Below are 144,179 nucleotides of genomic sequence, written 5' to 3' on the forward strand. Positions count from 1 at the left end.
CTAACCTATTCCCAGAGCCATTACATAATATCCCTGAAGGAGGCTAAAAGGTATTTTAACAAGACCCACTGCTCTGCGACCTTTGACCTCTTCTCAGTTGACCCCAAGCTTCTGACCCCACTTACACTAGCCAGTGACAGTGCTGGACAATCAGATCCCGTACACTTCCTGGAGCGAGAAGACAAAGGGGGAGATTAATTTACAAATTGATGCATGTGAGGATTCAGCGTTTTCTGTCGGGGGCTGACAGATTTGCTCAATTTGTCGATCTGTCATTCTATCTGGAATTTTTTTCCTCTGTTATCCGTCCAGAAATGTCAAGCAAAAGAAAGAATCGCTAAATCCGATCACATCTTGTTGTTCTGTATGTCGGCGCATTATATAATCCTTTCTTCTCTGCAGGCTCCGAGGCTCCCCTCTCACGGACAATCACTGTAGTGGATTCTCCTCGGGTCTTTGGAGAGCTGCGGGGTAGCGAGTGTCAATAGAAGTGGAGTGTGTGAGTGTGAGAGATGATAGACTGAGGTTAAGAGGTGTCAACACAGAAAGAGAGAGGGCTCGAGGACTCTTCACCGGAGCCAGCCTGACACTCTGACACTCTCCTCAACCTCTCCTCTGATTAACCTCTCTAAAGATGCCATTGAGACATGGGCGGTTCACACAGAAACGCGCCGACACACACACAACGCTGATTTGTCTACACAGTCTTCACGATTCTCTCCACTCAAAGTCACACACTTTCTGTGTGAGGCTATATTTCATCTGTGTGTGTCGGTGTGTCAGACACACATCAGCTCTAAGGTGTGGAAACCTGAAGATGTGTTGTTCACAGGCACAGAAACTCTCTGAAAGGTTCTGGCAGTCAGGAATGGATTTATTACACCTCTGATGTGCTGTATATGTTCAGCCAAGTGCAAGATACAACAGTGCCATCCCACAGGGCTTTGCACCTGTCAGGTGGTGTAGTGCAACATACAAACGGCAGAACACACACCGGCATACATTGTCACTCTTGTGCACACACGCTGAAACACTGCTTCACTGCTTCTGTGTTTACGTTACCTTGAGCCTGGACACGACGCTCATGTAGCCTATATATTGTGTAAATTGCTAGTTGTGTCCGTCTTTAGAGCTGCACACAACTGTCTGATTGACTCTGGGCTTGAGAAGATGGTACGCACACAATAGATGTAATGTCATTTTCGTAAATGAAGGCTTCAAAGCAGTTCTTTGTCATTTCACAGTGTTGCTAGCCTGGTAAGATCATCCTGATGATGTGAGCTCAAACACTTTCCAGGCTCCGTTGGTGATAAAGATGTTCCCTGATGTTTTGTTACACTGATTGGCTTAAGCAGTGTGTCTGTCAAGATGAGTACTCCTGCCCGCTGAAGGTGTTTGGAGCAGCGGCAGGGCCAGACTTAAGAAAGCGAAACAGAATGTTGAGATCACGTCATTAGGATGGGCTTACCTACCTGTGTTCACATCACAGGCCCAAATTTGCTCTTATATGACGCAGATTTGATTTTTTTTTCAGTAGCGCAGACATGCAAGTCCCTTTTCACCAATCAGATCTGAGCTGCTTTCACATCCTAAATCCGACACATATATGTGACTGCTGTGAGAATGGTTATATTGGAATTCATGTGTGTTTTTTCCCATCCACGGTTTTCCATACTTCACTGGGCAGGTGCAGATCACGGAATTGATGGTGATATTGCCTTGTTGAGAGCATGGGTGGATGATGAGACAATGGGCCCCTAGGCATATATGCAAAAGGCCCTGCCCCCTCTCCTACATTGAAGCAAGACACATAGACACATAAGCCTAAACTGCCTCTTCAAGGTGGGAATATTGTGCCGTTATGAACGTTTCACTGTGCTGTATATGAGGTACGATTTAGGAATTGGGGACAGACTTGTCTTGCCTTTAATCTGCCATGGGAGGTAGTAACAGCGCCAAAGGAGTGTCTGTAAAAACATGGGCAGGATGGGCAGGAGGTTTTGATGACGTGTTATGTGCGTGACCCACTGCAGGAGACTTTAAAAAGTAGCTATTAGCAGTTAGTAGCTAACTCAAAGAGAAAGAACAGCTGCTGTAAATGTCCACAAATTGGGAAATCAAAGAGGTCCAGAAGCTCCTTATCGTTTTTTTTAGATTTTTGTGTGTCTTTGCAGGTCCTTTGCATCTTTTCATGGTCATTTCGAGACTCATCCTGGTTTATACCTGCTAATTTGAGTCACATTTTGCAGGTGAAGGCCAGGGGGGACCTGACACTTTGGGCCCTACATATTGCCTGTGCCCAGTAGGCCCGTATGGTTGTCAGGTGCTGACAACGATTTTGGAATGTAGCACTGGACATCCTAACGTTTTCGAGGAGCTGATCCTCTGTGGAACCCTGAACATTACGGCCCCTAAACTCCTGTCTTCTCCTTTTGCCTTCCTCTGTCTTCTTGCCCTCATCCTCAACATATAACCACTTATTGTCCAATCACCGCAGTACATCATTCAGGAGAGGATTGCTTGAACCAGTGGAGTCCATGCTGTGTCATTCAATTTTTTTCCCTAAATGCCCGTTTCACAAATGTGATGGGTCTTTTGTTGTTGTTGTTGTTGTAGTTGTTGTTGTCGTCGTTTTTGTTGTTGTTCTTCCAGCATGCCTATTTGTGATATTATTGGTTGCATGTGTGAGACGTTTCAGGGCAGAGCTTTGTTCACACTAATGTCAAATTTGTGTCACATCAAACATGAATGTAAACAGTCTTGACAGAAAGATCCGATCTGGGGCAAAAAGCCCTGTAATGTGAACATAGCCATAGTTAATACCTTATAAAACAAACTAAGATCAATACATGGACTCCACTTGTTCACGTTTTGGTTTACTTCTCTCCACAGGGAATTTGATCAGATTCTGGTTTAGTAAGGTGAACTGTTGTTGATTTTTTTGGGCTTTGATTTGCCTTGGTTTGGTTTTGTAAGGTGTGTTTGGTTGGTTTTAGTGGGAGCTTTAAGGGGTCTACCTCAGCACTACAGGTATCTAGCCATGCAAGATGGCTTTGGCTTTATTTACTTAGGTTTAAGAGATTTCTACTGTCACCCCGATACAATGAAGGTGAATGTAATTCAGTTTGTGGTGCTCACAGCACTGGAAAATTACAATTTAGAAAAATCGAGAGCAATGTGTCTTTCAGCTTTTATCTAAAGTGACTTACATTTGGGAAGACAGATAGTGTTCAGTGTCTTGTTCAAGGGTTGCTTGACATGAGCCTAGGAGGAGCTGAACCACCAAACCTATAATAATACCTGGTAATTCATACCTCTGTATGGAAGACCTTTAAACTACAGTGTTTTAAACCAAAGTCAAGCTTCTCCTATTGGGAGCTGTACCTGCGCTGTCTGGGTGAAAACCAGGAACTGTAACTGCTAAACCACATGGAAACATTCAGAGACCACGACTTCTGTTATTCCAACTAATCTACAGATCATACTATACTTCCTTCGATAGATAGAAGTTCCCAGTTGGCACATTTCTACCAACAGACTTTATATATGGGGATAACATAGCCCTAGTCCTGCTCTTACCAGTCTTTTCATGTTCTATTGTGGATGTGCTCCAGGTGCTGTTTGATGTAGGTGAACGGAGTTCTGTTTTTGGCTTGATTTGGTTTGGTTTTGCAAAGTGAGTTTGGTTGTGTGTACTTAAGAAAGGCTTAGGGTGCTTCCACACCTGCCCTGTTTGGTTCGGTTCAATCAAACTCAAGTTTGTTTGCCCCCTAAGTGTGGTTCGTTTGGGAGGTGTGAACACAGCAATCACACTCAGGTGTGCACCAAAACAACCGGACCGAGACCTTCTTGAAGAGGTGGTCTCGGTCCGGTTACAAACAAACTCTGGTGCAGTTCTTTTGTGGTGAGAACGTGTTCCGACCTCCATCCGAACCAACTGCAGTCACATGACACATTGTTTGGGTTAAACATGAGCATGTTACAGTCCTGGAGGATTATTAATGTGCACCTCCTCCTGTACTGCCTTAATATGCACATTCAGCACATCCAATGCATCAAAACATTGTTTTCTAGTTGGAGCCGCGCCTCGTTTTCAAACTGTATGGTTTGACTAAAATGAACAATGACAGCAATATAGTCCACGATGAGCAGCGCTAAAATCAACCTGCGTAGCTGTCCCTCCATTGTGACATTAGACAGTGTCACATTTATCTTGCAAGTGTACTCTACGCTTTCTCGTGCAAGACATTTGATCTGGTCCACTTGTAAATGCTGCTGTGAGAACATGAACCATCTCTAGGCAATCTAGATACCGAGAGGATCCTACCATGCTGTTCTACAGTAGCCCAGAGTGGACAAATCAAACACTGGCTCTAGATAGGGCCATTCGCGTCTTTTTGTCGGCCACCACAGTTCTCCTGCATACTTGGGACATGGGAGAAGTTTCAGTTTTGCATCCTCATCGCTAGATGCCACTAAATCCTACACACTAGACCTTTTACCTACTAAATCCATTTTACATACTAATTCTATACACATTGTACATAGTAAGCTATGTTTTAGCATTTAGAAAACAGACAAATCAAAAGAGGAAAGCGGGAAAAGTATTTTGCTTTCTAAGGTTTTTCTGAACCCACCCACAATATATTTATTTGAATATTTCGCAGCTTCTCTAGTCCTTTTGTGCAGTGCATTGTGGGAAAATTATGTCCACTGACAGCACACTCGAAAATCTCGGGCTGTACCCAACTCAGAATTATGTCAGTTGAATCAGATTTGTATGTTCAGTAAAATATTCATCAATTCAGGTTTTTTTTTCCATATAAAGTTTGAACTGGGTTCAGCAGGATGTTCAGTGTGACAGTGGCATTCATGTATTATTGTAAACAAGCTAACGGTGCTAATGGCAGATCGGAAATGTGGAACAGTTTTTGCAGATACTGGATATCAAACAAAAGCCAGAGACTGTGTTGTATTGAGTATCTGTGAGCTGTAGATTCACCACTTCCAAGCAGAAAAGAGAAGATATTGTTATTTTGGAGCCTTACGGTGGAAAGTCTCTCCTCCTCTGTGCCGCTGCATTGTGTCTGCAGCTGTCTATACCAAAGAGTAGCGTGGAAGTCTCTCTCACCGACAAGCTCCGCCGCCGATTCAACATGCTCAATCGGCCGAAAAGCCGCCGACGCCAAGTGCCGACGTTGTGGGACACACTGCAAAAACTAGGCCGACAGACGCTCACCGACGGTCAGACTTTGGTCGACGGCCGACCGTCGGCTTGGTGTGTCAGGGCCTTAAGACTGACGATTCGAATCTCCCACTTTCAAGGGGCAACCCTACAAAAATCAACCCTTTTTAGTATCAATACTGTCTAGCTTGAGTTTACAGTTTTTAGTCACTTTACCCAGTATTAACACACCACATAGTATGGATTTGGGCTTTAAAAGTCTCTTCTATTTAGTATTTGATTTCCTTGCATCACTCCTGTGGTTCTACACACTCTTAATGTTTCAAAGACTAGGGTCATTTTACTTAATCCCTCTCAGTGTTTAACATTAAGCCAAGCAGCTGAAGAGATCCTTGAGACATGGCCTCCCTCTCCATCATGCTTTATAGCATAAAGCAATGGCAGTTCTCAAGTGACCAGACAAAACTGTACAGAAATAGAGATATAATGCACACACTGTGTGGGCTATGGATTGCAGAATGTGAGAACAGTGCATGAGTCAATACCTAAATGAAGAAAGATGCTGATGTGAACATAGATATATGAGTCATATCTGTGCGAGTTGACATGCAGGCAGGCAGGTTCATGCATCTTAATAATCAGAGATGAGAAGCAAGTAGGTTGAATGGCATTACCAAGATATGTCAGCGTAATGACATGTGAGTATTTAAAACAAATAGTCACATTGACAGCGATGGATATGAGACCCTGACCAACTGGTGCCAAAACACCGCTCCTCTCCTCCATCCCCTCCCTTTCCTCCTCAAAACCTGTGAAGTAGAAAATAGGGAGATATGAAGAGGTGGGGATGGAGGGAGATAAGCTGAGGTGGAGATAGAGACAGGCGAAAGAGGTTAGGGTCATAGCACATGCTCCTCTCGGCCTTCTCTCGCCAATGTTGTTTTATTAGCCCTGTCAGATTGTAATTTGCCCAACGGTAAACATACAGAACGGGCTTAATTAAGAATTTTTGAACGGGGATACGGTCAAGTCCGGAAACATTAGAGAGATGCAACCGGGTGTCGTAAAGATTGATTGAGACGGAGGATGGAAGGTTAGAAACAGAGGGTGGAGGGAGGAGGAGGGGGGCGAGAGTGGTGTGTATGTTACAACAGAGGGGTATTCTTGTGTTGCTCAGGGCAGTAGGGTGAGATAAGTTTGGAAAGATAGGGACAAACGATTTTTAATGCATTAACAACCTGGCTGTGCGAGGCAATAACAAGGACAAGATCCGCGTTAAAATGTTTGACATCCTGCTTCGAGATCAATGCATCCCGGACAGGGCACACAGACACAGGCCGCATATTCTTCTCAACTACCGGCACAGATAACACACACATATACACACATTTACACACACAAACCTTAACAGGGCACAGAGCATGTGGGTGGGTGCATGAGTTAACAGCCTTCAAACCTCAGGGCGATGTGTAGAGAATAAAAAACAATACCTATATCCATAACAATATCCGCAGGTAAAAGCATCTTTAAATCAAAACAGAGAGGGAGCATCTGGAGCAGACTGTTGAGAGCTGTGCCGACTACGTAAAAGCCCAGCAAACTAAAAGAGTAATGAGCCTATCCATATCTCCCTGTGGACCTTAAGTTTGCATTCAATACATTATTTACAGCTGATTTTTTTTTTTACTGAGGTATAGGTTCCTCTCAGGGGTGTTTACAGGCTGGTGCTCTAACTGCTTTCCATTGCCTGCCCTGCTCATGAGTTGAGCAACCTTCAGAAGCAATGCTTCCGGCTTGTTTCCCCACATTTACGAGCATGTATGTTTAATATGAAGCTCGGAGTTATTTGAGTTTGATTCACGAGAGAAGGAGGCATTTGGAAAACGGGGATATAAACCGCACTTTTAGTTTAAAAGAAGGTCAGAATAAGCTTTAGTGGAAAAGTATGAGTACACATACAAGGAATTTGACTCTGTTGCTCTCAATGTACATAGCTAAAAACAAGGACAACAAAGCTGAACGGGGGTTAACATAAATATATCACCACTATGTACAGATATAAATATATATACTGTAAAACTTCAATTAATAGCTCAGGCTATTATTTGCTCAAATCACTGAAATCAACAGGCTTATATTTGGGACAGACCTTAAACTCCTTTCACACAAAACTGTTGCTCAACAAAGATCGGAAAATAGGGTCAAATTGTTTATTTAAACCAGTATGAATATTACTTGTACAAAAATTAGGCTTCAGATAATAATATCAGTTATAAAACATTCATTTCATCTGGCTCCGACAGACAGCGCATCAGAGCGAGTGTTACGGCACCCAGCATACCGACACAACACCACTTTATCCTGTTAAAACAATACTCACAACTTGGATTGATTTTCATGAAAAACCCATTTCATTCTTTTGATCTGAGGACCCTTAAAGGAAAAATAAATAACTCACAGGGTAATCGAGGAATGGACACATAATTTGAAGTAGCAAACAACCTGGTTTTATACATCCAAAGAACTGGCAACCATACCAGGCCTCTAATTGAGACGGGTGTTATTTGTCAAAATGTGTAGCCACACCGGGCTAGTAAAAGGGACTGGGCGTTAAATTTGGACTGGGCTTTTAATCGAAGATATACGGTATAAAAAAGTATCTCTGTTTATATAAAAACTACAACAAAACATCACATAAAGGTTCTTTCTCCAGTCCATTATGAAAAACTTGGTAAGAAATGTAGGGGAGTTCGGGGTGGGTTGGCACACTGCTATTTTCTGGTCTTTTGAAGGTCACAGAAACATAAATGCAACATCAAAATGTTTGCTTTCTTCACTTGCGCTTATCTACTTTGTTAAAACATCTAAAAGTTAGTAACTTTCTGGGTGAGTGCATTTAAGCTTTATAGTATCAAAAGTTAAAAAAAAAATGGTCTGTGGACTAAATGTATTACAAAAATTATGTTAGATAGAGATATTGGAAATGTATTACTTCTCGTTAATAGCAAAAGGAATCAGCTACATTTGGATGTAAGATTTGAAAGTCTGAGATGAGTGATGGTATCGTAAGTTAATCACTAAGTTGGTCACATGAGCAGCGCTGGTTGGCACACTGGTTTTGGGGTTAGTTGACTCACTTTCCAACCAATTGTAAAAGTCAAAGTCATAACTCTGACTGTATTTTGAGAGATTAAAACTGTCTTTAAGAGTAAAAACAATGTTTACATACTCACACACAAGCAGTGCCAACATATGTCCTGAAAATAAAACAAGTTAAAATTATTGCACATAAAATAAAGACAGGAATAAAGTTATTGTGCATGATGTAAGTATAAATATTAAGTATTACTGGCTGTGTGATTTCAGTGCAGTGTTCAGTGTAGTTATGGCTTTGGGGTGAAAACTGTTGAGCTGCAGCATGTACATGTGTTGCCATGTTATTTGAATGCTCAACGGCAAAAGTAATTAGACATTTCTACTGATGAAAAATGTTGTTTGGTTTTAAAAATGGGCAGATCTTGATTGAATTAAATGTTAAAATAGTTTCTATTGGTTGCTTCATTTTTTGTAACTGTAGCTAACAGTGGGCCAACTAACCCCCCTGATGTGGCTTGTTGGCACAAATGCACGACATGACTTTAATCACAAATCACCTAATTTGGGTGAACACATTTGTGTACATTAAAACATGTATTTATAGCTGAGACCTTAACCTTTCATTTATTGTTGGCTCGAGTCTTCCTGCATGAAGTGTGCCAGAAAAATATGTAAGAGAGTGTGTGTGCCAACTAACCCCTGTCTCCCCTACATGTTTTTTCCTTGTACTTTTTATTTATTGCTCTGTTTTGTTGCACTCCTGCTCCTTCAAAATAAGCAGCTGTTCTCATAGTGTTACTGGAAGATTTAAAAAAGTTTGAACAAGGTTTATGAACAGAAACAGTATGTTAAAATCTATAATTTGTGGGAGAAAAATCAGATATGATTCAGATACCTGCCAGTGCAACACTTATCTAAATGTAACAGCTGGTATTTTTACTGACCTTGAAGTCTTACATGCTGCACTGTAGATTTCATACTGTTTTTACCCTCTTTAGTGTCTAAGAAGAGGGAAAGGATGTGAGGTGGGGTGAGGATAGGGTGCAGGGCCTCCTCACTGCTGAGCTTACCCTCCAACGTGAGGGTTTATTCATGTTTAGGTTTATTGTTATTATTATTTGTGCCCATTGTAGATCTGTGATTTGGCTGAGCTTGCAGGTTAGGTTTACGTCTGAGGTTTATGTGGGTGACTTCGAGTGTAAACTCCAGCTTTGGATATGGCTTGCTTTTTAAAATTGGTGTGAAGACGTGGCCAAAGAAATCAAACATTGGCAAGAATTCAGAACTGAAGACCTGCGCTGTAAAATTCAGAATATACGATCCGCATAAACGGAGCTTGAGCGCAGATTTGACGAGGTTAAATGTAATGTCAGTTGCAGGATTCTGGTGTAAATTATTTGTCTGCGTGCTGCATTTAAAAGCAAGTACTTCTAGATCTGAAGGATTTTTTTTATAATAAGCCCCCCCCCCCCATCCTCCTCCTCCTCCTCTCCGAGCCAGAATACACACCAGCTACTGAGAAGCCTGAGAAGTCCCTGCTCCCTTTGTCTTTGTAGTTCAGCAGCTCTCGTCCAAAATACTGTAACTTCTGGGAAACAGGGAGGTCTCAGCTCTCTGCTCAGAAAGCACAACAAGCAGAGACTCTTTCTCCATCTCTTTATGACGCTCCCTCTCCCTCTGTCTTTGTCTCTCCCTTTTCAAATAGACTATTTGTCATCTCTGAAATAGAGCATTTTAAAAATTCAACCTGGAGCCAACCCCCACCCTAACTCCCCTCTATTCTCACTCTCAATTCCCCAGACTCTGGCCAGCTACGATCAATAGCCTATTGATCAACTCTCTCCATTCCCATTACACACCAGTGCCAAAAGAGCCAACCATTTTCCCTGAAAAGCTGATCTGGAGCATGTTTGCAATGGTGAGGTTTCTCTAATTTCAGCGGGTTATTATTAAAAGGGTACAGTGCGTGAGTGCTCTGGAGCTCTGCGAGGTTGAGTGGTGAAAGTGGCTCAGAAAGGACCTCAGTAAATGCAGTTAGCTTTCAATTGAAAGGTATCGCACCGGAGTAAAGTCGAGTGTGGTTCTCCACTTAAGTAAAATAGGAAAGGTGAGAGCATTACCACATACGTAGAAAGTAATTCTTTTTCCAGTTGTTTCTACTTCATTTCTCTCCCCCGCCCTCCGTCTTCCTCCTCTCCCTCACTCTCTCTCTCTCCATAGACAATGCTACGGGCAAAATCAATACTGGAAAGAAAAAAAAAGAAGGCATATTTTTAGCCTGTTATTATATGAGCTGTATGAGGAAAACAGTGTTTGTGGGAAAGACAGAAATGCCAAGGTGCTGATAAGAGAAAGATTGGGTGGGAGAGATACAAAAGAAGTGAAAGAGTGAGAATGATGGTGGTGGGCTGGTGTAAGGGAGAGTCTAATGGAGATGGATCAAACGAAGGTGGAGATAAGATGGGGTAACTGTGAGAAAATGGCTGATGTGTTGACCAAGGGATGTGGCTTTGTGTAGCCGGCAGGAGAATGGCTGTTGATGAGGTTTTTTGAGGGCGTTAAACGTTAAATTAAAGATCAAATTTATGTTATCTGAACTCTTATTTTGATTTTTTTGCTGCCACACGTTTCATTTACACTTTTGGTCTTCCTGCTTTCCACATCTACAAATGAGCACCATCCTCTTTAAGTGCTTGCATGTGCTTAAATCACACTTATTGCACAACAACACAGCACTATTAATACCTTCTTATGCAGCTTTGCTCCACCTCTGTGCGTGTTCGTGCTCTCTGTGGATTGCTGTATACTCGCACCACACCACAGCCTTCACTTTCACTCCCCCTGCCAATGGCTTTCTGATGGACTCCCTCTCCCTAACCTCTTTTTGGGCTCACCTCTGTGCTTGTCAGTCAACCCGCAACCCTCCTCTCATTGGCTAGAGATGCTCTGTTGATCAAACGGCGGGGCCGTCCAATTGGCCAGAGAGCTCAGGGGGGAAGGAAGGAATTGATTTATCTGTGGTATTAGGGGATCAATTAATCCCCATTGTGTGTGCCAGCACAGATAGTCCGATGTGTCTTATTTGGTATGGCTTGTTTCTGCTCGGCCAAGATAAGAGTCTCTCCCATCACTTCCCTCAATGAGCAACAAATCAAATCAAATCGAAAGGGATGACGGCACGCAGAGGGTTCCTCCCCAGGCTGTGGCTGGCTGATCACAATAAGGAAAAGCCATCAATATGAAAAGTAGTCTGTGCAGAATAAATGCCGCTCATTTGAGGGCTGAGATGTCTGCCCTGTTGCCATGACAATCCAGAGTGAGGATATAAACATCTTAAATAACTTGAGCTGTCTCATGACTCCGTTTACAATTGATCAATGACGTTTAATTCAAATAACAGACATACAGTGTGCATACAGCTGGAGCTGCAGCCATTAAAGGATAGGTTCATATTTTTCTATCTGTCTTAAAGGGACACACCAGCTTCGTATAATAAAAACGTGGGTACTATGTGTAAATAAACTGTGGCGAACTGCTCTTGATCTGATCTCCCTGCTCATCACCCAGCTCAAATCAAAAGATTTTTGCTGGCTCTAGGGCTGTTGCTCAAGCTACAGATTGTACTTCCGCATTAGGACACAAAGAGTATAGAAGCAGATTGATCTCTCAAACTCAGACCAAGCTCAGATCAAACGATGAAACCAGGCAGTGCTGATCAAATATGAACCAAATTTCTGTTACTGCGTTGCCTGTTTCTTGCCTCAGAAGTTTTCAGAAACATATTTTAGTGCACTGTTTAACTGTAATATGAGATCAATTGTTACCAGCCTGCTTCAATATTATTTTGGAAGGGAATCTCGCATTACCTCACCCACCAGCGGGAACATTTGTTGGTCCGGTGTGGTGCAATGCATTGTGGTGGTTGTATGATTTCAACCTCTTGGGCAAAAGCAAACACCACAGCCCTTTTCCTCGGTTTTCTCTGGTCATGTAGCACAATTTCTTCATTTTTTTCATCTTTCTACTGCACAGACCATCCCAGTTTTATAACAAGACCATCTTTCCAACAGTAGACTACGTCTTTAACAACACACATTGAGAAAAGTCTCTTCAAGGGAGATGCATATGACATTAAAACCCTAATACTGCAGCAAACAACTATCTGATTTGTGAAGATTTAGTGGAGTGATGGTGTCCAGAGCAGAGAATGAAGTCATGCTACCTCTACGTGCTTCTTTGTTTGTTGTCATGGTAGATGGTCTGGCCATACCTGCGTTTTAGCTGCTAGCCACCGGCTCAGTCACCTCATATCAAGAACCATGTGCAAACTATCCTGCCTCAGACTCTAAATCATAAGCCCCTTTCACACATGCACAAACCTGAAATTATCTAGACCAGTGGTTCCCAACTGGTGGGTCGCGGTCAAAAAGTGGGTCGCAGGTCCTTTCTAAATGAACCGCAACTGACTGGCGAACATGTCAAGTTAGCTAAAACACACTTTATTTTGAAGTACAGTGAATTGTTGGCACAGAACTTTTATTTTCAAGTTGTCTCCTGATGTAGAGTGAGCAACTAACAGACAGCTACTTGACAGAGACAGCAAAGTAGCTCGACGACATGTTCAAATGCAAGTATGACACTGAATAAATTAAAATGTATGGACCTTGAACTAATGACTAGGGAGAAATCTGGGCCCTGTGGCTGAACCAGTTGGGAACCACTGATCTAGACATTACCCAGATGAGCTGTATGTGTGAACGCAAATGTCTGAATCAGTTGGATCGGACATCAAACAGACTTTACACTGCCAGTTCACTAGTACAAAGTCCTTGTAATGTCTAATTAAGCTTATGTGTGAAAAGAGTCCGCAGAATTCACAGCAAGTGGGTGGGCATGTTGATGATGTTTTGCTCAAGCAAAACCAGAAGAAAACAATCATCTGCAGGTGTAGAAGAAAAGCATTTACACAAAGACGGCAATGAAAATGTCCGAATGGAGAGATGACAAGATTCAGGAACATCTGTCGGTAAGGGCAGAGGCCGAGATTGTCAGACAAGTAACAGCAGGAGACTCTTACAACACTGCGATATAGACCTGTCAAAATAGTCAAAATATGTCTGTAGCCAGATAAGATCCGAAACCCAAAACCTGTCGAAAGACACAAGAAGCACAGACCGTGCAACTAATGACAACACTGTACAGAAAGACTTTCCAAATAGCAAATATATGGTTTTGATATGACTAGGGTTTTTTTTTTGTTACGATGGTCTTGCTAAAACTGCTGCATGTGAAGATTATAAAATAGCAGTGTAACTTCGACTGGCTGTTAGAGTTTAAGCAGTTTAGGTCAAATTTTGTGGAGGCTTTTCCCCGTGTTGGGCAGTAGCGTCACTACAAGTAGCGTTGTTACTAACTTAACCACATTTCTCAGTAGCGTGGTGGTAGCATCACTATATTCTGAGACAGATAGCTTTTCAGTAGTGAAGCTGATTAAGTAACCAAGGGGCGCGGTAACGTTCACAAAAGTTACAAGCTCTTTTTCCCCAAGAAAAGCTCTGAAGTGCAGAGGTCTCGGACTAGGGATAATAAAACTGAGGATAAGTAATGTGACTGATGCCAGCACCACACCGAGGCATGTAGACCAGGGAAACACTTCTGCATGACATTACATAGTAATTCTTCAGTTTGTTTGTTTGCTGCTTTTGCTATTGGTTTTTCTCAGCAAGACCTGCCCTACTCTGCCTCTGATTGGCTACATTGCACTTCTTGATGCATCTCTTATGTGTATCGCCTGTAGACTGTGATATAACTTGCGTCATTTCCTGCCTCCTGCACACGAGATCCTGGTGCCACCCCTCGCCTAGTGAGGACGCTTCTGACACGGACAATCTCCTGTTGTGTGCTTCATGTGTGAAAGGGAAACTTTGGACATTGTCCTGAGTTCATATGAGAAAACGTCTATAGATGTGTTCCAAATGTCGCATACAGCACCTTTAAATTTTGTTCAAAAAACATCTCAGTATGCTAAAAGCTCTGATTAGCTTTGGCTAAACTTTGGGATGCAAATCTTCACAGAATGAAGACTGTAGATTTGGTCCCTCATCACTTACTTTAAAATCTTAGGAAGGGGTTTCCACAGTCACCAATAAGTCTTTCAACATACACATGGGATCATTGTTTTACAATAGACTTGAAAATAGATGAACCTAGCCCTCAATCTATTAGTGATAACAGAAAAATACCAGGCCCCAAAATAGCTGCTCCTGCTTTTCTTTGTCTTATATGATTGTTAAGTGAACATCATTGGGTTTTGAACTGATCGGCAAACAAAACAAGACATCTGAAGACCTCTCTTTGAGCTTGTGACGACCATTTTTCACTATTTTCTGACATTTTACACAACAAACTCTTAATCGATGAATCAACAAAGTATTCAAAGGATTAATCGATAACAGAAATCATCGCCAGTTGCGGGCCCACATGCAGCATCTTAATTGCATATGATGCGCATAAAGAAATAGCACCACTGAGAAAAACCAGGAGGAATGCGAGCAACATACTGTACTGCACATTTCTGAGTGGGAAAGCAATCATAGCCGAGGGGTTGGAAGGGAGAGGGGTCAATGGACCGATAGTTGCCGATACTCTCTCTGAGATGACAGTGAAAAGAAAAGGTAAGAGAGACTAGGATAGAAGTGGGTGCTAATTCCTACTTTTCAGTTTAAATAAAGATTGGAGCTGGATAAAAGCCATTAAGGGAGAAATCAGACAGGGCATGCTATGTAGGACAAGAGCTGACTGCAGGGAGGTGAGTGGTGGGATCGATACTCAGTCGATGCGCTCAACACCCAGCTCTGCACACACATACACACACACACACACACATACGGAGGGGCATGTGGTATTGCCGGGCATCTGCATGTTTGTGTGTGCATGTGTATGTGTGCAGCAGTGACTAATGGAGAAGGAGAGGGAGCCCGGAGAGAAAGAGTGCATGCAATATACAATTAACTCTCTTTTGAGTGAGGGAATATTAAATACAGACTGCTTGTGCGGACTGTAATTTGTAGTGATAAAAGTATTAAAGTAAAGCACTTGGACAAAGATGGAAGGGTGGACAGCTGCAGAGATGGATTTATTTTCGGAGGCACGATACAGTTAACAAAGATAGATGTTTCAAAAGAGCGTCTTCAGCCCGAACTGGAGCCTCAGTACGACTGCAATCACTCTGCATTCTGTCCTCCCCTCCTCTCCTCTCTCTTCTTCTTCTCCCTCTCTTTCTTTTACCTTCTCCCTCCCTCCTTCCCTCCTCTCCTCCCCCCCCTCGCCTCCCTTCCTCTCTCCCTCGCGCTCTCTCTCTGTAGAATTGATCGACTATGTCTCCTCAATCCATCTCTCCCTCTGTCGCTTAGCAACGGGTGCTCTATCGGGTGTGGAGGGTGGGAGTTTCACTAGGGGAGGGGTGGGAGGAAGAGGGGTAGGAAGGGAAGGGAAGGGGGGCATGTATGGTTGGTGGTGGTGGTGGTGGTGATGGGGGGGTTAAGCAAAAGCCAATTGTACTTGATTCCACATTTATTCTGACTGATACATGTTTCCCTTTCATACTCTGACTGTGAGGTTTCACTACTCGCCTGATGAATACAAAAAAAGATTTACAAGATAACAAAACGATACCGGCACTGAGATTTTTCACTATTTATTCCATCTCAGGAAAAAAAAAACTACATGTGCTGCAGTTGTAGCACACCGAGAAAACGTTTGATATCAGAGCCAGGATGACTAGTAGTAGGTCACTGCTTCTGTTTTGTGCGTGTGAATGTTACAAATCCGCCTGAGCAGCCGGTCCATCACTTTCCCTGAAGCTGTGTCACCGTTTCATACAGTGAGCCGTCTCTGTGAAAATACAAAAGCACACTGGTGCGAGCCTGCACTTTAAATTTATCTACGCCTCCTGTTTTCTGTCTCCACAACACGGAGAGAATAAAACGAGGAGAAAGGGAAAAAACTTGTGAGGTGTGTTGGCTCAAACACACACAGTCCACTTCTGCTGATTACAACAGTCACTTTGAAAAGACGCAGAATTACAAACACTTTTTGTGTGTTAAACCAAATTAACAAGCATGTTATCATTGTGCAAAATGAATACAATAAAACGTGGGGAATATAACAAACCCCTGTGGCCATGAGACTCACTGCTGAATGCATGAATATAATTTGAAACAAAAAGCTGCTCAAAGTGGTCTGTGTACAATCCCTGAATTAACATTCATATGGGAGTAAGAAGAAGTGTTGAGCAAGAAGCATTGTTCTGTTTTTAAGACCTTATCCTTTTGATCTACACTTAATGTCTGATCCCCTTTGAGGAAGATGTGTAGGCTATTCTTTAAGCCTAATAAATCCAGCGTTAGCAGTACTTAAGAGGGGGAAAAGCTGTGTGGTTTAAAACCAGGAGGGCAGGGGGGAGCAGAACAATGAATAATGCTCTTAACTAGCTTGTGAGATAATACGTACACGTTACAATCTATAATCATTCTAATCTGCAATCCATGGAGCAGAATAATCGTATAGATATTTGGGCCTCGGCTCAGCGCTGTATCATATACATCCACATTATGATCACGTTAATCTGGAATCTAAAGGCGTCGAAGTACAAACACGTGTGTGTGTGTGTGTAACACCCGAAATCTATGATATATAATTAGACATTTGCACCATGTGTACTGCGAATTATTTTGACATGTGATAGCTTTCACTCAAATACATTCACACACACAATCCTGCACACACACCTGTGTCTGAATGCCTATAGATCACTACAGTTATACTGCTCTTATATCATCAGTCGAACACACACACACACACACACACACACACACACACACACACACAGACTGATGGATTGCAAACACAAAATACGACATTAAAAATGTGTCCAGTTTCAGTTTGCTTGCATCTGAACAGCTTATCGGCTCAGTCAATTTTCTAATCAATATAAAAGCAGTCAGATATGTGCATTATCTATCTATCTATCTATCTATCTATCTATCGTAAAAACAATTTGTAGGAATCCTGAAACACCTTCCTACACACAGTATATGTAAATCTATAATGCTGTTAACATAGGTGTAGATTTTAGGGGAGATACAGGGGACACGTCCCCCTCAATATTTACAACATATGCGTTTGTCTCCCCCAGTAAAAACATTAAAGTAGCCAAGGACTTATTTTTGACAAAATGAAAGACATTAACACCATAGTCAGTAGCGTCTATGACAAAATTAGATGCTTATGGGTGAATACAAATTCACCAGAATGCTGGAAATTTAGTGTTTGATGGTTAAAAATGTTCTGGTAGATAACCTCCAGACCCTCTGCTTCATATTTAATTTCATTTGATTTCATGTATCTGACTCTACCCAATATCACACGGTATGGAGTGCCAACATTACAAAACAATGGTACTCAAACAGAGGAAGGAGACTATTGAAAAAAGCACCAGTTTACAAATGACTTTTGGCTTATCTGATTGAAATAAACAAATTGAATTTATTTACATACCTTTAAACTACCCTTCAAAAACACCTTACATTTGGACATTCAAACAAAATATGATACTCATCTCCCACATGATATATGTCCCCCACAGTGTTGAAACAAAACCTGTGGGTGTTTACATCTAAAACCAAAGTAAACTAAAGTAATGGCAGCAATAAAATGTCACAAGTACAATGGGCAGGGGCGTAAATATAGACAGTGCAGGCAGTGTGGTTGCACTGGGGCCTGTGAGGTGGGTGGGGGGCTAAGAGAGAGAATGGGTGGAGAATGGGCCCTTATGAGTAACTGATATCTTGGAAACATGCCTGTGATCAAAGAAGAACTCTCATTAAATTCAAAAAGGTGCCATTTGCTATATATGCCCTGGAAAAAGGCAAACCCATCTGTAGCATGTTTTTTGTAAAACACTCAGCAGCATCTACAATAAAATTATACAATAATTCTACAAAAACTATATATAAACTATAAAAGGATTGAATTAAATGAATTATTTCTTTTTTTGGTATTTTCTGTCATATACAGATGCAGTGATGATTGCTGGATAATATATATGTTGATGTTTTCCAGTGTTGATCATGTGAGAGAAGATACTGGCACTAACACACTCACACACACGGTAAAGTATACTCATATAACACCGTTAATGACATATAAGGACACACACACACACACACACACACACACACACTTGTATCACTTAAAGTCCTTGAAAACTTCCTTGAAAGTCTAAAAGTGTTAATGTTTATTCCTTTTCTCACTTTAATTTATTTTTTTTATTTTTCCCCAAATAATTTTATTTTATTTATTTATTTATTCTATATTAAGTAACATCCTCTTAGCAGTGCATCATATTTAGGCTGTGTACGTGCTTCATAATAAAATAAAATAAAATAAAATAAAAATAATTAGTGGATATTTTATCATTTTAAGTTCTCAGGTCTTATTTATGTTGTTTATATTTTTTGCTGTGAGCACAATAAACACCCAGCCGTCTCATTAACACTTTGAGGCCTTTCCTGCTCAAGTTTGAGGTGTCCGAAAGAAACTAAAAAAACAAAACCGAGTTAATCCGTATAACATTTAGTAATCCTGCCCGATCGGATCGATGGCTTATTGAATGTGTTTGTGATTAGTAGCTGTATTGATTGCGGTGACATCATGTGAACACACCGGAGTGATGCTTATTTCGCCAACATCTTGTCACAATCTTAATATATCTGTGGGGCTTTAAATGGCCTTTGTGACAAATATAAATAAAATATATATTTTAAATTGTTGCTGTTTTAAATTTGGTTTCTTTTGGATGAATTACAGGGCGGGAAGTTTTATTTAAACACATCTGTGGTTTGATTAATTGGAGAAATGTGAGGATAGTGACACAAAACTGCTTCAGATCCACAGGGAAATATATATTTAAAATAAATTAAATTTAAAAAAGCTGCAACACCTACATCCTGTTTTTTTAAGTCCTGTATTTTTTTTTTTAAAATAATAAACACATTATTATTTGGATGATTTTCCTCCTCAACTCTCCTCTATAATATATATTAAATTTTATTATAATTATATAACATTTATTTATGATAAATATAAAGAAATATCTTACCGTGTCGGTTATTGATCACAGTCTTCTTGGCGTATTTGGCACCTGTTGTCCTAAATATTTTTGGAGCCGTTACGCACACACACACGCACACACTCACAGGCCTGCTGTATTTAAGCGCCTATTTCTACACAAGTTGACTTTCATTTTGAGTGAAACCAAGAGCAGAGAGGAGATGTGCGCCCAATTCTTTCTGCCAATCGATCAGACTGCGGATAGATCGATATGGCACCAGGGCTATTGATCACCCACAGTCCTCTATTGCCGGGCGCTTTCAAATGCAAATGCACCTAAATAATAATCTGTAGCAACACACTAATTCCTTAACAAACTGCAGGGGAAACGCTTTGCAAACAAACACAGCCATGTTTAATGTGTTTTTCTTTAACATTAAGGCCTTTTAAAATTTCAGCTCTGACTGTGAGACAAGCAGATTTAACAGTAGGCTGCCGTTTAAAGATTTAACAGGACAAACAGGTAACGCTGAAAATGCAGGCTGACATTGATTTGGCCTGTAGCCTGTTGGAAGTTTGGAGAAAATGTTTCGAGGCGTATAAGTTTAAGGAGTAAAAAAAACAATAAAGTTGACACGATTTAGCCTAAAAGAAACACAAACACTCCCTGGAGAGCGAAATAACTAAAGTTTCAGTGTTAAATGTGCTCAAGTGCAAATTATATGAGAATTAGGAGCATCTGAGATTTTAAGGATATTCAAATCTCTCTCATCCCAACACACACACACGGTTACTTAAAGTAGAGCCAGAGGCAAACAAAGCAGATGTTGTGAGTTTTCCCCAACAAGGCCACATCAGTGTGTGTGTGTGTGTGTGTGTGTGTGTGTGTGTGTGTTTGGGATGAGAGCAGCAGCAGCAGCAGCAGCAGAGCCCCGTCCCGCTGACTTGCTCAGAGGCCTGATCAATGCGACATTACTAAACACTGCTGCTTAACTTTTGCCAATAGCCAGATTCAAGTAAATATACTTTAGAATACATTAAGCGTGATGCATCAGCCACGGAGTCATTCAAGAAGTCATGAAAAGATTAGTCTGTCTCTATCGAGTGATTCGTGGGAAAATAGACAAGCTCATACGGGAGAAGTTTACCCACTGGAAACACCTCACACTCACACACTGGGTTTTATAGAAACACAATTGAATAAAGGGGTGTGAGATTTAAATTTGGGGCGAAAAAATACCTTCAATCATGAGGGATATGAATTGTTTTATTATTACGTTTTAAAACCTGCACACTTCCTTTAAAAATTATGATGCTAATAATTATAATTTACATTATTTACACTGAAGAAACACAGACTGAATAATCAGCACTCAGCCAAATGAAAAGCTCAGCTCAAAGTTTTGCAGCTGAGTGCACGAATGTGGTCATTTCCTGTAATGAAACTGCCTGTTGAGACAGGTCAAACACATAACAGGATACACCACCATTTTAGCAGAATGCATTTTGGGCTCTAATATCGATCCTTCAGAAATGCATTGAGCGAGGAGGCTCCGGGTTCAGCATTGATTAGTTGATCAGCACACGACAGCAGTGCTTACAGATAAAAACAAAATGCTCTGGGCCTCGTAAAAATGGTGAGGCTCAGTGACTGTAAAACTAATTGTACTGAATTACCAGAGTGCTACAGGAAAAATAAATGTGACTTTTTGGGACAGGATTTGACATTATTAACAAATTAAAAGGCGCAAAAGAGTGCTGAACAATCACTGCAGTGTGTGTGTGTGTGTGTGTGTGTGTGTGTGTGTGTGTGTGTGTGTGTATGTGTGTGCGCGTGCGTAAAGTCGATGCCAACGTGGTGCTGAGGCCACCGCCTCGCCCGCTGTTATTAATATGAAATAAATCACCGGGTCTCTGCGGCATCGCCCCAGTCACACCGCAGCTATCGACACAGTTAATATTTCATATTGTATTCGCCATAGGATATGCTTATTTAAGTATTCGAAAACAGTACATTAAAATACAAATTAAAACTGAGCTCTAGGCGGACACATGGATTTTTAGAGTGTGTGTGTGTGTGTAGAGGGGGGGAAATAGCTGGGTTTACTTTGCATTCAAATTTTTATTTTGGCTTGGCTGAATGAACGATTTGACCAAGCTGCATAAAATAGAAGTAAACAACATTGATTGGAAATAGGAAAAGTACACTGATCAGTTCCCCACGCCCTGTTGACCCTGCTGTTTGAGCTGGTTTTATCCGCGTGGAGTTAACATGACCTCGCTTGGCGCAGTGGAGCCTATAGAGAAAAAGGAATTAGACACAGAGGATGGGGAGGTGGAGGTGGAGGTGGAGGAGTGGGGAGGACTGGTATGAAGTTTACAAGTTCTTGGTGAAAGTATAAAACTTTCCAGTGCGTTGTTTTGGGTTGTAAACCCTGGTGAATTAGGAGCAAGGAGCCAGCAATGAAAGTTAACATCCATCACCACCGCGACCAATAAGCTGCTCTGGCCGGCTGGCTGAGCACAGATGACGGATTCGCTGCTGTGCGGGCTTCGGTAATTCATTTTCGATAGCAGTGGTTGCTGGGATCAATACAGGGACATTAACCCAAGCGGACACTGCTGTTCTCCTGATGGCACAAGCCAAAAGCCACCATCCCCCGTTGGCAATCAGCAAAGACACAGTTTTTAGGGTCATTATTTGGAGGGGAAGAGGAGCTGTGTGCCAAGGCCGCTGATATCACAATTCATCAGTGGCGTTATAGATGGCCTTGACCTAACTGTTGGTAAACACTGGTCAGGGAAATTATTTTATGCAATTTGCAAATGATTAGTGATGCCACTTCCTGGATTGTTGGACTATTTTTTCCCCCCACAGCTCCGGGTCGAAATCCTAATGGCCTCATTTTACATAACATCGGTGTAAATGCCAGGGCTTCTCACTTGGTAACATAGTTTACAGAGCAACTGAAGGCCTAAGGACTGCCAACACACTCACACACACATCACACCTGCAGAGACACACTCCACAGTGTGTTCAAACATGTCTGAATGTGTCACAGAGGTGTTGATGCTGTGATTTTCCAGCACTAACACGTGTCACTTGTATCAGCATCTCACCAGTGACAATAAAACAACCCTGCAATAAATATGTGTGTGAAGCTTATAATTTTGGCAGATGTGCGTAATTTCTGAGGCAATATACGGACAAAATAACACGCCATATTTTTACTTATAACTCAAATTAAATACAGGACAAGTCCACTAAAATTTAAGCTTCACATTGCACCCTTATCACCGTTAACATTTTGATTATTGATTGATTATCCACCCCATAATATGAAGCAACACCTGCATTAAATAAAAGCAATATTTAGCTTATAGCACTTCATACTTTACTCATTCCACCCCCCAAAACGCGTGACTTATTCGTTAGCCCTTTCTCCAGAATCCAATCCCTCGATCTCAACCTGCTGCTGTATCGCATCCATATTGCGGGCTCCTGCAATAGGCACCAACCTATCGATGCATCTCCTGATCCATACATACTTTGACATTGATGGATTGCTGACCTGGATTGACGTCAGCGAGCGAGCGGCAAGTTCTCATATAGAAGTTTTGTAAGAGGCACGAGAACATTATGTGAGGGAGTTGGATGCTTGTGGCCTGGATGCGAGGAGCACGGATGCGTGAGGGGGTCAAAGCCTAGAAGCGGTGATGAAATGAAACTGGACAGATTTATTCAGTGAGATTTGCTGGAGGGAAAAATAAATCACATGTAAGGAAAAGTTATGTGAAAGTTAAGATTTGATCGCTTACTTTTCAGATTGCGAGGAGAGACGCAGGTATGGTTCAATTGGGAAGCTGGTTAGCCTGTGATTTAACCGTGTCAGAGGTCATGCAGCTGTGTTTTAATCCCAGAATTTATTTACATCTGTAGATGCAGTATTTTTTCCAGCAGACATCAGGAAACGATGCATCTCCATTTTATGAATTTAAAAGTGGAGCTGTGACCTCCTCTCCAAGATCACTCGTGATTTTCTCATTCCCATCGTGGCCTGATGTGACACACGTCAATTAATATTTAACCTTCAGCAGAGCCATCACATGTTTCTGGCGCCGCGTCCGACGCTTTTATCAGACAAAACAAGGCGCGAGCTGCTCTTATCCATCTGTAAATGTTGCACACACTGCGGAGGATTGCGCTTCTGTGTGTTATCTTCACAAGTGTCTAATGCAATCGTTTTCAGGAATTCGAGGTCCACTGTGCAACACGAAACAACCCATGACACAGGGGCCAGTGACGTCAGGTTGGCCCCAGACAGAGTGCGCGAGTGCGAGGATACACCGCGGGGGCGCGCACATGCGCACAGGCTCGGTCTCATCTTAACATGAGCGCGGGCGCGTCAATATACACACAGAGAGGAGAGCAGCGCTTTGGGTATAGTAGAAGGTGCTCTACAGCGAGAGAAATCCGGGCAGGCGCAGACACCTTCACACTGAGCAGAGGTTTTTGCGGCGCAGTTTGTGTGGCGGCCGGGACCCGATCTTTTAAAACCATGCTGGATTGACTGCAGAGAGGCAACTACAATCAATGGCTTGGCTTTGAAATCGTTGAAAATTTATTGGAAAGGAGTGTGAGACAGAGCGACAGTGAGAGAGGGAGAGAAGCGAGGGAGAGAGCGAGAGAGTGGCGAGAGGGGTGGAAATAAAGATCCTTTTCAACGATGGAGCTTACAATGGAAAACATTGGAAATCTGCACGGTGTATCTCACTCCCATCAAACGAGCGACTTAATGAACTCCCCGCACGCGCGCCAGTCGTCGGCGTCGCATCGGAACTTGGTGTCGCACGGTCGGTCAGCCATGGTGTCCAGCATGGCCTCGATACTGGAGGGAGCAGGGGACTACCGCACAGACCACGCTTTGTCTGGCCCCCTGCATCCGGCAATGACCATGTCGTGCGACTCCGGGATGAGCCTGAGCAGCACCTACACCACGCTGACGCCGCTGCAGCACCTGCCCCCCATATCCACCGTGTCGGAGAAATTTCACCATCCACACCCACATGCTCACCATCATCCGGCGCACCAGCGACTCGCGGCCGGGAACGTCAGCGGCAGCTTCACCCTGATGAGGGACGACCGAAGCCTCGCCTCCATGAGCAACCTCTACGGCCACTACCCCAAAGACATGTCCGGCATGGGGCAGCCTCTATCCCCTCTGTCTAATGGTCTCGGGTCTTTGCACAGCTCCCAGCAGACTCTCAGCGCCTATGGTCCTGGAGCTCACCTCTCCAACGACAAGATGATCTCCTCGGGGGGGTTCGAGTCCCACGCAGCCATGCTGTCCCGGGGCGAGGAGCACCTGGCCCGGGGTCTCGGGGGCCACGGGGCCGGGCTCATGACATCCTTGAACGGCATACACCATCACAGCCATCCGCACTCTCAGGCAAACGGGTCCATGCTGTCAGACCGGGACAGGCAGACGGTGGTGGGAGGCGGGCAGGGAGGTGGGTCAGGGCAGGTGGAGGAGATAAACACCAAGGAGGTGGCACAGCGAATAACGGCAGAGCTCAAGCGCTACAGCATCCCCCAGGCCATCTTTGCTCAGAGGATCTTGTGCCGGTCCCAGGGAACTCTGTCTGACCTGCTGCGGAATCCTAAACCGTGGAGTAAACTCAAGTCTGGTCGGGAGACGTTCAGGAGGATGTGGAAGTGGCTCCAGGAGCCCGAGTTCCAGCGGATGTCGGCGCTCAGGCTTGCAGGTGAGTGAGGAGACAGCTCCCAACCTGAGTGATGTGGAGGGATCAATTAGAAGTCAATGTGGCGAGACTGTCAATAGCTGCTCAAACAGACATTACTAGAAGTTATTAGTCGATTGTATCGAGTAAAACTTCATCATGACAGTTGGGGTGTTAAATGTTGGGGGGAAATCTATATTTTGATTGATGCTACAATCCATGATAGTATAAACAGATGCTGTGTAACACTGGAGGTGATATAAACAAAAGCGAGGACGCATCTCTCCGAGGTGCAGATGCACTTATGGCGGTTTTACGCACGGATACAGCATGGATACACACACCCCTCTCACTCTCACACACGAACCAAAACACACCAAACAAAGGGAATCAAAGCAGGATGTGATTACATCTTTCAGCTTTTACTTTAAAAGGCAAAACAAATCCACACACTGAGATCACTGCAACTCAGATACTCAGTTTTACTCCGGACTCATTTGTGTCAAACAAACTTGTAGTAATCTGGCACTCCCCCTGTCAAATAAGCGCGTCGTCGCAAACAAGGATCGTCTGAGGCCTGGCCAAAGAGTCGGGGGAGCATGACCTCCTATGGATCAATATTTCAGGTCCAGGCGTCCCCTTTCAGAGTAGCACACTGATAAATGATCGATTTGGATCTGAAAGACAGAGACACAAACAGATGCGTCTTTCTCTGGCCTGTGTTGTCTCCTCTGCACTCTGGGATATCTTGTCTCTAAAGTTGGTTCAGGGCATGTTTGGCCAATCTGATACTGAGATTTGTGATTATTTTGCTTTGTGAGATTGTGAGATCATTTTGTGATCTGATAACAGAAAGGACTGTATTTCTTTTTTCAGTTATGTGACACAAACCCTCACTGACTGTCTTATCGCTTCCATCCATCGTTTAGATTTTTATTGCGCAAAGATTATCACACTAAACGCTGTGATCTGAACCCACATTCCCGCCCCCCTTTAAACCCTTTAACACTTTCCACCTGATTAACAGGACGTAAATGAAAACGAGAGACGTCGCAGTGGGGTTAAAACAGAGCTGTGAGTGAGAGGTCCCCTCTCATTGATGTTTGTGTAAAGGCCCTGTTTAGACGTGCTGCGCTTCCAAACGTCAATCAGCTCTTCTGTGTCGTATTTCAGCGAACAGTTCAATTAAGCAGATATAGTGGCATATTTTAGTTCCAGTCAATGCCCTATTGAAAAGCACTTAATGGCATGTAAATTGTTCCTTTGCGCATTTAGTGGGGTTCTGGTAAATAAAGATTTAAACACTCCACAATTGTCTCTTTAAGTGCCACTGCTGTTAAAGCTAATTGGGCTGTGGGGTTTTATATCTTCCACACCCGGCATCAGGATAAAACCCCCCCAATTCAATTGACATGTTGGAGTGGCACAGTCCTGAGCAGTGCACACCTACTGCATATTTTACTGTGGTCAGGCCCAGGGCAGCCTATAGGTGTAGCGCGTGTACGTGCGTGCGTATTTGGTTGTAAAATGGAAATTAGGGCTGCTCTCTTATCTTAATTTGATCCAGTGGCGATGGATGTTTTAAATTATTCTATTTTTAATATATATTTTATTGGAGGTTTCTACCACATGTGTTTATTTTTTGGAGCAGCAGATTTTTGTGTACATTGTGCATTAACCTGCAGTCACAATAGGTCTCAAAGAAAAACGCCAGTTGGGCAAAATGACAAATGACTCTTATGTAAATGCGCCGAGCAACATTTTACTTATTGCATTTAAAATCACCATTATCCTTGGTGCGCATGTGGGCTGGGAGTGGGAGTTGAAGGGGGGGTTGTGATGCTGAAAGTGAGGCTGGGCCATACTCGCTCGGCCACATCAATCAATAAATTCAAATTACTATTCCAAATTCATCACAGTCACACAAATCAATGCAGCTGCCCTGCTTAGCTAATGTGAAAATGCCAGTGTCTGCACACACACATGACAATCCACCCCTGAAACGAAAAGCAGAGCAGAGATAGGCCTGTTTGAGGGGGGGAATGTTGTGTGCCCTTCACGCTCAACATCTCCTAATGCAACGAGGGCAAAGACCCACAGGCGTCCCACCTATTGTGCTCTCTCCATACGCAGAGCTTCAACACCCTGGCCCTGTAAAAAGCTTTAACCTTTGGATGTCTTTTATTTTCCGAGCATCTTAAAGCATTCGCCCACTGCTGTATAAAATAAATAAGCAACTTCATTGTAAAGCTGCACAAATAAGAAAGACGCGGGCAAAGTGAGGGTTTGGGAGGCATTTAAAGATCGCATTAACGATGAAAACAATTCGTCTTTGCATCTGTGTTGAATTCCACACTCCATCTCAATGTATTTGGTCGGGTCAATACAGCCCTGATCGATAAGGATAGCCAGTGCATCTATCAATTATCCCGCCTCAGCACTCTCTCCCATTGGTCTCTCCCCCGGAGCAGAGGGGGGAGGCGGGAGCCGGAAAAAAGGGGGAAAGAGGACAGCTGTTAGGAAAAAAAACGCTATTGCACACCTTTTTTTCTTTGCTGTAATCATGCTCCGATTGTGTGTGTGTGTGTGTGTGTGTGTGTGTGTGTGTGTGTGTGTGTGTGTGTGTGTGTGTGTGTGTGTGTGTGATGCACTCTCACTCATTTCTCCTGTGGGGTGTGAGTTATACAGTCATTTAGGTTGTATTCACGCCTCTTTCCAGAGCTGGACAACACACAAAATATTTAAATACATCACCAAACGTGCGGTTTATTCCCACAAATGGCGCATTCCTGTTCCTCCTCCTTGTGGTAGCCAGTGGTGAGGGTGCATACCAGGGTCCCTCTCCCTCTCCCTCTCCCTGGACATGAAGAGGAAGAAGAAGCGCAGTTGGTTTATTACCATTTGAATGGCCGGAGCACGTGCCAGGGTGTGCAGGTCAAGACCCACGGGCCACGGAGGAAAAACATTGTTGAGAATGAGGGTGGGAGGCCTCTATTCATGTTTCAATGGACTACACGCAGTTTACACGGGCCTAATCCTGGAGAAATCCACCACCACCACCCCCATCACCATCACACTGCACTTTCACCACTGCTATATTCATACTGCTTAGTAAATATATTTGTTGCCTTCCTTATACTTCTAGTTTAAGGTCTTAGAAAAAAAGACCAAATCCTGCAAATTAAATTTTATTTTACAAGGTTGTAAACTGTTTTTAATTTCCCTCTACAAATAATCCAGTAAGAGAAAACAGTTTATTCCTGCAGCCCAGTTTCCCAGGCGCTGTCCAAGGTGCTGATCTCAGCCTCCATCCACCCTGAGCTGCAGGATCCTCTCTCCAATTTGAGGACAGTTCAAGGTGGTGAACTGGAGTTTCACCAATACACAGTTAACAGCGCTCGTGTAGGCCCTAAACACCATTATTTCATCCAACAGCTTCCACCCATCGATCAATATTACAATCCACAACCGCGTCAATCACACCACCCTGCACCCTACTTTCCACTCCAGCACGAAGCCAACATTTAAATCACATCTTTTGCTTCTTTTTTTGTTGCAGAATACACAGTGACTTTTTTATTTTTTTGGGGGAGTCACACCAAAATATCCAGGAGCAACAAAAATAGTCAGGAGTGGTGATGCTTCCTTTTTTTGGGTCACTTAAGCCGGGATAATGGGTCTAATTGGATGGGGCATTAAGATGTGATTGATGCGGGTTAATCTAAAACAGGATTCTTTTTTTCATGAAGAGATGGCTTGATGTTAGCCCGCGAAATGATCGATTGGTACTTTAATAATTGATGTGTGAGGGGAAGATAGGGGGGGATAAACAGTGCAGCTGCGGTTTTCAGAGCCTCGTTCGTTAAGCACAGCAACGTGTGCTGTAAGTACTGAGACACGCATGTACAAGCATCGCCTTTGAAATCCTGCGGTGGGAGAGCAACAGTCATTTTCTTGAGGCTATACCTCGAGGCTATTTTGTTTAAATCCCGGGTTCAGTGTAGCTCATACCAGATGAAATGACATCTCACGCCTTGCATCATTATCTGGAGCCCGGCGATGAGGAGGCTGGGCTGCATGGGGTGGAAGGGGGTGGGGGGGGGGGGGGGGGGGGGGGGGTCAGTTCAACTTTAAATCTGCATAAATCTTCATGTCGTGGGCTGATGTGAATATTCATAACTGGATGCATCGTGGGAAGTGATGAAGGAAAGAGGGGGAAACACCTACACATACACCCTGATTGATTGCGTTTAGAAGGTTACAGCTTCCTTCTTATTCACTCCATGGCTGCATATAACGCAGGACAATATCATAGCAGCAGCTAAAGCCTGCGTACGTGTCGCCTCCCCGTTTCTTCTCTCCTGTGTGTATGTGATCGGGATGTAGAGTGCGTCTGCGCCACATTGTTAAGGCCGATCTGGCGAGCCCTGAATCTGTATCGATTTCCATTCCCCGGCCTCTGCTTTCCATCTCTGGAGCTGCGCCATGCAGCCATGCAACCCCCCCTCTCCATCTCCACCATGCAACACCATTTCTCCCATTAACAGCTCACCCTTCATAACACACAGCAGAATGACTAATAAACGCATGCTCTCACGCTGGCTTGTTGCACACCTCGCAGCATGCCTTGGTCAAAACACTCAAATGCTGACTTTTACAAAAAAAAATTTGAAGAGGCTTAAGCAGCTCCTGCTCCGTTTCTGTGATGGAGACGGATTAGCAGCACGAGACGACTTAAAGTTCAGAGTCGTGTAACCTCTGTGCGCTTATTATACATCCCACCCACACGGCTCTGACCAAGTCGACCTTATTATTCAAAATAATGTAATTTTAATAGAAATCAGATTAGCGACAGAAGCAGGAGCTTGCACTGTCTCCCACATCTTCACCCATTTCTCCTTTTTAGACACACACTCTCTCTCAGAGTTCCAATTCACACGGGGGGCGTGCTTAGCAATTATAAATGCAGCAGAGGTCTGGACTCTGTACAGTCTCGAATACCGTCTCTTCTATTTTAGATGATCAATTCCTACGCTACTCCGTCGCCCCCTCGCCAAACCGGATCGATAGGAGAGAATGACCTTTAAATCAAATTGCTGGCAGAGTCGACTGAATGCACGCGGCTAGCATCAAAGGGTTAATGGCACCGCGTGCACCCTCCCTTTTTCATCCAGGCAAAACATACAAAGGGACCAAACCTGAAAGATAATCATAATTAAATCTCATTATTCGTCCTTGGTGCTCTGGAGTCAAATGTAGGGTGAGCACGGTGCTGCTCTATGTGTGTGTGTGTGTGTGTGTGTGTGTGTGTGAGGATGCCTGGTGTGTGTGTGTGTGTGTGTGTGTGTGTGAGGATGCCTGATATGAAGAAACAAATCTGTGGCTTTTGACCCGCCACAATCTGCAAGGGTTTACATAAGAGCCGAGGTGGCTCCAAAGAGCAGGCTGTTGAGCAATTAAAATGTTGACCAGAGCACATCAGCGGTGTGCTGGTGGAGCTCAGCGCGCTGTTATGTAACGCCGGGATGCCCCAAAAATCTGGGGCTGCTCCGTGCGTCCTGCGCGCAGGCACCCATGTCTCTGATGCACTTCCTGCTACGACCCACAGTGAACATTTAGACAGCTACAAAACAGTCAGATGAGTGAGTTTAAAGGTTTATTTTTCTACTTCTGCTAGCTCTGATTTTATCCTCACTGAGCAAACATGTGCCTGAGATATCAGGTACTATGACTGTGTGATTTCTGCTGATGTGACGTGTCAGGTACTCTGATAGAGAAGTAACAGATTACTTTTTTGGGTTGGAAAGTGGTTATAAATCTGCATCCAGCCCGCGCTGAAGCAGCAGTGAAGCAGCGGTGTGTCCACACACACTAGCTGCTTATCTGACGCCCTGACAGGCCATCGGTTATTAAAGGCCCGATAATGGCTTGTTTAATGCGCAGCTTAAGAACACAAGGCAAGGACATTGTCCACGCAATTAAAGGCAAGTGAAGGCACGTATCCAATTGAGCACGGCGAGCTTTCTAAAACCGCTAGAAAGCATTTAATCCCCTGATAGGTGTTAAAATATGTATGTATATATGATATATGATTCCAGTATGTGGAGGCTGGTTATTCAACGGATTTCTAACAGGGGTGTGCATGCATTTATTTAGGAAAAAAAATGTGGGAACTGTATTTTGAGGCCACAAAAAAAGAGAATAAATCTGTTTTGAAATAAACCATCCAGTTTAAATAATTCACTCGCTCAAGGAAAAATAAGATTTTGCGAGCCAATGAGGCGTGTTTGTGTAAAGCAGTCTCTTTTGGGTTTAATGATTCAGAGTGGTGTAAAAATAAAACAGCAGGTAAAGACCAAAAATGCTCCAACTCTCCTGGTGACATGTCATCGTGTCTCGGCATCGTCGGGCCTTTTTGAAACGAGAGCCTGCAGATGGTTTGTACGGAACCTCTGTAAGTCTTTCTGCAGGGTCGATCACAACAAAACCGCAAACACACACACACTTACACACATGCGCACGCTCTTACACACACACACACACACACACACACACAGCTTATCGTACCCACAGATGCAACCCGAAACTCCGGTTGGGCAACCCCACACAGAACAACAAAGGAACAAAACGACTGTGAAATCAATTGATGAATGAATCGATGTCAGCGCGTACAGCCTTTATATTACATGTTATTAAATATAACGAACAGGCTGCGGGTTATTCTGATATTAATAATTTGTTTAATTTGTTGCTTTGCTGAGCCGATATGAAAACGCTGACGTCTGTTTCTGCAGGTTGTTATTCAGGGTTTTTTTTTGCAATGTGTGTGTGTGTGTGTGTGTGTGTTGCAATGCTTTTCTTTTGACAGACAAAAAGAGCAGTCTTAATAATGTATAAATATAAATATAAAAGATATAACCTACATTTTAATTCTTATTTATTCCCATTTTCTTATTTATTTTATTTTATTTTATTTGTTTTCACTGGTGTTTGAAATTGTTGCACACAGAATAATTATTAAAAATATATTTGGGACCTTCCTGAAATAAACAAAATAAATAAACAAACAGGCTAAATAAATAAATAAATAGGCATTCAAAGGATTCAACACTTGTTTTCACCGATTTGATTTGCAAAAGGCGACAAAAGAAAATGAACCCTATAATAAACCCTAAACGCACCAACGTGCTGCAGAATAACACAAACTTAATAAACATTTTATTTATTTCAATTTAATATGCTTTGTTTAGCAATGGGGGAAAATAGAGCATATAAATGCAATTAGGTCACCGCAATAAGAGCTGCTGCTGCTGTGGAGATATTTGTTGACTCTCCTCTCACATGATTGAGTGAGTACTGTATTGAATTGAATCTGGAAAATTCCTGCATATTGAAAACCTGTCCGTCTCCCCCCGTGGAGAGCAAACAGTAGCTATCATCTGACTGCAGATCACTTCGCTGATTCTCCTGCGACAAAATAAGAAATGAGCAGAGGAGGAGTGGCAGCTGACATTTGGAGAATGATGTCACTTTGCTAAATCTGCACACCCTCCACGTCAGTGGTGTAAATAAAGGCAAAGACGAAATTTAACCTAATTGGAGACTTAGAAATTGGTGAAGAAAAAATCAATTTGCTCAGGTTTATTTTAATTTTCTTCCTTCCTTCCTTTGTGTTTCACTATAAACGCGCCTGTGACAGATTTACGCAGCTTTAAAAAGTGTGTAAACTCTTCCCAGCAAATGAAAAGGAGCTTAAATGTTGGAGTCCTGGTGCACGGTTTCACATCCAGCATACACACACAGAAGTGCGGGTGTATTGACCGGCCAGAGCCTCTCCACCCTCCAAAAGAGACCCCACTGAGGGCCGGCTATTTGTTTAAATGTTAATGATGTGTAATTAATTGTTTATGGGGCGGATGGAATTTTAAATCAGCTAAACACTTAATTTATTTACCGCTTTTTAAAAGTAACATAAAAGCCTATTTTATTATTTTAAACACTGGTACTAAATTTCAGTCATCAGGATTCAATCCGAGCACAACTCCTCAAAGCAAAGCAGCTCCAGATAAATTCATAAATCGCGTAAAAACACACACAGCGGGGCCCACACCTGTTGTTTGAGGGAAATGGCACCGTAGGCCCGCCTGTCTCCACAAAAATAAAGCATCATGATCATTACCGTCATCACGCATAACTGGCCAAAGCAATTATGAATGGAATCAATGATAATCGCAGATAAGAGTATCACTCCAACAATGGAGCCGCTCGCACAAATAAATGGACCACTGCGGACCGAGGCTGCTATTAAAATAGCAAAAAAATAATAATAATAATAATGCAGGTTAAAAATTCAGTCATACGGTTTCTCTCAATCACGCGCTCAAATGGCTGAGTGCGTTTAATTATCTAAAACCTCATAAGGAGCGTGATCATCACAGGCTGCAGCCTTTACTGATTATTGAATTTTTTTAAGCACTATGCAATTTCTTTGGTTTACCACTGGGTTGCTAATAACACGTTGGTGTGAATAAAATTATATTTCTCAGGTGCATTTTGTGCATCTGAAACTGACAGTTTTGGGGTATTTTTATTTGAATCAAAATGTGAAGTCCAGCCACAGTGCACGCATGGCTGTGATGGAGTAAAATGTTCCAGGCAGGCAGCTGACACTTAGACTGAGCTGGGGATGTGGGCGAAGGTGTAACTGAGTTCAGGTTGAGTGTTATTGAAGTGCTGGAGAAGAAATGCCTCGCAGCTGAGTCGCTGGAGAATGCAAACAAACAAATTGTGTCGCTTTATCAGTATATTAACACCAATTCTCACTCATTACATTAAGGGGTATCGAGCTGGAAGTGTTTGGGCCTGGCTGGAGAAGCAGAGAGAGACAGAGAGGGGAGAGGCTTGGCATTGCCCCGCAGCACAGAAAATAAAATAAATGCCACAGTGTGGAGGGAGAGAAGGCCGTGCGGATATACATCAATCTTTAAGGCAACAGCCCGTGCGAAACAACAGAGACGTTACTTAATAAACAGACTGAAGCTTAAACATCAAATCGCCCAATCATGCTTCTTATCTGGAGAGGAGTGCAACAAGCAAAGTGGCCCTGCATGGATTAATAGTGGGGACAGGATTGCTCTCCAACAATGCAAGTGTGTGTGTGTTTGTGTGTATAAACGCACCGAACCGTAACCGGTAAACATGTTTATTGGTAAATTAATTAAATCAGCGGACGTTGACCTCGTGCGCTTTACACCGCAAACAGGGCTGCAGCAAATGTTTGGAAAGCAAAGGGGGAATAATTCCAGATGCAGATGTGTAAATAATCAGGGTTTCATAAAACACTATAGGCATAATATTAGGCCGTTTGACTTTCTCATTATGAGCAGGAAGGGCAGCGGTGATCAATAAATGATTAATGCTCAAGATGGACTCACATCTGCAGGGACAGAGGAGGCCTGAGACAGCTGTGAGCGCGCGCGGTGCACACACGCAGAACAGGTGATGATGATCAGTTACTCATCTTCTTCCCTCTGCAATTTTTTTTAAAGAAAGCTGGATCATCCCGCTTCCTTCCCTCCATCATCCCTTCCTTCCTGGTGTGTTTTCGCGTCTCCACCCCTTCATGAATCTCCTCTCCGGGCCCACTCCCCCCCTCCGAGGCATAATTAATTGGACGAACTGAATTTCACACACGAATTATTCACGAATCTATCGATCGATATTGAACACCCAGGGCCTTTCTCTTAACCTCGCTTGGTTTGTCGTGAAGCAAAGAATATTAATGTCATCAGTGGAGAAGAAATGGGCCTAACTTATACCCCGATTTCATCCGAGAGGAAAAAAAATCACTCATTAAGGAATTTGATATTAGACTGCGATCCAAGAGGCCCTTGATTTGACATTCATGTGGATAAACTTCTGCTTTGCATACATAGGATTTAATTTAATATTATAGTAAATAAAAACACGCATTAAAACAGGATGTTCATGTCTTTGTTAATCAGTCTCTGTATGTTTGTGAGGAGCCTGAGGGATCCATTCAAAGTAGGTCAGCTCCTGTTCACAGCTCCATATAGCGCCTAATAGAAATCACATTTCTGTCTGCCCGTGTAGCAGCAGGGTGCACACCTCAGAAAAACACTCAACACCAAACCAGGATTTCTGCTCTTGTCCGGTTGCTCTTTGTGCATGAGTTTATGTCCGTCTCTCTGCTCGGTGCCTACTGTAGCTCTAAAAGCTGCAATGATCGATTTTTTTTTCTTTTCTACGCCGAGCTTGGTTCAGTAATCAGGGCCCCCTTCCTCACCGATCGATCGATATTGATTACTAAATCCAGCGCCTGTAGCAAAGGCAGCGCACTATGGCGCCCCGTGCAGCCGGGGCCACGGCGAGAGCGACACCTGCCGACCGGAGCGGCACAAAGCAAGCGGTCGATGAGGTGGGCAGGACGTGACTCGCCGGTGGGAGAGATGTGGAGGGAGAGGCTGGGACTGTCTGAGCTCGTTGTGGAGGCACATTAACACCCCTCCCGTGGAGCACTTATTATGTGCTTCATGCACAAAAAAGAAAAAGAAAGAGCACATTTGTTTGTCTCTTTAATCTTTGGGGATTTAAAGAGAATAAAGTCCTACAAATTGTAATTAAAAATACTGACCAGCAGTTTGTTTCCAAAGCTTTTACCCCACAGATTTGTTGTCCGCTTAAAAACAATCCATTCATAGATTTTGGAAGAATCCCATTTCTGTAACTACATATGTTGATTTTACGGCTTTAAAATACACATGGTGACATTTAGGCTATTCATGACAAGTAAAATGTCTCCTACTTAAACAAAAGTAGATAAATCAAGTAAAATTAGCCTTTTTTTTCCTCTTCTAAAAGGAAAAATTAATTAATTTTTATTGCAAGAAATAAATGTATTTTTGCAAAAAGTGTGTGGCCAAAGTGTGTGTGTGTTTATGTGCATACCTGTGCAAGGTCACACATCTGGACAAACCACACAAGAAAACATCACACACCAGAGGGAAGTGAAGGTGTTCAGGCTGGAAGCTGCATAAAATAAATCTAAAGTCAGCATGGACTTAAATATTGAAATGCTAATAAATTCATATTGATAATAATATTAACCGTGCTGCTCCAGAGGAAGTTACTCTAAAAGATCTGGTATCAAAAAATGAAATGCTGTTGCATCAGATAATGCATACTAACACACATTTTTATTTAATATCATATATTAACCAACAAATTTAAAGTGTTGGAGAAGTAATGTGCAAAACTTAAACAAAAAAATTCTATTTTCCCCTCTCACAATAATCACCTGTGTTCAGTGAGGTTGAGGTCCAGTGGCTGTGGAGGTGAAGCAGTGCACGTCAGCACAACTCGCTGCTCCTCCCTCGTCTTCAAACAGACTCCACTGCATGTTTGGGCTCATTGTCCTGCTGGGAGACGAATCCTCTTCCACACAAGTTTAAAGCCAGAGGGGATGGCATGTCTTTGCTGAGCAGAACTAGTAGCTTCTCCTCAGTCAGCGGGGAGCTGATGCAGTGCAAGTCCCTGCGTGTGGATTAAGCAGAGCATCCTCACATGTGGGTGTTTCTAAAAATCAGATTTGCAAACGTAAACAGGAATTTTGTATGGTCTGGAATTTTAGGTATTATTTGGTAAATGATGAAGGTATATTCCACCGTCAAAGCTGCACGTTTCCAACTGACTGGTTTTACTGACGAAAGCATGTGTTTAATGCTCAGTTGCTTTTGTTTCCTGGATGCAGATGCCATCTTCATACACTGGCTGCCAGTTTTAGTCACTACAGGTGACCACATCAACTATTAGTGTGTGTTAGTTTCGCTCTGGAATATTATAAATGGTCAATTAAATTGCAGTTTAGTGCTGCGACAGATTTTCACTGACAGGGAAAACAATTTGACGTCAAGATGCTTTAATTTCTTGTTTAATTTAATCTCCTCTGACACTGACAGGGTAAACTGGCAAACATGATTAAACTTTTATCAACCATAAAACGCAATAACGTATCAACCGCTGCATTTTATTATATATTAATGACTGCAGTCTATCATCTAGTCAGTGTGTGGTGTGCAGATGATCAGAACAATTCACACTGTATATTTGAGGAGTATATGTTTGTTGAATATTTGATGTCAATGAGTTTTAGGAAACCTTACCAAAGTTTGACATATGGAAAAAGGCAGATATCTAATTTTTATACAAGCTTTTTTTTTAAGAGTTGTATATCTGTGTGTCACAGCTGATGTGTGCTTAAATAAGAGGTGTGAACTGATGAATCTGAGGGTGTAACTTTGGTTTGTGGACACAATAAATGGGGCAATCTGGGGGTTGTCACCTAGAAAAAAAATTGCGATTTGAATATAATTTCCTGGATTACTTCATACATTTAAGGAGCATGGTAATGAAACAAAATTCAGGTTATAATTAAGTTGGTCATCTTGCTAAATTCTGCCAGAATAGCAGTAAATATGCTGAATGTGGTACTCCTCTGTGGCATCATTCTGGAGTATATCAGAGCAAAGTCAGCAGCTCAGTTCGGAATCTGACGGCTGGCCAAACAGTAATGTATGAAGCATGATATTTGTGGTATTTTGAAAAGACGTCCCCCCGACCCCGGAAAATTACATCTCAGAATGAATCTATTTTTTAATAAATCCATATGGATTGAACGAATGTTTCTCCCTGGAAGCGCTGGATAATATCTTTATTTGTGTGTAGGTTAGCGTCACCTGAAGACGTGCATGTTCAGGGTTATAAGCTTGTGATGGTATTATATTTAGAGCAACTTTGTTGAAGTAAGAAACAATGATAGATGCAAAAATTATAACTGTATTGAAAGTAGGCCTCATTAATAACAACAGTTCCCTTACTTAGTCCTAACCTACTGAGACTAACTCTGTGAGACAATGTGAATATTTCAGCTAAAGTCCCAAAGATAAAATGACATCATCCCCCTCATCCTCATCCTCATCGTCATGACTACCCTTAATCCTATAATAAATCACAGATATATGATGATATACACTCTGTACATACAAGCATGCATTTAGACAAATTTGTATGTGGCGTATTAGCGTGTGTGTGATGTATATACAGCTGCAGTGTTGATGTGAAATATGAATATGATGGATGGGCTCGTGTGCAGGTTAGACATCTGTAGTAAACAGATTGGACTGCAATGGCTGATCAATGGGCTCTGTTCCACTGTAATTAGACACACAGCGCCACTGCTTGGCTCCAGCCACTTCAGCATAATCACAGCCTCCCCCCCACACACACACAAACACACACTCATGCACACACACACAAGTAGAACATAAGAGAGAGGAGAAAAAAAAATCTGTCCTTAAATGCATCAAGACATGCGCGCACACACACACACACACACACACACACACACACACACACACACACACACAGCGTGAGAGTGAGACATTATTGAAGTATGAAAGTATCAGACAATACGGACGGCAGCAGGTGGAGACCCCACAGGGATGGCATCTTTCTCTCTCTCCAATTTGCTCTCGTTTTATTGAGACAGTAGGGAAGCTGAGAGGGACACACAGTCCGTTCTGGCAGGATTCGATCCTCAGCCAGCAGGGGAACATGTGGCTGCAGAGGTGGTGCCATAACCTTCCACACACACAGATGCACACAACTCCTCCTACATCATCTCTGGGCACCGTTTCTGCCTTTTTACCCTGCACCTGTCTGCTGCCTTCCACCCGTCTCCTACGAATACTTTGAGTTACAACACACTTACCCACAATACAACATTCTATTAACTATTAATTTCTGTGTTCGCTGCCTACAAGCCCACCACCCCCTCCCAAACGTAAAAGAGTACACTCGGTGTGTTTTCTTTTGAAAATTGCTCGGTGTATGGGAAGGGGCTCATAGCAGCCAGTGCATGCACCTCTCGAGTGTTTGTGTTTGGGGAGGGAGAGGGGGGGCGGGTGGGTTATAAATACCCTCTCAGAGCTCAATAGAGTGGGCTCCAGTGGGCTCTGTTTGAAGTAGCAGACTGTAGACCTGCTGGGGGGGATTCTGACCTCAGTCCCTACAGAGAACCCCCCAATTCCTACAGCAAAGTCGGTCAATATCTCTCTTTCTCCTTCACTCGCCGCCCCTCCCTCCTCTTCTCGGCTCCTCTCTTTGGCTCTTATACACACACACACACACACACACACACACACACACACACACACACACACACAGGCACACAAATGCACATGTCTTACTCCTCCACCTTTTCTGTTCTTTTCTCTCCAACCTTTTCTTTCCCTGCCCCTCCTCTATCTCTCATTTCCACACACACATACACACACGCTCACACACAAAATGCTTACTTTTGTGCAACAGTCACTCAGTCCCCCATTGCGACTCAAACTGCATTAATATTGAATCAAACAGCAGTGTCTCCAGCTAGCAGGCAACAGCCAGTCCCACCCCCTCCTCACCCCATCTTTCTCTCACCGCAGGCTGGCTCCCTGTCTGCACTCTGCAGGATGGAAGGAATATTCCCACTGGGCAGGAGGCATGGATTAGCTTTAAATCAACTTTAATATGGCAATAGAGATGGAGCTGTAGAATCTCTGCTGGTGTATAAACTAGTTTTTATGTGTTAAGTATTGGCTAATGATACATTTAGTTACTCTACTTCCCTCCACCTCCTGTCTTTGCTATCTAATCATCAGAGTAATCACTTTTGTATATTTACCTTGCTTTGTGTTTCTTTTTCCCCTCTTTGCCTCCCACTCTCATCCCCATCCCTCCCACCGCTGCCATCCACACCAAGCCTGCAAGCGCAAAGAACAGGAGCAACACAAGGACCGCAACACGGCGCCCAAGAAACAGCGTCTGGTCTTCACTGACCTGCAGCGCCGCACACTCATCGCCATCTTCAAGGAGAACAAGCGTCCATCCAAGGAAATGCAGATCACCATCTCCCAGCAGCTCGGCCTGGAGCTCAGCACCGTCAGCAACTTCTTTATGAATGCGCGCCGCCGCTGCGTGGACCGCTGGCACGATGACCATGGTGCCAGCCCCGGGCAGCCGGGCACATCCGCCACCACCTTCTCCAAGGCCTGAGAGGAGGAGAGGACCTTCAGAGGGCCAGGGAGTCAGGTTGGAACAACAGGCGACATGGAGAATTGGCTGTGAAACCTGTGTATAACAACCCTACCTGGCCTGGGCCGTCTGAATGTGTCCTCTGCCCCCAGAAATCCTTTGTGCCATGCAATCATCTTTTTTGTCAGTCAGAATTTCAAGCTCTCACCTGAAACAAGCATAATCTAAAAAGGTGAATTGTGAAGTCAGGTCCACTCTGCATTACTCACATAAGGACAATCATTGATTCTGTCTTTTTTTAAAGAAAATCATTTTTATGGCATCTGACAAAGTTAAGAGACACCAAAGATTTGATGTTTTTGTTGGACGGTACCAGACATATTGCCGGCCTCCTTCACCACCCAAGTAGCCACTGATTCTGCTTTTTTTTTCTTCCAACTCACCTCCTTTGTGTCTGCCTCTTTAGTCTCTCTCTCATCCCCTCTACGCCGGCACACGGAAGCAACAAGGGCGAAAGAACGGCAATAAATCTGACAACAGAACAGCACATAGCCTTATTATCCAAGCCCCATCCTGCACACACAAGGCCGTCATAAAGAAAACAACGCAGCCTATGAAAAAAACAACAAGGCTTTCCAATTCTCCGCCTCTACCTCCCCCCCTCTCCTCCTGTAGTCTCCTTCATTCCTCGGCCAAAGGTATTCCCTGATGGCCAGCCATTTCAGAGAGCAGCTCAGCCTGATCATACGGCAAACTAATGAATTGAAAAATGAATCGATGCAGACAGAGAGAGCGGGGCCTTGACCCCTCCTGAAGGTGAAACTCAAGATGCTCGGCAGTAGATACTCAGGTCTTCCAGGCCCAGGTCTATATTTTTTGCACAGATGTTGGAGGCCTGTAGGGAGACATGTCATTGTTACTCTTAGCCTGAGCCTAGAGTCTGTGTTTCTCTGACCAACAGGAGAGGCGGGCGAGATGTCTGGACATGCTCTTTGTTCTGCTGGGAGCTTTTCCTCTGATCAATAACTGAGAAGCAAGCGACAACAACACGCTCGGGCATCCAGCCAACTACATTACAGCTGCATATGAAAAGCAGAATGTAAGAGGAGCACATGGAACCCACTGGAGATGGGGACACAAAGGCCTCATAACAGCAGCAGCAGCAGCAGCAGCAGCAGCAGCACACCTCTCCCTCCCTGCTCCTGCCTGTGCTGGCAGAGCAACAGTGCCCCCTGCTGTCGATAGCAGAGACCTGTATCCAGCAGAGCAATGGGGCTCAGAGCGGAGGAGAGGGAGGGAAGAGCCACTAGATGCTGAGGAGAAGTCATGGCACAACACATTCAGGCCCTCACAGCTCTTTGAAGGCAGATCAATAGCTAACCATTATCCTATTGTTGTTCCTCATCCAACCAGCACTGGTGAAGCCGGAGGAGGGGGATGGTTAAACTGAATGCTGAAAACGCAGGGATTTAGCAAAGGCAGGGATTTATTTAGCCAATCCAGATCTTCACACAAAATACAAAGACCGGATAGAAAAGTACAACAGAGTAAAAAGTAACAGCTCACCGAGACAGACACATTTGAGGCATAGCGGAGGTTTAATTTACATTATTTTGGGAGGCTTCATATTTTGTCAAATCATCCTTTCATTCCTCCATCCCATCTGTTTGCAAAAAAAAAAGAAGCTCTCAACAGATGTGATTCAAACCAAATCTCCTGGTTATTCCCACACAAGGGTTATCAGTAGCTAACCCAAAGCTAACCACCACACTCAGCTGTCAAAATGCTACAATAATTAGTGCCAATGCTTACTGCCTTAATGCGAATCAGAGAATATGGTACTAGGGTTCACACACAGCTACAGTGCGCCCCACTGACGACGGGCGGTGTGTGCCATAGCAACCAACAATCAGCTTTTATCTGAATTAAAAATATACTTTTGTAGTAAAAAAATGGAAAAAAAAGAATCAGATTTTAAGGCATACAATAACCAAACCTCAAACGACAAAGATACCACACACACAGTATGTGTTACAAAAACAAAATGTCTCCAACACATAACTGGACACATTTTGAAGCAGAAGAAAAAAAAATCTCTCATTCTATCTTTGGTTCTCTACCTCCTCTGTCCCTCTAACCCCATTGCCCCCCTCTCTTTCTCTCTTCCTCTCTATATTGATGCGGGTATTTAATTAGTACCATAGACACAAAGTTTCTATTTCTTGTTACTATTGTGCTCTGTTGTGCATAAGTAAGGCACCTTGTTGATAAATCAAAAACAAAAAAGGAAGGACTTTTTAAAAGGTTAAAAAAAAGAGGGATGCAAGGACCGAGGCCAATGAAGGACGTTTTCTTTTCTTTTTTTTTTGCATTCTATGTGAATACAGACTCGGAGGAGACATTAACGTGAGAAAGAGGAGAAAAAGGAGCTGCTGAAGAGAAGAATAAATGACGGGACGCTCTCTCTCTTTTGGCATTTCATGTCAGAACTGTAGTACCCTCGGCCCCCTTTAAGCTGAGCCCCAAGGATGGGGTAAAAACAGAGGGGGGACAAAACATGACCTCCAAATGTCCTGGCTGATTCAGTGCGTTTTACCAGAGGACGGGTGTGGGGTAATGCTCGGGACTCAATTGTTATCTGTATGGTCTTAAGATGCAACTGTAGCATTTCCAACAATGTAGTCAGATTAGCGGTGCAGATTAGATAAGAGATGGTCATTGTAGAGGAGCTGATTGAGAGGTACTGACAAACTTCACGTTGCTGTAAGCAGTGAGTTAACGTCGCCAAAGGATGATGAGCTAAAATCGATTTGTGGTATACAGTTCAGTGAGCATAGGTAAATAGCTAGATTCAGCTCTAGGTATTAGGCTGACAAAATGACATTTGTTTGTAGTGAGAACCAATGTGGCTACCTCACTAAGCTGAGTGGTTTGTGAAACCGCCACTAATACCAAAGATACTGCAGCCTACCGGTCCCAAACTGCCTAGGGGGACACAAACCAAAAAAAAAGCCCCCCCCCCTCTTTGCCCAGAAATGTCACAGGCAGACACACTGACATCTCACACACACATTTGTACAAACAGCGCAGTCGGACTGCATCGTGCCACATAGGAGGAGGTGGCTGCATGCAGACAGAGTTGAGTGCCTTTTCCCTTCAACCACGGGTGGGACTGCACTGGACACACACTCACATGCAATAACACACACGCACATACACACACACAGCCACGCGGGTGCATGCATATAGCTGCACACCCATTTACAAACATGCACTCACATTCAGACAACGCACCCATAATTGGATGGACAGAAAGGGGGGCCAAAGAGAGGGACACAGAGTGGGGGCTGTGTCAGCATTTTCTCCCATATTGACTTTCCATCTTGATACACTAGAATACAAGCACTTTATCATGTAGAAAGTCTATAAAACATTTTCTATACACTATTTATTTGAAACAAAATTATATGTTACTCCTTAATCTGTCAGAGTCTTTGTTACTGTATCGTTGATCTTCTAGTAGCTCACAGCCTTTATGTTTTTTTTATTTTTTTTGCCTCCGCCCGGTGTGCTTAGACTCTCAGCCACTTTACCTCTCTCGCATCAGAGATATTTTTGTGTAACAGAGAAAGAGGGGGGTAAAAAGGCTGAGGCTCTGAGCGCTCACAGGGCTGTAAGTTGTAAAAAAAAAAAAAAACATCTTACCACTTAATGTCTCTCTCTCTCCACTGCGTGCAAGCACAGAGGCTGCACTAGAAAAGTGTGGAAGACTCACTGACAGTTTATAGACACAAATTTCTCTCCTCCCTCCACCTTGTCTGTCCAGTCGACCTCTCCCCCTGGCTAGTGCTAAGACCCGGTAGGCGTGTGTTGACAATTAATTCTGAAATACCTCAAAAACCTTTCATGTAAACTTTATGTAATTTAGACTGAAAATAATACTGCTAATGATAACAATGATTATGAAACTATGATACTATGATAGTTAGTTTTGGAACTTGTGACTTGAAGCTTTATACTGTTAAATTCCTTTTATTTGTTTGCTCATTTTTCTCGTACGTTCTCTCGTTTGTTTTTGCTACGGCATGTACTTACTGTTTTTCATAAAGGAAAAAGACATTGTGAATGTTTCTGTGAAGGGTTACACGAGAAAAGAAGAGACAGAAGAGAAGGCTAGAACAGAGAGAGAGGGGCACGAGCTACTCACTTTAGATGCTTAGTTCAAAGCTCTGTCCGAGGTGGGTGTGTTTAAAAGGAAAATAACAAAAAAAGAAAAGAAAGAAATGACAAAAAAAATAATGATTTGGGCTGAATTCTTAACCAAAAATTTGATGTTAAACCAAAGGAGGAATAATCTTTTATTCATTGTTAGCTTTCTTCTGCCTTTAAGTTGTCTTTTCTCTGATAAAAAAAAATATTCACAGTTACTTTTGAAGGTTCCTGGGTGTGTTCAAGTGCTCCTGATGTTCTTAGAATATTAAAGACCAGCACCTCCTATTGAAAAGAAGGTGCGCTTTTTTCTTTTGTGCATGGATATTGTATAACTGTATAGAAACCAACAGGAATGACCTGTGATTTTGTGGGGAGAGGAGGAGGATGGAAAGACTTGGGAGTGGGTGGAGAAGGGGTGGGGGATATTTTGGTTATCAAAACAACAACAAACAAAAAAAGGGTGGGAGGATTTGGGTTTTAGGCGTTGGAGGGGTCCTTGTTTTTAGAAATTTCCGTCACTGTTGGATTCACTGGTTGTGTGCATGTGTTGTTGCAACCCTTCCCCTTTTCCCCATGTTTCTTTGATGTATATAAATCCAGACAGTAGGGGGCAGTGTGTGCTGGGGGAGGTCAAACTCCTCTCCTCCCAATCAATAGCATTCAATCTTCATTCCTCAGCTTTGTGGTCCGCACTCGGGTCCTGAAATGTGTGTCTTGCTTTTCCAAAGACGGGCTGTTTACTTGGAGTTAATCAGAGGGACACACACAGGCCCGAGCGGCCTTGAATATACCTGTATGTCTGTCTACATGCTTTTCTTCAATCTGTGTATGTGTGTTCATTTGTACCTATGTGGAAGACAAAGTGTTTCTTTTTTATGTTCCTTTACTATGGGTTGCAATATTTGTCATGCGAAAATTTGAAACCATTTCTTACTGACTGACCGACCAACCAACCGCAGTACCATTTGGCAACTGATAATCCGACCCGGAAATGTCGTCAGCATTTACTGTCAAACAGCATATGTGTGTGTCGTTTCACCGTGGGATCGAATGTTGCCAATGGGACTGATGTAGACACCCCCAGTCACACTGTGCTCTCCCTCTTCTGTTACCTGTTAATCAATCAGAACCAAGTGTCTTTGTGATGGTAGAAGACAATCAGTTTCAAAACAAGAAAAAAGGTAGAGAGAGGGCAGGCCAGTGGGGAGGAGGAAGGGGAGGACGGAAGAACAAAATCAAGGGAAAAGAGGCTGTCTGAGCTTTGACGAGCTGTAGTGCCCGACTGCCAAACGACTGCCCCATCATCTCCCCTCCGCTCTCCGACACATCTTCCATCCCATCATGCTCGACGTGACCGCGACACTCCATTCGACATTTATAAATTCACTCCCTCCTCATCCCCTGTCACTTTCCACCCTCCTGCACCCCTACTGCCACAACGTAGTGCACTGCAGGAGTAGAGTACAAGAGCTGTGGTGCAAAGATCATATTTCCCATCACCCACCACAACTTCCTGCTAATCTAATGATGATGTAACCAGCCGCGAGGAATAAAAATGGCTCCGGTTGGTGGCTTTTGCACAGAGAACTATGCAAACACCTGACCCCCCCAATCTTAATCGTTGCTGCTGGGTCAGAGTGTACAACCCTCAACCCCCCTCCCTCCCCTCGACATTACCACACACTCCTGCTCACACTCCATGACCTTTCCCCCTTTCACCCCCCTCCTCCCTTTAGCCCAGAGCGGGCGGACAAACCCCAGTCACTCAGGGTACAGTAGAGAGTGGCTGGGTAGAGGAGAGCACTACAGCGCCCCCATGTTTTCACCACACTGATGTCGTACAGCTTTACATGAATGCCCCAAACTGCCATTGACATCAAAATGGAGTCCATGTTGATGTTTGCAAGCTGATCCTCCCCGCTCATGGCTCCATTGTTCTACAATGTTTGACTGTCTTTGTCCCCAGCGCCAAGGAAGGGCCACAATCAATGCAAAGACACTTACATTGTACTTACTTAAGTTTACAAAGTCGTCTGGAGACGGTGGCTTATATTGCACTCGGACAGACAGACACACAAACAGACACAGGCACATGCTGGAGAGGGTGAGTCTGCCTTTTGAGAGTGTTTGCTGAAACCAAAGATGAAATCAGAGGTATGACAATCTGGCTACCAAACCTAGAAGACAATGTTCAGCTCTCTGGGCTGCTCTACGGGTCCTGTGATTTACCGGCCATGTGGACATTCCACCTATTGCACTTAAACACACACACACATACAGACCCCGGTATAACAAACACACACACACACACACACACACCTCCACCCACACACAAACAAGGGATAAACCCACTCACGACGTCTGGTCAGAAAGCCTCTTTTCCCTCCTCCCACTGCAGAAGCCGGAGAGCCTGTGGAGGACTTTTAGTTTCACTCTAGCTGAGACTTTTGAGAAGGAAAAAAATCTGAGTAATAACTGTTACAGAAAAATAAAAACTTAAAAGGATAATATGGGTAAAATTGCGTGTTTTGAAATAAATTAACAAATAAAACAATTGTAAAACAAAGCGGTGCTGTTGGTTTATTGTGTTTGGTTTGATCTTCAAAGGAAATCCCCTGTGACCGCCGGCAGATGGAAATTTGATTTTTACCACAACAGTCTCAAACAACAAAGATCAGAGATATTCATGCAGAGGTAAACCGTCTATGTAAAGACAATAAACAAGATTTATAGCACATAATGTACTTTGTATATTACAACATTTACTTTATTGGAAAATAGCTGTACAAAAGATGAGCGCAGGCAAGAACTGCACACACAGACGATTAGACGATGAGGTGCAGACACATAGCGATTCATCTTCTCAATTCTATGTTGCAGTAACAATCTACGTGAAATATTGTCCCATATCAAAAGCTAAACTTTATCATTATCATTATTCATGTGCAATTCGGTGCAATGCTAGTGTCCTTCATGTCAATTTGTACTCCTGATTCAGTACTTGCAGTCACCTTCTCATCCACCGTCGGCACTGTGCTGCGGATGCAGGTCCCTGAAGTGATGAGACGTCCAGGCCCCGCCCCCTGAGAGAGGGCATAAGAGGAACGGCGAACAGACCTTCCCCTTCTAAACTTTGACTTCAGCTCCACTTGCTGACCGGGCACATTGTGGACCTAGAGCACAGGCAGGTGAGAGGGGCATCAGTGACTGTTATAGCTGCTCATTCTTTTGATTTTATAGGAATTAAAACTCAATAATCAGTGAATGAGACACAGCTCAACACATCTCAGATAACACACACAAGCTCAGCCTTCTGACGGCTCCAAAATAACATAGAATGGCAACCAAACAGCTGCAGAGACATGTAAACAGTTGAGAAAAAAGATTATATCAAGTGAGAAAGAGACGTACAACAAAAATATTGGAGGGTGGGGAGTTGCATAGGTAGCAGGCTGGCACCGGGGCCAACCATCGAAGAGAGCAACCTCAAAACACAGGTGATGTTTTATGTTTTTTAACTCGTCAACAGTGAGCACATTTTCCTGTCAGAACCCAGTAGGATGTGAACAGCTGGAGAATTATCACAGAGAAAAGCACTGAAAATATTGTGTAACTGTCATCTTTCGGAGCTGTAAAAGTCTTAAATAGTTTGGGAAAACGACTGAGATGGACTGAAATCCAGGTGACTGCTAAAGGTTTTACTTCTGTTTCATTTTGAATGATTCCTCTGTAAATCGATACTCCACCTTTTCTTTACTGTCTTAATGTTCTTTTACTTTTTCACACAGATGTCTCACCTTGTGCTTGTCATGCATGGTGAGGATGACATTGAGAGCACGAGCGGTTATTGAGGGCAAAACAGCCGTCCAGGTAGTGAGCAGAGCTGCGAGCCACACAAGTGGATCGATGAAGGCCTTATCAGACGCACCTGATGAAAAGCACACACAGAGCAATCAAACCTGTTCACAGCACGATGACACATCATCAGATCAATGTTAAATAATCATTAAAGGAATACTTCACCCGGAAAATGATCATTCGTTAACTTGAAGTTGTGAAGAAAACTGGTTTTCTCACATGCCTCAAAGTAAAACAAAGAATCCAAAAAGGTAGAAAATTCTTGATAAATTGGAGTAAAAGGAGTAGCACACCTCTGTTTTAAATCATATGATTTTAGTATACGTCTGGATAAATGACTCGGACTGCATGAGTTGTGTGAGGGTTTGCAAATGGCTGTTTCGATATAGGTTTGCTGCTGTTAAACACGAACCCTATGACTTCAGTTCATCAAGAATGTTCGCCCTTTTTTAGCTTTTTTAGTTTCTCTGGAATTCAAAGTAACATGGGGTGAGTAATTGACATGCCAATGATTATTTAGGGGGTAAAGTATTCCTTTAATATGGACATTTCTTCTTGTGTGTTTGGTTGCATGTTTATTTGTGTCGACAATTGTTTTGATATCATCTGTCTCCAAGTGAATCAAGTCCAGCAGTTCCTGCAGTAATGAATGTTAAAATGGCCACAGCCGGGAGCAACATCACTCAAGTGACAGAAATGAGTAAAGAGTAGGCGTGCAGGGCTCTGAGATGAGCAGAAGTGTACCGATAAAGTAATAGTCGCTGGGTGATCTCTCAAATATGCGGGCGCTGTGGGTGATCCTGGTGCAGATGAAGAAAAACACCACAGAAACACACACGGTTGCTATGTTGAACTTCGTCCAGTATCTGGTCAGCAGCGTCACCTGAAAGACGAACAGAAGCACTGTAATCAGAAGAGAATGGTACATGCCTTCCTCTTCACCCTCTGTTCCCAAAACTGGTGTGCTGACTCGTTTACTGGCCACCACATTAGTCTTTACCAGCTTGTTCCTGTATTTACTGATCAGGTTATCGAACCATGCTGTGATCCAACACCTCTGAAACACACAGTCTGCAGCTAGGGGTCTCTCAGTGTGGGATCACATGAGTTATTGTCTTCACTGTTAAACATCTAGCAATGCTGATAAAATAAATTCATATAACATGACTCAGACAGAAAATCATGTTCACAGACGAGGAAATGTACTGTATTATAGCTAATTCACGTTGCGTTTAGTAACATGAAAATGCTGCAAGTAACATTAACTTGCTAACTCGCCATTAGATAAGTCATCTACCCATACAGCTACTGTGGCTAATTCAGCTGTGACGTAGCCCAGCACTGTTATTCGTGGTCACAACAGTCATATAGAAAAATTACTGTACAAGCGTGTTGAACGTTGTAATAACATTATGACGCTACTATACGCATTAGCTTGTTGGCAGGCATGAGCCACTTGTCATAGTAGCACGTTGTAGTAGGCTGGATTAGCACTGATACATCATATCAACAAATTAGGTCTCAGCTGGCTTACTGTGTTGCAAAATGGCATGCAAGTAATAAAAAGAAATACTAGATGGCAGGAAAAATGCTGTATTACTGTTACTGAGTACAATTTTGGGACATTGCGTGATTTATACCGATCCTTGGGCATGTGCAGCTACTTAGTTGTGACTTCAAATTACACATCAGCTGGTGTTTTAAGTGTTTCCCTGGAAATTAGAGCAACTAAACAAAGTAAAGGTGATATGGCGCCATTGATAGGCGACCAATTGAAACGCACAATTTCTTGAATAAAATTAATGATTTGCCTGGATATATTTGGGATAATATTAGTAGTATACAACTCTACAAAATATGTAACTATCCTGTCGTTTAAAGATATTACACCTTTAGCTATAGATGAAGATTCTTATTCAACCAAAGCACTACACCACTGATTGTTCATAACAATTTAATAATTTTACATCTCATCATATTTCTACGCTACTTCAGCTGCAGTTTGTAAAAAAAAAAAAAAAAATTCTATAATTTCTAAATGAACAACTTTTTGGAAGAAGCTCTGAATTTCAATATGATACAGTTTGGAGTGACCAGTGTTAAAGCTGTCCACAGATATTTCTGTGTATATAAAATATACATAATACACCATGATCATCTTGGGTGTTGCTACATTTTGATGTTAATCTGGATTAAAAACTCAAATCCATAGATGCTTTCACTGCATAATTATTCTGGTATTAATAGATAATTTCCTTTATGGTGCATAGAGGGCTGATTATACAGTATTTATTTATTTCCATAATTGCTTATTCTGTTCAGGGTTGAAGGAGGGCTGGAGCCTATCCCAGCTATAATTGGGAGACACCTGGGTACACCCTGGAAAGGTTGCCAGACTATCACAGGGCTGACACAGAGACAGACAACCATTCACGCGCTCATTCACACCTACGGACAATTTAGAGTCACCAATTAACCTGCATGTCTTTGGACTGTGGGAGGAAGCTGGAGTATCTGCAGAAAACCCACACTGACATGGGGAGAACATGCAAACTCCACACAGGAGGGCCCCGGCTGGCTATGAGGCCACAGTGCAATAATATATCATGCAATAATATTTTCTAACACTCCTCTTTTCACATTTCATTTTGTGACTTGTTTTCGTGGTTTACTTGTATCTATGAAAAGAGGGATCCTGACCTCGATGGTTGCAGTGAACGTGGCTGCCATAGAGACAGTGACAGCCATGGTCTGGTAGTCATAGGCTGTGTTGTAAAAGACCCCAAACGGGATGAAGAAGAGAACGAATGATGTGTAGACAGCATACAGGAGGGATAAGAACAGCATGAGAGGGCTGGACAGCTCCTGTCTCTGTCCAGACTTGTACAGCTCCGGCCATTTCAGGCTGCTGCCTGCGCTCACGTCCTGCAACACAAAGATAAAGCATTATTACTAAAAACTGAAATATTTCAAATGATATCAAAATATAATCACAGAGTTCATAAAAACACATCTTTTAAACTGTCTCACCTGTTCAAAGAAGGCCACACACATAATTGGGGCTGCTGTGTAGAAGACAGTGTAACAAGCGATAAACCATGTCTCATACAGAGACTGCAGGAGAGAAACAGATGTTGGAATAAATGCAGGATGTTTCACTTCAGTTTATTATATGACTTAAAGGCTTAATGTGATTAAATCTCATCTGTGTATGTCTCACCTGAGCACTGAAGCCATTGAATAAACCAAACCATATGTGCACAAGAGCAAACCCACAGGTCTTAAACAGGAAGTAGCGCAAGAAGAGGGAAATGCGTCTGTAGGACCAGCGGCCGTGGACCAGCAGCAGCCTCTGCAGAAATCTGAACTGGGACAACGCAAAGTCTGCGTTCTGCACCGCCTGACCTCCTTCCACCCCCTCCAGTCCCACACCAACATGAGCCGCTGATGTTGGGGAGCAGAAAGAGGAAGGAAATGTAAAAACATGAAAGCAACGCACACTGATACAATCACACCATTTCACTTAACATGACTTACTCTTGATCATGTTCACATCATTGGCACCGTCCCCAATGGACATGGTGACTGAGCGGGTGTGTTTCCTGACCAGCGTGACGATGTCAGCCTTCTGTCCGGGTGTTACACGACAGCATAGCACCGATTGACACTGTTCTGCCAGGCTCATGAATGTGGCCCCCCACTCTGGTCTCTGGTCAAACTCTGCCTGGAGTATGGAGAGGAAACGGTATTGAAATTTCATACCTCACGTCATATCAGTAGTATTGTGGCATTCTTGAAAGTACTGATCATACAAACACTGAAATACGTTTTACATTCTAAACCACGAATAAAATTAGCAGCACTATGCAGGTTTTGTTTGCATAAGAATTAAAATAATAGCATAGACAACACTTCATGTAAACATATAAAACCTTATCAAAGAAACATTAAAGATGGCGCAATGTGGCCATGCATGTGGGAGACTGTTGCTAACCTGTGTTGATGCTGGACAGTATTTATCGCACGTCAAGCAAAAACTGTTTTGATGATGATTAAAACATGACATGGTAAAACCGTGAAGAATTTTACAACACCATCAAAAAGCTGAGTTTAGGTTATATTTATATAAAACAGCCCTTCCTTCAAAAGGACCTTTAGAGGAGTCTTCATCTTTGCGTCTGGGTTTCAGATCTCACAGAAGCGATCTTGTTTCAAGGCATTTAGTTCAGCAAGTATATATTTTTAAAGCTCCTATAATCAATATTGTTATGGTGACTGTTGATCAGATGACACACACCTACAGACTACTGTCACCGACCCTACAGTTCCCCTCAGATATACAAAGTATTTCAGTGTGTTTGAGCTTGCTGCAACTCTCAGCATTGTTTTCAGTCTCAGCAGGCAGCTGTATTTAGGGTTAAGTTGTAGAAAAAAAAACACTCTACACTACTGCTCAGCACCAACCAGCAGATATACACAGTTAGCAATTACCTGGTGAAAATAGTGGAGCAGAGACGTTGGAATTAGGGCAGCGGGAGGGTGCAACAGCTGGCATATACTCACACTTACTTTCAACTTATCGTGGATTAGCGAGCTTTTTTGCCCTTCATCACCTGCTCTGCTTGCGTTTGGGACTTTTTACAGTGCGTAACTATCGTCCCTGCTCTCAACAGCTGCAGGTGTGTCATGGAGTGTAAGGTAATGCTTTTCCTTTTACTGTCTGTTGAATTCTTCTGGACTATGTGCCCAAATGCTTTGCCTAATGATTTTTAATTTTGAACATTTTATTAGAGGACTTTTTCAAGGTTTCATGATTGATATGAGCATGTGTTACAGGGTATGCCTACTTGATATGAACCATTTTTTAGTGTCATAATAATAAAGACCTTTGTGAAAAGCTAAATCTTCTTTCCTAGGTTACTTACTAGCTGTATACTTCTCAAATAATTTTAAATTGTAGCCTTGGGTAGGGCTCATTAATAGCTTTCTAATCAGCACTGCTGTGTTGGACAGCGGTGTCCAGGGTGCGGCACCACGAAAAAAGGTGCAAAGGGTTTAATAGTCTATGTCCAAGAGGGAATATTGGACTTGCAATCATCAGGTAGGCACAAACATAACTCCAAATGAATGCTAATGTGGCTCACTCTCTACTAGATGTCTAAATATAGAAAAGTTTGCTAACCAGTTTGCCATATCAACTCATGTCAGTGTTGTGTTTACAGCTTGTTTCCACAACTGGCCAAAAACTAAGTGTTGCAGGTTTAAAGAAAAACTGATTCATGTCTAAAAAAACTTTATGACCAACACACAGTTGCAATGAAAACAGCCATAGAGCCTTGAAATCACACTTTCATCTGTACTATCCCATTCCCTGACATTAACAATGCAGTGTTTCATGATACAGAGTCACTGGCAAACTATATGAGTAACCTATTCCGGTATGTCCAGTGTTTACCAGCTCAGGTCCAGTGAGGACCACAGCAGTCTTTGCTCCAGCCGTCTGCTTGTCTACAGCCCACAGCTCTGTCTGTCTGGCCTTGAAGAAACTGACCCCTGGGTCTGGGGACTGGAGTATCTGTCTGCAGGGGCAAACATACAAAGATCAATGAGCTGGTGTGAGTGTGTGCCTGTGTGTGTGTTTGTGTGTGTGTTTGTGTATTTTTATCATTGCTAACCTCAGCTCCTGCCATTCCAGTAATCTGGTATTAGGATCCAGTAGCTTGCAAGAATATCCAATGTTCACTGCAGTCTCTGCAAGGACGAAGAGAGAGGTAAAGACAGAAACAGAAGTGAGGTGTGTAGCTACAGCAACTCCAACCTTCTGCCACGGTGTGTCACAATACCTTTTTTGTCCCCTGTCAGAACCCATACTTTAAGCCCAGCCTGTTGAAGCAGAGCAATAGTCTCAGGAACACCCTCCTGAAGCCGGTCCTCTATCGCCGTCACCCCCAGAAGCTACAAAACGGTGAATATTCTATTTTAGAGTGTCTGAAGGATAATGGCTTTATTGCACAGTAGCATGACAAGAAGACAAAGATGATGTGAGTAACATTCATAACCTCATAACATAAAAATGCATGATTTACAAAAGCTAAACAAGGATTCTGTTCACACAAAACTTAATATAGAGAAAAGTAACAGGCAGAAACTCTCGATTTAAAGAGTTATCTGTGTCAGCGATCAGCTTGACCACTTCACCTGGAGGACTGACAATAAACTTGTGCAACACTGAGGAAGAGCCCACCTGCAGCTCTCTCTCCATCTGATCATACAGCCTTTCCAGCACTGCGTCACGGTCACAGGTCGCCATGGCAGCAGACTGGGCCAGAGTCTTACTCCACTGCTCCCATGATGCCTCAGGAACAGATCGAACCGCAACACACAAAGTCCTCAGACAGGCCTGGGCAAACAACTGACAGGAGATAAGTTAACACATTATTATAGGCTGCACATTATTTACTGAGTGATCTTTCAGGCAGAATTGAGGAATTGACAAAGAAAACACGAGACAAACACTTTGGTTTCGGCAGGGATGCCTCAGCTATCTCAGTAGAGATCGCTAGCCTGATCCTTTCTTTAAAACTCTATTGATTATTGATTGATGAGAATTTTTAACTAATTCCCAATACAGTGTGTAGAAGCTTTGATGATCACTGATAATAATGATGGAAGATGTACGTTGAGTATAATGTGACCCCTACAGATGATCACAACAAAGATACTACTATAAATTCTTTCATCTGACTGATTACTATTAATTCGGGCTGTCAGCATTAATGCTTAAATCGCGATACTTTTAACATCCACAAATAACGCATTCAATTTTTTAAATCACGTTAATTGCGTGCTGCCTGTCTATCAGAGGCTATAGATGGCTGAGTTTTAAAGCTAGTGATGATACTGGTATCATATGAAATCAGAAGCAACCATATTATGCTATCTTATCAGGAAGGGGACTCAATAACGCTTGAATAAAGGGTTAATTTTAGCAAGGGAAAAACGGCATGGCCATTTTTACAGAGCTCCTCTGACCTCTCACTTCAAGACATCTGAATGAAAACAGATTCAGTGGGTCCCCATGAGTCTCCCCTTTACAGACATGTCCACTTTACATTTGTCCCATTCAGTTTGGGGCAAAAACTATGCACATTATTACATGCAGTGTTTATCACAGATTAATGACTATAAAAGTTGACACAGTGCTGAGCTTCGTCTCAAATTAATCTTAAGGTTTTCAGCTTTCAGGTGATATAACCCACTTCTATGCAGCACATACTGTTGACCTGCTATCTCTCTCAAAAGATCCTGTCCCCCCNTCTACAGTATGTGGGGTAAAAGCATGCTGCTATTTTGTCTCTTTGACCATCCTGTTGTAGCAATCAGCACTGATTTTAAAGAAATAAATCCAAAAGTCAAGATAATAAAGTAAATTTTCTTGCATTCATTTGATTCCCAATCAAAACCCTCTGGTAAGAATTGTTTTACTTTGATAATATGGACTTCAAAACAGTTTTAAAATGCAAAATTATGGAATCGCGATTAACTATGAAAATTCGACCATTAATCAGGATTAAAAAATGAATCGTTTAACAGCCCTACTATTAATGGAGCAAAACCTTTACTGCACAAAGTGGTCTTAAAAGTACATACTGTATGTTTAAGGTATACTTTACAGTATTGTCAGTTACTGTTTGTTAAAACTTTTGCCAGCAAAAGTGACAGTAAGAGTAAAAGCCATCTTCAGACCCACTCTTGTTTGGCGCTGGGTCTCTTGAATGCCTGCTGTTTACAGTCTGGCACCTTGTAGCTACTTTTTTTTTTTTTTTTAAATTATACCCCACCATCACTTGAGTGCTGTATAAACGTCCCACAGCTCAGCGCTAGATTTTAAATTAGTAACACAGGGACTGTATTTCACGTGAAGTAAGACATATTTTAAGCAATAGCCAAAACAATATATATTCAAACCTTTCCAAAACATTCTGTTAGGCCTAAACCAGTGGTTCCAAACTGGTCCAGCCACAGTGTTCAGATTTCTCCTTAGTCATTAGTTCAAGGTCCTCACAGTTTGATAAAGTCAGGGTCATACTTGTGTTTGGCCATGTTGTCAAGCTAATTTGCTAATTTGTCTCTGTTAGGTAGCTGTTCATTATTCACGCACTCTACAGCAGGAAACGGCACTTCAAAATAAAAGCTCTGTGGTGGAAATTCACTGTACTTGACACGTTTTCAAGTCACTTGGGGTCCATTCAGAACGGACCCATGACCCACTTTTGGACCGCAACCCACCAGTAGGGAACCACTGGTCTAAACCATTTTCAGGCCTGGAAAACAGCTTTCCTGATTTCATAACTTGCCTGCTAATAACTTTGATTACCTGACTTTAATATAGCGCCACCAGGAGAATCTCCATTTGTCCAATACTTTGGTTTCTCGTCAAATACTTCCAGAACTACCATCATTCCCATCAGCCTCAGCTGTTTATGTCTTGAGATAATTATCAAATGCACAAAGCTAAGATGGTGTACTTTTTAAAAATGTGAACTGCTTAATACTGAAATGGAAACCTAAAGACACTGACAGAGTGTCATACAAATAGTAGTCTCAATAACAGCACACACTAATGGTTCAGTAGAAACTCCACTTCACCTCCAGGGCACTTTCAGTCCTTTCCTGATATGGACAGTCCTTCTGCAGTCTCTCCAGGATCACTATGTCTGCCCCTTTACAGTACAGCTTTAACCCACCCTCCGGCTCCCGCACTGAAAAAAACAAAACAAACCAGTGTGGATAATTTATTCAGAAAAGAAGTTGCAAATTGAAAATATGTTGTTAATGTGTATTTAGAAGGCAACTCTCACCCAGTACGGACATGCGTCTTCTCTTGCTGGTGAAGTCCAGCAGTGCGAGCAGCTCGTACTGGCGAGTGACACCCAGCTCGGAGACAACGATAAATTCTCTTGTCCTGGAGAGAAAGACCCAGCCCAGCTCCCTGGCTGCACCAACAAGCGCTTCCTCATCTGGGGACGCAGCCTGGTAAACTGGAGCCTCTGGAGGAATGTAGTCATCACGTAAGGTGTAAACATGTTGTCCTCCAGGTATTTTATGTTATTATATCAGATTCAGACCTGTGATTTAGGAACTGGAAAATAACTGTGAATAAGTTTTGTCAAAATTAGGCAAGTCTAAAAGCACAGATACAGGTTATTTGACTATTTATTGTAGCACATTCATCAGGTCATTCTGTGTAACACAAAAACACAGTGGGACAAACAGAGATTTCATCAAAAAACATAAACCAGCGTAGATACCGACAAACTCAGACACAACCTTCTTTCCACTCTGCCATGACAGTGTGACATAAAGACAGCGCACTGAGGAACTGTCTGCTGAATGGACACTGCTGTCCTCTGAGCCTCTCCACCAGGCTAGGAGCCGACATGTAGAGACCACCGCGGGCGTATGGATTCCAGCTTAAGTCCATCGGCTGCGCATGTACAGGGAAAAAAGTTGGTGCACCAGATGTTACTGTGCAGTGGTATTATACAGTGTCACAAGTGATGGCAGCAGAAATTATGACATAAAAACAGGTGCACAGACGAGAAACGATTTACCATATAGAAAGATTAAGAATACCTTTGATTTAGATTGGAAATACACAAAGAAAAGGCAAAGAAAGAGGAAAATATGGTTAAAAGATGCAGATTTGAGAGTAGTTATATGGTACCTCTGTCTCCTCTGCCCTGACTGATGCATCACCTGTGAAAGTACAGAAATTATTATATTTAATGATTTGCAAAAAGCATCTGAAATGGAGATAAAATACATGATTAGAATATGCTTAAGTAAAATACAAAGAAAAAAAGGAAAAGAAAACGGACACATGGGCTGAACCAGGAAGTGGCTCAGACATGCGACATATGGTTGATGTGTTTCTGACAAGGTTTCAATTACAGTTCGTCTTCAGTGGGCAGAGCTGGTGTTAAATATTTAGTAGATGGACTCGTGGCTGTTGGATATGATGTGTCTCCTATTGTCTCCCCAGAGAGATCTTTGTTCCATTGTAAGCCGGTGAGGAAACTTGGCTCTGCGGTGATTATACAGTGTTACATAAATTAATATTTAAGGATGTAAGTTACTGTGTTAATTAGACAGGATGCAATCGTGTTATTTCACACTTTTTTTGCTGGATGATATTGAATGAACACAAATACAGAAAGTGTCTCACTGCCACCATCAATAATGCTGACATTATTTAGTGCTTTTACACGTGTAGTTTAAAGTCACAATCAAAAGTCTCTTTTTCATATATTGATGCCATGATTTTATGCTTTACGCTTATATTTTTAAGCACCTTTTTTCCTGAATTGTGCAATGTCATTTAATTAATAATGGCCTGCTGATAAGTTTCTAACTGACTACTGAATATGATCACTTCCTCACATGTTCGTATAGATGCATTTTGAGAGCTTGCTGAATTCATTATTTATGTGTATCCTGCTGAAAGTGTATCTGACGTAAAATTAAACGTGGATATAAAATGTCTATCATTTTATTCTATCAGACATTTGTGTGAAATTTTGTCATGATTAGCGAATTAATTCTTGAGTTTTGTGAGGTCACATTGACCTCAGCCTTTGACCTTTTACCACCAAATTTCAATCGTTCATCTCTGAGTCTGAGTGGATGTTTCTGCCAAATTTGAGAAAATTTCCTCAAGGCCTTATTCAGATACGGTGTTCACCAGAACCACATGGAGTGAAAGGTGACCTTTTACCACCAAAGTCTAATCAGTTCATCGTTGAGTCAAGTTAAGATTTTTGCCAAATTAAAAGAAATTCCCTCAAGGTGTTGTTGAGACATTGCATTCACGAGAACGGGATGGAGGAATGGACAGATGGAAAAACCCAAAAACATACTGCCCCTGGCCACAGCTGTCATAACTGACAAAACAGGAGAAAAAGGCGATTTTGTTTGGTTGGTCTGGGCCAGGGGTCGGCAACCTTAACAATTAAGAAATAAAGCCATTTAAGAAAAAAATCTGCGTAGAGCTTCAAGGCATATTTGAGCCTTATGATGAAGATGACACAGCATTTATGTCCAGATTAAACTATTAACATGACTTTGACATGACATTAATATGTTTTACCACAAGGTGGCTTCTATGCATTGGGCTGTTTATGATTATTTAGTACATTTGCTTTGTAGCATGGTGGTACAAGCAAACAAATCTGTCCCTGCACCATTAAATTTTCTTTCTTCCTCTGAGACTTTTCCATTTTCTGGATTTGGAATCCATAGCTAGCTCAAGAGTCACCTCTGCTATTTAGGTTCGCCAAAATCTAGACAAAAAGGCGCCAGGCCGTGGATGCATGGCGCACATTTCAGTTGACAAAATATCAAAACATTTTTTATGTGGTGTACAGGGTACACACTCTTGCAACTGGAGAATGTAAGAATCACTTTAGGCCTACAATGATAAATAAAAATTAAAATGTTAAAAGATACAGTTATTCATTTCCATACAATTCTTTGTCAAAGCCTAAGGGAGCCACTGGAGAGCGTCTAAAGAACTGTATGCAGCTCTGGAGCTGCAGGCTGCCTATCCCAGCACTGGGCAGATGTGAGGCTATTCAAAAAGTCTGTGAGTGATTGCTACTTTAATTTCAAACAAGCCCTGCAATGTGAGTTCAGATAAAGACGCTAGTTTTCTTCTAAGAAGGACAATTAGCACATCATTAGATGTATTTATATATAGTAAAATATCTGTATGTATATATAGGATGTGTTCAGTTTATTGTTACCGTAGATCTCCCCAGCTATGCAGCATTGTCTGAAGAGCAGACGGTTCTGTGTTAGTGTCCCAGTTTTGTCACTCAGCAGGTATCCCACTTGGCCGAGCTCCTCATTCAGTGAGGTATTCCTGGCCTGGGCCGGTCTGTCTGCCTGCTGCCAATACATCTCCATATCCCAGCCAATAAACAGGCTGTGGACTGTGTGGATCACCTCAAACCTGTGAACACACAGACATACAAAGTAAGACGGTACACACACAAACACAGGTGTATTTCAACCTTCCTGCATACCCTCAAATGAGCGGAGTATTGTGGATGGAACTAACGAGATGTAGAGAGCAATCGGCATGGCTGGGCTGAGCAGGATGATGTAGCTCCAGAAGACGAGGAACCCGGTGTAGACAGGATTGCCGTTAACCACCAGAGCAGATGAAACCCCTGTATGGCTCATGACCCAACTCGAAAACACACCACCGCCGATGGCAAGGAGCAGAGCTGCCAGCAGCACGGACAGGACGATCTGGAGATCCGCAATATAGACCCACACAGTTTAGAATAATTCCACAAGTTGTCTCACGCTTGTCATCCCCCTGCCCTTTACCCACTCACCCCGATCACCACTCTGTTGAAAACTTTTTCCGTCTGAGTCCTCTTCACTCTCAGTTTCCCGCAGTTCCTCAGGATCTTGGTGTCCGCGCCTGGTACAGAGCAGACAACTATTAGATGCTTTCGCTCCGGTGGCCTGGCCGAGCGAGTCGGTAGACCATCCTGCAGCCAGAGGGTGAAAGTTCAAGCCCTCATGTCAGCGAGCATCTGCTGATGTGCCCTCGAGCAAGATGCTGAATCCCTACCAGTTCCGGGGGTGTGTGACCTCGCTGCTGAGAGGTCAACGGGAAGAGAGAATTTCCCTTGCAGGGATCAATAAAGTATCACATTATGTTTTCCAGTGATGCTGTCTCAAACTCACATAGACTGCTGAAAAACGCTGAGCTGCATGCGTAAAAATGACACATACTGAGAATGTGTGCCATATCTTCAAACTCCTCAAGGACAGAAAGTGGCTCCAACTTTGTCTCACTGCGACAACAACATTACAACCTTGGTCATGCATAATTTAGAGTAGGCTGTGTCAAGTGGGTTAGGAGTTATAATCAGGTTGAACCGGGGTCACACCAATAGACACTCTCTGATGAATGGTATAAAACCCATCTCTGGTAGAATTTGACCGATTGATCTGCTTCACCAGAACTGAAAGGGTCATAGCAGTGAGATCCATGACACCTCTGCCTGGTCCAGTAATATCCGATCAATGATCACTTAAAAGACAGGAGGAGCCGGTAATCTGCCAGATGTTAACAGACTCACATTTAAGACACAGCTGCAAGAGTTAAGTACTGTCCATAATTAGCAGTATAATGTATTCACCATAATAAAATTTGTCATTGAAACAAGTGGAGGCCACAGCAGAAGGTGAAATGAGGATAGGTGGCTTGAGCACAAAAACATTTTCTCACAGTTTTATCTCTGTTATCACACACCTCTGTGGGGAGCTGTGCCACATATCAGGGCTTGTTTGTCTCAGTGTCATGTTTAGACCCAACAGACCAGTTAGGCGGTGGCAGGGACCTATTTTCTGAACAAAAACTGTATCATCCTTCAACTCACTATCTCTCAGGCATAGAAATTTCACAGAAATCCATATTGATATGCTCTTTTTAAGCTGAGCGAATTCTACTAGACGTACCAGTGTATACAGCCAAGCCGTAGGCAAACTCTGTGTTGCGTAGGACTGTTCCCCTGAGGAGGATGTGCTCGTTGTCCAGCAGGAGACACTCTCCTCGCCAGTGCAGCTGGCCTCTGAAGGTGTACAGGCGATTGTTGGGCTCCTCACAGAGCACGACACCTGTAACATTAAAGTTTACATTTGCTGTCACCTGGGACAAGTGTGCAGTCCTGTGAAAGGTTTACTTGTTTGTTTTTGCTCTACTTTAAAATGCAAATGAATTTGCACTCTTAATAGAAAATATTTATTCACCATCAAAGGCAGCAAGCATCTCCTCTGAGGGGTGAGAGGTCAGCTCGTTGTGTGTAGCACTGAGCGCCTGCCGGAACTTGAGGTTAGTCTCTCTGTGTGAAGAAAAGACCACACTTGCACACTAAACAGTTGATCCAGTCATTAGAGATAATGAGGAGAAGTCGATGTAGTACGCAGCTGGTACACACACACACACACACACACACACACACACACACACAGACACACACAGACACACACACAGACACGTATATGCAATATTAATTTATTTGATTGAGAAGCAGGATGAAGACATTTTTCAAACTGTTTAGTAGCGAAGAGAAATGTATTTGATCATACACACTCTTTCAAAGTTCTTCACTCTGCAATGAACCATGAGACGTCTCACCTTTCAAACTGGTTCTAACTGGTTTTAAACTGGTCATAAATTTCATTGTTCAAACTGTTTCTTTCACTGATTCACTACTCTCTCTGACCCAAATGTATCAAACACCTTTTGCCCTTCTTTGAGTCACCACAAAGCCTCAGAAGTGCAGGCACGGCCCCTCTGGCTGTCCCAGAGTGTATAAATGATTTTAGACCTTTAAAGGTGACCAAGTTTTTGTTGTCAAGGCCCCACGGCAACAGAAGAGGAGCCCGAAGAGCTTAGGCCTCTAAAATCAATATCACCTTTAAAATCAAATCTTAAAACTTCTCATAAGGTCCTGATCTGTGCTATTATTTTTACAATTATATATTTTTTACACTATATTCACAGGTTTATGTTTTTGCTAGTTTTAATATATTTAATATGATGAACTTATTAATATACTAAGAGAGAAGGGAGTCACTTCGTACCCATCGATATCTGCTGTCTCCACATAACACAGACTGTGAGGTTCTGAACTACACAGGAGGAGAAGGTCAGCCTGGGTGGAAAGAGGGAAACAGAAAACTAAAGAAAGAGTGCTAAATATAAAGTTACTGTAAATATAAATAGAGCTACACAACATTTAATAAAATATTAAAAACTTTAGTAGCTGCATGCTGCTATACTGCAAATTTCCACTTTAAGGACATATTTAAATATGCTAGCTGTAGGGTAGGTTAAAGGGTAGGTTAACGAGTAATTCATGCAATCTTATTTTACTTGAACAACAATGATTACTCAGACACTTTGTTTTCTATACTGCTGTTAATTTCTGTGTCTTATAAATTGAAAGTCTCACAGGGATGACTTGATCTTTGTGGATCCGCAGCACATCTCCCACACGCAGATCTTTCCACTGTGCTCTGCTGAAACTGAGACAGAAGACAGATGAGGAGTGAGCGAACGGATAAAAATAATCAATGTCTTTCATATGCATTAATTTACTGGTCGCAGATCTCCTAAATATGCGACGCTACCATATACACAAACACAGCAACGTTGTTTTTCATCGATCAAAAGTTGTTTTACTAGATTTCATAGTTGATACGCAGTTCAACAAATGTAAACAAAATCCAATATCAAATATTAAAACACCCTAACCCAAAATGATTGCCTTTTGATACACAAACTAACAAAAAACAACAACTACATCTAAATTGCTGTCTAATGCTGTGAAACTTTTTTTTCTCATCAAAAACAAGAGCAGAGCAGCCTTCATTTGCAAATTATGATAAACTCAGGAACACAGAAATGCTTACTTTCCATCTATAAGTAAACTCTCTCTATATATGAGACTATTCCAGTATTTTACAGTGTAGCAAAAATGTCTGTGCAGGGTTTTAAAGTCCTCCTCAAGACACATTAAAAAGTAAAAATGAGAGGAGGCTTGAAGCACATCTATTGTTTCTCCCTCATTAAGAAATTTTGCATCTAGGCTCCACCCCGCCCACCACCGCTGCTTGCGTTAAATTTCCCTTTCCCCTTTCGCCAGCACTGACACAGCACTAAAATGAAGTGTGGGGACAGGGTTAGCAATGCGAGAGTAGCGTCAAGTTGAAAGTGAAGTGCGCATCAAGATGGCTAACGATAGCTTTATAACCTGGGTCTTCAACAAGGGATCCAGGTCCCTAGGGCTGTAAACATTTTTTAATTGTGTTTTTTTTTCTTTTGAAAAAATTCAGTATGTCTGAAATACACATTAACACAATTCCAACATATTTTTTTTCTTTTGCAGCAACGTATCTATGTGAAAAATGAGTTTCCTCCTTCACCTACCTAAAAAGCAAGTACAGGACAAGACTGCAGCCTGAGACTGATACGGCCCTCTGCCTGACCACCACCTAGTCTAATTAATATGTGACGCAATTTTATATCATATATGTTATAAGGGGTCCCTGCTCCATCTCTCTTTCAGCTAAGGGGTCCTTGGCCTTAAAAATTTTGAGAACCTCCGCTTAAGAGGAAACATCGGAGAGAGTCAGCCATACATGTTTGTAGGGCTGCCCCCTGAAAATCAGAGATTCGAATCATCAGTCAACTGAGATTCCTTCAAGTCGCACAGTCTTTGTTTTCTTTTGTCAGTCAGTGTGCAGTCCACTTCTGGGGATATTTCTATCTCTAGATTTTGCTGCAGAGTGAGCACTCTTCTCTTTCATAGTGCTCCTCAGTACAGGCAGGCAGAGGCTTTGCCCAGTGAGGCTCCAAAATAACATTATGTCCCGCCTTTTGCTTAAAAGTGGTGAGTTTACAGCTCACAGCAACTTAATACGATACAGTGTCTCGCTTTTGTGTGATATCTAGTGTCTGCAAAAAATTATGGAAATTTCAGTTGTTAGTGTTGTTAGCTTGTTTACTATATTACGGGAAATGTCACTGTCACACTGTGCATCCCACTGAACACCGTTTGCACTCTTTATGGAAAAAAAGGAACGGCCAAACAGCCAAATCTAATAAGACTGACCTTATTCTCAGTCGGGTACAGCCCTACGGTATATGTTTGAGCCTCAGTCAGACTCAGATGAGGAGTCTGTCATGCACCAAAAAATTAGCGAGTTAGTGATGTATCACAATGGTGAAAGTGTCATAAGCTTATTTATTTGTTTATGTTGTTTGTTAGCTTGTAGGCTAACTGGCAGTGGCTGATGCAGTTTTAGTAGTTGTTAAACATAAAATAAAAATATCTGCTACGATGTTACAGTGTGTTCACGTTGGTCCGGGTTACAACCCAAAAACTGCAAACTCTACCAAGCTAACTCTGCTCTCTGTACTGACAAGTCCGCTCTGCGCTGGAGGTTTCAGGTTTCTTTGCCAATGTTTTGTCGAAGTCTGTCAATACGTGTTTCCCATATGACAGCGATTGGCTTTCATACTAATGACATACCCAGTCCGGTTTATTTTTGCATCTCAGATTTAAGGGAAGTGAACAGATATCACATCCTTCAGTAGAGGAATGTAAAAAGACCTCTCTGGTAACAACGTTTGCACAGATACAAGTCAGTGTAGACGAGGTCAGACTTTTTAGGGGACATAAACAGAAACAAAACACATTTTTGAGTAGGAGATTTTAACTAAAAAGACAACCGTGCCAAAAACAACTGCAGTTCTCAGGCAGTTACCGCACTTTTAAGTCCACAAGGGAAAGAGCATTATTATCTGGGGTGTGACAGTCGCAGGAACAGACTGTGGAAATAGTATCTCTGAAGACGGGAGAAGATGTCATCAAGAGGTTGGTCATAGTTCATGTCTTGCAATGGGTGTTTTCGCCCTGCTCTAATGCACAAAGGGACCATCTAGGGATTCACTCATTCACACTTCATTAGAGGTTCATTAGAGGACCGTTTCAAACTGGAAGTCCTGAGAAAATAACACACTGTCTTTGTCCTCACCTCTGGGAGACGAGTACGTCACAGGGTCGGGAGTTGATCTCAGAGTCGCTGCGTCTCCTTGCCTGAGCCGAAGATGGAGAAAATGAGAGAGAGAAAATGAGAGAGAGAGAGAGAGAGAGAGAGAGAGAGACCCAAAAAGAGGATGAGACAAGAGAAAGAGATAGACTGAGAAGGGTGAGAAGGATGGAGAAAAAGAGTGATGGACAGGGAGCGTGTGAGAGGGAGTGAGGGTGGCCGTGAAAGGTTGAGCAGGAGAAAGGAGAAAGGAGAAACACCATTACGGGGCTCTACAGTGACACCAGCTGGGAGATTTACACCCTCCACTAAATGATTAGTCAATAGAGAGGGGTCAAGCAAGCGTTTCACCCAGAGCTGTTAACGACCGTAACTCAGTGATGCACTTAACCAGTGAATTCTCCATGCAAAACATCACGCCTGCATTTAAAAGGAAAAGCTTTAATGATAGGAGAGAAAATTAATGCTACTGGGATGACTGGTTTTGTCAATGAGGAGAGGACAAGGAGTCAATGCGGACAATGAAGGAGAGAGAAGAGTGCGTACATTCTTAAGTGCCAGGTGCATAAATGCATGCGTGAGGCCGGTCGTATATTTTTGTTTAAGATCATGCATTTGTGTGTGAGCAGGTGGATTCATGGCAGAAGGATATTCCCCCTCCCAGACTCCCCTGGGGTGAGAGAGGCGGGGACTATGGAGTGAGTGGTGGTCTCACCATGTCGTTGGCAAGGTCTTTTATTGCTCTCACAGAGAGTACGATGAACAGCGGGATGATGGTGATGTACCAAGGTATGGATGAAATGGCAGGAACGCACTGGAAACCACACAGACGCACAAATACACACAGAAGGAAAAGGAAACAGAGTCACACCCACTGTATAAAATTAAATGCACACACAAAGTGTCTCCGAAAGTGATGTAACACCACGAAAAAAACTTGACTAAACAGTCGAAAGCTCTGGAAAAAGCTAGTGCTAGTGTGTAGTTTTTAAATGGTTATGAAACAGTCTCAATTTAACACTGATGCCTCTATATAACCTAAATAAGCAAACAAGAACATCAGCAAGAAGAGTCTCTGTTTCTATATAGTTTTTCTTAATGCCTGTCCACAGGTCTGATTCCCGGCAAATTTAGACAAACAACTTAAGGCACACCGACCAAAAGAGCCTTTGTTTACATTTTCCTCAGCAAAGTTTCGCAGTAAGTAGTTCGTTCGCTTATTAAAAAGGGAGCAGGAGATTTTTCTATAATTTTTTACATTATATTTTGTGGTTATTGTGTGGCTGATACTGGGGAAGGATCAGCAAAGAGAAAAAGAACAGAATTGACTCACACCTTTTTGCATCTGCCTTTAACATCACATAGTCTCTGTCCTTACATACTACATCATGGTTATCTACTATTACTCAGTCATTGTGCGCATCAATTTATGTTTAGTTTTTTATATATACAAGTGCCGATGTTATTTTTGTTTTGTTTTTGCTTTGTTTTCAATTTGTTTTGTTTGTTTATTTTGTTCTACATTTCACTTGTTTTTATATATTTTATTTGTTGTGTTATTTGTAATTTGCTTATGTCTTTTTATGTACAGCCCATTGAGGCATTTTTATGTGATTTTGGCCTGTAATAAATTTTGACTTGACTTGAATTGACTGAAGAACAACAAAAAACGCTAAAAGCAGCAGCGGTAAAACACGAGTCATCCTTGGATGGTCAGTCAACAGATAGGGAGAGAATTGCACCAGCGTCACATGGTGACAGTTATTAATCTTACACTTCTGCTTTTGTCAATAGGGGCTGCCAAAGTCAGCACAAAATGAAAGTTCCTTGTAGTTGCATTAAGATGATTTAGTCAAACTACACTAGACAACTGGAAACGGTAATGTCAGGATTAAAGCTCGGTTAGGCAGGTTTACTTTGGCAGCATTTGGCAAAAATCCCATATTAAGCTTTAAGCATATTCTAATTCAACAAGACTGAGAGAATAGTAGATTCTGATTCTCCTCATGGCTCTGTTTGCAGGTTTCGAGAATCTAGCCCATGATGGTAGACTGGCCAATCACAGGTAATTTCAAGGAGAGGGCATTCCTATCAGCTACTCTACAAATACAGACACACGTCCCTTCAGTGAAAGCCTGATTCAATGGTGGTGAGTTCTGCAGAGAAAGTTGCTATTCCAGCATTGGCAACAACTATCTACACTGCAAAGCAACCCAAAAAATGGAAGACAGACAAAAAAAGGAGTCTTGTGTTGGCTGAATTCGAGTTTATACAACTGCTGACTGGAGGTCTGTCTACGGAGCTGCTGCCCATTCTCCTCCTGCCAAAGTAGTCAACAGCGGTGGGGAGTGAGGCGCAGGACACACTGTGATTAGAGGCCCTAGCTAGCTACATAAACATCAACTTGAAGTAGCTGCAGCCACCGCCCTTTGGCTTCACTTAGCAGAAGGCTTAACTGCTTATTCATATAACATTTTCTGGGCTGCTGCCCGCTGTCCTCCTGGTGAAGTAGTCTATGGCTGTGGAGAGCGAGGTGAAGGGTCCTCTGGGTGTGCTAGCTAGCTAATTCTTGTCTTATTTGTGGTCTGATAAAGAGAGAGAGGACAGGGCAAGGAGGAGCTGACGGAAATATGCTGCAAGCATTTTTACATGATACAGGATTAAATAAATCAATGTACTGGTAACACTTGGTTAGAATATGAAGCACATGCACTCCCAGGCGAGCAACTCAGCTCGTGTTTGCAGTGTCCACTATTATAAAACAGATGTCTGTAAAAGTGTTGGACACCTCAAACTGCAAACAAAGTCAATTATGACTCTTTCTATGATACATTTTTGATCCATGGAGGTTTTATATCTTTAACATTTTCCTCAAGCCGAGAAAAGAAATTTAAAAATCAATGACATCGTCACAATGTAAAGTCTATAGGCTGAGCAGGAAATGGCGCACAGGGCCAGCGAGAGACACCACTCCATATATTCAGTGGGCTACATACCGTGCAAGTAAACCCTGGAGCTAGATACTTTTTTGGCGTGCAAGGCGAGCAGTTATATAGTACTGAATAGGTGCCATCTTGACATACAGTATATAGTTATTATTACACATCAATGGTGCATGTGCCTTTAATCATCTTGTGGGAGGGGCTTAGGACAGAGAGGGGAGAGCTGCAGGAGGAGGGTGTATTTTTGAAATTCAGGTGGGTTTTGTTTGCCTTTTCCAGAAAACTGCCTGCTCCAGCTTTAAGTGATCAAATAGCATGACACCCTGTTAAAATGTTTTCCCTCAGGGGGCAAGTGAGTTTATTTAAGGTGTGTCGTAATGTTGGTATACCCTCCTCTATAAACAGAGTAAAGAAGGAGAACTGTAGTTATAGTATAACATGTCACATATAGCTGGTGACACACCACAATGTTAGGTATGTTGATCTAAAAGAACTGGATAGATAGGTCAGAGTGTACATAGGAACATATAAGCATATCAACGTCATTCAAGAGACTTCAGACTGTATGCACATACAGGAGAAAAAAAATCCTACTATATCCCATATTAAAGTATCAATTTGTCTTGCCTCTTTGGTTATTAACATGATGCAGTTACTGTTAAAGCTGAAAGCATACAAGAAACCAAGTACAGACATGGACAGAGATACAACAGCTGAGTCTCCATCTGACCTGCAACACCACCATGAGGAGGAAGTAGAGATTGGCCGCTCGCTGGAACTGTTCAAACAGTGTCAGGGGCAGGAAGGTCAGGGGGGAGTACTTGTAGCTGCGGACCACATTGTCCTGGCAACCGACACGGAGAGCAACACAGTGTGAGAGAGAGAGAGAGAGAGAGAAGCACAAGGGAGACAAGTGTATTAACACATCAACCTGTTCCTCAATGCATAAGCATGCCAACAGGTGTTAGGTTACCGTGTGGAGGGAAGGAAGCATATGTGTGACTGACTCACCGCGTATCGCCCCCAGCGGAAGCACAGAAAGGATTTCTTCTGTTTGTGTTGGTGGTAGTAACGGCTGTTTGCCCTCACCTCCCATGTGAGGCCTGTCAGACACACGTTAAGCTGACTCTTAGCTCTCAGAGACCATTAACACACAATGATTTAATGTATCATTTACATCACTGGACAACAGATGGATGTGTGTGTGTGCGTGCTTCTGTGAGTGTGTACTAATATGCAAGTGTATGTAGTGTACTGCTGTTAACCATATTGCAAAGGAATTCTTGCATTGCCAATTCAGAGAGACAAAAATGACTGCTGTAGAAACATGATCCTCTTTAGGAGAAATTTAAAATCTAGATAAACATGACATGCAGGCTGCTATGCAAATATGACACTGATAGGTTGTTTTAACTGATAGGAAGTGCGTTTAATTTAAAAAAAAACTCCACCCGCCTCTGAATGCATCTCAGTAAACACAGTGAGATAAAGAAACTGTAAGCAGCAGGAGGAAAAAGAGGAAAATAAAGGATGGAGGTCATAAAAGACGTACCAGATTCAACACTTTCCATGGCCATGATGCAGAGGAGACGTTTATAGTCTTCGGTTATGCTATAGGAGGAGACAACAGAGTGAAATGGCTGCTTGTGTCCCTCTGTAAGATAACAGTCTTGTAACTCATTAGCCCACGTTTCCATGCATACCGATACCATACAGCACAACAGACAACAGGTTATAAATCACTGATGCTGATCTGAGCAGACTCTCCTACCAGCTCCACAAACCACACCAATCCTCAATTAACCACTTGATTACATAAACAACAGGTGAACTCAGGGCAACCCCACAGTGATTTTCCGTGTGATGAAATACTCAGAAATGTACCAGCTTTTCTGGTTGAATCTCTGCTGGAAGCTGGATGAGCAATCCTGGTGGGAGGGAACTGCGGATGCTCAGATCCAAACATCTGAATCAAACCTGCAAGGGTTAACATGAACATAAATCAGCACAATCACTATGATTAATGTCCGTCATGCTACAGTTTACCTGTCCCAAATAATAAGTACCTATACCACATTTGTCAACACATTAATAAAGCTTGAGATGACATCACAACAGTCTCTTTTACTATTAATTCATGCTGTTTGTAAAGCTGTTAACAGTAACATTGAAGTCAATCATGAGCAGCAGCATATAAACAACCTGCACATCATACCTGCGTTGTTAGCCGGTATATTCCATGGGCGCTGTGTGGTACTTGCATCCAGGTGACACAACCGAGCCATCAATCACGGAGCTCCACAAACCACAACTAGACATTTCAACATGGTTGTTTTGATAACCATTCTTCGGCTGCTTTTCATAACACACACCTGTTTCATCCATCCCCCTCCCTCCTCTGCATGTTCCCTTCCCCGCCTTCCTCTCGCTCCCAGGTGAAGGCTCATGTATCACTGACTGCACTCCCTGTACACCTTGCCTGAAGAGAGGTAGAGGGGTGGGGGAGGGGCATTAAAGCCAGCACATCAAATCACTGTTTTGTTTATGTCAATTTCTGCAGCTATGAAACTGTAAAAACATTTTCAGTCTTTGAGAGTAAAAAGCACAAACTGAGATTCAATACTAACTAGGTGAACAGTTCCAAATAACCTAAATAACTTCAGTGTCCCAGAGAGCCTTTGTTGCAGTATGGTAATGGAAGTATTGGTTTACAGGAATGGGAACTCAGACTGTACATGCATAGCAACACCAGACTCCTCGGTGTTCTCATTTCATTTTTTTGTCCTTTCTCACACAAGCCACCCACCCAAGGTGCCATAATGGACTCTGTGCAATAACTGTTGTATGTGACTGTTTTTCATTTATCATTTCTCTTAAAAATATAGATATGAATGTGTACGTGGTCGTGAGAATGATGTGACAAGCAGGTGAGTGTTGGTGCATGTGTACAGATTTATATGTTGCAAACTGGACTGCTCCAAAGTTTCGCGTATAATACACAATGACAATAAAGAATCTATCTATCTAGTATATACATTATTATCATTATAATATTGTATATATAATCAAAACAGTAAATAAGCCTTACATCCAGTCTAGAGTGCATGCTTAATTGCTACAGTGGCTGAATAGTTGTGGTTTAAATAAGCAAATGCCCTCAACCTAACTGACAGTGGCTTCTGAAAACAAACAAAAATGGTAATTTATACATAACTGACATTCAATCATATTCACAGTTTCATTCATATAATACCACGTAAAAAAAATCCCACTAAGAATTAAGTGTGGCTCGGCCTCTAGTTTGAAATTTATCATACTTTCAGATTAAAATTAAACAATAATTTAAAAAAATCAAATGAAAGTTTGTCATTAATATTAGTCACAAGAACGGACATTTATTTTCTTGTCTTCTTCAGTCTGTGCAGTCACTCAGTTAAGAAAACACCAATGTATGTATCAGTATTTTTCATGTGGCTGATTTTATCCAAACTAGTTTTGTCTTTGGATAAAAGTCAAGCCATGTATTATTTTTGAAGGGCTGTAGCTGACCCCTCTGCCTTCTTCATGAATCTAATGCCACCTGGTGGAGGTAAGCTCTCACTGCAGTTAAACCATCAGATGAAGGTCAAAAAGGGTGAATTTGACAACAATGGCAGCCCTGAACAAAAGGCAGCTCACTGAATTTGTATGTTCACTCAACGTCAGTTAAATGTACTATTTGTGGTTTCATATCTCTTTGTCTCATTTCTCTCCCCATGTAAGTGAGGTCGCCCCCACGAATGCCACATATCAACACCTGAAGGTGTGTGTATCTTATGTCTTATATGTGTGTGTATGTGGGGTGCGTGTGCATATCTTGGGCGATCTTTCCTATCTATTTTTACAGCTGGGCTGTGTAGCAGAGTGGTTAGAGGGATGTGCCGATGGTGTGGCACGAGTGCTCTTAGGCCTCCACAAACAATGACAGTCAATAGGCAAGACTGTTCCACCACAGTTTAACCGTTGCCCATCAGGGCTGCCAAACCCCACAACCAATAACACATAGGAGAGTGGTGACTTTGGGCCTGTGGGTTCTTGTTAAATTTCTACTCTGCAAATTTGAAGAGAGAGGATCAAGAGAGCATCACCGATACAATCTAATTCAAATGATAATAAATCCAAGCTAAAAAATAAAGTAAAATACATTTAAAATGATATATTAAAGCAAAAATCTGAAAAATAAATGAATGCATCAGTCTATTTTTAAACCATTCAGATATGTACATTAAAACATTTGTCACTGTAACTGTTCCTCCTCTCCATACTGGCTGATAAGAAATCCCTTTCTAGCACGGGGGACAAAATCCACAGTTCTCATTCTGTGCAAAAATACAGTTTAAAAAGTTTAGATAAAGCTAATATGAGGCTTCAGCAGCAGTCTGAGTCATATCAAGAGGGTATCTTCCATAGGTGTAGATTTGTGTGGGGTTGTAAGGGTACATCCTCTAAAGAAGACTTTTATTTTGACAAAATCCAAGACATTTACACCATAAACTGATGCTGAAAAAGCTCAGACTGGTGCATTAACAGTCAGCAGAATGAAGAAAATCAAGTTTTGGATGCTCAAAATCCCCAAAGCCCCAGTTTCATGTGTCCCCTCCAATGTTGCAACCAAACCTACGCCCTTGGTATCTTCCAAAACGGACTGTGGATTTTGCCTCCTGATCACTTACACTGGAATCAGAGTGGGAAGAGATCGCTTCACAGCAACCATGGGCAGGGGGAAAGATTACAGAAATTACCAGACACGTGTATAATGTTTTAAGAAAGACTACATCTGAATTTCTTACAGCTTAAACATAAATTCATATAAGCTGCGTCTCAGGTGGTAGTAAAGTAAGAAACCGTTAAGTCAAAAACAGTGATAGATCATCTTACATCGCTGGTTAATGAGGCCAGCTATGAAGAGGAACCAAGCGCTGGCAACATTGGTAACATTTCCAGCTTATTTCTTCACCTCTTAAATTCTTAGAACTGGCCAATTGACAAAGATGTCACTGATTATATCTATTAAAAAAACATTCCCCTGTCACATCTACTTAAGATTCACATTCTTACCGCAGCATCAACAGTCAGTGAGACCAACACAAGAGGAGATGAGAACTTTAACTTCCACTTCCTCATGTTTTGTTCATAACCAAATCTAAGAATGAACAAAGTGCTAAACCTGATACAGTTTAAAAACGCAATGCCCTCTGCAGTAACAGAGACACTACATGTCAGAAGTGTACAATAACAGACTCATTTCTTGAGGTCATGATGGTTATATACAGGAACTCACTGTGCTGGACTCCAGACATTTTTATTATTATTTAACTCCTTTCTTTCACTTACAGTGCCTGTTGCCTGCCACACGACAAAGCACTAATAAGCACAGTAAAATGTCTATTTTAACTGCATCATTATTATCACTTTATACAAACCTTAAACTCAACAATGGAAACCTCAGTTTGGCAAGACCCACCCTCAAACGGATACTTACATTATCTCTGCAATTTATCACACAGTCTTAAATACAGTACAGGCGAAGTTTCCACTGCATGTATAATGTGAGCATGTTTGTTCTCATCTTATTCTGTATCTCACAGGATCTCAGCTGCGCATGACCCTCAGGCCACCCCTAACGTCACTGTAATGAGTGTGAGAAAGCCCTGAGCTGTGGGAAGCTTCTCACTGCTCTTATTTCTCAGGGACCTACATTACTACTGCGAGGTTTTCAAGTAGCAATGTGCAAAAGTCACACTGTAGATGAGTATGGGGAGGCGATACCCTCAACTCAACTTCCTGTAAATAGTGGTTAACTGCTCAGCCGTGAAGAAGCAGGAATCAGGTCATCAGAACCCCCCACCATAAAAAAAAATCACACCAATACCTCCCTTGAAAAGATTGTTAAACATAGAGTTTAACATGACATTCAAGCAGATTTTAAATAGGTTAAGATAAAGCCAAAACAAAAGCAGTGGTATTTACATTGAAGAAGAGCTTCACTGTACAGCGGCTCGTTGAAAGTAGAGCATTGTGGCTTTTGGGTGGGAGTGTGTTTGTCTGTGAGGAGTGGGGATGACATAACCGCAAAGTTTACAGAATACAAAGTAATTAGACTAACCTCCAATGATGAGTCACCTCATCATTGGTGACTTGACAACTGAGCAAAGTGGCATCCAATGCTCAGTGAGATGTGTGGGTGCACTGAAACATGTCAGTAATGATAAAACTGTGAAGGGCATATCTGAGGGACACTTAAGTACTGTTATGACATTTTCTGACTGGTACTGTTCAAATCAAATGATATTGAATGCATCTGGTTAATCCTAAGCTGCTTCTTTTATATAACAGCTCAGATACTATCATTCATTGTCGACAATTCAATCATAAATTGTAGGATGCCAGCATGACAATATGTCACAAAATTAGAGGATGGTCTGGTGGTATTAATTATTTTTCTTATTTTAGTAAATCCCAAGAGAAGACCAAAACCAACAATGAGGAACAAGGCTGAACGTGGAAGCTAAAGGAGCATCCCGCTCCTGTCAACAACGACAAACTTCATGTCCTCGCAAACCGACTGCTTCCACTAAACACTCACAAAATCACAGCATGGCTTCAGCCCATCCAGAGGAACAGCAGACATGATATTCACAGCATGCCAACTCCAAAGACAAATGCAGCCTTTACATATGGCCTTCATAGACCTCACAAAGGCCACTGACATGGTAGACTACCAGGCCCTGTGAGCATACTATCAAGACAAAGCTGCCATTATAAATATATCAGAAGACTGAGGCTTTCACAGTGCTCCACAGCAGCTATGACTCCGAGTCCGACCCTTCAGTGTGGACTTGGGGGTCAAATATTGATGCATCATCACACCCATCATCTTCATTGCTGCCATTCCTCATTGGCAAAGAGCTGCCCCAGGGGATCCCAATCCTGTACAGAACTGATGGCAGGCTTTTTAACCTTAATAGGTTTAAAGCCAAGAGTAAAGTCAGTAACAGCACCATCTTGGAGCTTCAGTACACAGATGACAACGCCATGGCAGCACACTCCACAGAAGACCTCAAGGGCATCCTGTATATCTTTGCCAAGGCATCGTTAGCCTCCTCCCAACCAGCCATCTACCCAGTCCACCATAAAAGTGGACAACACCACTCCTGAAATGTTGACCACTTGCCCTGCTTCAGCAGCCTTCTTTCCTCAAAGTTTGACATCAACACTGAGGTTAACCATAGCCTGAATTGTGTCAATGAAGGCTACACCAGAAAAAGAGTCTTTGAAGACTGAGACAGACAGGTCCAAACAAAACTCCTGGGTAGTGTTGCACGGTATACCGGTACTAAAATAGTACCGCGGTACTAGAGTATTCCAAACGGTACTATACTGCATTTGGAAAATACCGGTACTTTGAAATTGATTCAATTCATTAATTTAGTTAATTTATTTTACTCATTTATGCACACAAACGCCTTTCTTGTTCCTATTGGAGCACAGATTGCACAAGTGGTGTGTATGACAACACCTGTATCAACATCCGCAGCTGGCGCACGTGAAAAAAGACAAGAGAAAGTCTGCCTCGCAAAGGGAGACAACACGAGACAACACAAACTTGGTGGAACATTTGAGTTACCAAACCATGACGACCGAACCATGATTTTTTTGGTACCGTTACACCCCTACTATTTATTGTTCTAAAGGTTTGTATCCAAAAGGACTTTTCCTTAGGAAAAGTACCGAAGAGTATCGAAAAGTATCGAAATTCATATTGGTATTGGTACCGAAACAAAGATTTTGGTATCGTGACAACACTACTCCTGGGGCTGCATTCACAAAGTTTCCAAGTACAGAGTGTGCACTTCCTGGTGACAAAGAAAATTCTTAGAATTAGGACACTTTCTAAGAATTTGTCTGAAAAGACAAATGTTATTCACAAAGAATCTTAGTGCCTATAAGACTTCCTTGGGTGAAAAACCATTAGGAGTAAAGAGCAGTGTTGGGGAGTAATGAGTTACATGTGACAGTTATGTAATTAAATTATAAAATGAATGTAATTGTAATTGGTTACAGTTACTGGAAACATAATATTTTATTAAATTACAGTTACTGAACAAAATACTGGCGATTACAAAGGGGTTACATCCAAAATAATTTCTGTAAAAAACGTACATGTAGAATATAACATTCATTCTGTTGTTCTGCATCTTTACGTCATGCAGGAGGCCTTCTTTTGACACATTATCCGACAATGCAAGTCAGTAAAAGCCATTGGGATAAATCTGGATACAACTTTTATGTACTTAAGTTTTTCTAGAACTTTTCAGCTTTATTGCCCAGTTTAAAACATTTGGTGGAAAAGTAATCAAATGTATTACATTACATTCATTTGATGAAGTAATTTAGATAGTTTTGTTACTTATTACAATTCTAACAGGGTAACCAGTAATCTGTAACCCATTACATTTCAAAAGTTCGTTCCCAACAGTGGTAAGGAGGAGGACTACTAAGAGGCTTCAGTTTCTTAAGCAGAGGAGAAAATGGCGGAAAGATAAAGAGGAAGGAGAAAACAACACTCAATGATAGTGAGTCAATGAAATGCTACAGATTAGATCGTGCAGGGATAATGTTTATGGTCATCAACATTAGAGATGTGCTCACATCTCCCAACCAACGCGATAACTCTATAACGCCAGAATTGAAAGCGATCACAACACCAAGATATCTGGCAACGAGATGAAATGCAATGGTGCAGCACTGATCACTTGGGTCTGTCTCAACCTTCCACCAGCAGAGTGATCAGCAGAGTGATCACACAAACAATTACAGCACTTTCACAGTCTCATTATGTGACACGCTTCATTTCATTTCCACTGAATGTCCACACTGCAGTCTCACAAAAGGGCAGCCACTCACACCTTTTACAAGAATGCATCATACCCAACGAAAGAGTCAATCACACCTCCTGACCAAGATAAAAGTTTCTGTCCCTTGGTTGCTCAGAGTTGTTCTGAGAGTATTCCTAAATAACTCCCAAGCTAGTACCCGTATATATCATTAATATCGTTTGACTGGAAAAGTTTCAATATTACTTGGTACTGGGTAATTATGACCAATATCCAGCCCTAGTATTACTCCGCAGCTGATAGTAGTCCGAAACAAATGAACTCCTTTCTCCTGTTTACACACTTTTGCTAAAACTACAGGACCCAGCTTGATAAGGAAATTACCGTATGTAGCTTTTTTTGTTTGGGTTTTAATTGTTATATGTTAAAGATTTATATCTTCCAAATGAAAAAACAGGCTGAGTTTCACAAGCAGGCTGGAACGCATTGTTGGTTTCAGGCTTTTCATAGGCTTTGCTAACAAAAAGAAAAATATAATTTAAAACCAACTGTATTCTTAAACAAAGGCTGACAAGGACGGCCCACTGCATGTATATTTCAGGTAACACACAAAGCTATAACCAGACAGGTGTTAATCAGACAATCTCCTTTACAAGAGAAACGAAAACGAGACAGGCCGTGTGAATCCCTCTCAGACAGAAGTGTTAACTAAACTGGTCACTGTGTCATTATAAAACCAAGAGGACATAATACTGTTTAAGATAAATCATCCACTTAGAGAGAAATCATCTGCAACATGCAGTCAGGATGTGGGTGTTGCCACACAAAGAGAAAGTGGCAGCGGTAAAAATTATGCAGGCCTACCATGATATGCCACAATGCTTTCTGAACATGTTCATTTGAACAGTAACAATGAGTCATCCAGCAGATCCAGTCAGTACTGAGTAGTACAGTCAATCAAAGCTGAGTACATCAAATCAAGTGAAATAACATAGTGTAGTAGTCCTGTATTTAGTAATCATCCCCCGGTTGTATCATTTGATATTTTTACTTGATGGCATAACTTTCATAAACACACCTTGTTGTTTCTGCCACAAGGTTGTGTTAACTCTGTGTCCTTCCTGTTTGTGTGTTTATGTGTGACCATGTTTCTGCTAACTTCTCATCAAGGCCATCAGACTCATCAGCAGGAATCAATAAAAGATGATATGTTCGTGCCTCTTTAAAAATCTGGCAGCTAACTTTTACTGAAAGACCAACCTGACTGTTGGAACATGGGTGACTGTGGCGTATGTGGTTACAGTGAGTCAGAAAGAAAAATCTGCTGGAGTTTTCGAAAAACGCAGAGCTGATAGATAAGAGGATATCCCTCCCCTTCCTGATCTCGACAGCCCCCACGCTCAGCAAACCACTGTGAAATCTTCTGCTCAAACTGCAGAAGGGTGATCATGTACAATGTGGTGTGGATTTTCCATTTTAGTGACACTGTTTTGTGTTGTTGTGCCGTTAAGTTGTGTCTTAACCACTTGCGGCAAGAAGCTTTTTTCATGCCCAGCTGTCTCTCTTCAAAATGAAATCAGTTGAAATGGGAGAAGGCCAAGATAGAAGAGGCTGATCCGAGCTTCTGGTGGTGGAGGCTTCTTGTATTGACCTGGACTTGTAAGGTCTTGAGAGGTGGGCAGGTTTGCAGTTTGGTCCTGTCTTGTACATCCAGACTGTTACTGAGGAGGTGAGGAAGGCAGAGGTTGAGGATATAAGTTGTAGTGTGTAAGAATTCCAGGCAACAGGACATTCAAATAGAAAAAATGCAAGGACCGAAGATCCCAGAGGCTGATACGCCATCTAAGGATTTAGTGTATGGTGTCTGGACCAGTGAAAATGGACGGGGAAAGCAAGACCTAGGCATTAAATCATAAAATAGTTGAGAAAAATTAAAATAGATGTATGATTTTTGTGTGCAATATCAGCTATACAGCTTCAGGCAAGTCAGCACTCATTTTCTGTTGCACCATTGGCACCTTGTGAGCCTCACATGTTCATTACACCCCAGATAAAACTGTTGGATGGATGAAAAACTGAGAGTCTTACCACATGGGCCAAAAAATTTAAAGTTTAAAGATGTTTACCATATTAGCTTCTTCATATTTAAATGCTCACTGTAAACATTAGTCTGTTGGGCATGTTAATGTGCTAACTGAATACATGGCACTCCTGTCACATACCTTAGCACATTAACATGTAAGGTTATGGTATGTTTAGCATGATAGCATGTTAACATGAGCACACACAATATTTAGCATAACATGTCAGCATTACTGTCAGCACATGTGGCTGAGAGTAGCCCTTTAGTTTTAAGGCCGATATAAACTCTCAGAAGTGCTGTTTGGGCACATGTCTCAATTGTCTAAACAAAGAGATTTGGAGTAGTCTTAATGAACCTATGTGAGCAAAAGTTTCCTTCACAAACTGGAAAATGCACCACCAAACAAATGTAAAAATATCTGCATACTTTTTCACATTAAGTACAAAATTAAGTGGCGTCAAAGAAATGCAAATTGTGTTTGACTAATGATGACTCTTTAAGTCATTTGTTGATCTCAAAAATCTTGAAAATCAAGAATGCAGCACATTACCTTAAATTTTGGCAAAATCATATATCCACTGACAGTGGGACAGACATAAAAACATAGATATTTATTAGTCCTGTCGGAAATTCATTGTGTACCGTAAAACAATTCAGATAAATAAATAGACAACAGTAACATCAACATCACCAAAAACAAAGATCAACAACAGGGTACCTCTTCATTATTATGGACCTGGATATGCACAACATATCACGAAATGGCTCTACATATCATATGGTGCTGCATCCACACACATAAAGGTTCAGTTATTTTTTTTCACAGTTTGTTCAACAGTGCAATACTGGTAGGCACACATGAACTGCGTGCACAATTGGTTTGGAGGGCTGGCACTCTCTATCTTCTGCCTGATGGTAACAGCTCATGTACAGTGTAAATACACTGCCCAAGAAATTTAGGGGAACACTTAATCATCACAGTAGAACACCAAGTCAGTTAAACTTCAGGGATATCAATCTGTCCACTGTGATTGTGAACCATTTTCAGTTTCTGCTTTGGTGCAAATTAAAGTGATGGTTTTATGTACATGTGGTGGCCACATGTACATAAAACCATTCCCTTTTTGGGGTGTTGTCTTGCTTTTGCTTCTCCAAAAAGGGAATGGTTTTATGTACATGTGGTGGCCACAGACAGTTGCTCTCTCCTTATCCTTTCTGACTGATTCTTCTCTAGCTTTGTGTTCTGCTTGTGTCCTTGTCACTACTGGTAGCATGAGGTGGTGTCTGCAGTCCAATCAGGTTGCATAGGTTGTCCAGCTCCTCCAGGATGGCACATCCATACATGTGGTCGCAAGAAGGTTTGCTGTGTCTCCCAGCATAGTCTCAAGAGCATGAAGGAGATACCAGGAGACCAGCCATTACAGGAGGAGAGCTGGACAGGGCCACAGAAGGGCATCAACCCAGCAGCAGGACTGGTATCTGCTCCTTTGTGTGAGGAGGAACCGGAGGAGCACTGTCAGTACCCTACAAAATGACCTCCAGCAGGCTACTGGTGTGCGTGTTTCTGACCACGCTGTCAGAAACAGACTCCATGAGGGTGGCATGAGGGCCTGACATCCTCTAGAGGGACCTGTGCTCACAGCCCAGCACCGTGCAGCGCAATTCCTCTCTTCACAGATGAGATGGGTTGATGATTTTGGTTTCCACTGACTGATGTCATTTTGTTCTCAACAAATTACACAATGGACATCAGTAAAGATTTTCAACTAGAATAATTTGCCAAAATCTGATGTGTGATATAAGTGTTCCCTTCATTTTTTGAGCAGTGTAGCAGGGATGGATGATATTGGATTTTTTGCTGATATCCAGTATGCCGATAAATAACAACATATTTGGCCGATTACTACCAATATCGACATATCCACTTTTTCCCCACCTAACTTCAGATGGAGACATGAAATACAATGCTTTTCAATGTATGTAATATTTATTAATTGTGCAAAATAAGAAAAAGCATGCGGGGCAATTCTGATAGTTCATGTTAAAGCCAATATCGGCCAATACAGATGACGTGCCGATATCATCGTGCATCCCTAGTCAATAGTGTATGGTGTATAAACAGGTCAGTCTAAATAGACTGATTCATTCATCACTCCATAAACTTCATTGTGGGCATATTTTGAAGTAATGTGCTATTGGGAGGAGTTACAGAAGCAAAATTAAGGCTACAGTTGGGCATTCAGATTCAATGAAAACAATTTTCCCAAATGAAATGGAAAAAGTTATTGATAGAGCATGGTAGATACATTGACAGCAACTGTTAAGGATACCAATGTTTTATGGTACAAACTGTTAAATCATTGTCCAAATGATCTTTGTTTAAAATAAATATCCCTAACAACATCAACAACATTTAAATTCAGTTTTAAATTGCAGGTATTCTGAGTTCCCTCTCTCTCTTTATTTATTCATTTTACAAGTTATTAAGTTCACGCTTTCATGCAACCCCTCATGTGACGTCTGCTACAGCTATATAAATAAAGCTTAGTGGATACGGTTGCATAAGTGCGCTGTTCTGCAGCAATCAATGTGCATGTATTCACAAGAACAATAAGTAGGGCAGTTGATCCAAAGTGACTCATTTCAGTATCACCTGTTGGTCTGATCGTAACCAAAACTGTTGTCTTGGACTTCCGTTGATCAGTTTCCACCGTATTAAACAGACAGCACGAGGACGCAAAGTGATTGGCTGCGTGCATTCAGTATATGCGCGCGCCGCCCAGCAGCTCTCCTCTCTCCAGCAGCGCTGATTGTGATTGACAGGTAAGCGCAGCCTCTTAACATTAAAAACATCCTCGAAGTTTTTCATATAGTCAGGTATATTATCTAAGTGCTGCGTCAAACTGTGCGCTACTGTGTGTTGCAGATTTACAGGAGTCTCTGTCAAAGCTGATCCTAAATCATCCCACAGGTGTCATCTTGTCATTCAGGTCAGTGCGGCGTAACACAGTCAGCTTTGACTTGGTTTGTGGAAGACTGAACATTTATGCTATTAATCAATCTACCCACTTTGAGGTTAGGTTGTAATTGTAATTATGTCTTTAAAAAAATCTTACGACACTTTATTGCTTTTTGGGGTTTTTTTGTTAACCGAAAATAATGATTTAAGTGGTGGTAGAAATATTTAGATCCTTTAAGTAGCCTATAAAAATGCAAAATACTCCACAATATGTGCAAATCCTGCAGTCAAAACTTTACTCAAGTACAATTTTAGTTTAAATTTAATGCAAAATGTACTTTTGTTTTAAAAGTATGTGCAGATTTGCTTCTTTAATGGGCATGGTCATTTTCTTTCAGTATTATTACTAATGCATTAACACTGATTGAGCAATGAATGTTATGGCTGCTTATTTTGCCTGCTTATTAGGTTGTATAATCTTTCAATTAATCATTTCATGAGCTCAGTGCATAAGCTAAAATCTTAATAATAAAGTAAAGCCTAAAAGGAGACATACAGTGGGCTATTTTCATCAAATAAGCTATCTCAAAATTACCAGTTTATTTAGTTCATATCAGCCACTGCATGGATTCAAGTAGAGTTTTAATCATATTTACTATATTGATAATCAGTTATAAGGGAAGAAGCAGATTCAAACACCTTCTTTTAGATAGATGGAGAGATAGTCTTTATATATATATATATATATATATATATATATAAATTAAAAGCTGTCTGAATTAAACTTCTGATTGCCCCCAGTCTGGTGCCATGTCCAGCTTGAGGAGCCTTAACCGCCCCGGGGCAGCAGCTCCGTGCCAGCCCTCCTCCTCGGTCGAAAGCAGCAGCTACATGGAGCCTGATCCAGACACTGCAACCCTCTTCCCGGTGACCCGGTCCTCCGTGCTGGCTCGCCGTCTCCTGCGTTTACGGGCTTACAGCAGACACGTAGGACCCGCTACTCGCCGCAAGAGGGAGATGATCCCCTCTGACAGGAAAGATGCCATCTACTGGGATAAGCGTCAGAAGAACAACGAGGCGGCCAAGCGGTCCAGGGAGAAGAGGAGGCTGAGCGACCTGATGCTGGAGAGTCAGCTGCTGGCTCTGACTGAGGAGAACGCACAGCTGCGGGCTCAGGTGCTCAGCCTGCAGTATCACAGCAGCCTGAGTGCAGAAAAGAGCAAAGCTGACTCTGCGTGTGCAACATCCACTGCATCTGTTTCTGCTCTGCCCTCCATATCGAGTCACTCTCCAGCCCTCTTTCAGCCGGTACGCTGGGGCAACAGCAGCAACCCAGGCTCTGTCCTGGGTGTGAGGCAACAAGACACCCCCATCCACCCTTTTGAGGCCAAGATCCCTTGCTTTAGCTCAACTAGGGGGGACTTTCATCCACAGAGTTCTCAAAACTGCAGCACACAACAAGGCATCTCCCCCCTCTCCGGGCCCCGTGTCCTCTCTCCCCGAGCAGCTTTAGAAACCGGGAGGTCAGCAGAGGCAGAGACGGATGCTCAGCGACATGTCTCCTCCAGCGATGACATTCACAGCTCCTCCGATCACCCTGCGTCATCCATGCCAGCGTTTCTGCCCACGTCTGACACACTCCACCATGCCTCCATTCTGTCATACCCTCCTAGAAATTGGCTGCTGCCCAGTCTGAATCACTCGGCAGTGTGCAATAATTTTCTGCTGCCTTGGCGGTCCTCCTACCTGGCCCCACCGGCCGTCTACCGCGGCCTGCCTCTCTACATACAGGAGAGACAAGGCCACGGTCTCGGTGTGGAGGCAGACCGTCAGGTAGGATTCAAGGGCCGATTAAGCAGTGCACCGGCGGGGATGTCTCACCTCGGGGTGCACCTCAGTCCTGATGGACGCTAACAGGACAGTTTGACTGTCACGACGTTTATTACAAAACAACATTTACTGTCCTATTTTTTTATTCATTTATGTCTTGTAAAAATGCAAACATCTGTGGGTTTTAAATTACAAATGAATACCACATATGCATCAGATTTTGACAGCATGTCACCAAGGAAGGCCTTTCAGTGAGATTGGTCATAATGAAAACAGGAAAAATGAGGGTTACTAATACGCGTGGGCTATATTTCCCGGAATATAGACGACATAGAGAATATTTTAATGCAGCCTACACTGTTGATATACTGTGTGATTTTCTGTGGTTTGATATATGTCTCTCTGGTCTTTCTATTAGTGGTTACACTGCATGGCACGCACGGATCAGTGCTGTCAGAGAACCTCGAAACCTTTCACCAACTCACAGGAATAATAACGCAGCTCATTTCAAATCTTTTATAAATGATACTTTGATATATACAAGTAATAAATATAACATACAAAAAGTCATCACAGGTCTTTTTTGTCATGATTTGATATATTAGAGACAAACGTTGAAACGTTTGTTTCTTTGGGATTTTTTTACAGTTAATCTGCGGTGAAATCATCAGAGGCTGAGCCTGTGAAACTGGGTGCTTGTTGAGGCGGTATTTCCCTTTTTTATCCCCACTGCGTGATTTCCCAGCAGCCTGTGATTTAATGGAAAACTAAACGTTGAACCGTCTATTTGTAGGCTTAGCAGCTCTGCATGAGACATCATCCTCCAGCACTGCATCAGGCCACTCTTTTGTGCTTACATTTTGTTAAAATCAGGGTATCAGTACAGGTATTAACTGCCTGCAACCAGATGGTTCCTCGTGCCATCTGTAGCCTACCTTCAAATAAATAAAATAAAAAAATAAAAATACACCTTTGCTATGTTGATAGCTTATGTCATAGCTCTCAGGAACATGTTGAGTGACTACAAGAGTAATTAATGATATTTTAAAGATCAGTAAGTTCTTGGGGCGTCGGTGGCTTAGTGGTACAGCAGCCGCAGTGGTTCGAGCAGGTTCGAGTCCAGCCTGTGGCCCTTTGCTGCATGTCATCCCCTCTCTCTCCCCCTCTCACACTTAACTGTCCTGTCAATTAAAGGCAAAAAATGCCCAAAAAATATCTTTAAAAAAAAAAAAAAGATCAGTAAGTTCTCAATGGTATTTGGAAAAAAAATAAAATAAAATGAAAAATGCCACTATGATTTAAAAAAAAAAAAAAGTAATTTCCTACCTATTTAATGTTCATTCATGCAGGTTATGTTAATTTAAGCCTTTATCCATATAGGAGGCTGCATGCAGCCAAGGATGTAGGTACCGTTTCCACATTGTGGTGGTACATTTGAAACAAGGGGTTTGGGGGTCCTCCGCCAGAAAATTTTGACCTTTCTGCATTCAGATGAATTTTTACACACAAAAGTCCTCTGCTACATTCATGTTTTTATTGAGGGGGATGTATCCACCCCCCCCCCGAAATCTACATCTACGCATACAACATTGGTGCAAATGATGGCAACACTGTGGTCAAACCATCTAACTGCTTTACTTCTGCTGGGAAAATCCGTCATGAAAGTCTCGTCACTGCTGCCATCAGTCTAAAGTTATCTTATAAAGTAGTCCAGGCTGATGAATCATTACAATAAGGTTTAGCTGCCTGGCAGGCCTTCTTACAAAAGTTTCACTTTTCATTCTAAGTTCAGTTTCTTATTGTTTTTATGGTATCATTTTTAAATGTAATGTTCATTGCTGTTGAAACAAAAGAGCTGTTTAATACGTATTCATCGTCAGTGGTTATCATGTCACTGACCTCTGACCATATTCTGTAGTGACCTCATAGCAGACGGTCCCCCCACTGACTGTTAGGCCATGTTCCTGAGGCCACCAGCAGAGTGCGCTACAACACAACACTGATGGAGAGTGACATGCACAGCTCAAACAGTAGTTTCCTAAAAAATGTACATGTTTTAAATCTGTTTCTGCCTTTTTAATATGTGTTTTTTGTTAGGTAAGAAAGGCAAACAAGCAACTGTTATTTAGATTAATGTAACATTCACACTGATTCTTGCCTATAGAAAACATGAGGTGGAACTAAATTTATTTTTAATATCATGACAGTCCTAGATGTTTATACTATGCATATTTTCTGATTTGTTAAATTGAAAATAGTGCTGCATTTAAACAATTATGCAACACATTCTGGTTTTGACAAGACTTTTTGTCACAGTTTCATCCATCCTTGACATCTAGATTAAAAAGAAGTCTCAACATGCGCAGATGTCTGGTTCAAATACTGGAGCTTGAAAATGACTTTGTAGACGTACAGGTTACACTGCGACATATGACAACAATAAAGCATTTTCTCATCCACATGGTCCTCTGGTGCATATTTCACAACATTAACATCTTCAGCTCATCGCAACAGGAAACAAAAATCTTAGTTGTCTACACGTAATGGCGTCTCTGCATAAAAATGGGGGTTGAGGTTAAATTTCCAGCCAAAGTTAACTTGTCTTACTATAATGTAGAACAAGTGGTTCTAAAAGTGGTAGTGCAAAGGGCAGATCAGTCGAGGACATTTAATGTGCAGACAAGTAGTCTGCACTACGACATCTGATAAGTGACAAACACTTCTCTTTTTCTGTGAATCTGAGGTGCCAAAGATTTATTTAACACTCAAAGAAAAATATCAGTCACTTCACTTTACTCATCTCAGTTATGATTTACTGTAAATACCTGAGAGACACGTAACTGGTGATAGCTTTTCCCTGCGTGAGGCTTTGTCTCGTATACTACTGCTGCTTCTGCTACTCTTACTGTTGCTCCTGCTACTACTGCTACGACTAAGTCTTTCTGGATAAGGCATCAGGTAAGCACCTGACATGTACTGTAAAAGTCTGTGTGGATGTAACATGTAATTAAATGTTATAAAAACTATCATGAAGCAACATACTGCAAACACAAAACAAATAGCATGGATTTACTTCATGATATACTGGTGTATTACCATATTCTGGGGTATTAGATGCATATCCTTCTGCAATCATAGTATACAATAGAGAAAATATGTCTGCTTGAAACTGACACCATTGTAAGACCCCTGTGTGGGCATGCCACCAAGACCACAACACTATCAAGATTGAAAGCAGCAGTCAGACACTTTTCATGTGACAACAGAGGTGGACAGTCGTCAGTTAAAGACAGGAAAACAGCACAAAGAGCCAGAGAAAGCAAAGAAGGAGAGAGAGTAAAGACATTATGAGCCCCCCTCTGTTTATACATGCATCTATCTTATGACGCAGTCTCAAAGGAGTGCTCTAAGTTGTGTATGGTGAGAGTGTGATAACTCTGAATTGGGTTGTTGGCACCTCTGCAACAGTGGACTTTCTGCACACAGGAATTAAAGGTAAGGCCCTGAGCTCATTTTCACGTCTAAAATTGTTTGTACCATGCATGTGAACAGCTGATGGATTCAGGGGAGGAAATGGTTTAGGTGTTAGTGACCAAAGAAAAGATGTTTTACACGTATACTTAAATCGTCTTGTGCTCATCGCAGCTCATCACCCCAGTGTTGTACGCTGTGAAATTGGTGGTCAACTCGATAAACCTTTGGAATCATCAAACTATTTTCACTTTGTTAAAATACAAACTTTTCAGCTGTTCATGTGTTTTTTATATATCATCAAAAAAGACATAAAATCAATTAATTCAGAATATATTAGCAGAATGTTGCCCTATTATCTGTCAAGAATTGTTTGAGGAAGAGGAAGTGTTACTACCTTGTAAATATCAAGATAATGTAGGAGGACAGTTTTGTACATGGTGTGTTTCTACTATAACAGTCCTTACTGTAAAATACTTATAATATTTTTATGAATTGAGCAAAGCTTGGATTAAATAACCAAACTTTTCAAATATACATGCAATAAAAATAGCGTAATAGTTTTTCACAATATGGAAACTTGAAATATTATTTTGTTATCTGGTACAAGGGAAGGGATGTTTTACTAAAATTGTAACAATATGTAAAATCAATTAGGATAACGGGAGATTTTAAATGTCCTTGACTCATGATTGTTTTGAATTACACCTGAAACATGATCTTAAATTATGGAAATTATTGTGTGGAATGATGATACAAGACAAAGCTCCTGACACAAAAGTCTGCGTCATGTAAATTTGATTTCTTTGCTGTCAATTTTCCACTGAGTGATCAAAAAAAAAAAAAAAAAAAAATTAAAAAAAATAATTAAATAATTAAAAAAAAAAAGTAGAAATACTTCACTGCTATGATGTTATCTTGCAGAACATACTGCAATAAATCCGTTATTAAGCTTATGGCGTTCAGTTTGTGTCACATAGGTGTTACGTCATACATGAATACAGTAATGTTTGACTATCGTGCATACATGAGAGGTGGAAGAAATATCAACAGTACCTTTTAATATACACTAATATTTAACACAACATCACAGAGTTGAGTCAACATACAGAGAACTAAAGCGTTGCCAAATACAGCGACATTTTTTAAGTAAACATTTAAAACAAGATGGTGTCTATTGCAGTGCTATTGTACTGCACTGCACCACACAGGTAGTTCTACTCTTTTGGTCAGTCAGTTATGAATTATCAAACAGAAACTTTTATACAGTATATTTTGGGTCCTGGTTGCACAACACACATGTACAAAGCCCGAGATTGTGAAGGGGTGCAAACACCACATGAGAAGCTGTGTTTTTCTATATATGATCATGCTGTGTGCAGCAGCCGCATGTATTCAAACTGAGAAAAACACATGCTCTCGGTCCATACTCTATGAAAGCTACGAACGTTATTTGCTATTTCAAGGAGTTTGGCCTGTTTTAAATTAAACAACCATCTCGCACCTGTCTGACTGATGCGTTAATATCAAGACCTTTCAATACATCTCATATCAAATGGGTGGTTTTGAGTGCAAAGGAACCCAAAGTATTAATCGTCCTCCTACAGTATGTTATAGATTACTGGGTATGAGGAGGAATCTTGCACTAGACCTCAGTATAATAGTAAAACACAGAATTTAGATTTAAATAACATACTGTCCACCCATCCATTAAAGGGCTACTTTGGTGTTTTTCAACCGGGACCCTATTTTCCCATGTTTTTGTGTCTAAGTGCCAAATAAAGACAACAGTATTGGAAACAGGCTGCAATATAAAATTAATGGGCAATTGTGTGCCAACAACTTACATCCAATAAAAGTGCTTGTTTTTGCCACTGACAGCTTCAGATTATTGATAACAAAACAACAACTAACAACTGGTCAGCTCACTCAGTGTAGAAGTCCATGGTACAGACAGGCAGTCCAAAAATGCATCCAAGGCACTCTGAATATAGTTAAAAATCCTTTATTGATTCAAGGATAAACCCATTGTTTCGACTAGAATATATAAAATGCACTGCAAACAAGTGTGCAATATAAAAAATTTCACGTAGAGGTCATGTGACACAGGTCATGTGTCATAAAGAGTAATGCTGCATTCAAATGATTCTCGGATGGTCACATTTCCTGAGTTAGGAAGTTGTACATCCAATTTCGGTGTGTTCATGAGCTATTCAGTCGCAATGTGGAAACAACATGGGTGCTACAAAGACGATTGCTGTGTTGTATCTTATTGCTCATTTAGAAGACATGATTGAAGCTTTATATTACTGATTTTGTTTCTGCACTGCCTTACAGCACTAAAATATTGGTTTGCCTGAGGGTTAATGCTGATAGTAAATAACCTAACTTGCTAAACTAGGTCACTTTAAGTAGACAGCAGCTAATGGTTAAAACCTGACCCTAAATTACCGTAAATGTGAGCCAAAAATTTATGCAATACACGAATCAACAAAAAGTTTCTTATCATCAACCAAACATTTATTTTCGTCCACCATGTTTCTGTGTAATATGACATCAACTCAGCAAGTCGTGTGACAAAGTGTTCGCAGACTTTTAAAGCTGTTGTTTTTCAGACTTGAGGGGGCATTCACATGAATTTTCCCAGTCAGGAACTAGTTTTTTTGATTATTACGACACCACATGAACACACAGTAAGATCGTTTTTGTTTAACCAGACACAACCCTGACATCGCTATCACAAAACCCAACGTACTCAGTTTAAATAAACAGAAATTGTATCACAGTAAAACACACTCCACTCAAATGTGACAGAAAATATAATTCACAAAACTGTCTTCGTTGCTCTTTCTACTGTTCCAACAATTACCAACACAGGTTTGGTTGAAATAAGCCCTTAATTCACTCAGTTAGATGTGAAAATATGCTGGCTCTATGCACGTTAAAATGACTGGTAATCAGAATGGAGTCTGGTGGGTTTGCAGATAGAGATTTCAGGGCTGTTCCTGGTTAAACAAAAAAGGTCTTGCCCTTTAACAAAATGGTCTATCTCTATAATGATCCTCTCCATAATGTTTTCAGACACACTACAAATAACAACAAAAGTCAAAACAACAACAACAAAAACACTTTTTGTGGACATAAAGTGACGGTGCATACATGCTCTGAGTGGTTACACTGCAGCCTACTTCACAATAGTCACTTTGACACAAAGACAAAATAAGATCCAGGCTGAAAAATACCCAAGTTACCCTTTAATACATGATAACATTGATGGCTTAGTACCATACTTTATGAATAGATGGTGAGAATATTTCATCTATTTGTTTCCTCTTTTCATGATGCCGTAAATACTTTAATCACAGTTTAGTGTCCATGTATAGTCATCAGTTTAAAAAAGTGAATGTTAAGTTTTTATGATGCTTTTCATTTACAATATACAAAGAGTACAGGAATGAGATGGTGCTATAAGTTATTAGCACTGCCCTTCAAGGAATTTATGCGTTAACGGACAATTCAAGCCAAGACCTGTGGCTAAATTCTTTATTCCCCCAAGGCAGCATTCACGCACTCTAATTTCCACAATGGCAGTTAACCAGAGACATGGAACAAAGTACATCGAGGTGGAAAGCCACAAAACAGGGACTGACCGATTTCTCCCCCTATGGGTATTCTTTTTAACAATAGCTGCCAGGGTACACAGCAACACAACAGCAGATGGTGGGGTATGAGAAAACGGATAGACTCAAAAAGAAGAAGTTTGAGAGTTCCTTACTAAAAAGCAGGCTGGCTATAATTAGTCAATAAGAAACAGGTGCACATGTGCAGCAGAGTAGTGAGCAGGCTCAGCCTCAAGAGAGATTTCACTCAGGAACCCTCTCTTTTTTCATTTTCTCTCTCTCTGTATCTCCCTGTATGATTATTGTTTTTTCTCTTCCTGCTGTTGCTTTTTTGGGGTTTGCTAGCACAGAGTATAAAACGTTTTGTGTTGCACACAAGTATGCAGGTGTGCATGTTCTCACACAGACAAACACACACAAAGAGGCTTTGGGCCTACGTTTCTCACTGGGCACAGGCTTGATTATTTTTAACCTAATGCACGCATTCTCACCACTGCACACAGGGTGCATGGCCTCTTTGATACTTTTGTTTTGATGCTTCTGTCTCAGCCTGACTGGCACGTCAACATATGACTACATGGTCAGTGAAAATGCTGAGAAGTTGCTCGAAGTGTGAATAACAGAAATAAAAATGAGAACTAACAATTAAACAGGACACTGCATGGTAATTTTTGAGGTAATAGACTGTGGAGTTATGGTTTGTGCTTATAGGTTCCTCATGTGTGACAACCTTAGTGACAGTTTATTTCGCAGCTCATTTATGAGGTGTCACACGTAGCTGCTAGTAAAAAGTACTGCACAATGTCGAATTAGGAATTTATCAGCCATAGTGTTGTTTGCAAGAATAAAGTGTGAGGGAAACATCAATGAGTTGAAAGGCATGTGTGTGTTTCTGAGTATGATTGCACGCACAGAGGGGGCCGGCTGTGGTTTCAGCACAATGCTCATCCTTCTTGCATGCTTCCCATGAAACCACCCACAAACCCACGCAAATGACAGAGACTATATTGAAAGCTGACAGTATTCCTCTCAGACTGATTATTCAAAATATCTTCCTGTTTGATTCTACCTTCTGCCTTGTGCAACAGAATGGACAGATCCTTACTGACTGCATTTTCTTTGCCACTATGCAGAGTAAAAGCTCAGAGTGAAGTGAGGCAAGTAGATAAAAGAGATGGAGAAGGGGGAAGTGGTGACTGGGTCCATCAAAGAGGAAGACGGGGTAGATAAAGTGAGAAACACAAAGTGTTGTCAGACACAGCTAAGGAATGAACTCACTGGTGGAAAACTGTAGTATATAATTTCGACATGACAAGCTCTCAATTAATCATCTTTCCACTTAACGGAGCAAAATTCTACGTCATCAGCAACTTTCTGGCCAAGGAAAACCTCGAAATAAAATTCAAGAAATGTTCATTTTCACAATAAAAGTTTTAATTACTTTGCAAAAACAGCAACAGAGAGGTTCCTCCATTGTTGAAAGTTACATTTACATTTATCTCATGTTTTAGATAGATTAGACAAATCTGCCCAAGCTCTCCAAAGCCTGTGGTGCACATTGAAGCACAGTAGCTATTGTTGAAAATATGGAACTAGGTATGATTTTTGAAGCATGAACTCATTGTTGTAAACAACTGTATGTAAATGTATACTGATTATCAAACACATTCTTCTTTGTGTGTTTGTTTCCACATTGTCACATTTTCTCATGTGGTCTAGACAGGTAGGAGGTGTAGTGAGGTCAGGAAGGGGGTTTGAGTGCCGGAGGCGCTAGACACTGTTAGGTGAGCTGTAGCTGCCTCTACAGCTTTTCGGAGAGAAAAAAGATACATGCGCGCAGCCTGATGTACCTGTTAATGGTTTTGTGCTAGACTGGCAAGAGAGTGCTTTGGATATATAGGCTTTACATGACTAACAAAAACATATAAGTGGATATAAATTTACAAAACAAGGTAAATATCAAAAATATTTTCATAATCTAAGGTTCTCATCAATATTAATCATCTCAGCACAACACAATTAATGTTTTTACAATGACATTCAATACAAACTCAGTTGCAGACAGTCATTGTATTGTTGTTCTTTTAAGGAATAAACTTGACAACATGAACCACTGTTAAATTTTCATTATTCTTTTCCCCACAGCTCTCAACTGTGGATATTACGTGCAAGAAATACTACGGTGCTTTCAAAGAGAAACCAAGATAAGACGAGGTAAAACGCAAATCAGATAAGGTTACCATTATACAAGAAGGAAGTACCTGGATTACTCAACCTCCCACACAAGGTTAAAAACTCTGCTCTATTCCTTTTGATTTCAGGTCTCGGCTGGTTCTCGCTCACTTTTCATCTACCATGGAGTCCCTGTCGTCACCATTTCATGGACGCCAAGACGGCGATATTTTACCAGTGGAAGAGGAAATGGCACGTAAGGGACCCCCCCGCCGCAAAAGGGAGTTCATACCTGAGGAGAAGAAGGACGCCCTCTACTGGGAGAAACGTCGTAAGAACAACGAGGCAGCCAAACGGTCGCGGGAGAAGAGGAGGATGAATGACTACGTGCTGGAGACTCATCTCATGGCCCTGAAAGAAGAAAATACCAGGCTTAGCGCTGAATTAATGGCCATCAAGCTGCGCTTTGGCCTGGCTCACCGTTCAGCCTACACTGCTCAGAGTAACCAACTGCAACAGCATATCCCCAGCAGCACACACCACCAGTCCCTGCAGAGGGACTACTACTGGGGTGGCAGAGACTCTTCAGTTATGCCAAGACACCAACCACAGCACCCTGTCTTCATCCCTGCATATGCCCTCCATACAATGAGAGGCTATTCATATTTAAACGGGTCCGTTACACCCGGCTCTGGCCTCCTCACTCCTCTTGCCCTCCCTCGAAATCTCCTGCCTTCCCATTCATCCCGTCCTGGAGCTCCACTACTGAAGCCCATTCCTACGAGACCTGCCTCAGATGGGGAGGAGGAGCAGCAGGTCCCAGGGGTGTTGTCCCATTCCTGCCCTGCTCCACCTCGCAAAATCACCTCCAGAGAAGACAGAAACTGCTCCCCACCGAGACAATACATATTAGACTGACTGTCCATTAACAAAAGGGTGTATCTAATGGATTGACTGACTGAGAAACAAATTATTTCTCTAAACTGTCAAATATTCCTGCTGACACTGTAACTTTAAAAGGGACAGTTCACCCTCAAATCAAAAATGCATATTTTAGGGCTGTACCTGAATCAGAATTATGCTAGTCGAATCAGATTTGGCTGTTCAGTATGAATACTCGACTATTCCTCCTTTGTTTTCCATGTAGAGTTTGAGGGTTTGAACAGGGTTAAGTGGGATGTTCTGTGTGACTGTGAATATAGTTAAGGCTATTCTAAGCAATCTCAGTCGACTGAGGGGTCTCCAACTGATAATTCGAATCTCTGACTTCCAGGGGGCAGCCCTGACATATTTTTCCTCTTACCTGTAGAGTCACCTGTAGTATCAGTGTAGTTTGTTTTGGTGTGAGATGCCAAGTGTTGCAGATATCAGCTGTGGAGATGTCTGCCTTCTCTCAAATATAATGGAACTAGATGGCACTCAGCTTGTGGTGCTCAAAGCCCCAAAAACACATTTGAAAAACTCAACAACAATGTCTTTTTTTGGAAATCATGACCTGGTTGGTCAAGATAATCTGCAGACCGTATTGTGAGCAGTTTCGTGTAGGAACTATTTTGTTTATACTACACTACACCCGCAAACTGTATCACCACACTGAAAAAAGCATGCATGTACTGCTAGTTCACCTTGCACCACTGAGCTAGCTAGAGTTACAGCTCAGCCGAGGAGTACGCCAATAATATTTGCCTCTCTCACAAGCATGAGCCTCTCGTCCATGAGAAGAGGCACACTTCCTTTTGCATGGTGACACAGTTGGCAGGTGTAGCTTGGTAGAAAGAAAATAGTTCCTACATGAAACTGCTCACAACAAGGTCTGTGGATTATCTTGAGTAAACGTGTCATGATTTCTAGAAAGAGACATTGCTGTTGAGTTTTTCAAATGCATTTTTGGGGGCTTTGAGCACCACAAGCTGAGTGCCATCTCATTCTGTCATATTTAAGAGAAAGCAGACACCTCTACAGCCGATATCTCGAACACTCTGCAACTTACATCAAACAAGCTAGATTGATTAATAGCACTACAGATAAGAGGGAAAATATGTATTTTTGATTTTGGGATAAACCATCCCTGTTAGAGCTCTATTTTTATGAGTTAATGGTGCATACTGTCGTTCAACGGAGCACTGTTAAAGCACACAAGGCGTGGAAACTGCCACACTTTTTGTTTCACAGCACACACTGACGGTTCAATGTTGGATGATGATCATTCACACTACAGCCACATGAAGAACATTAGCAGGCGTTTGAAAAGATTCCATTCATGTACAAGTTTACAGCACGCCCTTCTGTGTCATAAAAATAGAGCTCTGAAGCCGCTTCAGCTCCTCTCTCTCTGTGTGCTTTCATGTCAAAGTTGATGTTCAGCTGTGGGTTATGACCTAAGTAACGGCACTCGCTGATCTCAGCTCATCAGCCTTGTTTTAGAGGACCGATAACCATCCAACCACTCAACTGAACCACTCCAAGCAGCAGAAATATGACTTTACTTTTTTACATATATGAATGGTTACCACAGCTGTGAGAATTGGGTGTATGTTGTATTTTGCTAACGCATGAACATTAACTGTTACTAATATACATCTGTTAACCATCAGTGGTATTCTTGACTAGAATTAATATAGAATCCCACTTTCTTTAGACAGTGAAATGCAGTTAAAAATGTGTTAATCCAGATCAAATCTTTATAAAATATAAGAAGAAAAAACATCTGGGCAATAAAAAAAAGATAACACAGGGTTTCACCCCAGACTTATCTTACTTTATCTTAACAAACTGCTGGCTACAACCTCCCTCCAAATGGAAACAGTGAAGTCTGATGATGTATTTCTTTGGTTTTCCTGTGTGGGCAGAAACAGCCACCTTCCTCCGTACTGTGGCCAGTGCCTCACTAAGCATGGGAACAAAATTATTTTCAATATATATCACATTAAAAAAAGATTTAAAATATCAAATGGGTATTTTTTTCCACGACCCGAAACCCTGCATAGCTCACAAAGGTCAAAAAAGTACTCCTCTCTTCCTCCCTAACCCAGAAACTTATGTTTAAATCACCATGTTGCTGGCTTTCCCCAACAGAGGAGGAGATAAAAGCTGTGCCTCAGTACAGAGGCCAACTCCTACCATGCTGTAGCCTTGGGCAGACGAAAGGCTTGTGGGCTACAGTACTCGAAAAAATAGCAGTCCTTGGTCCAGGGACCAAAAGTAAAACTATTGCATTAGACTACAGAGACAGTAGCTTACTGCGCTCCTCTTCCAGTTGGCATCTGTTGTTTCTTTCAGTGTATTTGTGAGCCATCATCACCCCAGGCTACAGCAGGTTGTTGGCTCTTTGCCTGACAGCGCTGATGGCAACATTGCTGCTGGTCAGGCAAACAGCCAGTCCTGCTGGCTCAAAGACAAATTCAAAGAAACAGTCGGTGCCAGTACAGGAACAAGACAGCAGCTGAGTACTGAGTGAGCGTTTTTTTTAATATAACATTTTTGTTTATGGCCAGGAATGCAATAACTTATTAGCTGCTGTGGTTATCAAACGGGGCTAATGAAACTGTTGATATCAGTTAGTTAAAAGTGCCCATAAGCAGATCCATAATACACTGAAGACAGGGCAACTCGGCTAACAACTTTGCACATGCGCTTATAGTGAATCTATTCCCATTTTTACATTTTGTTAATGTAGCCAAATCCCTTCATTAATCCCAGTTTTAAGCAATATAAAATCATTTTGGCTAACGTTACTATCAATGGTGAATACACAGAGCCTGGCAGATATTTTTCAAATAATCTGTGCACAAGAATTGTTATTTGAGTCCAGAAATTAATAATTAGTTTCTCAGACATGCTGCATTATGTCCTCAAATTATCTAATTAATTTTCTTAAGCAAGGTGATGTTTACAGGTTGTTGATGTTGGTCCTAGCAGGTAACTCAGGAGTGTTAGCTAGCTAACAGCTAGCTAGCTAGCTAGCAGTTCATAGAGTTACATTACAGGTGCTTACTGATTTAATCCCCTAAAATATTTATATTAAGATATTACATTCGGTAAGTTTCCCCTTTTCGCCTTAACTCTCTTCCTCGTACAGTTTTCAGTAGTCTCGCTCACCAGACCTTTCTCAAGAAAAGAAAGTTTTCAGTGAATTAACTGGTCTTGTTTTGTAGTCAGCATAAAGGTGCTAACGGCTAGCTAACACCATAGCAGGTGGAATATCTTTCATGTTTTTTGTACAGTGTTGTTTTAATTATGTCAGAGTGAGATATACTTACCAGTGTGAAGATGGCCAAACTGGTCATGCTGGTCCTTAACTGTGATGGTTTAGAAAAATTAAAGTCAAATATGTTTTTGTGTATTTTTCGCCTGTTTAGTGCCAGTGAACTGTTGTGTATTGAAAACCAACCGGCAATTTAGTGCGTATGTCGCCGCCATCTTGAATCGTAACGGTTCACCTATCAGCAAAGAGCTCCACCGGGAAGGTGTGTCGGTGGGAGGTCGGTGTCACCTTCACTGTGCACCGACCAACCGGTGGGAGTCACTAACGGAGCGGAAAGGACACAGCTGAATAATTCTATTTTGTCAAACTAAAATGGGGATATCTGAAAGCAGTAATCTGCTCAATCTGCTTAGTTGTTTGTTGTTGTTGTTGTTAATGTTGTTGTTGTTTGTTTTTCAAATAGAATTTTTCATTTTTCCACAATAAAAATTGCCATATCCTAATTTGATTTCCCTTGGAATAATTTGACACAGGTTATTTATTTATTTATTTTTTACACTTTTAGTCTTAGTTATGTTCAAGGACAACACAAGTGAATGTATTAGAAAGATATTAGACATGTATTAAAAATATTTGCACCATCTCATCACAGGACGCCCATAAAACAATGCAACTGACATTAATTCAGTTAGGTGCATTGTCCATCCATCCATTTTTATCCAAGGCCGGGTTGAGGGGGGCAGCAGGCTGAGCAGGGTAGTATTCCAGACGTCCCTCTTCCCAGCAACACTTTCAAGCTCCTCCTGGGGGATTCCAAGGTGTTCCCAGGCCAAATGCGATATTTGCTCTGGGTCTGCCCCGGGGCCTCCTACTAGTTGGACGTGCTTGGAAAACCTCTAATTGGAGGAACTCAGGAGGCATCTTGATCAGACTGGCCCCTTTTGACGCAAAAGAGCAGAATATCAAAGGCAAATCAAGAGAAAATGGCTAATGTGAAGTGCATTTCGAAACATTATGAACACATATGCACACATACACATAAAGAGAAAGTTGTAATCTTTATGAACAGACACCTGTGTATGTATACAGATATGTTATTGTTGTCAGACCATTAGCCAAAAGGGTTTGAAGACTGCAGTCTTGGTGCTACGGACCACTGTGAGTCCCCAGGCCCCTCTCTGATAATCACTATAAGCTACATTATAATGAATATTAACTATATGTAAGCATAAAATAACATGCCATTACCATATACCCGTGCAGACCTAGTTAAATGTTATCTTATCCTGTTTTTAAAGGCAAACTAAACCCTGGACAACCTTTGTGATTTTGACCCCACTTTACCTTATTTTGATTTCTTAATAATACACTCACCTGTATGGTGAAATAATATTAAGTTAAAGTTGATTTAAACTTCGCTGAAATCCCTCTTGGCACCTCACTTCAGACAGACTCCCTCAGGGTTGCGTTGCCCAGAGCCATGAGCTCTTAGCATTATGCTCCTTATTAAAGAGAATTATAATGAGCAGCCGTGGCAGTGATCCAGTGTTGTTCCTGTTAAAGGTTCTTGTATCCACATGAATATTATATACATTATCATTATTTTATAATATTATGAGTGAGCTTTTGTAATTTAATCTGCAGCTGGCTTATCTTTGGTGCCAAGTGATGTGACCGTCAGCTGGCTGCTACACATTTTAATATATTTTCATCAAAGTCCTTTTTTTATTCCAGCAATTTTTAAATGTTCACAGGTGAGTTAAAGAGGCCATTGATTCCTGCATGTTGCGGCTTTGAAGCACATGAATGGATCCAGTGTTGATGGCACAATGTTATTTGCGGTCTGTATCCAAACATGGATACAACACCTGTACTTGGCCTTATTTCTGTTCACATCTCTTTCACTCTTTTACAGCTTCACCATCAACAACAAGCTAATGTGGCAGCTGACACTGTACCTCACCAGTCACCACTGATCCATCTGGGTTTCAACTAATTACTCACAAACTTCATGCACCAAAACTTAACATCCCAAATTCAAGCGCTGAATTTCATGACATTTAAGTCACCAGGGTGATCCTGGAAAGCTTTAGTCATAATGAGACTTGGGTAAACCTGGGGCTCCCAACGTCATCAGGTTTCAGCTTAGTTATCACCCACTGTGATTGAAATGAGTGGATTAAAAAACAAAACAGAAACTGCCTTCAAATGATGACTAAATTTAAATGACTGTCTGCAGGTTCTCTGCAAGCACGCCACGTTCTGATGTAAAGATGTGCAGACATTCTTTGCAGGTGAGTTGTGTGTTCGGCAACTGCTAACCACTACAGTCCCATTTAAACCGCCACATTTTAACACCATGGTAACACAAAATGTGCGATAACTACCCCCACACACAAACCTTACACACACACACACACACACACACACACACACACACACACACACACACACACACTGAGTTACATCATTTCAATCAACCATCATGTTCCCATCATATGGCCTGAAATAACTGGTGAAACAGAAGTAACACGTCTCTGTGTTAAAGTGTACATCATTTCCTCTCTTAACCAAATGAAAGAGAGATGCTCGAGGGGAGGCTTTCAGAACTCCGTGCTCTTTACTGCTGCTGTTCACTCTGAGTAAACAAAATAAGTAATAACATGAATAAAACGTAGGGCAGCAACCCCATCTGAGCGCTTAACGTTGTAATTTCACAGTCTGATGTTGATGTCTTGTGCTTGGTTGATGACGCATCTCTCAGTGGCTCATCTGAAATGTTGATGACACATGTTAATTCCTTTTAAGAGACATCACCACCTCCTCTGCTTCGATGCCACAGTCAACACTTAACAAAGACTGGGGGGGAGGTTTCAGGTACTTTGAAGAGTACTTACACTGAAAATCACTCACTGTGATTTCAGTGAATGCGATCAATTCCCGATCATATTACATTTCAGTAGAGTTTCACTTAAGGTGTCCAACCTGGTGTTCATTTCACTCTTCAGGGAAGTAACATCTGAGAACAGCAGACAATACAAGGTGGCAAACTATCTGACTGCTGTGGCAGATCAGAAACTGAGAAAGACACTGACTATACAGACTCAGTGATCACAGCCTGGCTGCAGAGACTGGCACACACACAGGCAGACTGTACCCGCTCGAGAAGACAGGCAGTTACAACTCTGTCCACAGAGACAGGTGGAGACAGAGCAACATTTCCTGCTGCAGCGTAGCTTATATGACATCAGAACAAAGTTCTTTACAAAAATTAAATGTAAACTCCAAGATTTTGATTCACTCTCTGACAAGACTAAAATGGTTGCTTGGAGAAGATAGTGTCAGCGACATAGGTGCAGCAAGATACATCAATGCATGTCACAGCCTAAGGCAGAATTTATACTTGTGCATAGAATCGACACCATACCTACAGCGTAGGCTCTGCGTCGACGTAGACCCTATGCACCATAGCCTAACATGCACCTCCCCAGACACGTTGCAGCGATGCAGACCTCCTGCCTATTTTTGTAAGCTAAAACCATTTCCCTCAGTGGAAACAAAGCTTTTATTTACTTTAATTTAGCAGATTTCAGTAAATTGTGAAGAAAATAAAGCCTCCACAAAAACAGCATTTAAAGTCTTGTGTGTGATTTATCCTGGCTTCATATGAGCAGAGGAAACGTGTCGCTAAGCTAATTTATACAATGTGAAATGCCATAGGCTTGTGCTAATAACGTTAGCATCTTATATTTGTTTAGAAAACGTGTTTAGCTTAAGACAGTTGTTTTGTTGGTGAGCGTTGTCCCTGGTGTCATATGAGAAGGGGAAAAGATCGCTAGCTGCTAGGCTAATTTATACAATGTAAAATGCTATGGGCTTGTGCTAATAACTGAAGCGCATTGTATTTGTTTGGAAAACGTGTTTAGTATAAGACAGTTGTTTTGTCGGTGAACCTTGTGAGGTGTAATGGAGCTGAATTTTGTAACATTACCTTTGTTAAATGTTGCTGTTGTCCCTGGCTTCATATGAGAAGAGGAAAAGGTTGCTAGCTGCTAGGCTAATTTATACAATGTAAAATGCTATGGGCTTGTGCTATAAACATTAGCATGTTGTATTTGTGGGGAAAATGTGTCCAGATAAAGACAAGTGTCTGTGAATGCTGCGAGTTATAGTGAAGCTGATTTGTGTACTTGTGTTTGAAATTGTCTCTATTAAGCCATGTTTAATGTGTGTTTAATGTGTGTTTTGGATCAACTAAACTTTACAGCACTTCACAGAAACCTCCACCGTTGACTAGTGTTTTGGTGTATGGTGAATGTGCTAGGAAAGGTAGTATCAGCCCTGTTTCTACCTGGAGCTCGCATGTACGCAGCCTGGGTTTGGTTGAAGGTGGCAGTGCTGTTTGGGCTGAGAAAGCCATGTGTAAGTAAGGTAAAGGAGGTTATTGGGTTGGTGCGGGGAGGGGAGCAGTGAGACCTGGCATTAGGGGAGTGTCTCTGGGACGCTAGAGATCACTGTCTAGCCTCCTGGAGCTGTCGTGGCAGCAACTAGACGAAACACTGGTGAAAGGAGGTTCCCACCCGATGACCCTAAAGACATGCTAGTTATCACTGCTCACTGGTTTGTATAGTTAAGCCTTGCCATATTAGCTTATCATAGGGCTTAGGTTTTTCACTGAGTGTTGATCCTTTCTCTAGAGCACAAACTTCTTGTGTTTATTTGAACTTTGGAGGTGTGACTGCAGAGTGACACAGACACACCACCGCACAAGCATGCATGCTCACGGTGCTGTCGGCAATGTGCGTAGGCTACGGCGTAGGGTCTACTGCACAAGCATAAATCCCGCTAAGAGACAACCAACACAAAAACATACAGTTAATTTCAGATCACACTCTGCCTTTTTATTTACTCCTTCACCTAATACGTTTTTTTCTCCTTTAAAATTTAATGTCTATGCATTTGTAATAATACATTGTTGTTAGTTGTTTTTGAATTTCCACTGTCTTAAATTGTAATTGTGATTTGGCAATACATAAGAAAACACACACACTAATGCTTTTAATAACTTTTAACCCACACCTTTTAAGGTTGTGTGTACAGTGTATTTTAGAGTACTGATACTGTCATTTATGAACTTCTTGTTGTCTGTCACTGTTTTGTGCAAAGTGTTTGTCTTTTTGCCAGTACCAAAGAAGATTTTCCATCTCATGTAAATTAAATGGACAATAAAGTTTTCTGAGTCTGAGTCTGAAGAAATGTTATGCCAATAAAGCTTATTGAATTGAACAGAGCAACAGCACAATGCACATTTCTATACAATACAGTACTGTGCAGTACAGGAGCTATAATCTTTTGCCGTCTGTGTACAAACTGCTTGCATACAGGTGCATGATACACTTAAGACACTAACATCCTATCGTGACATGCATAAAAATGCTGAGCAGGCCCACATTACTCTGATTTTGGATCACAAGAAAGTCAACATCTAAGCGACCTGTCCCAAAGTCAAACACGTTTGAGAGATCAGCAGTGCAAAAGCATGGTGGTCTATAGAGGTGTGAAATAGAAGGGATATTATGAGTCATTGATCAGTTGTGGGTGGGTGCAAGTGACGAACACCAAGAGAGCAGATGAGGTGTGAATGCTTGACCCCCACAGTGAGGGGTAGGGCTGCATTTTCCTGGAATGGTTTGAATCCACTTGTCTCCAGAAAGAGGAGGGGTCACTACAAATCCATCCAAAGTTACTCTCTTAATTAGTTAGTTACACTCTGCCTAATCAACTTTATGCTTTGGTGAAACATCTGAGCATCTGAGACGTCTGTTCCAAGATGACAATAACAGCATGATCTGTTGCGAAATGAGCAGTGATGATGATGAACCATGATGCATGATGCATGAATCATATGCTTTCGCCTTCACGGTGACTAAGTGAGGCCTCACGAGACATTTCAAATTGACGTATTAGACAACGCTTTTCTGTTTCGGAGGCTTGTGGTGGCACAACACCTCACAGAGACACGTTTGTAAATGCAGGAAACCTTGGCCTGTTTCACTCAGCTTTGTCAAGTTTGAACTTAAAGGTTCAGTGTGTAGTATTCAGGGGGATATATTGGCAGTAATAGAATATCATATAATGTTTCCTTTAGTGTATAATCATTTAAAATTAAGAATCATTATGGTTTCTTCACCTTAGAATGATCTGTTTATATCTACGTAAGGAGCAGGTCCTCATCAATTGAGTCCTGCATGTTGCAGCCATCCAAACACTGGCTTTAGATAGGGCCATTTGTGTTTTTGCGCCACCCACCATAGTTAGCAGGCCTTCTGCAACGAGCAGCATCGGACAAACACTGATTTGTAACATGAAACTGCTTTATTCAGTGTTTTTACGTGTTTGAATCACTGGATCTGTTTGTTTTGGAGAGCAGGAAACCTCTCTGGGTAATTCGACTCCCAATAAAAACCAGAAAAATGAACACTGAAGGAATCCTAAGCAAGGGTTCACGTTTGGAACATGGGAAAGTTTCAGTTGGTTGCAATCTGCAATCATCATCGCGAGACGCCACTAAATCCTACACACTGTTCCTTTAAGACATAAATATACCCTGCTAACTTGTGCATCATTTCTCAACACCTGCCTTGTTGAAAAACCCAGAATCTACATTTATGCAAATTAATGTTAAATTTAAATTCTAACCACTGGACCATGATGTCTCCCACTACACTCAAAAGTCCTTCCTCACTATGGAAAGCTGCATTTTGGACCCCAATCTTCTTACAAACTAGCTGTGAAACATCACTTTGCACAGTGAAGTAACAATAAACACTTGTGGATAACTTGGTGGAGGGGGATTTTAAATGTTACAAAAATGGAACAGATAACATCTTCCTGTTGCTCTCTACTTCCTCCTTAAGATGTTCTTGTCATGCATACCACTTTTTATTTTGTCTTTCATCTGATGTGTTACTAGTCAGAATAGTACAGAATGAACACACCCACTGAATAACCACACGGTTTACGGCAGCTGCCTATCTTGCTCTGATTACAATAAATACAGTCATTATAGCTAAACAATTCAAACAGGATCAAGAAAATATAGGAGTGAATGCAAACCAATTTTAATCTGCTCACAAAATTTCCTTTATTTTTGTCGTTTGTGTTTTGATGAATGCATAGAAAATGATAACGCTCCACATATATATGCAGTACCCGCATATATTAACTTGAGTGAATCATAACCGTATATCTAAATGTGTAGTGCAGATGGGACATCTGTCCATATGGTTTAACTGATTCCATAAAAATGAGAATATAACAAACCCCTGGGAGGAAAAAAACAGCAACACAAAATTTCACAGTGTATTGGAGACTCAATCAACTTCGCAGACTGCCAATGTAAGGAGTGACCAGAAGATGACTGCTATAAAAAACATGGGACAGGGCACAGATATCATCATCATCATAGCGGGTAACATAGCATGCTTTATAAAGAGTGTGCTTCTTCTTCTTCTTTTTTTATAAAACAGTACAATACAAAACAGTTTCCAGACACAATGGTTTCCATATCTACAGGATGAATTCAGTAAAGGACAATGAAAATTATCAGCAGTTTACATTTCTAAAATGCAGACAGAAACCTTTAACTGATTCACAGTTTGTTATTAATTATGCTATTGTGTGAGCTTAACATGTTGTGCAGTGTGTATGTGGATGAACACAAACGCTAAATGAAGTAAATGGGACTCTTCATTCTGTTACACCTGCAGAAGAGGGGAGTGGTTTGCTGTGTGATTACGGTTAGTGTCATTTAAGTTGAAACTCACTTTCACCTTCAGTTTAACTGGATCAGGTCAGCCTTCCAAGACTTAACAGCTGTCTTTGGGGAAAATGAAAAAGGTTTCTTACTTTTAAGTCTAAAGGTCGGAGAGGTCAAATTCTCTCATCCTTTTAATCAATAGTGCAGAATTCAGTACCATCTCGAGCCAACAGGGGGCAGCAGAGCAACACTGTTAGACCTGCAGCAGTTGAGCAGTCAGGTAGTGATATTAGTTCCCAAGTATTAACCCACGGATCAAGAAATAAACCTCAAGGATAGAATAATATCAGCTGTTCACCTGTTCTCTCACTCTCTCCAAATTACATCTGAAGTCATGAAGGAAACTGGATTTAATGGCCCCAGTTTCTGTTTTTTTTTTTAATAAATTATTGAAAGGACTACACATTGCCTTGCAAGGCCCAACACTTACACATTTGCATTTACAGTACGTGCCATGAATACCAGCTCAGGTTAAAGTTACAATCTCAAAGATCTCCGCTTAGATCTCTGGTGGCACCTGTGGCGATAAGTGGTAACTGCAGTGTGTTTGTTGGCAGACTTTAAGCTTGAAACCAGGCTGGTGAATTTATTTATATCAGCTTGTTTTATGAGCCCTGCTGCTGGAGAGATGAAAGGGTTATCACAGCATAGATGGTATGTGTGTGTGTGTGTGTGTGTGTGTGTGTGTGCATATATGTATGCATTGGTGTGTGGATGTATGTATGTTTCGAGGTGTGTAGAAGCGGATTAATGATGCCATTTGTAATTTTTCCTGGGAATGTCACCAGACACCCACTTTGTAGAACAGTGGAAAACTTATAATGATCACATCTGTCAGAAAAGTATTGTAACTAAAGTTTTTCCTTCATTTCTCATGCAGATTATGATCTCGTTGACATTTGTATATTAATTACTTGAATATAAAGTAATGAAACGGACAGCTTCACTACCAATATCAATCCACCTGATGAGGGTGGCTTCAACTACAGGTGTTTTCACTGTGTGTGCTCTTTTTCTGTCTCCATTTCTGGCAGCCATGACTGTTTCCTGTTGTTTGTGTAGCCTACACAAGGTCACTTGAGGAACAAAATGTTTCGCTGCTGCATCTTGTTGGCTTGTTTTGGCAGTAAGCTTGGAGTCGACTTTTTCATTGAGAGAAAAATGACTCTTTTCCCTATCATGGTTTCAATGTGCACACAGCACCAGCTTCATGTTGCCATCCGGAAGCAGAGGGATCACCACGAGGCAAAGGATCATGGGAATAAAGTAAAAAGTTTTTAAGAAATGGAATAACTGTGTTTTAAAAAACAAACATATGTTGACATGTATGACAAGAAAACGGACACCATAAGCAGACAACGTGTTTACTGTAAGCAAATATTTCAACGGCATTTGTATAGGAGTGATTCTGTCCCAAGTTTTTTGATCACTATTGTAACTATGATCACTGTAACCGGCCTCCACTGTACTGCAAATGCAAGGAGTTCAATCATTGGGCAGCAGGCTCAGTCACCACTGTTACTTCATTTGGCGATAGATAGTGACTTAAAGGAAGACTTCACCTGCAAAATGACCATTTGTATATCAATTACGCGCTGCGTGTTACCTTGAATTTGTGATGCCATTTTTCTTGTATGCCTCCAAGGTGAACGGAGAATCCAAAAAAGGCGAACATTCTTCATGAATTAAAGTAATCAGGGTGTGTATTTAACAACAGCAAAACAACTGTGGTTATTTGGGGGGTCCGTTCCTGGTGGAGCAAAAGGCGTCGCTGAGGGCTGAGGACTCTTAAATCCTGGAGCCAACTCATTGGACCAAACCATGTGCTGCCATGTCATGGGGGGGATTTGGGTTTGGCTAGTTTTGCTTTGTATTTAGTTGAAGTTGCTGTCCATTTTTGTTACTCCTTGTGTATTATTTGGTTTGGCCAAGCCACTACAAATGCTCAGTCAGGTCGGTTTGTTCGGTCAACACCTTGTTTAGTTATTATATTGAGTATAGTTATGTTATGGCGACCTCTTTTATGGGCCAAGTTGTTCATTTCTTGGTTTGTAATTTTTCATGCATTTTTTTGTTCAATAAAAATCCATGATTTTGTCAACAACTCCTGGGCGAGCTACTTGTTGGCGGAAGTGTCTATATAATGTAACATTTCAGCGAAAATGAATGTGTTTGGGAAGTACTGAGTATACAACTGGATAAATGAGACTTGGATTATACTGCAGCCTCAACCCCGAACATAGGCCCTGGATGGTCTGCTCTCAACACCAAGAGATTGGCAGGTCCTGGTTGATCTAGGTAGGCAGCTGAAGTTCCTGGACACCATCACAGCCACAACACTCAGGCTTGATATGGTCCTGATGTCTGTCCCCTGGGTAGACAGGATGGAGCATGCATCTCTGGTGGCAGAGTGTCGAAGGCAGGGATGGAAGGCCCACTGGTCAATGTCTACACTAGGTCCTGGGACTCTTAGGGATCCACGGACAGCAGCGACAAAGAGCCATCAAGAACATCTTGGAAGCCGCTGAAAAGGCTTCCCGTTGGCTTTGGATTAAGAGGGGTGATGAGTGTCGGGGCCTGATCATCCCCGGCTGGGTCGCCAGGGTGAGGGTGTCTGAAGTTAAGACCTGAAACACCTGATGACCCCGGGTTCATCTTTGGATTCTCTGTCACCGAGGAGGCATGCAAGAAAGCTAACACGGTGAGTAATTAAAACACAAACGGTCATTTTGTGGTTGAAGTATTCTGTTAACAGACATTTCCTAGTATTTAAATGCAAATATGTGAGGTTATTACTTTAACGAACCAAAAACACTGATTTACATTCTATGTAGTAGAAATTGTATTCACATATATGTATTTAAACTATTTGAAATCACCTTCATAACCACTTCTACTTAAACTTTTACAAAATGCTATACAGCTATCATAGGAGGCATATATAGTTCTAAGTTAGCATCCAGCCCTTTGTATTATAGTGGCAATGTCCTGGACTTTCTCTCCTCTCTGGCTCAGTTTCATTATGACCTTTGTCGGCAAGTTTCTTTCTCACATTTGCATTTCCCCCCATGTCTCAAACACATCAAGGTCCTGAGGGGAACCCACTTAACACCTCCCCCCCTACTGCTCAGCCAATCCTCCCCATTGTCACTTACAGCCCAAAAAAGGCAAGTGAACTGAAACCTGATGTAAAACAACCCTTCCTGATTTGTAGCGTGGGCTCAGGCATCTGATGACATGAGCAGGTGAGACTGGATTTGGAAAAAGAGACTTTAACAGTGGAACTACAGTAGAGCAGAAAAATTGATCACTCAACAGTACTATAAACAACCACAAGGATTTCAATGTCGATGATTACAAAATATATAATACATCTTATACAGTGTATATCCTACCTATACAGTATGAGCTAGTCAACTGTGGGATGAATGCACCCCAATTTACAAATAATACACCTTATTTAAAGTAAGAAGCCAACTCTGTACACGCCTTCGTCTTTTACACAGTTCGTTTCAGATCAGGGGGGTACGTCTTTTGCAGTGTGTGAATAAACAATGGTAAACTAGCGAAGGGTGCGTCTGCGTGAACTGATTTGTCACCACATGAATGTGCATTGGGTCCTCTAATTGTAGCTTATCCTGTAGAGTCCTGTTTAAAACGGCTTTGACCAACTTTTAGTGGTATCCAATGAGAAGCAGGTTCTCTCTACCACATTACATGGTGCTTTACGGTCAAATTGGCAGTGTTGCAGAGTCTCTTGGTGTCTAATGTATTCTGTACAAATCCACCATCAGAAAAAAAAAGCAGAGCCTCTATATGTCTGTCACAATAGTGCTCTAAAGTCCTGACTGTAAATAAGTCTAAATATGCAGTATATAGCTGGAACTATTCAAATACATATTGGCAAGTCCTTGGCATTCACTGAGCACCACCCTGTTGTAATGTATTCATGAGTTTAGAGATAGAGAGCTTGAATCACCTCAGATGGAGCCGAGAGGTGACGTCCTTTAAAGATGAAGAGGACGGAGTTCCTTGTCGGGAAGAAGGACGGAGTTGGCAAGAGTTTTGTCGAGGTTAAAGACTGCTGGGACTGTGAGTGCTTTTGTTGCTTGGTCTTTTAACAGTCTATTCAAGATTCTGAGACATCTTTATACCTTTACAATCCACGTTTCCTCTGCACAATAATGTGAACACACAACAAAGCGATAGAAATGTATCAAATCCATGCAGATTTCCTTTTTCCTCATATATACAGTAGCTTCAATAACAAAACCTTGTCTAGATAAAATGTCCTATAAATAACTGTATTTAATGTTCTGCGAGCACAAAGCTCCACTCCAGCGTCTCGTCCCTTTAGCTTGAGACTGCTTGTAAACAGAATCAGTGGAAGAATACTAATGAGAGGAACAGATCCGAATAATCAAATCATTTTCATGTTGAACTTGCGTGCCCCACCCTGTCCTCCGCTGGCAGCGGGTCCATCCACCTTTCTGAAGGAATACTCCACTGAAAAATTGTTCTTGTGCTGCCCTCTTCCTCGACTCCACACAAACAGCAGAATGAAACAGAAGAGAACTACCCCCAGGAACATGATACAGCCCATAGCTGTGGATATGAGGATGGTTTTGAGGTCCAGAGTAAACTTCAGGAAGACTCTGGTGTCATTCAGATTTGTGTCATTAAGGTCCCCAGCATAGTATGTGCGGTTGGCCATTAGGGCTGCATCTAGTGGCAGCCCGCTAACTGTAAGTGTGGCAAAATAGGTGTCATTTCCACCAGCATTGCTGGCTATGCAGATGTAGGTTCCACTGTCTGTCACCTGAGCGTACCGAATTTCTAACGTGCCCTCTGGCAACACAGTCAGGCGTCCGCTGCTCTTTGTGGTGATGCGGCGGCGTTGAGGAGAGATCCAGAATATAACTGGTGTCGGCTCGCCTTCTGCTCTGCAAATGAATGACACAACCTGCCCCTCGCGGGCTGATACCTGCTGCAGTTTCCTGTTGCGGATTTTGGGCTTCTGGCAGGTAAAGTGATCAAAGAGAGCTGAGTCAGAGAAAGCGTTAAGAGCTCGTCCCTGCACCTCCACCGGCGTCATGCACACTGGGGAGGCGCCGTCAAAATTGAGGGTCTTCCTGCGCTGTAGGATCCATAGCAAGCGGCAGTCGCAGGCCAGAGGGTTCCCATCCAAGCGCAGCGTCTCCAGAGTGTTGACAGACTGAAAGGCTCCCTCTTCCAGGGACACCAGGCTGTTAGTGGAGAGGTTAAGGAGGCGGATTTGCCTTAGACCACCCAGTGCATATGGCTGCACTACCATCAGGTTTGTGTTGACCAGGTGCAGCTCCTTCAGCCTGACAAGGTCCCGCAGCGCCCAGGACTCCAGCACAGAGATAGGGTTGTAGGACAGGTTGAGGCTTGTGAGGTGAGCCAGACTGCGTAGGGCAGAGGTGGGCACAGAGGTGATGTTAGTGTGGGTGATAGACAGCCAAGACAAGTTAAGACCCTGCAGGCTGTGAGGGGAAATGTGCTCCAAAAAGGGCCAGTGGTCGATCTCGAGGCCCCTCAGGTTCCCCAGCTTACGGAAGTTCTGGTCCTCCAAAGCAGAGATACTGAGGTAGCGGAGCCGCAGAGTCACCAGGTTATGCAGGTAGGACAAAGACTGGCTGGACACAGACGTCAGATTGCACCTCTCGATGGTCAGCTCCTTCAGCCCCACTAAACCCAAAAAAGCCTTGTTGGAAATATAAACTAGATCATTGTCTCCAACCTCAAGGTTTTTCAGACTTTTTAAGTCTTGGAAAGTAAAGTCTAAAAGAATTACAATCTTATTCCCACTGAGGTCCAATGTTGTTAGGTTGGAGAGACGAGAGAAAGCCCCCATGGGGACCAGTTTTAATTGGTTACCCCTCAGTGAAAGTGACTGCAGGTTCTGGAGACTAGAAAAGGCGTTCGGTTCCAGGACACTGATCATGTTCTCGCTCAGGTCCAGCTTCTCAAGACGTGAGTATGGAAGCATGTCCCCGTGCTCTACCCAGCGAAGTTTATTCCCACTCAGGTCCAGGATCTTGGTGTCCAGCGGGATGCCATCTGGGAGGGCGGACAGGCGTTTACCGTAACAGGAAACAGTCTTGTGTTTTGCAATGCACTCACAACGCTGGGGACAACCTTGCCCCTGGGTGGGTGACACTGTGATCATCAGTAGCAAGAACAGGAAAGGCAGGAGCCAGCCTATATCTTGGCCCAGGCTCGCCCTCATGGCCCTGCTTTCCACTGCTTCCCCCTGCTCCTGAATCACTGGGCCAGACACCTGAGGAGAGAGAAAGGGAAGAAGAAGTGGAAAAGGGGAGGACGTGGGAGGCCAGAAAGAATGAGAGGGGGAGACAAAGAGACAGACAGTGAGACAAATTAATTAAACTCAATTCCCCTTCTACAGCAGCTATCAAACACTCTAAATGAGTGGAATTACTATTATAAACTCTAATTGACCCGGCGCAGCAGTGAAATTAAAGCTAGAGCTCCAAGATAATCCTCAAAGGACTGAGTCTGTATTCAGTTAAAACAGTTCGATTTACAATGGGCGACTGTGCCTCGCGAGCAGGTTTTAAAATCATATGCCAGTACACAAACACACACAACGAAAAAAAAAAAATCCCCTAATAGCAATGAGTCAATTTTATATCTGATGGTTGTTTTGCTCTCCAGCTAGTTCATGCATTGTAAATGAAAACAGGGAAATGGGGAAATTGAAAATCTATTGTATTCACAAGTCCTCATGTGAATACACCATCAAATTCTACTGCAGAGACTGGATCACTTAATTGGCCTAAAAGGTTCTGCACTGAGCTGGGTGAGGCAAATTGTGATTTGTGATATTGGGCTTTATAAATAAAATTGATTGATTGATTGATCATGTGAGACATCTTAAAATGCATGAAAAAGGAAAACAATTGCAGCCTCTCGAAAGCCTTTAACGGCTAATAGCGCTGCAAAACACACCCAAATGGTCTATTTATACAGAATATTAAAAAATAAACTCAACCCGCATGCAAACAGGCTGAATTAAATATGAACATAGCTCTAAACAATCTAATCTGGATCATATAGCACAGTATGTCCAGCCACGGTGTCTCTGACTAAATGCCCAACAAGGTCACTCTCTATAGCAGAAGGTTACGACTCAGTGCATCACAATAGCTCAGTCCATCACATCATCTGCATAAGTCTCTGAGGCATGAGGCTTATCATGAGAGGAGCCTGACCTGCCTATGGGTTTCATATGACACACGGACATACGCACACATGCACAATTCCACCCCTCCGTCTGCTGGTGGATGCTGGCAGCAGAGCGGTAATCCCTTTATAAACCCATTGTCAAATACCAGCCAGTGGGATGGAAAGTAACTCCAGGAAACATATTCCATAACGTCGTCATTATTGAGTGCTGAGGCTGACGGTGTGTTAAAACATACTGAAAGGCCGCTGTGCACCGGTGACTATAAGTGGTTCACACATCAGGAGGTCACTGGTCTAGAATAGGAGCTGGTTATGTTGCTAAAATGACATGAAAAATGTGCTCAGTGATACATCGTCCCTAAAACAGAGAGAAAAACTGGGCACACACATCACATGAAACACTATCCATCATTTACAAAGGAAATCTATGACTGTTAAAAATAAGGGAGGACGGCGTTAAAGGTGTTAAATTCACACCTACTACTGTTACAGATGACTTCATAATTCATTTAATGACCCTCACCTCTACACGTGTTCCAATTTACAATTCACCCTGGCTCGGAGATGAATATTCCCATTAGCCAATCTGCCACTGAATTAAATTAACTGTCTGAGAATGCGAGCAGAGCTGTCTGATAGCAGACAGGCTTAAAATGTGCCGAACATTGTTAAAAATCAGTTAAGGACACAAAATATGAACGTTTCAGATTTTTACAGAGCCATTAGCAGTATCTAAAAAGACACTGTGGTAGACGGCAATGTACACTGCCAACACCCCACGCACGCATACATGTGTCAGACATAGCAGTCTGACACATAGCCTTTCACAGTCAGCACATTTTGTGTCACTCACTGCCGTCTAACAAGGGACCAGTTGAAAAAGCAGAAGCCTTTTTCTGCACCTGGAGGCAGTCCTTGGGTTTGGGTTCACACTTTATAAATGGAAAAAAAAAAATGCAGCTCAGGCACTGCTAAATTTTGTCTTTTGCCGATATATCACAGCACTTTTGTGAGAACCTGGTGCAGCAGAACCTGAGATATCGTCTCCTTTAGATTCTTTTTCCTTGTCAAAACCTGACGTCTATGTTACCCACAATAGCACTTGGTTGTGTATTCGGATGGTAGCACCAAGCAGCACCCTCTGGGGCTGTAAAATGAAGATAACATGAAGTACAAAATCCTGCTGTTTGTTGGTGAAGGTTATCAGTCATCCAGGTCGTGGTAATCCTAAGTGCTATATCGTAGGCAACTGGATATACTTGAGTTTCTTGAAGATGTTTCACCTCTCATCCAAGACGCTTCTTCATTTCTAACGGACTCTTGTGGAGTCGTAAGCTTTGAACCCTGTGTGGGTGGGTCATGAGCGGTGAAACGTCTTCAAGAACCTCAAGCAAGTCCAGTTGCCTACAATATAGCACTTAAGAAAAACCTCAGTTCATTGAAGAACCACTTGAGGTTGGTTCCAGTAGTGAGTCAATCCTCATTGACCCCCATGTTAACATGTTCAACTTTACAGCAGAAATAAACATGTTTACAGCCTGGTATTAAAACAGACCCGAGCGCTATTTTGCCTCCTTCATGACAACTGTACGCCCTAGATTATGTACAATCAAGGACGTAGCTGCTTTGAGTGACAGGCCGTCTGCAAGGTGTCACCTCAGGCTCTCCGTTAGCTCCACCGTCTGGTCCAAATATGCTCAGGTCACTTCTGTTTCAAAAAATCCTTAGATGGCAAAGGCCAAAACGCCAAATTTGAGGAAAGAAACAGGAGTCTACAGACCAGTGGGTAATGTCATGGTGGCTATGTCCAAATCTTAAGCCCAGTTCAGGCCAAAGATTCTCAACGAGATGAGCTGACTGGAGAGATGAGCAACTACTTGCAATGCGCTGCTCTGCAACATTCTAAAACCTGACAGTTCACACCAATGCAACTACATGAGACAGAGTACCATTTCTATGCAACAACTCTCTGTACATCTGTTCTGAATACCATCTTTTCAGGCTTATTTTGTGGCTGAATATAATTTGTAGCTTCTTAAAATATGAATGAGGACAGTGATAGTCAGTTACTGGCTACAGCTGCATTTGTAGTGGTGATGAAATGGCAAAAAACAGAAACAAAAAACGAGCATCAGATATACTGTATTCATAATAAATATGCCACAATAATATAAATAACCGGCACTAATTAATCAGTCAATGAGAATGTGTGTGAGGGAGGATAAGCACACATAGCAAGAGGCAGCAGTGACCCACCGTCCAACACCAGCACACCGTGAGGACAGAAACAGAGGGTGGAGCACCTGCCACAGCAAGCAAACATGCCATCTGTGGTCATTTTGACTGGACCAATGGACTTCACTGCAAGTCCATTGGCTGTAGAAGCAGGTGATGAGTCATACGTTCTAAAACCAGACGCTGGTGATCTGACCAGCTGAGTTGCAGGTGACACCATCAGCCAGTTCACACCGCTGCAACTTTTCTCTGCAATGTTCCTAAACAGTTCCGTCTTGTCGTGAATCATTGGTCTGAACTGGGCTTTACACAGTCTATGGTAGCAGCTAACATAACCTGGAGTTGCTAGCCTCAGCCAGAGGAGCAGGCTACAGAGGTCTGGTAAGCTCACCTCTTCCTAACTCCTCCAGATTTTTACATTGTCAAACTTGTAGCCCTCAGCCCCAGTGGACTCTGACACAAGTGACATCACCTGAGGCAATTTATCAGACTTTGCTCAGCTCTCTCTGGAACCACACAAGGCTTTTATACAACAATTCAGTACATGGAAAAAAAGTCTGTTTACAAGCCCTCTGATATGAAAAATCAGTCCATTATTACTGAAATCAGTATCTGAATAAATCGTTGGCATGAAATTGGCCTTACAGCCTCTGAATCATCGTTCACAATTTGGTGAAAGTAGGTGTTCCAAAGGTTCACGATTTGAGAGGTGGTAAGCAACACAGTTCACATTCAAAATACACCACACACTCAATGACGTCATGATCTGAACCTCTGGCCTTCACCAAGTGAACCACCTTCCACCTACGAGAAGCAGATATTTTCAAATCTATTGTCTCACAGTGAAAAATTACACTCTTTCCTTTCTTTTAATTCTTACTGGGATGCAAATCATCACATCTATTGATGCTGCAAATAGACTGTAGTGTTCCCAGGTGTTTGTAGATATTCGTTGTGGGGTGCATATATGAAATTCATTCATTATACTGGCTATTTGATCATTTATCTGTGCTAGATTTTTCACTCACTGGTGAAAGAGACACTTCTCACATCTGGCATGCAAGAAATTGGCTCAAAACTCTGAGTGGCTGCTCTCATTAGAAAATAATTAATAGTTACAGTTTTAAATGGTGTGTGAGGCTGTAAATATTCTACAGCATTCTGTAAACAAACTGCTTGCATATGCGTTTTAGGATGCAGTGACATTTAAAAGTTGTAGCAAGGACAGCTCACCCCAAAATCCAAAATACAGATTTTTCCTCTTGCATGTAGTGCTATTTATCAATAAAAGTCTACTCCCAATTAAACACCCAGTCTCTTTAATGAGCCTGGTGTAGCTACACATTTAAATAAAGGCCTGTCTCAATCAGACGCTCGGTCTGGCTGTCAAACAGTTCATTTTTATAGAAGTTCTTCAGATTGCTGGCAACTCATTTGAGTTGAGAATGTTAGCTGTTTATATCACACAAATAGAAATGTTTAAACTTTTGTCAATATAGAGATGCTACACATTGTTAACTCCGTTTATTTCATTTTATTAAAACCATGAGCATCAGATTTCAGATTTACCAGCATGACGAAAAAACAAATGTTGACTCGTCACTGACTATCATAAAATCAGTGTGTCCATTCCTCAATTACCTGGTAAGTTGTCTATATTCCTTTAGTCAGTAAGAAAATAATAATCAAACAAATTAATGAATAAAAATGAATCCAAGTTGTGAGTATTGCTTAAACAGGTTAAAAAAGTGGTGTTGTGTCTGTATGTCGAGTGCCGTTATCCTTGGGTGCCCTGAAACAAGTGTCATAACATTACACGTAATTAGTATGTTATTCGAAGCCTAATTTTTATTCAAGTTATTTTAATACTGGTTCAAATAAACAATTTGATCATGTTTTCCCATCTTTGCTGAGCAACAGTTTTGTGTAAAAAGAATTAAAGGCCTATCCCAAATATAGGCCTGTTGAGTTCAGTGATTTAATCGAATAATAGCTATTAATTGAAGTTTTATAGTAGATTGTGTTGGTGTGAGTTGCCAGGTGTTGGAGATATAGACTGTAGAGATGTCTGCCTAGCACCACTGAGCTAGCTAAAGTTACAGTTCAGTCCAGGAGGACGGAATTAATGTTTACATCTCGCACTGTTATGAGCAAGAGCCTCTCATCTATCAGTAGATGCACGCTTCCCCCTGTGTGGTGATATGAATGGCGGGTGTAGTTTGGTAAAACAAAAATGGCTCCTACATGAAACTGCTCACAACAAGTATGCGGATTGATTACGTTATTCTGGAAAGAGACATTGCTGTTAAACCTTTCAAATGTATTTTTTTTGGCACTTTGAGCACCACAAGCCGAGTGCCATCTAGTTCCATCATATTCAAGAGAAGGCAGACATCTCAACCGACAATATTTCCGACACTTGGACACTCACACCAAACAATCTAGACTGATAAATAGCACCAAAGGTAAGAGAACAAATATTTATGTTTAATTTTGGGGTGAACTGTCCCTTTAAGATATTTCTTAGTATATGACTTTGTTTCTTTTTCCATAAACAGCACGTGGGCAGAGACTGAAACAGTAACCACAAACTCCTTCCTCCGCCCAACACCCACCGCCCCCAGCCCACTTTTAAAAATGTCAGTCACATGGCCGGGTTTCCAAACCCATATCTGGTAGCAATCACTCACTAATAAGCCCAGAGGCCCCCGGCCAGCTAATGCACCACAGGTCAACAGCAGGTGGATAGAGCAGTGTGCACTCTGCTGTATACAGCATGATGCATGATCCGCCCCCTGTGGGTACCAGCAGCTCCACTCAGAGCTGCTGCTGTCCAACAGACGACTGTTAGCTGGTTGTAAGCTCATGTCAAAAGTAACAGCTGTAATCTTTGATTAAGCAGGAAGAGTACAACAGTGCTGCTCCCTGCTGCCCTTTAACAGAACAGCTTCAGCTTCAGGTTGCTTTATTTGTTCTTGTAGGCTGATTTTGTTTGCAGAAGACAGGGCTCCATCTTGACACACATTTTATAAACAACACAGACAACAGACGGACATGCTTGAAGTGCTCAAGACTCCAGTGAACTCAACGGCTGAAATAAAATAAATAAACGTTGCTCATAGCATCTGTGTGGTGCTGCTACGTCTTGTTCATCTGAGTGACGGCTGCTGGAACAAAGCTGTTTTCATACGGCTTTGTTCTATAAACCTCCGTTCAGTAGGAAGATGAACAGAGGTGCTGCTGACAGGAAGGAGCTGTTCTTCCGCAGAGAAGAGTGACTGAGCACCACCTTCGCTCAGTCCTCCGATTGCGTTTGTACTTTATTAAACATTAGTATTGTTCGGTAAAGTTCAGTTATGTAAAAGCTCGTCAGTGAAGACAGGATGTTCACCAGGCCGGGCTGCACCGGCTATGTCTCACAGGCAGAATCAATATGCAGCTCTGATATAAACTGCAATGCTCGGATCAGCTTCGAAAAGGACAATACTGTAGGTGTCTAATGTTGTCATGGAAACGCCTGCACCATCTTCCCCCCTCTCCCGCTTCAAAGTCTCTTCATAGTCTCCTATCTTCCATACCCGGCTGAAACAGACCTGTCCACTAGACGCCCTCAGCGAGTTTCCCGCCTCCGTGCGCTGACCTCACCTGAATGTCACCAGCCACCTGCTTTCACAGCTGCTGCTCATTTCTATATTAGCTCCTCAGTAAATATCTAGGTTGGTATTTTCATGCATATCACAGACAGGTAGCCTGGTTGCTGAAGTACCTGTCTTCTTGCTCCATAGTGGTGTCTGCACTGAGGTCCTGCTTCCTGTCACCTGCTGCCAAAAAAACTGTGACAATAGCCATCTGTCTTTTGTCTGTCACTGTCAAACAGATGAATTATATATGAAATAGTTGCCAGTACATACTGTACACATATCCAGTAGCATTAGGCAAGAGGTCAGTTTTCTTTATCTTATCATTTGGTTGCCAGGCAACATTTACTCATCCAGTACTTTCTATTAGAGAAACCTGAAGTGATGTTCTATTCTGGAAGTGCCTCAATATTTATACACAAGGAGGTTAAAGTGAATTCAAACATCTATTTTCTGTTAAGTGTATTTGGGCATCTCAGCGGTCAGCAGACTGTCTTTATATGTAATGACTTTGTGAGGCCAAAGGGCTTAAAGAGATGCTGCCAGAATCATTAGGTAGTTTGGTGTGACCTTCAAGTGCATGAAAGTTTAACAGATGTTTCACTTAAAAGGTACAGAGTCAGATCTGATTGAGCTGGGAGGATGGTAGATCTTTACCACAGCAGACATTTTGACTTGTTGCTGTAGTAAAAGCGCAATTAATCTATTCAAGTGTCCCAGTATGACACAACGGTGACAGTGAGCCAGCATGCACGATGACTCTAATACTGAAGAAGTTAAACAGAATTCAGGCACATAGTATGCTTCCCATTATTTTTCTGTCATATATATGATGTTACAATGTCAGATGATCATATTAAACATGGCCAAAGTTTTGAATAATGAGGTAAATGTATGTAAAAGTAATCCCTGTGATTAAAAAACCTCGGGTTTCAGACCGTGAAAACTGTTTCCAACAGTTTTGTCTACATTTATGACAAGCTGACGTCAGCTCATAATGGATTTCTTTATATGGTCAACTGCTCCAGCCACGTTACTGCAAGTGTTTACATTACCAACACATTCTCACTCCGACCTAGTCACATATTGACATTTGGTCATAGACCTTTCACGTCCAGATACGACGTGAAATGTACCCTGGGTGCGTTGGTCGTTGACATTTGTGTCCAGTTCTGCCTGTTACATACATTGTCTTCTTTCAAAATACACTTTCCTTTTCACAGGAAATTTAACGTTTACATACAGTCTCTTTCAAAATATACTCATTATGTCGGTACAACACCGGGAATTTACTCTTTTTTTTTCCCCTCCAAGAACAAACACACATGGTTGGGTTTCGGAAAAAAGAACAGGGTTTGGCTTTATAATCTCACGGGGCACTAACACCGCTCTCCTGGGTGAAAGTTGGTGTTTGTTGGACCCATCAACCAACCCCCCAACTTACTCAGACTTTCGCCGCCTTAACTTTCGCTCTTAGCTCTTAGCTGCTAACTGCTAACAGCTACTTTGTTAAATCTCCCATGGTGGGTTGTATGCATAACACATCTTCAAAACGTCACACCCTTGCTATCCATTATCCTGTCCTGACGGCTGTCCCATTTAGACATCCTTCTGGTGGTATTACTATCTCCAATACCGGCTTAAAGGCGAGACCATTCTGTACCCCATTCTGTGATCGTACCTTTCATACAGAACGGCAAGGCAGTATAATGGCATGTTTACCATAGCAATGTGTCAAAATGTTTGCTGGGAAAAAGGCCTCTGAGCAAACACCGTGTCTCTTTAGGGACGCAACATAAACGTCTTGAAATATAACACTTACATTTCCCAAGAAGGGTATAATTAGAGAGAATAAGTGTAAGTGTGATCTGTCAGTTGTGACACATCAAAATGACATGGATACATCAGAGCATGAAACACACTCTGTAAAATCACAACAGCATGTTCACACACTGCCAACACATGCGGTGTCTTCCACTACTACAGAGAGAGACTGGAACTGGTCTGTCATGACAGTGAAAGGCAGGAAGCGAGCACAAATCAAAGAAAATGGCTTCATGCTGTTGTCTGCTCTTGAGATGCTTGAATCTGAAGCTTACACTTGCATTGTGATACAAATTTTAGGTGACATGTTTGTAACAAGGAACAGATTCATGTAGCCTGAAGCATTCAGATACTTAAAAGGGTGTTTCTGACTTAATAAAAGCTTCACTACAGAGATGCTCCACTGTTCTGTGATCCAAGATTCTGTCATATGTTGTAGTGAGGAAACTAGCTATTATTTCCATTCATCATTTAGGAATTCTTCAGTAATAATAGTAGTAATTTTACTGAAGAAAAGCTTAATATCTTCCTTATTTCAATCACTTATGAGCACATGAATAAACCACTGCTGCATAAAACAGATTACAATATTCAGCACACGTCTGGGTAATGGCATTCGTGTGCAGTGATTGCCGTGGTATCAACAGTAAGCAGTCTTTAGTCAGGGGCTGATGGAAACAACTGGGAATATGATGTTATTAAAATTTCATTAAAGAGAGGAGCTGTTGTTGATGCCCCCTTTTTCATGATGTTGTACAGTAAATAGCAGCTGCTGATGCAAACAGTGGTGATGATTAGTTGCTGGTGCCGCTGACTCACTTGTCTAGATTCAACTTTAGTTGAGCCAAAAGGGCGTTCCTAAATCTTTCCTTAACGTAAATCATTTTTGTATTAAACTCCTGTTTAATGATTTTAATGGTCACCTTTAAAGCACAGATCAAGCTGGTGGATATCTCTCTGATCCTTCTGGGTTCACCACTTTGGTTCAGACTGAAATTTATCAACAACGTCTAAATGGACTGCCATGAAATTTTGCACAAACATTGATGTTTCCTAATGACTTTGTTAAAGGCACTGTATGTAAGAATGTGGCCAAAACGGTTACTGCACTCAAATTCAAAATACTGCCGCGAGTCGTGTCCGCCCCCCACCCCCCCCTACAGATTTGAGATTGCTGGACAGCGGCACGCTGGAGACTGATTTGTTTGCCCACGGGCGGCTGCCGTGGCAGGGCCGCGTCGCCGTGTCCTTGATCTTCCAGCGGACCATTCGAGCAAGTCCGGCTTCTCTGCTGCTAACGCTGCTGCCGGGATACAGCTGAGGAGGAGCCGGCTGCTAATACTATGTACCGGGACACTGCTAATGCTGCTTGCCGTGCTGCTGTAGCTCAGTCGTAACTGTAACTGATGCTGAGACTCTACTGACTGCGTGACTGGTAGACGGCGGTGGGTGGCGTAACAGGCCAAAACACAAATTCAAAACATAAACATGATTTGCAGACCGTAAAAATTTTTTTTTTAAATGCGAATATTCTGGCTGTACTATGTTATATGAACATTATTCCTTATTCCTGTTCTCTGTGACATATTAGGAGGATTTTACGACTATTTGCTTTAGATTTCTTACATATAGCTCCTTTAATTGTCTGATTTTTCCTCTGGCAACACTGTAAGGTTGACATGGTTTTAGGTGAATTACCTCAACAATTACTGGATGGATTGCCAAAAAGACAATGCTATTACTCTATATCAGTGGTTCCCAGCCTTTTTGTTTAAGGGCCCATATTTTTACCATTGTAGACTTTGGTGCTTCAAGGGTAAGGAGCTCCCGGGCTCCATTTAATTCCCAATTTGCAGACATTTTCGGCTGCTGTTCTTCTTCTTTGAGTTAGCTGCTAACTACTACTTTTTTTTACAAGAGCTACTTTTTAAATCTCCCATGGTGGGTAACACACATAACACATCATCAAAAGGTCAAACCTGTGCTCTCTACTATCCCATCCTGGCGGCTGTCCCATTTATACAGACATCGTTTCAGTGCTGTTACTACATTTTACTTTTATACAGAATGGCGAGGCAGCATAATGGTGTGAATTTCCTGCCATGAAAAGGCGGTATAAAAGGGGCTTGTGTGTCCTTGCACCCAAGGATGTGAAAGTCTTAAAATGCTATGTGGTCAGATGCATTATTGCCATACTGCTATTGAGGCAGCAGAAAGAAACTGCGCCTTTGACCAACAAAACATGGAGTAAAGTCAGAATGGCGGAGTATTTTCCTGCTATGTAAAGTACTAATTATTCATATAGTAAGATGCGCCTACATATCCTGGTTCACAGTGCGCTTACACTTGTTACACACCGCAGGGACGTGCAGATGGGTTGAGGGTGGGTGAAATAATACATCATTAATGAGGAAAATATTAATTACATTGTCTAAAATGTAAACACAGCAGAAAGCAGAGCTGCAGAGCTTCTGTCTGGCTCCTCGTTTACCGAGACGCCGTGTGCATTTACCCACAGGGAGCAGCGTGACTTTATTGATTTTTTCAGAAGCTGTAAGTTCAGTTCTGTTTCCTCCGTCAAGTTTATAACCACAGGATTTAGTTTGGCTGCTTAAATGTCCAACAATATTTGCTGCAGTGACATCGCTGCTCTTACTGCATCATTCTCAACAGAAATAAACGCTCGCGTCTCCAGTTTGCAGTGTGCCAGGTGGAGGCACACCTGCCTTTTAAAGGGAAGGGGACACTCTGGTTGAATTCATGTTTCGCCCAGAACACACCTATGATTAATTAAGGGACTAAATACAACCCCTTTGCCCCTTGTGCCTTACTTTAGCTCAGATTATGTGCCGTTTCTCTGGTGGGACACACCCTAAATGCACTTTACACCATTTGCTACAGACTGTTTAAAAAGGGCCCTTAGTCTTGTTTAATCAAGTTGCTTTTACTGATATGCGGTTTTTATTTATCCTAAGAGGTGATAATTATACAATAATATTATAAAGATGATAATTAATTGAGTTGACGTCCTCTTGATTACAGCTGAAGTGTAATAATTTAATTGCTTAAGAGGTACGCAGTCATCTGAGAATTACAGTCATCCGTTTCTCCTCAGGTTGCCAGGTGTCCCTTCTCTGCAGCTACAGTCAGCGTGGGCTCAGAGTCTGTAAAGTGCAGATGGCAGAGTGGGTGACCCGTTGTTCATGTCTTCTCTGACCGCAGCCCAATTACCGTCCAAACACTGCAGATACCCAGTGAGTTAGAAAAGGGACGAGAGAAGTGTGGCTTTTGAGTAAAAAAAAAAAAAAGCCAAGTGCAGGTTAGATGGCAACAGAGCCAGATTTAGACAGTAAAATGGGCTGTGAAGCTGCAGGGGCAGGGGGCTCAGTGAAATGTTCAGCCCCCTCCTCCTCTCACCACCTCTCCCTCCGCAAACTGCTCCATCATTTATCTCTGAGACTACCCGTACTCAGACTGTACCTCCTCTACAGCCTCTTTTTGCCATTAGGGGCTTGAAAGACAGCAAATTACACTAATGGGCCTTATGCAAACGCTGTCCTTCTCAGCCATTCAAAATAATAGATTGTGAGGCCCCCACATGTTTCAGCATGAGGGCATTAGGATGGGATCAGACAGAGGGCACTGCAGATGCTCGGCCAAATCGAACACATTAAACACGCACACACCCTATTAACGTATGCATGAAGCTTCCCTAATAAGCTGAAAAGTCTGTGTGTGTGGCATGTGTGTGAGTAAGTGAAGAGACAAGAGATTTAAATGCAGCCCAGGAGCCAGTAGACTGGGCATGAGTGTGCAGAAGCAGAGCTGTGTGTTCTTAGCTCACATTTTCTGAGATGTTAAAGGATAAGAGGGTGATTTTCTATATTCTAGTTATATAATGTGTTTGTCCGACGCTCAATACTTTCAGCTGTCTCCTTGTGGTTGGGATGTGTGGACAGTTAAATCAGTCTAAAACCAGACACCATCTAGAAACATGGACAATTATGAAGCAGCATCCAACGTTGTAAGAAGACGCAAAAACAAGGACTAAATCACAGTGCACAAGTTAAAGGGCGAAAATCAGAAATAAAACGAGGATCAGATAGACTGTATTCATAATAATTATGCCACAATAATATTAATAACTAGTGCTAATTAAACAGTCGATAAGAATGTGTGTGTTTTGGGGTGGCGGCATAAGCACATACAGCCATCCACTGCCCACTGCCGGCACACCATGAGCACGGAAACAGAGGGCTCAGCGTGGATGCAGCACCTGCCGCAGCAAACGAACACACCATCTGTGGTCATTTTGACTTGACCAGTGGACTTCACCACAAGCGGGTTGGCTGTGGAAACAGGTGACATGCTTTATGTTCGAAAAACCAGCCACCGGCGGTTTGACCAGCAGAGTTGCAGGTGACACCATCAGCCAGCTTGAGTCGAGCTCAGACTGGCCAGTTCACACCGCTGCAACTTTTCTCTGCAGCGTTCTAAAATGGTCTTGTCTTGTGACGCACAGGGAATAAAATCTGGAGCTGCTTCATAGACAGAGAAGGAGACTGATTTTGTGGACCCATAGAATGTCTGTTTCCTTTTTTTATACCCAAATAAGCTTTAGTCTGTTGTAGTGATCTCAGCTCTGAAACAGAAAATGTACTCATATACTCAGATCATACCCCTGGGTGCTGTCAGTGTCATCTAACATCTTTCTCAATTCATTGTCTTTGGAGCAGCTCCAGACTTTATACCCTATGACATCACAAATTTAAGCTTTAGCACTCTCGTTTTTGTATTAGGGGCAGAGTTGTTAATGCTTACTAATATTTTTGGACTGTCTTAGAACATAGGAAAAACATGTATGAATTCTGAAAATGGGACGTAGGTCACCTTTAATCACTGCAGGGGAATTCCTTCACTGCCACAGCCCTGTTCCCCAGGGCCCATTTGTTTCTACTGAAGATGTAAATCTTTTAAAACATGTCACGGAATATCTTCATTCTTCAAAATGAAAATCGTCCAGGCACTCGGTATTTAACAACCGTTACTCAAACAGAAGAGCATTTGTTGGGGACTATTTTCAGCCTTGGATTAAAGCACATTTGGTGCTGTAGTGAGTGTTTCCAGCAGCCGGATGGTGAATGTGGGATGGATGGAAAATAAATGACAGTGTTAGTGTTAATAATAATGACGGCACATGTCAGCCAGTGTGACGGTGTGGGTGATTGATGTGTTTTTCATAGTTTTTGGACAACAATGAAGCTTCACAGCACAAAGGAAGGAGCTATCTGGCTTTGGATACACACAACATTCTTGGTTGTTGGATTTTGTTCTTTTCGTGGGATTTGCTGATCCTCTATCCTCTAAAATTGTGAAGAGAGGCATTAAAAAATTCACCATGATGTACAGTATTGTTCACAAGCTTCTTTATCCCTGTACAGCTCGATCTAAGAGCATCCAAACACAAGCTGTCTTCCTCTGTCTTTCTCCATATAGATGGGCATATACGTGTGTGTTATCTATAGCAAGAAAGGGCCTGAAGGAATCAACAGCAACAGAACAGAGGGTGAGACTGCCAGACCGATAATCATGCTGCAGGTGTAGGACACAGCTGACAAATGAGCAGGTCAGGAAGCGTGTTTGAGAGTGTGTAGGTGTAGCCAAGCGCTCTCCAGAAAGGCACACAGAGGCATAACATCCACAAACGCTCTTCAAATGGCTGCTCACACTGATTTCAACCATGCCCACTCATTGCGCTTTACATAAGCACAAACCCTGTGTGTGTATGTGTGTTTGTGTGTGTGTGTGTGTGTGTGTTTTCCCACCAGAGAAAACACATTACTCATGTACACCGAGGGAAGCCATCGTCAGTGTCCATCAATCCGTGCAGGGAGACCCAGAAGCCCCTGGCAGTGCATGGTCCAGGGAACACACACATACTCACACAGGCCATTACACACACTCACGCTCACCTGATGAGAGAGAATGGCACAGAGAGAGCGAGAGAGAAAAGACCGAGTTGCTTGTTCCCTTTTATGACCCTGTAACTTCCACCTCGCAGTCTGGTGATGGATCGTTAGTGCTGGCAGGGCCGCCCACCACAGGCAAGGACACCCAGTCAATGGGCAGAGGATAGAAAGCTGGAGTATGTGTATGCATGTATTTACATGAGTATATATATGTGTAAGTATCTGACCAGCAGCTGTGGACACTGACGTGACAGGAGGAGTCAGAGGACGATGGATGAGGGGCGTCATGTACAAACAGTCCACTCATTCAACGTGGTTTTGTCCTCCGGCCCTGCATAATAAAACCACCGCAGTTAACTCATCAGATCTGTCGAAAATTTCCATAACACCACCATCACATGCAGATTCGGACGCAACACTATTTTTAAAGCTGCCAAATGGGACTTTAATTATAATAATGGATTACAGTGAGATTCTTAAATTGCACTTCTGTCCTATGCAAAGCATGAGCAGCAGTGAAACCAAAGGACACAAAGGGGTGATTAAGAATGTGTCTTGCCATGTGCCATGAATCTTTAATGAGAGAGAACTGTTGCAGGGCTTATGGACGTAAAGGCTTCTACGAACTGGGGCTAAATAATTTAAGACGTTATGCTGCATGGTTATGTCCCACTGACATGGAGACTTTGACCTTACCTGGAGCGACACTGGCCCCAGAGACATAGAAGGACAAACACCTGATACTCTCATACCGCCGACAATAGCACTGATAAACATCATGGACCGACATGACTGATGGCAGATAAAACACCTCAGTCATACAATGATACATTTGTTATGCAAACTTTTGTGCTACATATTAGTTTCAACCAAGGTCTAAAACATAAAGCCTATCTCCATTTCTTCATGCGGCTACACAGCCCTCCATCTTTTTGGACATTATAACCTCCTGTCCTTTTTAAAAAACACTTGCCGAAAGACAATCATTAAACATGACGTACGTGAGCTGCCAAATATCTGCACGGCGTTCTAAAAATAACATCTATGCTAATGAGGTCATTAATCACACAAATTGATGTGAATGTGTATTACGAGGGCAATGTCAGTATGAATTTCCAGTCTTTTAAGTCCTTAAGAGTCATAACAGGTTTTGTTATGTCCTCATTAACATACAGCTTTATGCAGTGAGGTGCTCCAAAATCTAATCGGATCCTGTGGTCGTCAGGGGGAACTCAGGGATGAACTGTTCTTGAGTTACTGTGTTCACAATCAAATTATTACGCGACATGCAAGAAGAGTGTGTTGTGTATGTCTCTTTCTCTCAAATAAAACTTTTTAAATAAAGTTTAAAGTATTGTAACCATCACTAAAGATTCATGCTCTATTACTTAGAGCTGCACCATCTTTAGAACCGGGCTTGCTTGTTTCCAAAGGTTGTAAAACACTAATTGTTTTGCCACCACTTTAAAAAAGTGTTCCCACAATTTTATTTAACATCAGCTTGAATAAGGCTGATTCAGATCCGTTTGATACCAGTTCCAACTGCAGGATATCCTCGGATCAATAACAGACCTCATTACATTAAGTTTTTAATTAAATTACATCAGTAAATTCCGGGTTAATAGAAAAACAAGGTGTTTGACCCCCTATCAGTATTGACACTGATCGATCAGACTGAGGCAAATTCATTACAGAGGATAGCCTACCAGTTCTGTCAATAACTGTAATCACGACAGACCAGAATGCAATGCATCTTTGAGACGTGCTCCCGTTCTGGGAATTACAAGTGATCAATAAACTAAGTAACATTCAGATGACATGGCCGAGGCGAATGCGGGAGCAGTCCAAAGGAAATAATAACACTTCCATCCAACAGTTACTTCTGTTTCTTTCGTCTTGATCCGAGAATTATCACAACTTACAATTAAAATATTGTTGTTGGGACTTAGATAAACTGCAGCTATGATTTTTGTCCAGTGTTAATGTCCGTCTACATATTCTGAAAAAATACTACGGCACAACTACAGATTATAAAACCTGCCCTTTCTTATCATAAGGGACCTATTGTGCTTCTCCTTATTTTCTATTAATGTTACAATGTGGTGCGTGCATATTAAAATGTGGCCAAAGTTTGGGCACCCACTAGCTCACCAAAGTTTCAAATAATGAGGTAGACATATGCAAAAGTAAATACTATGAGCAAAAGCTAATCTGTTTCCGACACATTTTTTATTTTCGACAGCTTGTGACTGATTTCTTTATATGTTCATCTGCTCCAGACACGTTACTGCAAGTGTTTACATTATGTAGCCTAAACTGCTACATGTAGCTTCATGCTAACATCAGAAAAACTCTTGGTTGCTGATGTTGATTTCTGCACAATACTGGATCATATTTCTGCTGGAACATGTCTGGTTGAGAAGATTTTGGTTTAGAAGCTTTTGTTGGTGATTTTTTCACTAGAGAAAGTGCTGCTTTACTTCGATACAGTAATTCCCCTACTGCAACTACATGTAGCTTCATGCTAACATCAGAGAAACTCTTGGTTGCTGATGTATTGTACAATATCAGATCACATTCCTGCTGGTAGATATCTGATCTGGAAGATTTTGGTTTAGAAGCTTTTATTGGCGATTTTTCACAGTTGAGACAGCTGCTACACTCCAACTCCTACTACTCCTAATTATTCCCTCGGCTGCGAGTACACTGCTACATGTAGCTAGATGCTAATGTCAGGGAGACATGTAATCTTGGCTGTCAGTGTTGCTAATTTCTCCTCGATTTTGGACCATATTCCTGCTGGAGTATATCTGGTTGGGCAAATTTTATTTTAGAAGCTTTTACTGGTGACTTTTCAAGGTAAAACTGACTGCCATACTCCGTTACAGTCATTTCCTCGGCTACAAGTACACTGCTACATGTAGCTACATGCTAATGTCAGGGAGAAATGTAATCTTGGTTGCCAATTGTTGCTAATTTCTTTTTCTTTTATTGGTGATTTTTTTTTTTACGATAAAAAGTCCTGCCATACTTTGTTACAGTTATTCCCTTGGCTGAAATGGTGGTGCAGAGATGCAACTAGGAGGAACACTCTCAGGAAAATAACACAGCCAAAAGTGCAGATAATAGATTTGAAGGATAACTAGATACTGGACGCCAAGATGGTGCCTATTCATTCCAATGAAGTTCTTGCCTAGTGCAAAAAAGTCTTCTAGCTTCCGGGTTTACTTCCTTGGTATTTGGCCCACTGAATATTGGCTGTAGTGTGTCTCCCTCTGACCCCGCCAACGAGTTCCCCCTCGGCTCACAGACTTTACATTGTGATGTTGCTTTTTTTCAGCTTGAGGAAAGTTTTACATACATAAAGCTACCATGGCTCAAAAATTCAGAATAGAAAGATTAATTATGGACCTTGTTTGCAGCTCGAGGCGTTTTGTCAACAGTTTTACAGACGTCTCTTTGGAACTGGTGGTCTATGGGAAAAATGCTTTCTGGGCCGCAGAGGATATTTTCGCTGCAATACCGTGAGTGGCCACTGGGAAAAATTTGCTCCAAGGCTAGGCGGCTTTCCTGGGAGCCTGGCGCAGATATAGAAGACCCAGAAATGCTGACCAATCAGAGACAACTGGGCTTTTCTGAGAGGGGGGCTTAAAGTGACAGGTGCTAAACCAGAGCGTTTCAGACAGGGTAAATACAGATGTTCCATGTGGTGTTTTTTGAGCATTAAAGCATGTTAACATGTTCTAGTAGAAATCCAAAATCCAAGTATGAACCTGAAAATGAGCATAATAGGTCCCCTTTAAGGCTCCTTCATGAATATCATCCCATATGAGTAATGTGAGAGGACAGGTGGGGCTGGAATGTCTTACTAAGTCACTATCATGACAGGGTCTGACCTGGTTTCTTTTTTATCAGTTTGTACTGAGGCATGTTCACAGCTGAAGGTTAAAACAAATATTGGGGTTCCTACACAAACACAATCCCTCCTAGCACAGTCAGCTTGAGTTAACACAAAGGGATCAGTGGCTCAAAAGAACATTAAGTCTGATGCCACTCTTTGAGGGGCCACAGGCCGTCACTGTAATGCAGGGTGACACGTCTTCCCCCGGCCACATATACACACTCAGTGATGCCAGTCGAGGCTTATAAGACCCCGAGCTGTGTTATCGTATCGAACACACAACCTAACACACTTTCATTAGCAGCGTTCTGTAACAGTAATTCATTACTGCGCTCCATCAATTTAGGCCTATTACATGGGTGGCAGACTTATTTATCCTGTGCTTGTTTATTTCAAGGCCTCATGAGACTTGAGAGCTTACAGTGAATAGACTAATGATGATTAAAAAAATCAAATTATAGTCATTAATGATTCACATCAGATGTTTGATATTTTAGCACTGAATGCTTTTCATTAAGTCAACAGGCATTTCTCCTTTGATACAAGAGAAAGTACTGCTTAAAGGAAACTGAGCTGATGTCCGGAGTGTTGTTCAATATTTAATCTTTCAGAATAGATCCAGTCAATACAAATGTTATTACAGTTTAACATTTTGAACATATTTCATTGACCTTATTCTTTGCCTGAACCAGGGTGCTTCAGCATTGCATCATGTTGTAATCTTACTTTCATTTTAAGTGCAATAGCTTAGCATTGCCAGCTATTAGGGCTGCCACTTGAAAGTTGGAGATTCAAATCGTCAATCTGAGACCTCTCAGTCGAACCAGATTTATTTCTATATAGTCTCATTGTGTTCCCATTATTGTACTTTAACACTGCTTAATGCGGTCAAAAACTGACTACAATCCAAATCAACACAAACTTTTACTTTTACACACAACGCTGTTCAAACTCTCCTTTTGCCATTCACACTAAACTGCCTTACCCAACCAAACCTGGCATACATAACTTGTGCCTGTAATCTAACACATAAATAAAGTAAATATAAACAAAATCTCAGCATAGTCCACGACCAAGCATTATTCAAATTATACAGAAACTGTTGTGTAAACTTAAATACTGTACGAACCTGTATGATGTGTCATATCAACGCATTAATTCTTACCAAATATTAATACATGCTTAAGTGGCTCTTAGACAATTGTTAGAAGTGCAAGAAAAAAATGGGCAGTGCAGCATAAAGTCAATACTATGAGTCATTTTAAATGTGTCTGTGTCACTTATTTTAAAGGAACAGGGTGTAAGATTTAGAGGGATTTAGTGGCATCTAGTGGCGAGGACTGCAAATTGCAACCAGCTGAAACGTCTCCCAATTAGGATTCCTTCAGTATTTATTGTGCAGGAGGTTTTTTTTTACTGGGTGTCGAATTATCCACAGAGGTCTCTTCCTGTCCAAAACGAACAGATCAGGTGATTAAATCAGGTAAAAACATTGAATAAAACACTTTTCTGATGCTTTAGGCACAGAGGGGCTGCTAACTAGGGTGGCCGACACAAAAACGCAAATAGCCCTATCTAGAGCCAGTGTTTGGTTTGTCCATTTTGGGCTACTGTAGAATCATGGCGGTGCAACATGCCGACTTACGTTAGTAGTAAGGTAGAGGCAGAGGTAATCGGCTCATTCAAGGTAACAAAAAACACAAGGACTCTTATTTCTAAGTGATTATACACAAAAACCCCTCATATTTATACTTAATTATACTCTGTTTCTGCCAATATATTCCCTGGATCTCACACGCTGCTCCTTAAATAGCAGCCATGTCATTTTGGCATAAATCTAAAAAAAAATTGAATGGCAACATGGAGTGATCTGGAACACTTGTGGACCCGCTGTCCTTTGCTTTTGGGCAGGATGATATGAGTGTCACAGCGGAACAACGACACTGGTCATCCACCCGTCTGTCTTTTCAGCCAGCTTGCCATGTGGACAGGCCGCCACTGGCAGCTAGCGTATTAAATGTCCATCCTCTCTTTAAGCCCCCGTGATCAGAGTGTGTCAGTCAACCGGCAGCCCCCCTCCCCAGGCAGCCACTCGGGCTTCAGCAGGGATGAGAAGTGACAGACCACCAGGACTGAGAGGACATAATTGGGCGAATTGGTAGAACGGACAGATTGTTTGTGCTCAGTGAACAGATCAAAATGTTCATTTGTCCTTGTCCAAATCTTTTGGGGCTGGTTTTAAAAAAGGAAGGGAAGTAAAGTAGAATTTGTTATTAGGTCACTGGCCTGATTGTGTCTGGCAAGAACCGATAAGTTGACAGAATAACACAATCCTGTTTAAAGGCGTCAGGGGCCATTTAACAACCAGATTTGTGCCCTTGAGAGCCCCCTGATCAAATACTGAATGTAATGACTTGGAAACATCCATTACTTTGTGACTCTCATAACTTCAAAGCAAATAGCTGGCTGTCAACTCCTCTGCCTTTACTGCTTCAGTATGCATGGCACCTGTTCAACCTATTACTGTATATACTCTCTTTTACTTCCATTATGCCTGTGAAATAGGGACGCAGTTTAACACAGAACACTCCTGTTGTTTTCCCTCCTTCCCAATTAACTCAGACACAGCAGACCCAAATAATGACAATTCATCATCTGGCGTCAATGCTTGTGCAAACATAAACAAACACTGGGTACTTTCAGCACAGTTATCCCATATAAAAGTAAGTCAGAAGTAATAAATCAAGAAGCAAACTCCAGTCTCACACAAAACTAGACTGGCAATCAGAGAGACTGGACCTCCGCCAAGGCCAGTAGTCAAGTCTTCTTCACAACCACTACTTTATGTCTGGATATATCTACAAAACTATTAGAAATAGACTTAAGCAGTATCTATTTTTCCAAACCTTCATATCTTCCTGACACCGACATATATGATATGACGGCATGTGTGTAAAAAAAACAACATAAAAGCTGAGCTACTGATGAAAGAAGTCATTGTAGCATGTATGTTATTGTCTAGCCTACAGTGCTGTGTTTCTAATGTGCAATTAGCCTACTTAGACAAGTAGGCTTGTTTAAATATTTACGGCATATGAAATAATGAACAGCAGCACGGTGGTGCAGTGGTTAGCATTGTTGCCTCACAGCAAGAGGGTTCTTGGTAGGGGGAAGGGGAGCCCTTCTGTGTGGAGTCTGCATGTTCTCCCTGTGTCAGCGTGAGTTTTTTCCAGGTTCTCCGGCTTCCTCCCACAGTCCAAAGACATGCAGGTTAATTGGAGACTCTGTGTGAATGTGAGCGTGAATGGTTGTCCGTCTCTATGTGTCAGCCCTGTGATAGTCCGGCAACCTATCCAGGGTGTACCCCGCCTCTCACCCAATGTCAGCTGGAATAGGCTCCAGCCCCCCACGACCCCTCACAAGATAAGCGGTTACGGAAATGAATGACAAAATGAGTGAACGAAATAATGAACAGATAGGAAATAAGCGCTCTTCTTGTTGGAGGGCTTGATGACACTCATTGCCGCAGCGGATATCAACACATCAGCGAAATAAGATGATGTGTTTAATAAAATCATGTGGCTAATAAACCAGCCCGTTCTTATACTGAAGTCATCAAATACCGCCACTTTGTCAGTGATTTCAGTGTCAGGGTCAGCCGCCGGGCAGCATGAGTTTGTACGGCAGCTGGACAATACCCTTTCGCAGTGTTATGATACGCTGCTGGTTGGCTGGATGGCACCTGTTGCGGCAGTTTGATACTTGGAAGGGCAGCGTCAGGTTGAAACACTGCTGGTAACAATGTGATATAAGGAATTTGAAAGTCTCTAAAGGGCGAGTGGGAAGTTTGGTGGATGGATCCAACAAACCCTGGGAGCCTGGTGTTCGCTTTCCATATGAAAATAGAACCAAACCATGATGTTTTTTTTTTTTTTTTTTTAAACCTAACCATGTGCTTTTATTGCCTAAACCTAACCACAATGCTGTTCTTGACATCCCAGCGTTGGTTGCTGTGTCCGGGAATGTCAACAGCAGACGCAGGAGGATACCTAGCATGTAATATGTAGACCTGAAAGGAAACTGACAAAGCAGTGATCAGTGATATGTGACGACTTTGGATGAGAACGTGTTGAATAAACTGCTTTTGTAGTTGGAAAAAGTAATTTCAAAGTAAAGTTACATGTGGCAATACTCCCCCTTGACGGTACTGAAAATCAAACCTTCTGGATTTCTAAATACCCCAGTATACAGTAATACCATGATACCACCCAAGCCTAATTATAGCTGGGGGACTGAAGATCAGAAAGTCCACAAGTGCAAACTTCAGGGTCAATAATATGGCTTGTTCTCATGAAGCATAAAGTTTGAACAGTTTTCCATTAATATCTCTGGTGGAGTTTTGCTGTGAGTAAGGGTGTAAATTAGCTGCATAATATTTGCGTATTTCCATTTCCATAATCACACCTTAGATTGAGGGAAAAAAAGTGTTGTTACAATTGTACAGGTTCTCCCATGACACCACTGTCCCTGAGTGCTCCTTAATGACTGCTTGTCTGAAGTTTAAGCAACCACATGTGTAGGCTGCCGCAGAGGATAACTGGTACCTGTGAATAACCCACAACTGGCTGTTTTGCCACTTTTTGAACTTTACTACCACAGACTGGATTTGAAGATGTATGGCATTTATTCTGCCAAGGCCAAATGCCCTATCTCACAGTGTTACTGAAAGTGAAAAATGATTGGCGTATCTGCCCTGTGATTCGGATCTGCACCAAAATTTACTGGCTTCTTTCTTGTTGCACCTTTTCACCAAGTTTAACAAAAATCAAGCTGGTAGTTTTTCCATAGTCCAGCTGAGAAACTGAAACAAATCTAAAACATATCCTCCTTGTCGGAGTTAATTACCCTTAGAGAAGTGACTTTCCATCTAAGCATGACTACAACGTCAGGTCAAAGGTTAACAAGAATCATTTTCACAAGCTCAAATAACCAGCTACTGCGTTAGCAGTCCTATAAACACAGAGGTGTCCTGAATGTGACCTATTTTCACCCGCACGTGCGCAACTACAGCTACTTATCGGTATCACAGAGACACTTTACAGTTTTCGCTTGGCTATATGGCACAGAGACAAGGACCAGAGAGACAAAGTCATCAAGAGGTGGAGGTGAGTGTGATCAGTATCTCTGCTGGCATCTATTTCCTGCCCGGCTGGCCTGTCTGCCGTGTCACCAGCCATCACTTCAGCCCAGGCTCTTTTCATGCCAATTGGCTTGACTCTCCGACACTCTTGCGCTGCCTGCCACATCCAAAGAGGCAGAGACAGGACATATTAGGCCGGCATCACACATCACACACTTAAAGTCCCTTCGCACACACACACACACAGATTTATGTGTACTAATTTACACATGAAAACGGATGAATGCACAGAGATACAGAAACAGACAGACAGGCATGCATATTCAAACAAACACACACAGTGTCCTCAATCTGCAGAGGCATGTGTGTGAGCTGTATATTAAAAGGTTAGTGTCTTGGGGACACTGACCTTTAGAAAAATCCCTTTTGTTTACCAACATCTCCAAATAGTCAGCGGCTAAAGATCACAGCATAACAGAGGCGGAGACAGATAAAGTATTGCATATCACGTACACTGTAAAAGATGTAAACTCTCGTTCTATATTCCGACTCCAACACTTTCCTTGTCCTTTCTCAGCCCCTCAAGGTTGAGAGACTTGTGGAAGCATCATAAGCCTAAATCTGCTGGAGCCGGCTCTAATCCTTCTTGAAGCCTGCAGGCTCTCCATGTCCTTCTCATTGGCTTCATTAAAAGGATCCCTGTCCTTTCTACTTTCCTTTCACTGCCTGCTGCCTGCTCATCAACCAGGCCAATTACAACCAGTTATCTGGAGTCAACGAGAATCTGAGAGAGGCCACACAGGCACGACTCCGTCCTCTTCCTTCCGGTGGGAAAGTGAGAAGTGTTATCTAAGGGTAAGAAACGATGCCACTCACGTGAGAGTCAAACGCAGGGGCAGCAACAGGAGCACCCATTGTGTAACTATATACAGTGCATACAGATTCATTTCTCAAACTTTTTACATGATTGGCGGGGTTAGAGTTTCAGGCGGCAATCTAATACTGCCCTCGAGGTCCCTTGAGAAAAGAAGTCTGACTAGCGGAGCGAGCCAGTGAGGCAGCAATGGGAGCGGTGTGCAAATTGAAAGTAATCCTCAGGCCTGGCCGGCGGTGCTGTTGAATTCGCATCTATTCATAATTCATCACTCGACAGCAGTGAGGTGGAGAAAGTTATGTCCGTGTAATAAACCAGGAAGAGACATCTTTGAAAAGGCACTGATGGAATCGGGCAGATCAGTCTCTGTACTGCTGAAGGTCCCAGGTGAGAACAGCACTTGTTATAAGCAGAAAGACAGATGGAGCAGATCGCCAGCAGTCTGCGTATTTCACATCATATTAGATCGTACAGCTGTCCATCCGCACTGTTCAACAGATAAGCTGACTGAGCCACTGTCAGTCTAACATGAACTGTCAAAAACCCTAATTAGACAGCGGCCAAGCTTTGCTAGCAAAGACTTTCAGAACTGAGAGTCCACTTTTCCTCCAATTGGAGCCATTTAAGCTTTTACCCACATGGCCACAGGGTAGTCAGACTGCTCAGACCTCCAGTCCAATCACCAAACACAATGAAAGACATAGGGATAACTACTGAAGCTTCTCTTGGGCCATTTGAGGCAGTGAGAATAGGCTGTGAATACAACAAAGGACATAACTTTGCTAGGATGTCTTGATCTATGATTACTATTAGGGATGCATGATATGTATATAAGGCAGATAAATGGGACATTTTTACAAATAAACATTATTCTGCAAATTAAAATTATAGCCAATAGGGATGGGCATCAATTTTCGATTATCGATGATTGATTGTTAGGGATTTGGATCGATCACAAATAATTTTGCTCGATAGTCGCAGTGTTTCCCCTACAATGCTACAGGCCCGGCGAGCCGCAGTGCCTACGAGACCCCCCGCCGGACCTATGCCAGGCAAAAAATCAGAAACAGACAGAGGCTCTCATCGCTCTCCAAAGCCTTGGCGGCTTCCCTTGAGGCCTCTGAAAACACTAAGCCATTGAAAGATGGAGGTTTCGCTGAAAACTGAAGCCTGTAATCTCTGGCTGGCAGCGGTTGTAAAAACCCAGGGGTGAACTGCGCATGCACGCCACTCTGCCTGGGGGGGTTGAAGCTCAAAACTGGGGCAGCTGTGCTCTCTTGCGGCGACAGTCTGCACTGCACTCTTTTGTTTTCTCTCTTTTGAAATACTCGCTTATCAATGAATCGATAATTGATCGTTATTTTTTTTGATGATCGAATAATGAATTTCGATCGTTTGCCCATCCCTAATAGCCAATAAATAGCACCAACATCTACACACCCGACAAAGTGGGTGGCGGTACATGTACCTTAAAAGTTGGTTTGTGAGCCACCAATAAACAAACGACAACAAACTGCAGCATGCTTTCTAGAGCGCAAAAAATGTTGGTGTGGACGCCTTTCACAGTTTCAGAGGAGGACAACGGGATTGCACCAAGGGTCTGAGCTCTGACCGCCCGACACCCCACCAGATCAACAAACGTCCTGCAGCTGTTAAACAAGTTAGACACAAGGCTGAAGGACCCTCTCCAGAGTGTAGAGTACATTGCGCTGCATCGTGTTACATCAGATGCTTTCTGTTCACACTGGTTCTGTTACATATGGAACTAACCTAGCAGCTGTAGTCTCGGAGTAACCACTAAAAAGATGGGTGAGTACATGACATTCTTTCTTATTATTTTTTACTCAGGATATCTTCAAAATAATCTGTCTGTTGGAGTGGACGGTGAATCTGCGTGTCAATGGGAAATGAATAGTCTTTGATTTTCTGATGATACAATCGGCTTATAATGCATCTTATTGATTATGTGCACAGGACATTCATCTCAGGAGGTTTGGAACATAGTTTTTTCTTAAGATACTAAAGAAACTGAGGATTTTTTGCGTCAAGATGACAAATACAATAGCATCATTTTTACTATTAGGTGGTTACTTGCGTTCAGATTCTCTGTCTATTGGAATGAACAGAAAAATATAACACTTACATATTTTAGTTTCGAAAATTGCTAATGATTTATGTGTGAATTTATAGCAGAAATTCACCATTACAATATTTGTATGTGTTCTGAACCTGGCTTTTGAACAGGTTAAGTTAATATGGCAAACTTGTTAGCAGATAGTCACCTATATTCACACATCCAGCAGACATGGAGCAACATTATTATTGATTTGGAGTCATGTTCTGCCCGCCTGATGATTTAAGTTCAAACTACTCTCATTTTAGCTCTGTTTTAGTTTCCACCAACTCCGGAATAAAATATCACTCTCTTTAGCTGCTACATGCTAATGCTAACTGCTAAACTAGGGTCACCAGTCGCTAACTTTGTCTGTCTGCTGTTTGGCGCTAGCATACAGTGTTTCTTTTCATGGCTTTTTGCCTGCTGTGTCTGAATATGACGCAATGAAAACGATGAGAGTGAACCTAAACAGAGTAGCGGGCCTTAAAAACAAATTAATGAGCTCAAAGAAGCTAAATGATCTTATCAAGCTGAGGGAACTGCAGAGTCAGGTATAATAATCTGTGGGTATGAGCGACCCCTTCCACATGACACATTAGTCATTTGATCTGTAGTTATTGTATGAATATATTGGTTATGGCCGTTTTATCACCTAACAGGAAAGAGTTTAACTCCATAACATCTGAGAAATGTCACTCTGGTTGTAGCTGCATCTGTGACAAACTCATTGTATTCCAAAGCAAATCCGAAGCATGAAAACAACTGAAGCCGAAAATGTAACTCGCTCATGTCCTTGAGTCCTTTGGCGGATTGATGCTGACAGTTTTGGAGGACAGCTACAGTCATTCAAGACGATTGATGATGACTGACAAGATGACAGCTCACAAACTGCACTCACTAAGCTCAATGCGACTGAAACAGAAAACATCATGAAAGTTAAAACAAGTTCAGCAAAGAAGACAAAACTTCCCACACACAACAAAGGGGGAACATTTGAGGGCAGTCTGCAGAGGCTTTTCACCTTTAACGCACATGATCACAGGTTCACTGAAGTGCTGAAACACCCACAGCTTGTCTTGTGACAACACATACTGTACTGTACACTGTGGAGGTGACTTTGGAGGTTGTCAGGGATGTTGGCTGGCCCTGCAACTGAGTGGCCACCCACAGTTATGACACCAGAGTGACCTGATGGTGAGCAGGAAACAGTGAAAGTGAAGAAGGTGAAAACAGAGGGTGAGATGGGCACAAATCAGCAGGAAGTAAGATTTAAAGGAACAGTCTGACATTTTGGGGAAGTATTCTTATTTGCTTTCTTTCTAAGCTGAGAAGACTGATATCGCCGTTACGTCTCAGCATCTTAACATATTTCTTCTTTATTGTTATTTTCGTACATGTAAAGGGGCTTTCAAACTGCCACATAGCAACTCGCCACCTCCAGTCATTTCAATGAGGGAAAGGCAGCAGAGGGGAAGCAGTTTCTACACAGCAGGAGGGGTATGAAGTGGTTGCCGCCCACACAAATGCGCACAGGTTTTGCTCTGCTGCACACAGCTCCCCATGTTGAACTTTTGGTGGTTGCCACCTGGCTTTGGCCGATCAAAGAGAGGGCATAGCAGGAGGAAGACAAGATGGAGGAGCTGATAATGTTGGTGTCTGAAGTGAGTGAGCCGGGCCCTGAAGCCAATTTTCATAGTGGCCAAACAGTGGTACTGCAACTTCCAGGGTCTCTCATGTGATACCATAAAGCCTGATTTATGGTCCTGCGGCGTACCTACGACATACCTATGTCATTGCCGTGATGCCGTCGTGAATCCTTCGAACTTCTCCGTCACTCCATTTCGTCGCGGTGCAACGATCAGAGCGGTAGGGGGGCTGCGTTCCTTTCCTGAATGGTTATCGTCGTCTCTAGTTGATTCTTTGTTTAGCTTCCGGCTTTTCCGGTCACAGTGAACAATGGCGGCCGAGAGAGAGAGAATCTTGCTACAGAGTGCTAAACCGGAGGTAGCTGGCTTGGCCGGTGGAAGTCTCTGTTCCACCTGCTCAATGGGCCCAATGATGCGGAAGAAGCACCGAACACCTGGGTATTTCATACCACAGAAATTGAGTTTTTTTGGCTTCAAGTGTCACTGATTAACTTTCCTAGGTATGAATGGTATCCCGTCTTCAGTGCTGTATTCAGGTCTCTTGATGGTCTGAATACCTGTAATTGTGGCGCTAGCTTTTAAGGACAACCAGAAGGAAATAATTTCCACCAAACTTAAGAAGACTGATAAATTGTCCAAATATGCAGAAATCTTTGGTAATTTCAGTGATTTCCATTGTCTGGCTAAAGTCGTTGTTTTTGTTCTTCCATACTGGTTGGCGTTCTTCTTCTTCCTTTGGCATTGAACAGTAGTCAAGAACAATTGTAGGCGTATATGCTGCCCGTCAGCTCTGGAAGAACTGCATCTCTGGTACCTACTGTACTGGAGAAAAATACGTACCATCAGGTTTTAGCCAAGGACTGGTTTTCATGACATCCCTATCTACCAGTTCCTTTAAAGCTCCCAAACATGTTATATCTTCTTTGTTTCATATATTTAAAAAATGACAAATTGTTTTACTGAGGTTTATGTGCAGGACTATTTCTTGCCTGGGACCAGTGACTTTCTGTAGGGTTTTCCATTCGCACTTTTGGCTGTGCCAAGTCAAACCCTGACGTGCTACTTGGCATTGCCATTACCAAAATGTGGGCCATCTCCAGAGCCAGATCAAAGCATGCCTGACCGCCTCCAAGCAGGCTGCTGTGACGTCAAAAGGCCTTTGTCAACATCAGTAACGATACAGCGACTGATTTGGTCACAACTGTAACAACAGCCTCACGATCCACGATGATAAGTAGCTGGCTACTAACTATCGTTGCACAGTGAAAGAAGCCGCTGCTTTTAAATGTCATCAACTCAAGACAAGCGTGTCATCAGTTAAAGACACACCTTCGAGCTGGTAGCCTTAAAAGACACAAGTCCCTGCTGCACTGGGCAGCTGTGCCAAGTCAAACTGAGTCAAGCCAGTACACATGTATGGAAAAGAGCAACTGGAGTGTTGTTGTCACCTCCAGGAAGTTCCTGCACTCGGCCAAGAAATAGTCTGGCACGTACCCCTCTGTAAACATTAATTTTATTTATATAGAGCCAAATCACAAAAAAAGCTATCTCATGATGCTTTTCATAGGTCTAGACCATACTCTTTAATTTACAGAGACTTAACAAATCCCCCATGAGCAAGCAGTTGGCGTTAGCGGTGAGAAAAAAACTCCCTTTTAACAGGCAGAAACCTCGAACAGAACCAGGCTCTAGGTGGGCGGCCATCTGCCTTGACCGGCTGTAAACCACAGCTTAATGTTTTACACTTATTTTTTTTACATTGTTTTTTGCTAACAGTCCTTATGCTACCGTCACCTTCATCTTTATCAAAAAGACACAAGAGTATCTATTCTGGAAATCTGTTGTGATAGAGATGGACGCTTTTTTAATACAGTCTTGAAACAAATGCAATAATATGATGGATCAGAGTCAGTCAAGAGTGTGAGAGGGTTCCTGTGATAAGAGACAGGCTGGCAGACACACACAGTGAGTCATAAATATACCGATAACCTATGCTACCTCCTGAGTACTTCTTAGAGCTCAGAATTACATGTGAAATGAGGCATTAAAGCCGAGCCGAAACTTGAAGCTGGCTTTTTCTGAGCCTTTCTAACTGTAACGTGATGCTAGCTGGCATTCCTGACCTCTCCTTCGCCCCTCTCATTTCCATCTGTCTTCAGTGACTCTGAGCAGCACGGGCTCATCATCTTCACCAAAAAGCAAGAAACGGAAGTGCCGTGTTGCTTGTGTGTGTGTCATGTCATTTCATGTAGTCCGTCTCATTAAATCCCTCCTGCATCTGAGAAGGTCCGAGAGGGTTGTCAACATCCATCTGTGCTGAAAACTGATATGCGTTTCAGAAAATAAGCGAACACAATATCAGTTTTCATTTGGGGAATTTCTAGTTTGCCCTGGATTCACAGGACGTTGTTAAGGATCATCTGTATCTGAATTCGAAAGGTTGCTTTAAATATTATTCCCTCCTCACTGCTCAGAACAGGCCATTAAATCTGGAACGCTCTGCTCATCATGAGCTGGAACGTTTAATCTCCTTCAAAGACAAACTTTTTTCCCCCACAATTAACACCTGGCAACAAAGCTTCAAACAACACCGGCGCTGCCATGGAAAGACACGTCTCTCCTGTCTTTCATGCTTTTTTGTAATGAATACAAACAACATAAATCAAAGTCCTGAAAATAAAATGTCACCCTGTTTCGGAAGGGAGAGTACATCACGGCTTTGCCCCAAATCTTTGTTTCCTAAAACACCGACACACATTAAATTGGATTCCTCATTTTTGACATGAAGCAATCTTCCACCAAAACACAATTTCGGATAAAATAGGGCACATCTGCGATCAAAGATTCTGCATCAAGGTGGAAACACGAAAATCCACAAGTGTCCCTGACCAATAAGTATCCTCGTGTGACACACATGCAGCCGGTGCAGTGGCTGTCCTGGGATTACAGCATAATGACATGCTGATGAAATGTACTGGGCCATCCAGCTCTGTCTATGTTATGGTCTGTTGTCCATATTTCAGCTCAGCCTGTTTGTATGGCCTACTTCACTGTCCCACCCTTTAATCCTGTTGCCGTTGGGAGCTGCCACACTGCCCGGTCCACTTGCCGCCTCTCCTCCGCTCGGCTTTAATCTCGCTGCAGCCAAGACAGCGAGCTCTGAATCGGGCACGGCTGACAGTCGAAAAACAGCCCTGGCTAAAATGTGACCACTGAAGTGAAATCTTTTTATTTTGTACGAATAAAAAGAGCAGTAAATAATCTAATCTTGCAATACATGCTGTGCGCGTCTGCATACTCGTGTGCATTTTTCCTCCTCACCGCCTTGAGCCTAATAATGTGAGAATAGCGATGTCTGGGTTTCTGGCGTAATTATCCAAGAGTGTTAATTACAGGAAGAATTCTGAAGCAATTACAGGATCTCAAGCAACAACGCTGGCACTGAATCTGCTCTCACGGCACAGAGACACAGAAAGAGTCTCACGGCACATCACAGCGGCTAATTGTTGATTAATCTTCAAAACATCAATATCACATTCAGTGCTCTGCATTCACAGGAAATGGCTGCACGAAATCTGCGGAGATAATCATTCATTTGTTGAATCACAAATGTATTCACTGCCCCCCTTTTCCCATTATGTGCTGGTTAAATAATGAGGGGATGCCTGTTTATAGCTACGAGCTAACGT

At 42.1% G+C, this 144,179-nt stretch overlaps 5 protein-coding genes and 1 long non-coding RNA gene across 7 annotated transcripts in view; 4 read left to right on the top strand and 2 right to left on the bottom strand.

Moving 5' to 3' along the window:
- Positions 1-23,778: 23,778 nt before the first annotated feature.
- Positions 23,779-40,259, top strand: onecut3a (one cut homeobox 3a). Its single transcript, XM_050054684.1, has 2 exons — positions 23,779-25,159; positions 39,960-40,259. The coding sequence occupies exons 1-2, from the start codon at positions 24,121-24,123 to the stop codon at positions 40,250-40,252; spliced, it is 1,332 nt and encodes a 443-aa protein (XP_049910641.1). The 5' UTR covers positions 23,779-24,120; the 3' UTR covers positions 40,253-40,259.
- A 6,921-nt stretch (positions 40,260-47,180) lies between these two features.
- Positions 47,181-71,263, bottom strand: atp8b3 (ATPase phospholipid transporting 8B3). Its single transcript, XM_050054683.1, has 29 exons — positions 71,099-71,263; positions 70,768-70,860; positions 70,436-70,494; positions 69,895-69,986; positions 69,614-69,727; positions 66,657-66,755; positions 65,927-65,988; positions 63,340-63,412; positions 62,969-63,039; positions 62,132-62,223; positions 61,841-61,999; positions 60,706-60,794; positions 60,423-60,616; positions 60,106-60,314; positions 58,029-58,060; positions 57,632-57,788; positions 57,163-57,351; positions 56,951-57,063; positions 54,546-54,713; positions 54,145-54,256; positions 53,977-54,052; positions 53,757-53,880; positions 51,839-52,025; positions 51,522-51,745; positions 51,332-51,415; positions 51,002-51,226; positions 49,046-49,184; positions 48,241-48,371; positions 47,181-47,616 (listed from the first exon to the last, which is right to left on the bottom strand). The coding sequence occupies exons 3-29, from the start codon at positions 70,458-70,460 to the stop codon at positions 47,383-47,385; spliced, it is 3,474 nt and encodes a 1,157-aa protein (XP_049910640.1). The 5' UTR covers positions 70,461-70,494; positions 70,768-70,860; positions 71,099-71,263; the 3' UTR covers positions 47,181-47,382.
- Positions 71,264-82,652: 11,389 nt separating this feature from the next.
- Positions 82,653-85,030, top strand: si:dkey-172o19.2 (transcription factor atf-2). Its single transcript, XM_050055287.1, has 3 exons — positions 82,653-82,665; positions 82,769-82,832; positions 83,603-85,030. Exon 3 carries the CDS (start codon positions 83,612-83,614, stop codon positions 84,713-84,715), a length of 1,104 nt encoding a protein of 367 aa, XP_049911244.1. The 5' UTR covers positions 82,653-82,665; positions 82,769-82,832; positions 83,603-83,611; the 3' UTR covers positions 84,716-85,030.
- Positions 85,031-87,992: 2,962 nt separating this feature from the next.
- nfil3-4 (nuclear factor, interleukin 3 regulated, member 4) lies at positions 87,993-95,112 on the top strand. The gene is made up of 3 exons (XM_050055395.1): positions 87,993-88,126; positions 93,868-93,936; positions 94,044-95,112. The coding sequence occupies exon 3, from the start codon at positions 94,078-94,080 to the stop codon at positions 94,810-94,812; it is 735 nt and encodes a 244-aa protein (XP_049911352.1). The 5' UTR covers positions 87,993-88,126; positions 93,868-93,936; positions 94,044-94,077; the 3' UTR covers positions 94,813-95,112.
- A 3,873-nt stretch (positions 95,113-98,985) lies between these two features.
- Positions 98,986-144,179, bottom strand: part of lingo3a (leucine rich repeat and Ig domain containing 3a) — a 65,850-nt gene continuing 20,656 nt past the window's right edge. The window contains exons 2-3 of one of the 2 annotated variants that reach the window (XR_007570635.1): positions 107,524-112,221; positions 98,986-99,036 (exon numbers count right to left, since the gene is read on the bottom strand). Coding sequence is in view for 1 of the 2 variants with exons in the window: in XM_050055970.1 (XP_049911927.1) it covers positions 110,338-112,170 (1,833 nt within the window). In the remaining variant the exon portion in view is untranslated. Of the gene's footprint in view, positions 99,037-105,237; positions 112,222-144,179 lie in introns of those variants that run through there. The other variant, XM_050055970.1, reaches the window with a different exon arrangement.
- The window catches only part of LOC126397303 (uncharacterized), a 23,019-nt gene continuing 17,260 nt past the window's right edge, over positions 138,421-144,179 (top strand). Inside the window, exon 1 of the long non-coding RNA XR_007570636.1 lies at positions 138,421-138,537. This is a non-coding gene — a long non-coding RNA (uncharacterized LOC126397303). The remainder of the gene's footprint in view (positions 138,538-144,179) is intronic.

The sequence above is a fragment of the Epinephelus moara genome, chromosome 10 (assembly GCF_006386435.1).
Source record: "Epinephelus moara isolate mb chromosome 10, YSFRI_EMoa_1.0, whole genome shotgun sequence".
NCBI classification, from domain to species: Eukaryota; Metazoa; Chordata; class Actinopteri; order Perciformes; family Serranidae; genus Epinephelus; species Epinephelus moara.

What these genes read in the sequence shown, in the direction of transcription:
- onecut3a (XM_050054684.1), top strand. Translation starts at nt 24,121, where the DNA reads ATGGAGCTTACAATGGAAAACATTGGAAATCTGCACGGTGTATCTCAC. An exon ending in GTCGGCGCTCAGGCTTGCAG is followed by an intron (nt 25,160 to 39,959) that starts GTGAGTGAGGAG and finishes ATCCACACCAAG; the next exon opens with CCTGCAAGCGCAAAGAACAG.
- atp8b3 (XM_050054683.1), bottom strand. Translation starts at nt 70,460, where the DNA reads ATGGCCATGGAAAGTGTTGAATCTG. An exon ending in GTGTGGCCTTCTTTGAACAG is followed by an intron (nt 51,227 to 51,331) that starts GTGAGACAGTTT and finishes TTTGTGTTGCAG; the next exon opens with GACGTGAGCGCAGGCAGCAG. An exon ending in CCATGCATGACAAGCACAAG is followed by an intron (nt 47,617 to 48,240) that starts GTGAGACATCTG and finishes CCTGTGCTCTAG; the next exon opens with GTCCACAATGTGCCCGGTCA.
- si:dkey-172o19.2 (XM_050055287.1), top strand. Translation starts at nt 83,612, where the DNA reads ATGTCCAGCTTGAGGAGCCTTAACCGCCCCGGGGCAGCAGCTCCGTGC.
- nfil3-4 (XM_050055395.1), top strand. Translation starts at nt 94,078, where the DNA reads ATGGAGTCCCTGTCGTCACCATTTCATGGACGCCAAGACGGCGATATT.